This window comes from Choloepus didactylus, chromosome 11, assembly GCF_015220235.1.
Source record: "Choloepus didactylus isolate mChoDid1 chromosome 11, mChoDid1.pri, whole genome shotgun sequence".
NCBI lineage: Eukaryota > Metazoa > Chordata > Mammalia > Pilosa > Megalonychidae > Choloepus > Choloepus didactylus.
In genome coordinates this window covers 10,069,442-10,213,620 of record NC_051317.1, presented here as the reverse complement: position 1 = coordinate 10,213,620, position 144,179 = coordinate 10,069,442, and positions in this window count along the sequence as shown.

The following is a 144,179-nucleotide window of genomic DNA, read 5'->3' as shown; positions in this document are numbered from 1 at the left end:
TATATTCATCTTATTTTTCATGTTCCATGACATCACTAATTGTATTTTCTGCTGTGTGCTATTAAATTCATCCTTTGGGTTTTTAATTTAACTTATTGAATTTTCATTTCCAAAACACCTATTGATACATTTTCAAATATGCTTGTCCATTTTTTATAGTTTCTCATTCCATATGCACATTTTCCAGTTTGTCTGTTAGTATTTAGACATAAAAAACACAATCACTTTATAATGTATTATGTAATTCCAATATCTGAGAGTCTGTTAACTGCATTTGTTATCATGGTAGGGAGAATAATGTCCTCCTTCCCCAAACCCCCAAACCTGTGAATATATTATGTCCCATGGCAAAAGGGACTTTGCATGTGTGATAAGTTGAGGATCTTCAAATGGGGATGCTATCCTGGATTACCTGGGTGGGCCCAAAGTAATCACCTGGGCCCTTTTACTAAGAAGGCAGGAATGTCAGGGTGAGAGAAGGGGATATGACAACAGAAACAGAGGTTGAGTGATATGAGAAAGGAGTCATAGTTTGAGGAATTCATGCAGCATCTAGAAACTGGGAAAGACAAGGAATGGATCCTCCACTAGTGCCTCCTGAAGGAAGGCAGCCCTGTTGACACTTTTACTTTTAGAACTCTTGACCTCTGGAACTGTAATATAATACATTTTGTTGTTTTAAGGGACTAAGTTTGCAGCGATTATGGGGCTTAGCTACAGCAACAATAGGACACAGATATGGTTATCTTATATTTATTTTAGTAATTTCTTAGTTATAGTACCTTTTTTTCTGGTGTGATTGGTTATTTTTCACTGTGAACTGCATGTTTTCCCTAGAAATTACTTGTGAGACTTCTTCATGGCCTAAGTTGAAGAGAGGTCTTTGGAGAGTATTTGCCCTTATTTCTATTAGGCCCTGTAGGCACCACCAATCTCAATCTACTTAAGTTGCTGAAGATCATCAAGACTTTACTTATTAATCAATTCAATTGATCATCATGCTGTGAGAGGTTTTTGGGCTAAGAGGTAAATTGCCCTGCTTATAATTTCACAGTTTTAGGCTATTCTGTTTTTATCACATGACTTGTTCTATGTTCTGACATCTTTGGTTGTACATAAGATAAAGCACCAGTACAATCCAACAGACAGATGAAATGATTTCCCCAGTAAGGGTGTATGACTTTCCAGAGCAGACCACTTTCTACAATGAGATGCCTGAAGGCTCTGTTGGTAAGTCAGTGGGAGGGCTTCTCTTTAGGTTGCTTGGGAGAAGAGCAGGGAAGGTGTCTAGAGTCATGCAGTTATCTTTTATTATGTTTTTACTTTGCTCATGCATTGGGGTTGATATTTTTCTGCTCCTTTTTGTTGCTGTTGTTGTTACCACAATTTCATTTGCTTTTCATTATCCAGAAATTACATAAAACTCACCTGATCATGGAACCCTTTAATGCTTAACAAAGATGTTGTGGATTTATTTATTCATATTATCTATTATATAAACCATTGGGATTTTTTGAGGTGAGGAAGGCATAAATGTGTTCAGGCAACCATTTTGAAATGAAAACTGTACAACATGAACGTATTATTTGTGCCTATATTTATCCTCTTTTCCACGTTCAGTAACATCACAAATCTTTTAATATGGCTTTTCTTGCCTTAGAATGTAAATTAACAATGGAATTAGGTGCAAAAATCTAGGAGAAATATAAACAACACAAACATGACTGTCCTGAGCATAACGTCAGTTCACCTTAACAAAATCTCAATCTCTAGGGAGATTCCTTCATCTCAGGTACCAAATAATATAAACTTCATCCAATATCACAGAAAAATAAATCTGGAGTTTCAAAAGATGTGATGGTATTGAAGGCCTACTTTCAGAAAAATACTTGAAAATTTTCTTTGAACTTCTTTTTGCCTTGGAAACCAGATATAAAGTACAATGGGATGGAATGGTCATAGCATTATAGAATAATGTCTAAGGTTTTATTATCACTATCAGATTATACAAGGCTTTGATTGTTTTGCAGTTGCACAGTAAAGACAAAATCAAATAATATGAGAAGTAGATGTATTACTTTATTTGGCAAGTAAGTCCCCAGACACCTACACAATAACTGTGCCTTCCCTATACTATTTAAGAAACCGAGGGATTGGAAGAAACTAGGTTGAAGTGATAATGAAGAAACAAATGGTAGCTACACACTGCATAGTTTTATAAGTACATGAGGATATTATGTTATTATTAAACGAATGCCCTAGAATGGCAATAATCATTCTTTTTGTTTATATTATTTATGTTATGTATTATATAAAACAAATTATATTAATCACATCTATACATTTGACTCATACTCTCCAAGAATCTATCTAAGCAATAATCTCTCCTCTTTGTCTCTGTCTCTGTCTTTCTCTTTCTATTCCTTTCTCTGCAAGAGATACATTATAAGTTTCTACTTATCTTTCTAAAAATATAGTACTGGTACCTTGAACCAACAAAATGTCTGGGAATTGGTGAGTATATTCTCTGGGTAACAAATCTTTATCTTCCTCAGGGCATTTTAAAAGACAAATGGGGTGCTGGACTAAGACCTCCAAACTTATAAATCAAACCAAAGATATTAAAAGAACTAAGACAGTATAATGTTTGCTTACTGGAAAATCAATGTAAATATGTTGTGTAACGGATTCCTGATTCATATCTTTTCCAAAGGCAGGTACTAGCATGACTTGGACTCTTTCCAGGTTTAAAGACTATAAACTTTATCAAGAATTCTCAGTCAAAGACAGTTGCTTCCTCCCTACCATCCGTGTAGCAGCCAGATGCCATAAAAATATAAAGCCAGAGTATGGCAATTATGCTATGAATATATTGGTACCCTAATGGAAATTGATTAGCTAGTTTTATTAAATTTAATTCTTTACTATAGTAAACAGGTTTGTTGTCCTGTAAAATAAGCAGTGTTATGGTACAGCTATTTTAGAAAAAGAATGAACAATATCATTCATTAAATAATTATTCAATTTCTCTGCCTTAGAATGATTAATAATAAACTTCACATAAATATATTCCACACTTATTTAATGATAATTCATTCCTTTACTCTATATAATTAAATATCTGAAGCCATGTACCTGGAACCTAGATAGGGTAGTCTATGCTCAAAGTAGTTTGGTTTGATACAAAGGCATAAGACTTTTCTTAAGGATATGTGCTTTTCTATTTGATTAAGCCTATTCAAGTGTATATATGTACATGATATGGATTATGTTATAAGTCTGGCCATCTTAAAGTTGCTGAAGATTCATCAAGACTTTTCTGATTAATTCATTCATTCAATCAACAAATACTTACTGAGTTCAAGACACATCTTTCCTAAGTGGCCAGAATACATCAATGAACCCAGATGACAAAGATCTTTTTATTTCTTGGAACTTACAGTCCAATAGTCAACTATTATAAGTAAGTTATATGTTAAAGAGATAAGTGTTATGTCAGGAAAAAAAGCAGAGTATGATAAGGAAGATCAGAAGTGCTGGGGGTGTTTCAGTTTTAAATAAAGTAGTTATGGTGGTCCTCTCGAGAAGGTTTTATCTGTGCAGAAGCTTAAATGAGTCATGGGAGTTAGCCAGGAGGATATTTTCAGGAAGAGCATTTCATGCAGGGGAAACAGACTATGCAAAGCCCTTGAGGCAGAAAAATGCCTGGCACAATCGAAGAATCGTGAAGATGCCAGATTGCTTGGAGAATTAAAGGAGAATAGTAGGAGTTGAGCAGAGAGAGAATGGAAGGACAGATCCTGCAGGACCTTGAAGGTAATTGTGAGGTCATGGGGTATTCTGTGAATGAAATGGGGAGTTCAATCAATTTTGAGTAAAACATGGAATTTAATCTAACTTATATTTTTAAAGAATCCCTCTGATTGTTGAGTGAAGAAGAAATCACAATTAGAAAAGAGTAGAAATAGGCAGGGCAGTGAGCAGGCTCTTGCATTATCCAAACAAGAGATGACGGCTTGGATCAGTGTGGTAGCAAATACAATGACAGACTAGAATGACATGCTTTTCTTAGATGGTAAATGCTTTGAGTTTCCAGGATATTGTGGATGTGGAGCATAATTCTTTGTACAGTAAAGAGTATGTGAAACCCCTTATATGTCTATGGAAAAATCAGTTCTATAACACTGATGCAGCTGGAGGAAGAGCTGTTCTCTTAAGAGGCAGAGCAGGTCTGAATATGACATAGAAAATCATCCAGAACATCAATTCTAGTTCTGTGTTACAACTTAGCCTCCTGGTCTCCCAAATAAACATGTTTAGTTCGATAAGAGAACTGATTTCTTTGATTTCAAAACCAAAATTAGATAACTGAATTTTGACTATACATCTAGTTGTGAGTTTTAAAATAAATCATTCAATATTTGCTTTGGTTTCTATGGAAGTTGTTGTTATGGTTTTAAAGGTAAGGGAGGAAGGGAAAGAACAAAGCAGGGTTAATGATTTTCAGAAAAAAACAGCCCTATTTTCTAGACCTGATTCAAAGTGAGAATACAGAGGAGAATGAGTGACTACAATGAGCTCAAAATTACTTGAAATTTAGGCAGCAAGAGAAGGAGTATTGATCTATGCTTCTTCAATAAGACTACAGAGATAGACACAATTTATTGTTCTACCTGTGGAGTAAGCATCATGGCAAGAAAGCAAGAAAGCAGGGCTTCATTGAAGCAAAGCAGGGAAGAGTTGTTTAGCCAGAATAAAGGTTCGATTATGTCTTACTATATTGTAAATTGGTCATGGAATTTGATGTCAATCAAGCATGGAGTCAAATACAGTCTCTCTCTACCCCTTCTTAAGACACCTAAGGAAAGTAACCTCACCCTGTTTTAGATTCTTTATTCTTAAAATAGATATAAAATCAGCAACTACCGTATAGAGTTGTTCTGAGGACTATGAAAGGTAATGCATGCAAAGTACAGATGCAGTACCTGCCATATAGTGTTTAACAAAAGGAACTAGATATTAACTTTTATATAGTAAAGCAGTCAATGTAATGGGGGAAGATCCATCAAACTGAATGCATCTCATCTTGAAGAAAAAACACTGTCTGGATTTTGGTCTTTTCACACAGTCAATGAAATGGTGCACAGATAAAGACAATTGAATTTGCAACATGCCTCATACCAAAAATTAGGACTGGGGTGACAGATTCAGAAATCAGGTTAGCATTCAGATTTATTAGTTAGACTATGGAGATTGAATATGCAATATTTTATGATAGTATATATATATTAAAGACATCTTGTAAACACTGAATGAATGAAGGAATGGCAGCAATAAATATTAGTATAATGAACAAATGAACTGGGCTCATACTGAGTCCATGAATTCAGGGGTAGGGGGGACTAAAATTTACTTATACATTTTATATAGAAAAATATTTTTCTATTTGAATAACAAATAAACCTGAATACATCTACAACCATATAAATATTTCATGTTCATGAATATCATTTCAGTTTCCTTTACTAGTTATTTTCACTCTCATTTTGTACATCTATTAAAATAATATTACATAAATCTGGATCTCACTGTCCTCTGTGCTCACTTAAAAAAGGTAACTAAGGCAACCCACAGCGTACATCGTGTATATTTTCTGGAACAGAAAATGCCTAAAATGGGAAAATGAACAGTTGGTATCCTGTTAGGAGGGTTTTTATTCCAGTTGCAATGATAAGTTAATAAGGTTGCTATTATTTTCTACCTCATCTAGAGTGTATTCAAATGACTTTAACAGGTAATGAAGTGGGAAATGTATTGGCAATCAGGCCGAGTGGCTACATATTTTAATTCTCTGATGCAAAGGGCAAAACAGTGAGAAAGGGTCTTCTTTATGAACATGCCTAAGTAGATGCATTAAAAATGGAAAACTTAAGCCATTCACTACTGCCATGTGGCCTACTGGTCTGAAAAGAATTCACCAATACATAAACAGAGCATCAGTTACATATTTGACACTGAGCAGGGCACTGTGAGCAAAAAGCATGCAACAAGGTGTCATCTTTGTAATATTAGCAAGGCAAAAATAGCACATATATATGAATAGCAGTTAAAAACCAGCAAGATGAGAATTTTAAGATGATGCTCACAGTACCAACTGTAAGTTCTATGAAAGTCATAGAACTAGCACCACGTTGGAATGGTTAGGAAAGGCTTTATGGATGGGTGTAAGATTAAGATGGAGGCTTGAAGGATAGGTGAGCTCTGGATAAGTAGAAGGGAAAGAGGAGCTAACTTGAAATCAGACAAACCTGTGTTTGAATCTCTGCTCCACTAATTACAGCTGCATACCTCTGGGCAAATGAATAACCTCTAGTCTACTTCAAGGAATAATGGAATAATACTACAATTGTCAAGTGTGATTTTAAGGAGATGATGCATGCTTCACACAGAACCTGTCCCATAGCAAGTTCTCAGTAAATGATGGAAGTTGTTCTTGTTCCTTAAACTATTAAATTTAAAACTAGTATTATTATCTATTAGAGAAAAACAACTCTAACCTCACAAGATTATTGTATGCAAAGCACCTGGCAAAGTAAGTAGTTATTAGACACATTGGATACAAAATAGTTGCACATGTATCTGGAGGTAGGATTGAGGGATTTATGAGACAGTGGATCCAAAAGCTTATGAACACAAGATATAAATACTGAGTTCAAGTCCAACGAAATGAAAGAGAGAAAATACTTAGCACTGGAAGAGACTGGTTAATTTTTTTAAATGGGAGTCCCTCTGCTTAGAGGTCTTTTGCTTTAGTTGTAGATAAGCATTGTGCTTAATCATTTGTAGCAACTGTATTACAATAACACAATGGCCCCCACACAAGGTGTAAACAAAGATTCTGAACATACAAGGCTGCACACCAGGAATGGATTGGGGACATTATTTCCTTTGAGTAGGATTCATTTTCCTTGCATGAAAACATCCACTCATTTTTGTTATTCAATTCGACATTTCTAGTGGAAATAATTTATGGTAATACAAGCAGATAGCATAGAGCATGTAAGGAACTTAAACAACTTTAATTCTCAAATGAGAAACATTGTTGTGTTGACAATAGCAAAATGGTTTCTTTGGAAACACTGCAGGTCTCATTAATTTTCCACACCGATCAACGGGGGATTTGGCTCTGAAGGGCAGTTAAGTGGTTGAAGTTTCAGTTTTGACTCCCTTCTCCTCAATTGGTACAAGTACAGTTAGGGTCAGTTAGCCTTCCCAAATCCGTAGATAAAATTCCAAGCAGTTTATAACTAAGGTATGTTAGAACAAATCTTAAAGACCATAAGTCTGTCAGCTCTATAAGGGCAATAAAACAAACAATGACAATATTGATTTGTGACTTTAGTTTCAATTTCTCTCTTTTTTTCTATCCTGGGTTTGAGTCACTTGAATTAAAAGAAATAATGATTTTGGAAAGAATTTTGCAAATTACATATTTTGAGCTACATGTTATTAACAATGTTTGAACTCCAGGAAGCTGAGCTGAAGTGACTAACATAAACATTATTTAAATAGAAATATTTTTTGACATACAAGTTCCATTTTCATCTATGTAATCAACTTGCATTCCTCTTTAAGAGATATAATAAACATGTAAATATAGTTGATGTTAACAAATTTGAACAATGGAAGAATGTAATTCTAAAATTATAATGAATGTATTATCTTTCTTTCAATTAAGAAATTTCTTGAAACAATACAGGGGAAAACACTTTGGTACATTTTCCTGATTGCTCTGATCTTGACTTAAGTGGAAGTTGGCCTCTAATAGAGGTTGCTAGTATTAGGCACAGATATCACCTGCATCTTTACCCCACCCAAAGCATAGATTACTAATTGATCATGACACATTTAACACTGTTGAGTTTTGATTCAGCCATAGAATATATTTCAACCCAGCACTCAAATCAGTCCTGACAATCCATCCCTTCCCTTAGCACCTATTACTTTTATAAAAACAATCTTCAAAAAGGAGAATAAAACTAAACAAAATGAAACTAAAATGCTATTGTAAGAGTGTTTAAGTCCTCATAATTCTGACAAGATGAAAAAAATGGCAAAAAGAAAAATTGAGTACCACCCATTTCCTTATACCAGGATTGGTTTTATGAAGATCATCTTCCAAATGCTTCTCACAATTAAGCATGCAATATCACTGCTCTGTAAAACAGGACACTATGATTCCATCTTATTTTAGTATGCTCATCACTAACAACTCAAGGTATCCCTAACCAGCCTCTGAAGAAAACGAACAATGTTCTCAACTGCTGTTTCTCTGGCAGATAAATACGATGCCAAAATTGCTGTGGGTCTTTGGGAGGAAAATCTCTGAAATGTTCCAGGTGTCTGATAACAAAAGTAAAATTCTTCTGGTTGAATTTTTGTTCAGCATACCTCACAGCATCCTGTCAGCACTCTGAGAGATGGATGGGAAGAGACTTCAGGGGGTACTACCCATGCATATCAAGAATTGACAAGCATTGGCCCTTACATAGACTCACTTTTCAGGAGGCTATAAAAGATGAGTACTATGATGGGTGGGGAAGGGGGGAAAAGACACCAACAATTCTCTCAAGGAATTTTAAATGGCTACGGCTGAAAATACTTGAGGACATGGTGGACTCAGTGGGATGCTGGGTATGAAATATACAAGGAAACAGTCCCTCTGGTCATACTCTACTAGGAGGTGAAGTGGAAGGCCTTCAGACTCTCTTCACATTGCAAGAGAAACAAAGATAAGAATTCAACAGGGCAAAAGGGTCAAGCCCAGGAAATGAGAGTTGGTTGCACAGGATATGTTAATATATACATATAATGGAACATCTTTCAGCAATAAAAAAGAACGAATTACTGATATATGCTGGGTTAAGAGTTCCAGAGATGTCCATTAGATCAAGATTTTAAAATAATTAGCACTTTTCTATCTTTACATGTTTTATTTGCTTGATCTATAAGTAAATGAGAATGATAGGGGAAAATCATCTATCATAATTCTCAATTTTTCACCTTTTCTTATAGCTTTATTGACTATTTTCTTTTTGCTTTTTGAATATTTTATTAGGTGCAAACAAGTTAAAATTGTTATATTTTCCTAGAGAATCACACCTTTACCATGTTATGACACCTGTATTCCCAATGATTGGTTTTTGTTTTTTGTTTTATTTTGTTTTCTTCTACTTGGTATTTCATATTAAACTTTATTTTGTTTGTTATTTTTCTATTATATTTCTTCTCCATTCTTGTGGTTTCAGACTTGTGTCCTTATGTTTAAGCAAATCTCTTACAAGCAACATAGAATTTGATTTTTAATCTAGTATGATAATTTTTTGTGGTTTAGCTAGTGAAATAATTCGCATTAAAGCACTTGGGATTGTAATGACATGATTTGTTTCTTTTTATGTGGAGTTTTTGTTATAGTAATTTTTGTTGTTCCACTTGTTCTACATATTTCCTTCCATTCTTGCCTTCTTTTCAATAATTTGTTTTTAATTTCTTGTTCCAGTTTTTATTCTCTACTGACCTAGATATTTTAAAGTCTAATTCTCTCTTTTCTTTAATCAGTGTCGAACTTCAAAATTTTACATGCACAAATTCTAAAGTAACCAGTTTCTTTACCTTCCATCCAAATGAGATGTTTTAAAATGCTTTTACTCTGCCTCCATGCCAACTTATATATTTTTTGCCCAATATTTTACTTACTTTATTTTTAACAATAAAAATTAAACATCATTAGTACTGTTTCATAAAAACACAATTTGTTTATACTTACTCGATTTTTTTCAATTTCTACACATAGTTTTCCTCCTTCTGAAGTCATCTCCCTTCTACCTGAAAGTTTCTTTAGTAACAATCTGTGATTTTTAAACATTCTCAATTTTTATTCACTACCAAGTTCTTCAGTTCATGCTCATTCTTGAAAGAAATCTTATATGATCACATGATTCTAGCTTGTCAGGTTCTTCCTAGAATTTGCTTCCATAGCTCCCAGCAGAGGTTGAGACTGGTGCACTGCCAGAAACAGAAGTTATTCACTTTATGAACCTTTTGTCCTGCTGCTCAATGTGCCATTCACAAACTATAATGGCCATTATTAATAAAAATGGTGATATCTTCATCTCTTGCCTACCTTATTTTTGTCTTATTTCTCAATTTATTCAGAACCTGCAGGAAAAAAAGATACCCCCCACAGAGACCACAATGCCTGGTACCTTGTATATAAAATATTCTTAAAAATATTAAAACAAATAAATTAATAAATTTATTCTTTCCCATCCTTCTTCAGTTCCTTTCATTCATATATTTTCTGTTGTCATCTTAAAAATTAAACTTTGCCTAACCCATAAAGGGTTTATAATTGCTTGCTGACTATTAAATGCTGAATATTAATGACTTTATATAAGATTTCTGTAATAAATAAAATCTAGTAAGCCCACCCAAGGAGCCTCACACTAAGTCTCATGTCAGCAAAATGAAAATGTAAGTAAATTTCTATTTCCTGTAAATGCTGGGCTTACCCACAAAACAGAATTTAAATCAGCCAATCAGCTATCGCCAACTCCCTATTCTTAGGGCAGCTAACTTGTGCATTCCTAAGCCACATTAGGAAATGTAGTCTGCATTAACCAATGAAAGTTTTCTTCAAATGAACTCCCTTTTTCTGTCTATAAAAGCCTGCTGCTCTCTTTGTTCAGCAAAATTCGTCTCTACTTCATGACAAATAGAATCCAATTCATGAATTGATTCAATAAAAAATTTTGCTCAAATTTTATTTTAACACCTACCTTCAGCATTCCCATTCTTACAGATAAAAATATATTAATGATGAAATTTCAGGCGTCAGGAAAAAGGCAATGGGGAGAATATTTCAGGAGACTTCTTTGTGCTGCCCAAATCATAACACATAGATCACCATTTAATTTGTGTAAGCATAAGTTTGTCCTCCTTTCAAATTCAAAATTTGTCTGCCACCCATTATTGGGAATATTTCAATTCGAGAAATGCCTGAGACTAGGAGGATAAAAGAACCTAATTAAATCAACACAACAACCAGGAGGAAAAGAATTATTGTTTATTTTTTGATTGCCAAATATTAATAGGCACAGAGTATGTTTTCAATAAATATTTGTTGAATCATTAATCGATGAATGAAACTAATGGATAAAATCATCTTTCACAGGACTAAAGAATTCTCAGGCACATCAGGTACAATAAACTAGCTTTCAATCTTTGTTTTATATGTGGCATTCTCAAGTGGAAGCTTAATTTGTAATTTCCCTATTAAATGCTGAATATTAATGACTTTATATAAGATTTCAACTTTAGATGATCCTTGCTATTTATTTCTAAATGCAATATAATGCTCTACTTCCTCTCCCAGGTCACTCCTGACTTTGAAGCCGCTGTTTTTGGACACAGGAATCCAAGAGGCAGAGACAAATTAGTTTATGGCCAAACAGAATAAGGTGATTTGTTGGAATCCAGTTCTTCTGACCCTAGTTCAGGCTTCCTCTTTCACCTTAGTGCCTTCAAGAAGTTACTGGTAAAAGCCCCCAGGACATTCTCATCTGAGTGGCTCTCTATGTGAATTATTAAAATAGCATTGCAAATGACTTCAGGAAACTTTAAAGCCTCCCGTGATAATGACTTCTCTTTGTTCTTTTCATTCTCAAGCAGCTGAGCTAGAATAATACCTAAAAAACAAAACAAAACAAAACAAACAAACCAGACCTAAGACCCAGTACCCAATGTAAACAAGAATAGGTGAAGAATGACTTTTTTCCCCTCCTTTTTGTCAGTATGAAAGCTAGGATTAGAGATATTTCCTATTTGGATTAAAACATTCAGGAAGACTGGTCTTGGCCTATTTGGAATGTTAAAGAAAACGGCAAGTTCTTTCATAGCAGAACATAAATATTTCACTAAAAAGTAGACTTTCCTTAATAACTTCTCTTCTACTATGTCACCATTTCCCTGCTTCCTTCCCAAGGATATGGATAATTATGGGTTTGTGTTTAGAAACTTGAAATAGATGGGAGGGGACGTAAGATATAACTGTAATTTTACAGAACACAAAATATTGCAAATGCGTTTCTCTCAAGTTTAAGAGAGACAAGAATTTTATCTGCTTTCAATGACTTGGGATACATCATGTAAGCAATAAAAGTCTCATAAGGTTCTGCCAGACAAACACTATTCGTCCCAAATCATATTCTTCTGTACCTTAAATGTTACAGCTGCAGGCAAAATGGATCCTAGACAGCTGTAACAATCTCCATAGTAATAATTATAATAATTATAATCATTGACTATCCAGGGCAATCTGGAATCCTCAGGCAACACGAGACAGAACTGATCTCAGTTTCCTCTGAGAATGAATAGACACCCTGACACTTGTCACATTAGGGGAACTAGGCTACAGATATCTCACCCTAGTTCAAAAGGAGACATTTGGACCCTCGCAACATTTCACACTTCTCATCTTGCTTCAGGTCCTAATTAATCTTCTCTAAAAGAAATAAGACACATCTTGAGAGTGACTCCAGTTGGAATAAGTTAGATTTTCTGGACACTTTCTCTTAAGGGACAGGGATATAAAGACAAGTTAAATTTGGCTAATAACTCCTCACCTTTTATCTCCAGGCTCTGAAATATGTGGCCTTTTAACATCCTGCATCTACCCAACAATCCTCTTCCATCTCCATCACCATAAATAAACTACATCCCATATTAAGTAACCTGGGGATTTTCAGAAAATATTGGAAACTGAGACCAGTGAGAACTTCATCTCCAATAAAAATTATGTGCCCTTGATATTCTCATATTGTATTCTTTTATGATCTCCTTGCAGCATTTGTACCTGCCCATGACCACTGAACGTTTCCCAGATGAATCTTGGCTTTACTGAATTTCTTGGCGTGAGGAATAATACTTGGTCCCTGTCCATCTATAGGTCAGCTGAACAGCAAAATTATATAAACCTTATATTTCAACTGGAAGTTAGGTGAAAGCACAGCATTCTTAAAAAAAAATTCTAAGTGCAATATATATCATCATGGTTAAAAGATAAATCAATAGAGGATGGTAGAATGCCATATTTATCCATGCCTGACATTAGATATAAAGGAGAGTTGTTAACGACATTTGACTTGTCCTCACTCCCCTGCCTCTTTAGCAGTATTGTCCCGTGTATCTAATAGCAATGGAAATTACTTTTATTTTCTGTCTTTCCCCTTATCTTACTTTGCCATATCCCAACTTTAGATGATCCTTGCTATTTATTTCTAAGTGCATTTATCTGTGATCTGAGTGATGTATAGCAAAGCTTTGCATAATGCACTTCTTATATATAGCAAACAATGGTCTACAAATTCTATTCTGAACTTTGTTTACTCTCTAAATTAGGGTAATTATATAGCAAATCCACAAGGAAATGTGAAATTGTCTACATACTCACATGGATATGAAATACTGGGAAAGGCATTTGTTTTTTTTAAACACACTCACAAAATCAAGAGACGGTAAATGTGGTTTTAACAAAATTGATTTTAACAAAGTAAAATATATGAGGAAAAAAACATTCAAGCAGTTGTTTCTTTTGGATGATATGTAGACAGTCACATGAATGTGGCTCATTATGGTAGCAGAACAAGGCTCTTCTTCCCCCAAAAAATGTCTACATCCTAATCCCTGAAACTATGAATATGCTATATGACATAGCAAGGGGGAATTAAGTGCAGATGGAATTTAGGCTGCTAATCAGTTGACCTTAAATCTGGGAGATTATCATGGATTATCTGGATGGGTCCAATGTAATCACAAGGATCTTGAAAAGATGGAAAAGGGAGGTAGAAGAGGCAGTGTCAAAGTGACCCAGCATGAAAAAGACTTGACCAGTCATTGCTGCCTTTGTAGATGGAAGGAAGCCAAGAGCCAAGAAAAGCAGGAAGCCTCTAGAAGCTGGAAAAAGGAAGGGAACAGATCCTTCCCTGGAGCCTTCAGAAGGAACACAGCCTTGCCAGTATCTTGATTTTAGTCCAGTGGGACCCATTTCAGTCTTCTGACCTCAAGAACTGTAAGATAACCAATAAATGTGCATTTATTTTTAGCTATTTAAGTTTGTGGCAGTTACAGCAACAATAGGAAGCTACTGCATCATGGATAAGTTTTTCTAGGAAATGATAAACTTTCTACTTTTCTTAATGCTTCCAATAATTAGCTTAAAGAGAAATTTCCATTGCTTGTACAAAATCTAGTGCTGCATTGTTTCAATTACTGTTTATTTTCTTAATAGCGCTTTAACACCATCTAGAATGAATTTATTTCTTAAATTGTTTATTGCTGTTTCTTCAAGAACAATGTACATTGTTTGAAGGCAGGTCATTAACCTGTTTTAGTCACTGGATTCAAAGCCTAGAACACTGCCTTTCACCTATTGAGCATCTCATTAATATTTTTTAACTAAATGGATGAATGAATGAATGATAGGTATTCAATTACAATAAATGATTAAATAAATAAATTGATAACCAAAAGTTATAATCCTTATTGGCCTGAAGAAATATGTGATAAGAATACAGATTCTTGTTAATGCTTTCTGATGAATGTCACTTTAATTTATTTCTCCCATTATTTTGCCTTCCTTGCCTCAAGAGTGAATTTGGCTTCCTAATGATTTACATATTTAGTATTCCTGGGCAATAACCCACGCTTAATTCACCATTGTAGGCTCTCAGTAGATGTGGGCTGATCATATTTCTCTTGTTACTCCCAATAAGCCCCTTAGGGAACTTTTTTATGTCCACACAGCTGGAAATATGTGCAATCAAGGTTTTATGTTGAGAAAACAGTGCCTATTTGATAAATGAGAATTTTTTACAACTTGTTTTTCTTGTGGAATGTCTCCTATCTTAGAAAGTTTCTGTATCTCCTTCCCCCATTCCTAAGAGCCCTAATGGAAATCACTTTCACTTGTCTCAAAACAGTATGAGAGATAAAATCAAACCCATACCAGAGGCCTCAGCAAAATGTCATCACAAATCACTGGGACTGTCAAATGCTCTTGGCACTGTCATTTGACATACATCATTAACTGCAACTTAGGAAAAAATAAAATTCTGGAAGTATAAAATACAGATATCAGAGACTCCAGTTTCCTACTCTTGAAGGAAAGTGTACTATTCTTAATTTTCATGTGGGAAAGTATTTTTATTAAGTCTTTTTTAAAAATGACATCAATTTTCTGTTATTTATATGCTTTTGTCATCTTGAGCAGTAAAGCTTTTCTAGCTGCCTTAGCATTTCCAAAAGGTTCACAAATTGCCATTGATCCATTATATAATTACTTCTAAATCCCTTCAAAACCAAGGTCTAATCTAAATATCAAATTTAATCACCAAGTCATTTAGTGTTGAATGAGTAAGGCTCATGAAATGTTGCAACAATGTTTCAAACCACCCTTAAGTACAGTAAGATGATGCCAATACCTGAGACTTTCGATTGCTACAATCAGGTAAAGAAAATGGATAACAAACTTTACCACTCTTGGTATATGTTAATTTAATTATCCTGACAATAATCCTGTAAGGTAGGTATTATTTTTCTCATATTGTTAAAATGATATAACAACCCATTCTCGCTACAAATTTCACACTTATAAAGTGTGACTTATTCTCTTTAAATGTTTCTAAAATTTAAACAAATTATATCTTTATAAACATGTTGCATGGGTCAGAATGGATCCACAGTTGTTGTTATATTTCCCTCCCTGGGTCTCCACACCTCCGTAGGGAGATCCATGTCAACTGTGTTTAAAGAATCAATTAGCAAGAAAGGTGAACTTTTATACATTAAAAAGAAAATCTCTTTTCTCCTCGTTTGAATATAAGCACTTTATATTCATGGACAGGAAATAGTTAACTCAGCAGAATTGGGTCACTGGAACCCTGCAGGTTCCTGTCTTCAGGGATGGCCCTTGTCAGGGTCCTAGGAGATAATCTCTGAGCCCTTAGAATATTTTTCCTGGTAAGACTGTTTTTGTTTGCTGGGCGCCTTGGACCACACTCTACCAGTTTGACCAGATAGATTTATCCAAACACTGTAATTCATGTTGAACATCTGTTTTGCTCTTTTTGGAACCTGGCGTTTCAGAAGCTGAGGTCAGTCCAATGACCACACCAGCACTGCATGCTGACATGACTGACCTCCAATAAAAATTCTGGACACCAAGGCACAGGGAACATGGTCTAAACTGAACTTCCAGAAACAACACCAGGACACTGTAGACCTCATATACCAAGAAGTCAGAAAGTCAGGAAATCAGGAAGCAACCACCACCTCTACTTGTCCTACGACATCAATTTGTTTTGATCTGGGAATCGGGAGGCTTCAACCAGCAAAATGAATTTCCATGCCCTAACTCTGAGCATCCACAAAGCTATTACTCAGCACAAGAAAATCATCTATAGCTGCCACAGAAAGATGAAATACTTCCAAGACTGTGCTTCACAGCAGACAAGCTAAAAGCAACAAAAGTGTGGCTGTGACATCATGATCTTCCAAGTGTCACTTTCTAAATATCACACAGTGCATCTGATAGTGGACATCTAAATCACATGTATAATTTAACTGCAATGCATGCTCTTCACCCAAATGGGAGTGGATGTTGAACGAGCAAATCCACAGAGTATGCCATTTCCTCTCCAATGCCCTGAAAATTGGTCATATGTTACCTGGAAGAATAAGCAATTAAGCTCTAAGGTCAACATTAATTAAATTCATGTAAGTTTTACTCCACAAATATGGGCTGAAGCAAATTCCCCTCAAATAGGGCCTGAAGCAACCACCCCTCCACCCCCCCCCACCTCCTGCCCCGGTGTCTGCAGCTATTTTCTGAACACTGGAACTGTCCTTCTTCCCTTCCTTTACTCCACAACTTTTCTTCAAATCTCATTAAGACCTTCCATGAAGTCTTCCCTGATGATTTCAGGAAACAGTGATATTTCTTTTATTTGAATCCCTAATTTCCCACCAATCAATGGTAAACTGTCATACACTTAATGTCTTTGCTTTGATATGTTCTAAAGTAGTTTCAAATATGTTAAACTTGGCCTCCCTATTTACATCAAAATAAAAAGAGACTATCACTTATTTCAGATCTCAGAGATGCAGTTACTTAGATGCTTAGGTTAATAAACAATTATAATTTATCTGTATAATGTAGCACATGGTAGGCATTTTTCTCCCCCATTCCAGTACAGGTTAAATAAATACATCAGGAATACAAGGGAAGGCTTCCTGCTAGAGCAGAGTAGAATACCCACATTTAGCTCCATAAATCTGCTTAATCACTTAGCATCTTTCTCCTTCCTGACAGAATAAGAAACTCAGTTATTTATCTCAGCTCCCTTTATCTTGCAAAGCTGAAGCTGAAGTAAAAATAAATAAATAAATATATGCATGTTCTGTTATTTTCTTTATCTCCCTTTTCTCTATTTCCTTTCTTGCATTTTTATGTAAAATAAATTTTATAGTTCATTATAAAAATTACATATGATACTTGATATTTTGTAAATCCAGAAACAGAAAGGAGAAGAAAATCACTTATAATACAGAGATAAACACTTCTAGCATGTAAATATATATCCATTCAGTATTTCATGGCAGAATCAATGGTAGTCATAAAATCTATATGGTAACATATATAATTACTTCAGTATCTAATTCTCTTAGACACAAAGCATTAGGTGCTTTTTTATAACTAGAAAAATTCAGAAATCACTTTTTGAATAAAAAGAAACATTAAGGTGTTAGCATGTTAACATTTACTTGCTGATTTTATTAAAGGGCATATATAATATCTCTACTACCACATATTGCAATTATCTTAAGTGGATTTTATTTAGGTCTTTATAGACTGTGTGTTGCAGTCAAATGTTACTGAATCCCTAGCAGATGTGTGGACTTGATGAAAAGGAAATTGTTTCTCTCAAATCAAGTATTTTAGGTTCATACCTCTGTCTATATATTCTAAAGATATCTTTTGTCTTTATTTTAATTTCCATCCTCTTCCAAAAATAGGTAAAGTAAGTAACCATTTTATTGGATACCTTGGCAATAACGTTTCTGAAAACAAGATTGTCTCCACTTTCTTCAGTGTCTGTCTATATATCTGGGACAGACTCCCCTAGAATTCCCCATAGTTCAAAGTGGGGTTGGGGGGATCTCTTCTTCTAAGAAATCTTTATTGTTATTCCTAATCTGGACACAAATCAACCAGTACTAGACACTCAATAAACAATAGATTATTATTATTATTACTATTATTTAAATGCCATATAGACTATAATCCTCAAAGTTATGGAAAAATATAGCATCAGCACTCACATGTAGTTATTTATGCTTTTCTGTCACTTATCAGAGTGTTGGCAACCAATATTTGTGAATTTTCAACGGTTGCATATTTTCATTCCCTCAAAAATCTTAATTTGAATACTCATCTAAATTTGATAATTCCTTATGGAATAATCAGATGCTGATTATGAGAAGCAACTGTTATCTCCCGCTCCTAAGGGAAGAGAAGGATTGATGTAAAAATGATGACTCTAAGCTCCCATTTTGTTTAAAACTTTACACTAGTCAGTGGTGGAGCTAAGGCAAAAGTTCAGGCTTCCTGTTTACAATGAAGTTTCTACTAAACAGAGGCAGAGCCTATAAATGAAATTCAAAATTGGGGTTTGGCATAAGCAGGGAAAGAGTGAGGAGAATGAATTTTGTGCATGGATAAACAGAACAGATGGAATTAAAAGAAATCAAGGGCAATATTTAGACTTTGGTTGGTACCATTGTTCTCCAGGGAGTACCACATGCATCTCAGTCTGGACCCATTGTCTAAAATCATGGCTAAACATTCACAGGAAAGGAATGAGGTGGGGAACTAATATCAGCAAAGTACTTAAAAAAAATTCCATCTACCCTTTATGGAAGCATCCTTTTCCTTGGTTTTATTTACCTTATTTTCTAAGTAAAGTTCACTTTTGAACTTTTCAGCTTCTTGTGGTAATATCAAAGAAAGTAACTTCCCTTTCTACTTCTCCATTTTGGAAATCAGCAAACCTGTAGCCAATTAATATAGAGATAGGGATTTCTTTCTATTGATCAAACGACTATCTAAAGCATTTCTATTTTTGGTGGATCTGTAAAGAAACAAAAGCAGACAACGTGAGATCACCTAGGAAGAAACAAATAGTCTATAAAGGATTATTCTCAACAGATGAAACCTGAAACAAAAGATAGTAAATACTCTGCCATCTCTATATTACCATTAATGAATGTGGTGCAAATGTGCCAGTGGTAAACTGGAAAAGAAAAGGTATTCCACTATGTCCTCCTACAGCACACATTACAGAGAGAAGGGAAAGATAAGAAGCAGGGGAAAATTGGACAGATTAGAGGTGCCATCAGAGTTACCTTTACAGTTTCATTGTTTTATTTATCACAAATTACAAAGCTACCAAGGGAAAGAGCCAGCATTGATGAAAAGCAGGCTGGTATAAAGTGATATCTGGCTGGTAAAACACTCAATTTTCTGCCACAAAGACATAAATATCCTCCCTGTAAAAATGTGGCTGCAAACAAGGCTTCAAAGAAGTCCAAAGGATAAAGCTCCCACTAAACACTGAATGACAATTAAAAATAAAAAAAATCACAAAGCACTATGACTGAGTCAGGAGATTAAAAAAATAGCAAATCAGACATGCTACAAATTCAAATATTACATTTATCAGAAACATAGTAACAACAAGCATTTTTATATTTGATATAAGTAGTTTACTTGATATAAAAGGATATTTTATATTTGATATAAGTAGTTTACTTGATATAAAAGGATATCAAGATGCTCGTTAAAATGGAGGGATGGTTAAAATTTAAGATGGAGATTTACAAGGGAACTTGTTAAACTTGTTGAAATTTAAAATAAAAAAAAATGGAATGGATAGGTTGTATAGCATATTCACCAGAGCCAAAGAAAATATAAGTGAACTAGAAGATAGATCAGAAGAATTTACCCACAATGCAGCATAAAGAGATGAAAAGATGGAAACAATATATTATCCAAATTCTGAAATGAGAGAATAGAATTAATGATTAATGAGGTAAGCAATATATACATATTTTTTAAGTTAATGGCTGAGGAAGTTCTAAATTGATGGAAAAAAAAACATGTACTTATAGATTCTGGATAGCCAACAAACCCTACCCAGAATAAATTAAAAGAAATTCACATCTAGACATATTCAATGAATTTTGCAGAACACAAACATGAAGAGAAGTTCTTCAAAGAAACAAAGAAAAGAGTTTGCCATGAAAGAAAGAGAGAGAGAGAGAGAGAGAAGGGAGAGAGGGAGGGAGGAAGAAAAAAGAAAATGGCTGGTTTGCCAATAGCAATATTAAAAGTCAAAAGAGAATGAAATAATATCTAAATTATTGAGAAAAAATAACTGTCTATATGCATTATATACTCAGGTATAACTCTTTCAGAAATGAAGGTAAAATAAGATTTAAAATAATAAAAATAGATTTTCCCCCTGAGGCTGCCCTTGGTAAATAAACTAACTTCTTTTAAAAAGTACTCCTAAAGAAGGAATATAAGAAGAATGATATTCTGAAATGCAAGAAAAAATTTTAAACAACTAAAATAATAATATGAATTCAATATAAACAAATATGGAGTGCATACTATTTTGACATCAGGCAGATATAGTAGACAGGACTTGACAAAAATATAGGTGACATCATCACTACTAGTAACATGCGCAAGGAAGGCAGAAACTGCTCAACTTCCCCTTAGTAATATGAAGATACTCATTACTTCTTATCCTAAGGCAAAATGAGAAAGAACATGGATGTGGTTATACTTATAATCCAAAGGATACTGTAATTACTCAAATTAGCTATGCTACTTTGGCCAACTTCTAAATTGAAAAATATATATATATTTTATTTGAATCTTCAGACAATTCACAACCTCTATGATTAGTTTTATAACAAATTCTATAGTAAGGGAAAGCTTATTTATTCTTATTCTGGCTACTAGAATATCTCAAAATGAAATAAGAAAACCAAATCCTCAACATTTTAATCTCAAGAGGTACAAAAAAGAGACTCAAAAAAATAGGCTAGAGAACATAGGAAAAGAGAGTAAAACCACCAGTAGAAAGAATCAACAAAAATTTTCTTCTTTCATCAGAAAATTAAAGTAATACAAAATAAGATGTTAAATATTCCATTTTCTCCATTTCTGGTTAGAAAACATATTTTGCATTTGAAACAGAATTACTATCCTCTTATGGAAATGTAAGTAAAATTTCCATAGATTTTAAATTTAGTTTCTTGGGTATTCTGATTTTCTTGACAAAATAGGTGTACTGAGGCATCTGCTATTGTTACTTACAAAGCAGCACATAAATTATCTGAGATATTTTAAAATAGGAAACTGGAGCACTGAACAAAAGCATCAGAAAATACTGAGTTGTATCAGGCCCACTGCCTGAGTATTTACAGTGAGGAGGTGGCTGCGTGTGTTTTTATATCTCACCAAAATTGGAGATGAAGTCAAGCACTTCAGTTTTCTATTTTATATCATAAACTACATTAAATGTGGTTGAGAATATAAGAAGCTTAAAATTAATGTGTTTGAAGAAGATGGATAGATGCAGACAATTTAATACCTAACATGTTGCAGAAACCTGAAATGTGTTAAAATTACACATTACTTTTACCATCTGCTCTGTTTACATAACACCAAGTAACAGATCAAAAAATGTTTCATATTTGAGATTGCTTTTTTCCCCTGTGAGTTCTTAAAGGTAAACAGAAATAAAAGTATTTTTTTAAATTTTATTTCAAATTTAGTTGAATTGTAACTCCAACTGAAATGAATTGTGTTTTAGAATAACTTTACACATGATATTTATTGCATCACTGTTTATAATAAAAACCCAAAATAACACATGAAATAACCTAAATGCCCATCAAATGGATATAACACATCCATACAGCAAAATATCATGCAGTCTTTAAAATGAGTGAAATAATTCTATACATTTTGATGTTAAATTAGCAAGTGAAAAAAAAGCAAGCTGTAAAACAACAGGTATTGTGTGATATGTATACCCCCCATACTGTGTTTAGATGTTTAAATGTGCCTTTGTTAGTTACCTTCACAGTATCCATTCCCCTTCCCTTTTGCAACATTAGCCTAACTTTTATCTGGAGGAAAGGGGGAATGAGAGCCCTAAGTGAATCCCATAATCCTTTCTTATATTGATTTGTTAAGGAATGGGCACAAAACCCAATTCAGATAAATGACCTAAGAAGAATCAATTCTAGGAATTTGTTGGAAATATTAGGAAGTAAACCTTCTCATTTTAACAAGATCTGGACTTGAATTTGGATGTGTGTACTCCTCAGAGTTGCTAATAGCCATTTTACTCATGAAGTTTAAGCCTAACAAGAATGGGGCGAATCAGAGTAGAGCTGAGAAATGGAAGGACTAAAAAGTGTTCTGGACAATCAACTTAAGCCACTGGATTGAGGCTCATCGGAAGTTAATCCATGTTTCCCACTTGATGTTGCCCCAGAGGGAGGGAAGTGTGCTTCTTCACAGCTGGGCAAAGGTTGGAATTTTGGCTTCCTGCTAGTCCTGAGCTTTTGCCACACAGGGAGGGTAATGGCTGCCTCTTTACTGCTCCCTCATCACCTCCACTGAAACCTCTTAAGGAGTGGGGAATCATTACCCTTGGAAGGTAATGGAAGTCCTGGCTTAGCCCACCAGTCCAGAAGGGAAGGAAATGTGTACCTTGTCACTGCTGAGTAGGGAAGGAAATCCAGGCTTCTCGAGGTGCCTCTATGATCTCCCGGAGGGGAGCCTCATTACCATCAGGCAGGATGAAAACCTTGACTTGCCAACTGGTGTTCTCTGACATCCAGGTGGGTTGGGAAGGGATGCCTTGTTATGACTTGGTGATGGTGAAAGTCTGGGCTCTCCATTCAGCCTTTGCTGACAGTGGTGGGGCTGGGACTGCAGTTGTATTTCTGCGATGTGTGGTAGGAATAAGGCAATTATTGTCTAAATGTTTTCTGTCTTCCTAGGTTACCCCTTTCCCAACTGGCATCTGCCAGCTTCTCTAGCAGCCAGTCTTTAATATAGGAGGCAAAAGAAGACCCCAGGAACTTACCATTTCATCGTTCCTCAGCCTCAAGTTCCCTAGCCTTCCTCCCTCCACCTTTCAGTTTTTTATAGGTAATGCCCAGGCTTTTTAGCTATATACAGTGGGAGAAAAATGGGAAAGGGCATCTATATACTGAAGTGAAAGCCCCCAATTTGTCTGATTTTACTTTTTCTAAATTTGTTGGGGATGACTTCATTGCCCAGAATATGGTTTCTTTTGGTGACTTTTCCACATGTACTTGTACTTGAATGGAATGCACTCTTCTTTTGTTGACTGGAATATCCTATATTTGTCAACTAGGTCAATTTGACTTATACTGTTGTTCAGATCTGTTGTATCCTTACATAATTCTCTCTCTCAAGTGTGATTCACATACCTTCTAGATCAAACAATAGGGCATCTAAGAAGCTTAAGGCAGTTGTCCCTCAGCAGATGGTTAAGGAAGACAAGTTCTTATCTTGAAGAGATTTGTGGGTACGACTTCTGTCTAATGAAGTGAACCCCAATAATATTCAAGGCAGATGCATACAATTTTTAAGAGAATCATACATGCAGAAACATTGTCAGCTTGGAGTGAAAGGGACAGCAAGAGTACACAATGAAAATACACTTGGAAACCCTGAACTTCTACAAGCCAGAAAAAGGCTGAGAAAACTATCCAAATAAATACCTGGGTTATCTTCCTCAGCAAAGGAAGGATGACTCAGAAGGTGGAACCAATTGCCTAGAGGGAAGAACCAAGAGTTCTGAGGAGCGAGTCCAGAGCTTTGGAGAATCATTTTCAGAAAGCAGCAGGCTTAAATCATAATCAAAACCCTGCCTTTGCCTGGACGGGTTTCAGAATTGCTATAGATCTGTGACTACATTATGCTTTTCATTTCCTCCCTTTTTGAACAGGAATGGCTGTAGTGGTTACCCTGTGCTTTAAGCATCAGTGTATGTTGGGTTTGTGTGGGTAGATAACTTGTCTATTTATTTCACAGGGCTTCAGACTGAAAGGAGCTCTACTCAAGAAACAGCATGCAGGAACTACATGTGAGGAGACTCATCCACACCTGGACCTGATTTAGATGAAGTGATATTAGAAGTCCACAAGTCTATCTGGTGCTGTAATGGGATGGGGCTTGTGGGAGCCATAGGGAGATATGAGTGTATTTTGCCAGTGGGAGGAATGTGAATCATTGGGGCAGAGGACAGACTCTGGTAAACAGCTTCTCAGAGGGCCCCCAATTGTTGATGTCTCCTGGTCTTTACACCCTTGTGTAGTCCGTTTCAGGATTGGTCTGTGTGCCAACAGAATACAGCCAAACTGATGGCATGTTATTTCTGAGACTAGGTTAAAAAAGACCATGGCTTGTCTCTCTCTAACCCCCCGCCCCGCTCAGATCATGGAACATTCTCTGGGAAAACCATGCCATGATCAGGCCTCTGGACAGCTCCACATGTGAGGAAATGAAGCCTCCTGCAAATGGCCACAAGAGTGAACTTGGAATGGTTGCTCCAGACCATTCAGAGAGACTGCAGCCTCGGTCAACAGCTTCAGTCTCATCAGAGAGCCTGGGCCAGAAGTATTCAGCTAAGCCAATTCCTGATTTCTATGCCTGAGAAACTGTGTGAAACAATATTTTTTGTTATTTTAATGTTACTTTGTGGGTAATTTGTTACTCAGCAGTACATAATTAATACATCAACATTTTCAATTTACACAACCAGAGTTGCCTATATAGAAGCAATACATGTCTTTTATCTACATATTTATGTCTATTTGTTCTTGCGAACATTTTCAAAATGGACTTGTCAATCAGCATCCCAAGCTGTCATTACATCTGTAGATATAGTTGCTCCCTGAGCTTGAGGTAAGCTTTTCCTAACCTGGTGGCATGATTCTTTGGGTAAGACGTGGTGATAGCAGAAGTCTCCATGTGCACTATATGGTATTATAATATGTGCACCAAACAGTTCTGTGCTTTTGCTTTGCCTTGGGGGAATGGTGGCTGACACAGTGAAGGAACATTCTCTCAACCCACTGTTGCCATGCAATAAAGAACACAGGTTATATCTTTTATTTACTGTATTTTAGTCTGTTAAGTCAATTTCATGCTAAATTCAGTAGAAATCAGAAATCTTTATGCATGGGTGTTTGTCTGCTTTCTTTGACAAGTAATAATTTGGGGTCATGTTAAGGTGACCCATTTAAAGCAAACCCTGTTGGATGACAGGGTGATTAAAATAGGTATTTTGAATCAGATCTTGGTTCCTAATCAATATACAGCTGCATTATGATTTGGTTTATAGCACATCTTTCCTTTTCCCCCTCTCTTTTCCCTATTTCCAATCACAACAAGTACTAAGGCATTTCATGATTTATAAATAATTCTGACATATATAAAGTGGTTTAGAATGAGGCTTTTTTTCTTTGCTTCCTTTTCCTTTAAAAAGGGAGTAGATTGTTACCATTATGCCTCATGCACTTTTATTAAAACAGAAAGCTTGAACTAATTTTCTGGCAGATATTTCAACAAATTCTTTTAAATGTTTTACTTGGCAGCATTTGTTTTATGGACATACACTTCCCACTGTAATTATGTGATGATTATGCTTCTGTGGTCAGAGGAATGGTACTGCTCTCTGTAAGACATATACTTCAGGAAAATATTTCCCTAATTTATTTTACTACCTATTTAAGAAGCAGAATATATTCTCAGATATTTATTGATTTTTGTTCCTATTTGTATTTATTTGTTCCTGTACTACCATATTTTTACATTTTTTAATTAGAGAAGTTGTGGATTTACAGAACAATCATGAATAAAATTCAGGATTCTCATACACCATCCCACCACCAAGATCTTGCATTGGTGAGGAACATTCATTAGAATTGATGAGAGCACTTTTTAATAACTGTATTGTTTTTAACAGTAGTTACCTTTGATACAATTGTTGAAAGACTATTAAAAAGACTATTACATTGGTGTATTTTTTCCCTATGATTAACAACTTCTATTAGTGTTGTATATTTGATATAATTCATGAAAGAATATCCTTATACTTCTATTATTAATTACAGACCATCATCTACTATCAGATACACTGTTATACAGTCCTAAGTTTTATCTTTTAATTTTTATTCTAGTAATAAATACAACCTAAAGTTTCCCTTTTTAATCACATTCACCTAGATAAATCAGTGCTGTTAATTACACTCACAATAATATGCAATTATCACCATCATCCTTTCTCAAAACTTTACAATCAACCAAAATAGATACTCTGTACAAATTAACTACAATTCCCCATGAGCTAATCCCAATCTATTCCTTGGTTACCTATATTCTAGATTCTAACTCTATGAGTTTGCTTATTATAATTAGTTCATATCCATGAGATCATACAATATTTCTCCTATTAAATCTGACACTTCGCTCACCATGTCCTAAAAGTTTATCCATGTTGTCACATGCATTGGGACTTCATTCCTTTTAATGACTGAACAATATTTCATCATATGTATCTACCACATTTTGTTTATCCATTCATTAATTGATGGACATGTAGGTTGCCTCCATCTTTGGCAATCATGAATAATGCCACTGTGAACATCAGTATGCAATTATCTGTTCAAATATCTGCTTTTAATTCTTCTAATAGAGGGACTGCCAGGTCAAATGGTAATTCTATATTTAGCTTCCTGAGGAACTGTCAAACAGTCTTCCACAGCTGCTGCACCATTTTATATTCCCACCAGCAATGAACAGTGTTTCTATTTCTCCACATTCTCCAAAGTTTTCTGTTTGTTTAATAGTGGCCATTCTGGTAGGTGTGAAATGATATTTCATTGTGGTTTTGGTTTGCATTTCCCTAATAGCTAGCGATATTCAGCATCTTTTCATGTACTTTAGAGCCATTTGTACATCTCCTTTGGAGAAATGTCTATTCAAGTCTTTTGCCCATTTTTTAATTGGGTTGTTTGTCTTTTTTATTGGTGAGTTGTAGGATTTCTTTATATATTCTGGATGTTAAACCCATAGTAGATATTTGGTTTCTAAATATTTTCTCCTATTGAGTAGGTTGTCTTTTCATTTCTGTGACAAAGTCCTTTGAGGTCCCAAACTTTAATTTTGAGGAGGTTCAATTTATCTACTTTTTCTTTCATTGCTTGTACTTTGTGTGTCAAGTCTAAGAAACCATTGCCTAACACAAGATCCTGAAGATGCTTCCCTACATTTTTTTCTGGGAGTTTTATAGTCTTGGTTCTCATATTTAGGTCTTTGATCCATTTTGAGTTAATTTTAGTGTATGGTTTGAGATAAAGATCCTCTTTCAATGTTTTGCATATGGATATCCGATTCTCCTAGCACCAACTGTTGAAGCGACTATTCTTTACCAGTAAAGTGGACTTAGAAACTGTGCTAGTTTGAAACTGCTATGTACCCCAGTAAATACCATGTTCTTTTAGTTCATTCTTGTGGGTGCAGACCTGTTGTGGGTGGGACTTTTTGATTAGGTTGTTTCCATGGAGATTTGACCCACCCAATTCAAGGTGGGTCTTAATCCTTTACTGGAGTCCTTTAAGAGAGTCAGAGAGAGAGATGGCTTAGAAAGAAAATGCCCTGGGAGAAGCAAAAAGGACCCACAGAAACTGAGAGAGCCATTTTGAAACCAGGGCCCAGAAGAGAAGGATGAGCAGATGTCACCATGAGCCTTCCCATGTGACAGAGGAACCCAGATGCCAGCAGCCTTTCCTCAGAGAAGGTATCTTCCTTTTGATCACTTAATTTGGATATTCTTATGGCCTTAGAACTGTAAATTTTTAACTTAATAAAACCTCGTTGAAAAAGCAACCCACTTCTGGTATATTGTATTCTGGCAGCTTTAGAAAACCAAACAGTAAGCTTATAAAAAGAATCAATTGCCCATGGATGTAAAGGTCTATTTTTGAATTCCCAATTCGATTCCATTGCTCTGTATATCTATCCTTGTGCCAGTACCATGCTATTTTGACCATTGTAGCTTTGCAATATATGCTTTAAAGTCAGGAAGTGTGAGCCCTCCAACTTGGTTCCTCTGTTTCAAGATGCTTTTGGCTATTTGGGACCCTTTACCCTTCCAAATAAATTTTGTTATTGGCTTTTTCATTTCTGCAAAGTAGGCTGCTGGAATTTGGATTGGAATATTGCATGGAATATATAAATCACTTTAGGTAGAACTGACATCTTAACAATATTTAGTCTTCGAATCCATGACCACAGAATATCCTTCCATTTATTTTTGGTTTCCTTTAATTCCCTTTAGCAATGCTTTATAGCTTACTGTGTGCAAGTCCTTTGCATCCTTGGTTAAATTTATTCCTAGATATTTGATTCTTTTAGTTGTTATTGTAAATGCAATATTTTTGTCTTGATTCCTCCTCAGATTGCTCATTACTAGTGTATAGAAACACTACTGATTTTTGCATGTTGATCTTGTAACTCTCCACTTTGTTTAATCAATTTATTAGCTCTGTTAGGTTTGTTGTAGGTTTTTCAGGACCTTCTATACACAGGAGCATGTCATCTGCAAATAGTGAAAGTTTTACTTCTTCCTTTCCAATTTGAGGCCTTTTATTTCTTTTTATTGTTTATCTGCTCTACTTAGAACTTCTAGCACAATGGCAAATAACAGTGGTGACAGTGGGCATTCTTGTCTTGTTCCAGATCTTAGAAGGAAAGCTTTCAGTCTTTCACCATTGAGTGTGATGTTAGCTGCAAGTTTTTCATATTTACCAGTCTTAAGTTGAGGGAGTTCCCTTCTATTACTAGTGTTTGAATGTTTTTATCAAGAAAGGGTGCTGCAATGTGTCATATGCCTTTTCTGCATCAATCGTGATGATCATGTTTTTTTTCCTTCATTCTGTTAATGTGATATATTACATTAATTGATTTTCTTATGTTGAACCAATCTTACATACTAGAGATAAATTGCACTTTTAATATGCTGTTGCATTTGGCTTGCTTTTATTTTGTTGAGGATTTTTGCATCTATATTCTTAAGAGATACAGGTCTGTAGTACTCTTTTCTTGTTATTTATCTGGCTTTGGTAATAGGGTAATGACAGCCTCATAGAATGAGTTAGATAGTGTTCCCTCCTGTTTAATTGTTTGGAAGAGTTTGAGCAGGATTGGAATTAATTCTTCTTGCAATGATCGGTAGAATTCACCTGTGAAGCCATCTGGTCCTGAGCTTTTCTTTGTTGGGAGGTCTTTGGTGACTGATTCAATCTCACCTTGTAATTCGTCTTTTGAGGTCTTCTATTTCTTGTTGTGTCAGTGTTCATTGTTCCTGTGTTTCTGGGAATTTGTCCATTTCACCTAGGTTGTCTAATTTGTGGGCACTTGATTGTTTATAGTATTGTCTTTATGTCTTCCCTCTTTTTTTCTTTGTCAGTCTACCTAGGGTTTGCCAACTTCACTAATCTTTTCAAAGAACCAACTTTTGGTTTTGTTAATTTTCTGTATTGTTTTTTCATTCTCAATTTCATTTTTTTTTTTGCTTTAATATTTGTTATTTCTTTCCTCTGCCTGCTTTGTGATTAGTTTGCTGTTCTTTTTCTAATTCATCAAGGAGTACACTTCATCTTTGATTTTAGCTCTTTATCTTTTTTAATGTAAATGTGTAGGGTTATAAATTTCTATCTCAGTACAGCCTTCACTGCATCACATAAGTTTCCATTTGTTATGTTCTAATTTTCATTCATCTCAAGATATTTACTGCTTTCCCTTGCAATTTCTTCTTTATCCCAGTGATTAAGAATGTATTATAAACTTCTATATATTAGTGGATTTTCCAATTCTCTGCCTGTTATTGATTTCCAGATTCATTCTATTATTGTTAGAGAAGATGCTTTGTATGTTATTAATCTTTGTAAATTTATTGATACTTATTTTGTGATCCAACATATGGTCTATTCTGGAGAATGATCTATGTGCACTTGAGAAGAATGTATATCCTGCTGTTTTTGGATGCAGTCTTTAACTGATCATATATTCTTAGCTCTTCTTCATCTGATCCTTGCCCTGAAAATGTGGTACAGTTTTTAAGATTGCTCTTTTTGCACAATTGTTTCATTCACCTCCAGAAGAAAACTTCCCTTCCTCTGTTCCATCTCCAAGAATCTTGATCTCTTCTATTTGTTTTTGTGCAGAATTTTATCCCCAGCTCCTATGATTTGTTCATGTTCTCTCCTCACTCAGTGTCATTTTTCCGTACACTTTTCAGTTCTGGGACCTCCCTGTTTTAGAGCAGGTCAGTTTAATTCCCTCATCTCTCTTTTTTTACTCTTTGTGAGACATTTTGGCCTCTGGTTTCTTCCGTATTAGGATATCCCACCCTGAGGAAACAGATGGCGTCAATCCAGAAAGGTGGATCACTCCAGAAAAAAATTGTTTAGCATTTAGGTGGTCAAGCCAACAGAACTGGTTTGACTGAGTGCTGCCAGCCTTTCTACCATAGGCTTTCTTTCGTTTTTTTCCCTGGAGCCCATTTTTTTCATCATATTTTTTTTGGAAGACTATAACATATATACATAGAAGTGATAACTTTCCAAGTTCAATTAAAGAAGTAGTTAGAGAGCAAATTTCAAAGAATATTATAGGTTACAGTTCCACAGTTTATTTCCTAATTGTGAAATATTACATATATGCAAATAGGTATTATCTTTCAAAGTATGATTTAACAAGTAAATATATAGGAAATTTCCAAAGTTGTTATGAGTTATAATACCATAGTTTCAGTTATTTCCCTATTGTGAAATATAACATATATACACAAAGGTGATAGCTTTCAAATTACAATTTCACAAGTAGCTAGAGAACAAATTTCAAAGGATGCTATGGGTTACAGTTCCACCACTTCAATTCTTCCCTTCTAGCTATTCTAATACCCTAGCAACTAAGAAAAAGAAAATTATATAAAGATGCAGTATTCATAATCCTTTGTTAAATTCTATCTTGTCTGTTGCTACCCCTTCCTCTAGTTTAATCACTTTCCTGATCTTCAGGGATGTCTAGGCAGGGACCACCCTAACTTGTTCCATCAAAAGGGGTGTAAACTTTATGAGAAAAGGGGACATGTCTAGTTGATGATCTTGAAGAAGCTATTGCCTCTGGGTTTGGGGACTTAGCTGGCATAGGAGTTCTCTAAAGAAATTAAATTTCTGAAAAATAAACTTTAGTGAGTGAAACCTTTATATAGTCTCAGATAGGGATCCAGGTATTCTTTAAGTTTTGGGGGATACTGTTGACTTGGGCTTATCATACTGTGGTTATCTGGCATTTCTAGGTAAAGCTTGCATAGCAGTAACCTTCAGGACAGCCTCTTGACTCTATTTGAATTCTCTTAGCCACTGAAACCTTACTTTGTTGCCTTTCTTTTCCCTGTTTTGGTTAAAACGGCATTCTCCATTCCTCGATGCCAGGGTCAGGTCCTGGAGCCCTTTTGTATGCAGTATGCAACAATTTTCAGTAGCTTATGTTATGCCCTAGGTCTCTTCAGACTTGGTTCCTTGTGCCTGGATATGCATGAGATTCTAACGCACTGCTGCATGTGGCTCTATAGTCTCTATCCACAGTGGGAGGTACCCAGACTGCTGCTTCTGAGCACTCTCAAGCTGCAAGAGACCAAGTGGGAATGGGAGCAGAAGACTGGGTCTAAAATGGAAATTTCCCACCTGATATTTTACTTTTTCTTTGATTTAGCTTTTGTGGAGTTCTTGTCCAGTCTCCAGTGTCCTCCAGAATTCTAAGCAAGTGGGATTTATCCTTTGATTCACTGATTCTCCGGGGAGATTTTTTCAGGGGATATCTCACATCACCATGTTGATGACATCACTCCTGGAGCCAGTCTTTATCAGATAGCCATATGACAATCTTTTAATAGAAGCATTTTATCTTCTATTTTGTGTCTTTATCCATTTCCAGCCTTTGTGTCATTTATGTTCAATATACAACTGAGATGAACTTAAAAATCATTTATCCTTTTCACCTAAAATCTTTCCCAGATATTGTTTATTAGTTTATATTACATTGAAAGTCTTCAACAATTACAGAACAGAAAGTACCTGTTTAATTTGGCTTCCTGGAAGTAGATGGAGCAGGTGCTCTAAATTTTCAAATCATGGAATGGATACTTACAAAAATGTATGTAATTATACTAATATTACATTACTATTACATTTTTTTATTAAAAGGCAACAATAATTTTATACCATTTGGATAAGACCTTCTCTCCTCTTGACTCCTGAACTCTCTCATAAAACTAGCTGTCTTCATTCTTATTGCATACGGTGCTCAGTATGGAAAGTTGATGGGAGTGAGAATGGACATCAGAAAACCTAAAGCATTCTGGTATTATACAGATCTGCCACTCCTTTCCAAGTGGTACTGCCGAATGTTAACCAAATAAGAAGGTTTCTGGTGAGAACAGATTTCAAGTAATGTTGTTGGCAGTTTTCTGTCCACGCTTTTCCCTGTGTGATCCCTCTCCAGATATTTCACAAACGAAATCAAACTGAACATGACTGAGCACATATTAATATTCAAATCTCTTCCATAAAGCATCTTTGTGTTCTGAGAAACAATGCAAAAATATACTCTGTATATTCTCTGTTCTAAACAACCATATCTAACATTAGGAAAAGGAGGACAAATTCTGAATGACATAAAAATGCCATTTTTGCCATAAATGCTATTGCTCAATCCTTTTCAAATTATCTTTGGTGAAAGATCAGTTTAATATGGTTTTTTTTTTTTTGCTTTTAATTTCCAGTTCTGTGTTGTGTATGTGAATAGCATTAAGAAACGTAACAAAGAATTAAAAGAAAAATAAAGGATGGAAGAAGATGGTGACATAGAGAGGAGTGGAAGCTAATTTGTCCCCCTGGAAAAACTAATAAACAACCAGAAACAACAAGTAAATAATCTGGAATAACTGTGGGGTGACAAATGTGACTATCCCCTCATCATACACCAATTTGAATTGGGAGGAATGCCCGAAATCGCAGCATAAAATCTGTAAGTAAAAACTGCGGATCCAAGCCAGGAGCCTCCTCCCCCCACCTCCCAAACTGCAAAGCCTCGTGGTGCTAGAGAGCAGCTCTCTCCCAGCAAGTGAATACAGCTCAGCTGAGCTCCAACTGGGGTTTTAATTAACAAGCATGGACTACTCAATACAAGCTACAAATCCCCAACAAGCAGCCAGAGGGTGGCCTCGCACTGGCCCTGAAGGGGGATTTCTGTCCCTTTTTCAGCTCAGTGGAGAAAGACTCAGCCATTTTCAGTTCCCAGTGCTCTGACCCACACAAGGGTGGAGATAGCACAGGCAGAGTCTATTCAAATGTTAACCTCTCCCTGGGGGGGGGTGGATCTTCCCTAAGAGGAAAGAGGCAGGGTCCAGCTTTACCACCTGCCCTCCATTCAGAACCGGACTCCAGAGCCTGGGGAAACAACCATGGGCCATACCTCCTTATACCAGTCTGGAGTTACATGCTGACAGTTGCCACCTGCTGGGCAGAAAAGCACAGTGACTTGAGGCCTCACAGAGTGTACCAATCTTCTAAGACACACCCTCAGGGAGACGTGATGCTATTATTTTCTTCTAAGACCTGAACCCGTTCTGATCTGGGAAAACCTGATTGGGGTGGCCTAGGAGGTCAGATGCCTAGACAACAGAAAACTACAACCTGCACTAAGAAAAGCAAAATTATGGCCCAGTCAAAGGAACAAACACTTCAACTGAGATACAGGAATTTAAACAACTAATAGTAAATCAATTCAAAAAGTTTAGGGAAGATATGGCTAAAGAGATGAACTACATAATGAAAACACTGGGCATACATAAGGTAGAAATTGAAAGTTTGAAAAACCAACTGGGAGAATCTATGGAAATGAAAGACACAACACAAGAGATGAAAGACACAATGGGGACATACAACAGCAGATTTCAAGAGGCAGAAGAAAACACTCAGGAACTGGAGAACAAGGCACTTGAAAGCCTACACACAAAAGAACAGAGAAAAGAATGGGAAAATACAAGCAACATCTCCAGGAACTTAAGGACAAAATGAAAAGCAAGAATTTACATGTCATTGGTGTCCCAGAAGGAGGAGAGAAGGCAAAAGGGGCAGAAGCAATAATAGAGGAAATAATCAATGAGAATTTCCCATCTCTTATGAAAGACATAAAATTACAGATCCAAGAAGCACAGCGTACCCCAAACAGAATAGATCTGAATAGGGCTACACCAAGACACTTAATAATCAGATTATCAAACATCAAAGATAAAGAGAGAATCCTGAAAGCAGCAAGAGAAAAATGATCCATCAAATACAAAGGAAGCTTGATAAGACTATGTGCGAATTTCTCAATAGAAACCATGGAGGCAAGAAGGAAGTGGGATGATATATTTAAGATACTGAAAGAGAAAAACCACCAACCAAGAATCCTATATCTAGCAAAACTGTCCTTCAAATATGAGGGAGAACTTAAAATATTCTCTGACAGACAATGACAGAGTTTGTGAACAAGATACCTGCTTTACAGGAAACACTAAGGGAAGCACTGCAGACAGAAAAGGAAAAGACATTCTGGTATTATACAGTGACCCAGTTGGAGCTCAGCTGAGCTATATTCGCTTGCTGGGAGAGAGCTGCTCTCTAGCACAACAAGGCTTTGCAGTTTGGGAGGTGGAGGGAGGAGGCTCCTGGCTTGGATCTGCAGTTTTTACTCAGAAGTGAGAGGTTTGGAAAACAGTTTTGGGAGATAGTAGCACAACAATGTAAGTACACTGAACAAAGATGACTGTAATCATGGTTGAAAGAGGAAGGTTAGGACCATGTGGGACACTAGAACAAAAGAGGAAAGATAAAGACTGGGACTGTATAACTCAGTGAAACCTAGGGTGCTCAGTGATTGTAACAAAAGGTATAAATATGTTTTTACATGAGGTAGATTAAATGAACGTCAACATTGCAAGGTGTTAAAAAAAGGGTGGGATGGGGGGTAATACAATAATGCAAACTAGAGACTATAATTAACAGAAACATTGTATTTGCTTCCTTTAATATAACAAAGGCAATATACCAAAGCTAAATGCATACGGGGGTGGGGGGAGCACATAGGGGAAGGGTTTGGGACTCATGGCATTGGTGATGTTTCGACTATTCTACTTTAGTTTAATGCTATCTTTCCTTTTGTTGCTTTCTAGCTGTCATTTTTTTCCCTCTCTCTTTCTTCTTTTTCTTTTATCCCTGTGCCTTCTTTGGCTCTTCCTCCTTCTTTGTGGAAGAAATGGATATTTCCTTATACAAATAGGGGCAGTGGTGCTGAATACATAAATATGTGACTATACAGGGAACCAATGATTGTTTACTTAGGACAGAATGTATGGTGTGTGAACAAAACCGTCTTAAAAAAAAAGCATTGACGAAGAAACCTTGAGGGCACTATGTTGAGTGAAATGGAAGATACATAAGGACAAATATTGCAAAGCCTCACTGACGTGAACTAATTATAATATATAAACTCATATACATGAAATATAAGTTACCAGGATATGGAATGGGGCTGGGGAATGGGGAGCAGTTGCTTATTATGAGCAGAATGTTCAACTAGGGTGAACTTAAATGTTTGGAAATGGACACAGGTGATGTAGCACATTGTGAGAATTACTAACAGTGCTGAATGGTGTGTGAAGGTGGTAGAAAGGGTAAGCTCAGAGTCATGTATGTCACCAGAAGGAAAGTTGGAGGTTAAAAAATGGGAATGTATAAAACAATGAATCTTGTGGTAGACAATGTCCATGATTAAGTGTACAAATATTAGAAATGTCTCTCATGAACTAGAACAAATGTATGATACTATAACTAGAAGTTAGTAATAGAGAAGCATATAGGAAATATATATATATACACCTATTGTAAACTATATACTACAGTTAGTAGTATTTTAACATTCTTTCATCAACCGTAACAAATGTACTATACCAATACTATGAATCAGTAATGGAGGGAGGGTGGTTAAGGGTATGGGAGGATTTGAGTTTCCTTTTTTTGTCTTTCTTTCTTTTCTGGAGTAATGAAAATGTTCTAAAAATTAAAAAAAAAATTAATTTTGGTGATGGATGCAGAGCTGAATGATGGTATCATGAGCAATTGATTGTATACTTTGAGTCTTTGGATAATTCTATGGTATGTGAACAATTTCAATAAAATTTTGAAAAAAAAGTCACACTATTAGAAAAAAAGAAAAATAAAATACAAAGAAAAACAAAAGAAACTTATCAATCAGGCACTTTGATGTCAAAGTACTGTCAAATTTATCTGAAAGTTTCTAAACACTCTCAATTGTTATTGTCTATCATCATTATTATTATTTTTGCAGACTCTTCACGATTTGTGCTGCAGCACTGGTCCATAGAAGACACTTGAGTAGCATGGCTGTAACTGATCTAGAATAATGAGGCAGCTGAGGCCTCAAGTCACTTTTCAACAATGACAGTTTTTCTCAACCTGTATCACAGTTCAATATACTTGAAGGATATGACATACTGCCTTCAGTACCATTGGCATACTATTGCAGGCATAACTAGAAACTGTGTTCGGTTTGCAAGAGCTCCTTGGATAATTCTGGTAGATTTCTCCTTGCCCTGACTTAGAATCATTTTGGTAAGGAATTTAGTGAGGAAACAGTTTATCAGCCACAAATAGTTTTGTGGGTTCTATTCCATACGAGGCCTTACACGCACACTTAAAAATACAAAGAAATTTAAAACAGAGACATAAGATTTTCCCTTTAAATCAAAGAGTGGGGATACCAGAGGGACTCATGCAAAGATAACTAGTAATATGAAGTAATATATGAAAGGCAGATTATATATTGGATAGATAATAAGGGTTGAATATAGTGTCATCTATTAAAATTCCAATTCTACCACTTCCTAGGTTTTTTAACTTAATTTTTTATCTAAAATGGATAGAATTGTTTTGCGAATGTAACTACAGCTTTATCAGGGTCCGACCAAAAGTAGATTTACACAAGGAGGAAAAAAGGTAGCATAAATGCATCCCCTTAGAAAAGAAAAAAAAGATTAAATTACATTTTGTGATTCCCCAGATATATAACACTTAGCCTTACTTCCAAGGACTTGTGCTATTCTGCCATATATAAAACTTAATCAAAGAAATGTACAATTAACAAATACCATAAGTGATGAATATATGGGATTATAGACATAAAGTAGGTTGTACAAAACATGACACTTAGTCTATTTTCAACAAATGATACCTACGTCTACTTAATTTAATTTTTTTTGTAATAAGATTAACTTGTTGGGACAAACTAATTTTGCATCTACATAGCCTAGCACATTGTTCAAAACCATGCTTGCATTCTGCAAATAATTTGTTATAGATCACTTGCCAGTTCATATTTTATAAAAGTTTACCAAAAAAAAAGCTCTTGTGCTTTGATCAGGTATGTAAACATTTGTTAATAAATATAATCTCAATTTAAAAAGCATGGCAGCAAATGTAAGATGATATAAGATAATGGCAACTTAAGATAAAATAAAAAAAGGAAAAATATCAGACAATCTAATAAACTGATAAACAGACTTGCATTTTTAAGGAATGCATTTATTTCAAATGTTTAAAGAAAAATATATCTGCATTAAAAAAAGAATTTAGAAATACAAACTTAATAAGAAAAGGGAGATTTTATTTCAGATCTCCTTGGTTCTAACTATTTCCAACACATTTTAAATAGCACATTATTCAAATTATTAAAGATTCATCAGGGAATCAACTATTCTATATTAACATGTTTGGCACAGCTGTCTATTTCTGTGCTTAGTTAACAGAGATGCAATATCTGGTTATCTAACATAAAAGAAAAAAGAATTGGACAATATCCATTGTAAAAACATAATTTTTTTTTCAAAGAAAACTATTGCAAAGCTTAGAGTTGTTGAAACTTTAGGGGAATTAACTACTTTGGACAAGCCAGAATTACATATACCTGCTGCCTTTGTTATCTTTGTGGCATAAGGCCTAGATTTTAATAATGTGGGCATATTGGAAAGAGTTATCTTTAATCAGATGGGGAAAATAAAAAGCAATATGTACCTGCTTAACAGTAAGCATGTAGCTGATAGCTAGACCAAAGTGTCAATACTTGTTGTATTAGTTAGGGTTCTCTAGGGAAAAAGAACCAACAGGAAATATCTGTAAATATGAGAGTTTATAAAAATTGTCTCATGCAACTGTGGGGATGCACGAGTCCAAATTTCATAGAGCAGGATACATGAGTCCAAATTCCATAGGGCAGGCAGCGAGCTGACAACTCCAATGAAGGTCTTCAATGAACTCCCCAGGAGAGCCTGGCTGGCTAAAGAAGTAAAAGTTCTCTCTCTTCTCCCTTAAAAGTCTTCAACTGATTGGATTAAATCCAGCTGACTCAATTCTCTCATTGTGGAAGACATGCCCTTCATTGGTACAATCAGCCATGGATGCAATAAATTGACTGATGATTTAATAAACCAGCCTTCTGGTTTATTAACCAGCCACAAATGCCCTTGCAGTAATGGTTAGGCCAGTGCTTGCTTGACCAGACACCTGGGCACCATCACCTGGCTAAGTTGACACATGAACCTAACCTAACACTTCAGAAACTATCAAACTAGACTTTTGGTGTGAGGGTCTGTCTCTAGCAGAAAGTGTAAGAGAGTATTTAAAAGAAGCGAAAAAGCTTTGGAGAATTTCATTGGGTCTAAGATTTCTGGTTAGTTAACTAAAGGATTCTGAACTCTGCTTTGGGGACTGACTTTAAACATCTAAGTAATCTGACAATTGTAGTAATTTGACAACTATCTAAATAACTGAAAATTTCTCAACTAAAATATAAATTGATGTGTAAAGTTCATGCTTGTTGAGACCAACTCATTACATGGAATTTGAAGAGTTAACCATAAAGAGTAGTTTCTCCCCAAACCTTTGTATGGCTTCCCTGTGTAAAGTCACTTAGTGGGACCTGATTATTTTAAGAATTAAAAATAAAAAAGCCTTATCAGAGCTTTTTTAGACTACTTCAATATAACTCACAAATACCCTACTCCCACCCACCTTTCTTGCTTACTGTCCTGGTATCTGGGACTTGACTTGAAGATGTTACCTGACCTCAAATAGAAACTCTATGGAATCCTAATTATGGAATCCTAACATCCCCCCATCAATATCTGCATAAAAATACTACTTTTTAGGTTTAAAATTCACTTGACAATACAGTAATAATTGTCAGGTTAGTTTTCTTAGACTATAGCAGAGGCCACACCATATACTTCTAGATATCTTTCACAGACTCCAGCACAGTGGTGTATACGGTGAAAAACACTTTCATTTATTCCAAGAATGAAGGAAAAGGGTGGAATGGAGGAAAGGATGGGTTTAAGGCAGGATTAAGGCAAGAAGAAGGAAAGAGGTGATGAGAAGGGAGAGAGACTGAAAGAGATCAAAGAAATAAAGGAAAAAAGTGAAATTTAAAAAAAAGAAATAAAAGAAGAGATAAGTTAGAAAATGAACAGTAACCAACACCCTCACAGGAAAAGGATAGTGTGGAAAATCTTCATGGGGTACAGTACTCAGAAAGGTCTTATCTGAGTCATGGGGAATAAATAGCTCTAGGCAAAGCACATCTTAGAAGCAAGACCCAAAATGATCAAACTGTCTCCCAGGAATTAACTGAAGTACATGTAAAGGAAAAAAATAACCAGCACCAACACTGATGCTTAATGACCTATATTTTCTCTTTGCCACTTAAGTTTTGCATTTTTGTTCATTCATCTATGTTATGTTAAATAATTATAGTGATTATTATAGCAAATAAATCTTTGTCATCTTCCACTATCTACCAAAGTACTTTCATGATCTCATAAATAAAAATATTTGTAATATTTTTATAAATGTGTATATGCATATATGTGTGTGTATATATATGTGTGTGTATAGGGAGAAAGAGACACAGAAAGAAAAAGAGAGAGGGAGGGAGAGAGAGAGGAAAAAAACCTTCTGTATATACTCACATATTTCTGATATTATTCCTAGATTTTTCCCCTTACTTGCTGGCTGCTCTGTCCACTCCGACATTTTCCAATCTCAAGCCAATAAATTGCAGCTCTCTGCTACTCCAGCAAGGTTGGAGAACTGCAGTTCATCTTCCAGATATATTTTACTTCAGTTTCTCCCAGCATTTAGTCACTTTCCAGTACTTTCAGATAGCTGTTTCTTAAACTTTGCTGAGATTTTAAAACTTTTTTCTGCAGGAGGTAAGTTTGACCAGGCTATTCCTCCATATCTAGAAGTCAGAAATGTTCCCCTTATTCTTAGAAGCCGGAAAGCTTTCTTGTTAATTTCAGAATTAAAGTGAAAAGTCGATCTTTCACATTCTATTGTGTGACTTGTTGTGTATGTAACTAAAGTTCTCTCTTAACTGCCAGAATTTGAGCTTTACACACACACACATATCTATATGTATATGGTTGTGGATTCATAATTAAATTAATCAGTGAGATATTTATGAAATACATATGTTGTTGTTGTTGTTACTATTATTTCTCCATGTTTCCAGATAGGTTAATCTATTTCCTACTTCCTTTTATGACACTTTTGAAATCTCTGAGCTATATATTTTTTCCTTACCAACATTTCCTCCAGAAACACATAAAATGGCCCAAACCATAATATTATAATAGATTTGAATTGCTGATAAAATGGGGATTTTCGGATAGTTCATTAGTTTTATTTCTGCCAGGTTCTCTTATTCTTCAGTAAAAGTTAACATTAATCTAGACTTTCACAGATTTTTAGTTGGATTCCAGAATTGTAGCAGTTCCAAAGGGAAAGAGAAAACAAGGAACTGAGATGAAAAAGGTATTCTAATAATACCTCTATAAAGAATTCAAACCCAGAGAATAAAGAATCTTGTCTATTTTAATGTTTGGTAGGAATTCTAGAATTTTCTCATTTTCATACTCTTTCAAAATTGTTCATTAATAAAAGATTTCATTAGAGCAAAAATATAAGATCAAAAGATACTGTATGTGTGCATATTTTTATATAATAAAGTACATAGCAAGACTCCAATTACCAAGGCTTTGAGTTAGCTCTGTCTGTATAAATTTGCAGTGTAAGTCAGAAAGTTATTTTGGATCCAGGAAAAGGTCACATGGATGTCCTACAAATTGTAATTAATTTAATTAATTTTCATGTAAGTAGATACATACTTACATGAAGTCACTCTGCTATCAAATACCACATACAGATTGAAGCTCTTATTGAGGTAAATGAGTAAACAGATGAAAGAGTATCAATTTAGAAATAATATGAGTATTATTACATATGTCAAGTATGTTTATTGATCTATATAACATTTTAGGTATTCTGTGTACTCATTTCTAAAATGGGAATCTTGACAAACTTTTTATATGTACTTGTGGATTAGTAAGTGCTGATAAAATAATTTACTGTGGAGGCATTTAAATTGAGAATAAGAAAAGTTTGTTTTCTAATTTCACAATTAGTTGAGGAGACAGTTCTATAATTGCAGTGTTCAGAAGATAAAGAGAACTTTATCAGAGAGGAAGAAAATGTTTACCACAAAACAGCTACCTCAAAAGAAAATTAAATATGATTAAAATTCAGTTTGCCTTGATAAAATTTATCAGAAATTCAATTATAAGTGCTTGCAATGGGGACAGAGATAGAAAAGGTTTGTTCGAGAATGTGGTTATAAACAATGTATTACAGAGGCAGAGTTCAGGCGCAGTTCTGTGAAATGCACCTCTAAAAAACCACAAGATTATCAAAAATAGACAACAGCATTGATAATACTGATAATGAAGTATTATAGTGCTGCAAGCACATAAGGACATTTACAAATCAAGTAATGAATTAACAATCTATTGATCAGGATTTGGTTTACTAAAACTGTTCTACTTTACTTAGAGAAAGAAAATTGGCTTTGGAGAATTCACTGTTTCATTTTTGTTGGTTTTGTTCCAAGCAGTGTCATTTGGGCACTCTTTGATGTTCTATTTCAGTTGTTCTCAACAACAACAACAAAAAGGGTTTGTATTTCAAGAGGAGTGTATCATTTTTATTATGAAAATTGGATATTTAATTTTATAACAATGAATTCTCTTTGCTTAAAGGGATTTCTTTCATTTTATTTAGTGCATGGGAATGAAGTGTGAAAAACTCCAGATTTGAAAACTTAAGATGTGAGAGCATATAATATCTATGATCTTTCCCAACATAAAAGAATTATGAATCTATGTATAGTTTAAATCTTTGCATGTAGTTATAATGTGGGTGACATGACTGTTACTGAAATTCTGTGTGATAAGTTTAAAATTTGATTTACAGAGATGCTGGTTAAATGATTGTCAAGGTAAATCACTAGGTCTTAAATTCCAAGCTACATTGCCAATACCACCTGCGTAGAAAAAATATTAACCAAAAATTTAGCCACATTATAGCTTAGGTGTCAAACAGATCTCAGTGTTAACACATAAACTACAGGATGTCATGTAACTGACTTTGAAAGCCTCAGTCTTCACATTTGTAAAATGACATACAATAATACTCATATTTTAGTGTTGTTGTGAGGATTAAAAATTATAAAGCCAAAAAATTGAGCCTCAAATTCTAACAGCTGCAACAAACTCACAAGACAAAGCTTTGGGTAGTGCAAAGTGGGGAGACTCCTCTATAAACAAGTGGCTATAGCTTCTGTTAAAATTAGACTACAACGAACAATGTCAACAAAGGAGACAAAACACACATTTCTGTTTGAGTACAAGCATCTTTTGTGAAAAGCAAAAAGACTTCCCTCACATTTCATAATCTCCTCAAACACAATCCAAATTTCTCATTTCTTCAGTGTTTGCAGACTCTACCTTTGTGTTCTTTGAAACACCAGGTCAATCTACAGCATTTTTTTTTCTGAAAATTTCAATAGTGGTGAAATGTTGACAGAAATATTAAAAGCAGGCAGAAAACAAAACTCTAAACTTCCCTGACTTCCCATTAGAGACATTACAAGAAAGAACACACATAATATCATCAAAGGATATAGAAATATATAGATATAAAAGGATGTGGAAGACTATAAGCCAACAGTATCAACCAAACTTTCCTAACTGCTATTTATAGAACACTAAGCACAATGATTCCAGAATATGCTTTCTTCTCAGGTACATTAGAGAGTCCAGGAATAGCTCCACACAGATAAGAACAATTGATTTTTGTGAAAGGTGAAAAGACAACTTAATGGAGAAAGGATAGCCTTTTCAACAAATGGAACTGACAATTCACTCAGTTCCATTCAACAATTGGATATCCTTAGACCAAATAAATAAATAAATAAATAAATAAATAAATAAATAAATAGATTCTATCTATAACACACACTACATATAGTAATTAATGCAAAATGATCATACGCCTTAATCTAAGACCTCTTTAAAACTATAAAACCTCTAGAACAGACATAGGATGAAAGATTTCTGATGTTAGGTTGGAATAATGAGAAAGACAACTCCTCAGTACAAGGCAGCATCAATGTGATTAATGACAACTTTCTCATCCGATATGATGGAGGGCAGAAAGCAGTGGGATGGATGAAAGAAAAAAAAAAGACATTCCCAGATGAATACTCATAGTAATTGCTAGCATACTTGCCTTATACGAAATGCTAAAGCAAGCCGCTGAAAGAGATATACTAGATAATATATCGTGGCAACTCTGGTTTCTGGTTTTCATTTTCCCTAAAAGTGGTCGTTTTTGGTGGTGGTTTGTTTGTTTAGCAATATACTGGACTAAACCTATGAAATCTAACTTTCTTTCTCATAGTGCGACTATTGTATATGCTCATATTATTAATATTAATATTATTATTTTTATTATATTTAAAACTGGCTTCCTAGGGTTAGCCTAAGTATCTGCACATAGGGAACTGGACTTGCAAACAATTTTTTTTTTAAATTACAGAAGTTGTAGGTTTACAGAAAAATCATGCATAAAATACCGAGTACCCATATTCCAACTTATTATCGCTATCTTGCATTAGTCTCATACATTCGTTGAACTGATGAAAGAACACTTTTATAACTGTACTATTAACTGTAGTCCATGGTTCACCATAGGTTTCACTATTTTTGCTGTACAGTCCTATGAATTTTCTATTTTTAAAAATATTTATTCTAGTAACATATGTAGAACTCCCCAATTTCCCTTTTACCCCTATTCCTATATATATTTCAGTGCTGTTAATTACATTTATGATGTTCTGCTACTGTCACCACCATCCATCACCAAAACTTTTCCATCACCCCAAATACAAATTCTATACGATTAAAGCATTAACTTCTCATTCCTCACCCCCACCCCTGGTAACCTATATTCTAGTTTTTGACTCTATGAATTTGCTTATTCTAATTATTTAATATCAGTGTGCTCATACAAAGTTTGTCCTTTCTTGTTTGGCTTATATCACTCAACAGGATGTCTTCAAGGTTCATCCATGTTGCCACATGTATCAGAATTTCATTCCTTTTTACTGCTGAATAATATTGTGTGCACATACCACATTCTGTTTATCCATTCATCAGTTGATGGACACTTGGGTTGCTTTCATATATTGGCAATTGTGAACAATGCCACTATGAATATTGCTGTGCAAATATTTGTTCAAGTCCCTGCTTTTAATCCTTTTCAGTGTATACCTAGATGTGGGATTGCTGGGTCATATGGTAAGTCTATACTTAACTTTCTGAGGAAACACCAGACTGCCTTTCACAGCAGCTGCACCATTTTACATTCCCACAAAGAAATAATGAGTGTTTCTATTTCTCCACATCCTCTCTAACACTTGTAATTTTCTGTTTTTTAAATAGTAGTCATTCTAGTGGGTATGCAATAGTATCTCATTGTGGTTTTGATCTGCATTTCCCTAATGGCTAAGGATACTGAGCATCTTTTCATGCACTTTTTCACTATTTGTTTACCTTCTTTGGAGAATGTCTGTTCAAGTCTTGACCATTTTTTAATTGGGTTGCTGGTCTTTTTGTTGTTGAGTTGTAGGATTTATTCATATATTCTGGATATTAAACCCTAATTGGATGTGTGGTTTCCAAATATTTTCTCCTATTATGTAGGTTGTTAATTTACTTTCACAACAGAGTCCTTCGATGCACAAAAATTTTTAATTTTGATGAGGTCCCATTTATCTATTTTTTTCTTTTATTGCTTGTGCTTTGATACAAGCAAAATTTAAGAAGAGACTCAATCCCAGTAATGTGAGAATGAGTGCCTCTAATTTTGCACCCTAAGTACCTAGTGTGCCTCACATTAGAACTGGCCCTGCTGCATAGCATAGTGGTCAGACAATGATTGGATAAAGGTTGTGTGAAAACACCTTAAGCAAGTTAAGGGGTCTGCCTTCTGCTGATAGATCGATCTGTGTGTGGTTTAGGAAGTGCACTCAAAATTACGTAGTTTCAAGTCTCTCTGGTTTATTTTCTGCTGGGACTTATGTGTTTTTTGCACATGAGAGTGAGTGTAGACTCCTGACACCCAGTAATGTGTCAATACCTTGAGCCATCTGCAGTCTCTGATGCAAATGCGCACAGCCTCGATTCAGCCAGGTATATGTACAGAATATAACAAGTCAGCCTATGGCTATTTCATCTCCCAAATTTTGCTGTTAAATCCCTGGTTCACCTGCTGTCTGTTGCTCTGCCTCTAACTCCAACTAAGATCTAAATCTCAGGCTAGGGTATCTTCAGGCTATTACCCATCTCTGCTGGGTATGGGATTTCTGCCCTCCACTCTAATTAATTGATCCCTCTCCAGCAGTGGAGCTGTTGTTTTAAACACATTGTCCCTCCTGGGTAGAATTACCAGGCCTACTGAGCTGGAGCTGTGTGTTGGGAGCAGCTCCAGGAGAGAATGCCACAGATTCCCATTATTCTTATCTGAACTTCATTAGTTTCTCATGAAAAATGCATCTCAAGTTTTCTTTATGTCTTTGGCCAAATCCCAGAGCACTGAAATGGTTGTTTTGGCAGATTTGTTCAATTACATAGTTACTTTATGGGGAAAGGATTTGCCAACCTCTTTGCTCTATCTTGGAGAAGTAGTGTCCCTGTAATTAACCACTTTGGATATATTTTCTTCATCTATGAATTAGGCCTAATACTGTTTCACTTTCCAGTCTCACAGGATTTGGGCAGAGGGGATGGGTGTGAGGGTCAAATTATATATTTATAACAATAATGGCTAACACCTATTGATGAATTTTTTAATATATCAACTTATTTAATCTTCAAATAAATCTGATAAGTCATGCATCATAATACCCAATGTAAGAGAATAGAAAATTGAGGGAATTTAGAGGTTACGTTGTCCAAAATCCTACAGTTAGAAGCAGAAGAGAAGTGGTCCAGACTCAGAGCCTAAATTTTAACCCTCATCTTCTGTTATCTACATTATAAAGCATGTTCTTATCTTCCACATTTTATCCCCATCCTTCAGATATTTACAGGAGTTCTCAATCACTGATTTATCTAATGACTGTGTGATATCCTTATCAGTTCTATGTCTCAGAGTAGGTTTAAATACAATTCCAACTTGCAGAGTCTAGGGCAACAAGCCAGAGAGATTTTGATTAGGAAAATGAAGAGCCATGGCATAGAAATCATAGAGTAAAAAAGCAGGTGGCCTATCTGGTTGTCATTTTGATAAAAGAAATTTTTTTCCTGTTGGGGGTGGTCCCAGTTTATAAGTCATTTCCAGTCACCTATATGATCTTCTCTCTGATAAGCAGAGTCTTTGGTATGCTGAAAAGAGAAACACATTTTCCTTTCCATGCCACTAGATCTTCAGGATTGAAGACATAGCACTTAGTATATTATTTTTTTCTTTTTATTTATTTTTATCAAGGTCTTGTTTGCTGTGTGGAAAGGATATTGATGGGAAGAATGAGAATAACAGTCATGATGCTAAGTTTGGGTTGATGACACAATAGCATTTCTCATTAGAGGTGAAAAAACACAGGGAAACAGTTTCCCACTTTATCAGTTTATGCCATGGTTTATTCCCATTGGTGACCACATGAAACCCATACTACTGAAGCCTCATTTAACAAACACAAAACACTCTGGATCCCTTGCAATAACTAGTGTTCACCTCAAATTAGCCTGTTTCCATTATGTCAACATTAAATAAGCATTATGTCTGGCATAAAGATCAATAATTGTTCTTTATTTCAAATGCCACTGCTTCTCTATTTGTGTCTGAAATCAGCACAGTTGGGAAAATAAAAAAATGCATTGGTCTTGAAATTGTATGTGACTGAGTTGCAAGACAGTTTTAACTATTCCTAATGTACTAGGGCTGGGTAATTGGGATGTTGGGATGCTTGGGAGAGCAAAACCCTATAAACAGGCAGCTTAGGTTCAGATACAGCTCTGCCACTTACTAGCTCTGTGATAATGGCCTCATCTTGTTATTTATCTGTATGTAATAATATTATTCTACCTCATGAAGTATTTTTTAGGTTGAAATAATATAACATTTACATATTCTAATAATAAAAAATGCAAAATCCCAATATAATTGCCAGTTAATGTTATTTCCTCAATGCAAACTATTCATCTGCAAATTTCCTGCATATTTTTACAATGGATCCTCAATAGTTCTGCTTGTGATCAATTAAAAGCATTCATCTATGTTATTCTCATATCGCGACCCTCATAGAAGTTTCAAGCATAATTTTTAGGAACAGCCAACTAAAAGTGAGCTTATATTTTCTTTTATAGGGCTTTGCATTGTGTTATTGGTTAGCCACAACTAAATCATTTTGTAGTGGAAGAAAATTATAGAAAATGCCCTGAGTGTGAAGGATGAATCAGCAGAATGTCAGTGGCAGAATGTTGCAAGAGAAAGAGCATGAGTTTTAGAGTTGTATAGAAGCGAATTCACATCCTGACTCTAATTTCCACCTTGTGGGGAACATGGGCAAAACACTTAACTGAATCTCTGTTTCCTCATTGGTTAAGTGGAGATAACAGAAATGCTTAGTATCTGTTGAGAACTCACTATACTAAATGAACTATATTAAACGTGCATCACTTAATTTAATTTTCAGAAAAACACAATTAAGTAAGTTTTATTACTATGCTCATTTTAGAGATGAATAAACTAAGGCTTTCAAAGTTCAGGTGACTTACCCAAGGTCACACAGCTGGAAGGTAGGAAAGCCAGAATCTGTACCCAGTCATCTGGTTCTAAAGTCTGTATACTTAATAACTACATTAAAATGTCTCCTTATCACTTTAGCATAAGAATTCTATATAAGTGTATATGTATACTTATATGAATATGTATGTGTATGTATGTATGTATAGGTGTGCATGTGAGTATATGTGTGTATTAAATGTCTTTCACAGGCAATCAATAAATCCTTTTATTGCTGATGAACTCTTCTAAAAAGATACTGTCAAATAACAAATTTAACTAATATTTATAATTACAAGTATTAATCTATATCTTTTCCCTTAGCATAATTCATATAACCTCTACAAAAACATTATGAAGCAAATACCATAATCTGTTATTTATATAGATTAATAAAAATAGAACACAGGCAATTATGTGCCTGGCTCTGGGTCTTATAGCTACCAAATGAGAAAGCTAGGATTTAAAATTTGTCTTCTGACTCCAATATATAGATCTTTTCACTATGTCACAAGTTATACCCCATTGCTTATAAATGTATTATTGACAAGCATTTTATTTACAACATATTAGACGTTTTTCCCTTCACATTTTAAAAAAAATTACTTTTTCCATTAGTATTTGGACACATGCTAAGAGTATGGTTAAGATATGCCAGATAAGGTGGATGAATTATTTAGTTACCACCAAGTATTTTTCTACAATATGGCAACATTTTATAGATGCTACAGTTTTCAAATGTTTATTACTGAAGACATCCAATACTCATAATTTTCTCATCTTATTATTGCATACTGCCAAAATCTGTGATAGTTATTGAAACATCAAAGCAAATTGGTGTGGTCCTGGGTAAATGAAGGGAAATACCACACCACAATATATTACATTCATGTTAGTGACTGAGCTCACCTGAGAGTCACCTCTGTTTTGGTTTGCGGAGGTAAATTGACACAGACAAGGAACTAGAAACTTAAGAAGATGTTTATATTTCATCATAGTATAGCCCTGGGTTTTTCTGCATTGGTAAACATATCAATAAAACAAAACAAAACAAAACAAAAACACAGACTCTTTCAAGTGGTTAAGAAATCATACAGAACTGGTTTTAAATCTAGTGTCCACCACTCAGTTTAGAAAAGCATACGTGGGCTACTTATCCTTTCTAAGTCTCATTTATAGAATAGTTTGGTGGTTTTAAGCTGCACGTACCCCAGAAAAACACATTCTTAAATTTAATCTATTCCTGTGGGTGTGCACCCATTGTAAATAGGACCTTTTGATGAAGCTACTTCAGTTAAGGTGTGACCCACCTCAATCAGGATGTGTCCTTAATCCTGTTACTGGAGTTCTTTATAAGAGTCTGAAATTCAGACACACAAAGAGAGAAAAACAAGACATAAGAGGCTGAAATCAATGAAACCCAGAAGAGAAGGAAGAGACCAGCAGATGTTGCCATGTGACAGAGGAGCCAAGGATCTCTGGCAGCCAGTCTTCAGAAAGAAAACACTGCCTGATGATGCCTTGATTTGGCCATTTTCCCAGTCTCAAAACTGTGAGTGAATAAATTCTCATTGTTTAATGGAAGCCATTTCATGGTATTTGCTTTAAGCAGCCTAGGAAACTAAAACAGATGGGAAGTTGAGTTACTGTGGGAATTACATGAGAAAATGCATTTGGAGCTTATCACAGTGCCTATTAGCAATTACTACTGCTGTTGTTATCTGTCTCCAGCAGGAGATCTTCCCAATTTCTTTCAGGTTGCTAAAGGTAAAAAGGTACTCATTGTTGATACTACAAATCTTCCTCACAATTGTTGGGAATCTTAGTTTGATAAAGGGCTATCAAATACCTTTAACTGTCATTTTTATTATATATTAGCAATTCTATTATCATGCCTGGATTTTTAATGTTGATTATTTTTGTCTTGCTACATGGAAAATCTTTTATCAATTATTACAGTGTGAATGGGGGTAGGGATTGGGAGGAAGTAGTAGAGAATGATTAAGAACTGTCCTTGCTTTCCAGAAATCTATAATCTATAGCAGGAGGCAGACATGAATACACAACCATAGTTGATAAGTTCTCCATAGTGTGATAAGTACTAGGTTATGGAGGAAGAATAGAAGAGTTGTTACATGTCTGAGAGAGAAAATTAATTTTGCTTGAAAGAATTTGGTAACATACAGAGCAGGAATTTGACCTTGAAAGGCTGGACAGGAAATCATCAGAAAGATATTAAAATGGAGGGAAATAACCAAGTAGCAGTTAAGAAAAGTTCTTAGGAAGTGATGCATTATTGCCAACAGTTGAGGACCATGAATACAGAAATTGCTAAAGACTAGAGTTCAGGAGAAAGTAAGAAAAGGTCATTTTGTGTCATGTCCAGAGACACTCAAGTCAAATAGGCCATCCCCCTTGACTAATGGGATAAAGAAAGGTCATAAAATAACTAAGAAGACAACTACAGAATATTCTATTAGTTTGAAATGTTGCCTATGCTTATTGGGGTTTGAAATCTCTAGTTACTAGGAATTGGAAACTTCTTGGTGATTTGTCACTTTATGGTTTTACAATTTTTAACAGAATGTTCATGTTCAGTAAAAGATGTTTATTTAATTGTTAAAACCTACTGTCCCCTGAAAGTTTCTCATACTCTGGAATGTGAAGTCAACAAGTTCTATGAAGAGAGGCTCTGTAGTGCCTATATAGGGTGCAAGATATTATTGTTTCTGAGGGAGTTTTTCTGTTAATTTCTGCATTTATAATGCTTCTGATATGTGAATGGGACTGAATTCTGATTCATACCCAGTATGTGAGATTGATAGGATTGTGCTTCTATTTGTGATTATGGCCTTCAGTACCTCATCCCCAGACCAGTGAGAAAAGATTTTACAAAATGAATAGTACTTTGGTTTTTGATTCAGGCAGGGATCTCAAAACTTGCGCTCTAATTCTTTCTTTGTTTTTGTCTGTTAAAACCTCAGCCCCTTTAGCCTATATTGTCTTCTGTTACTCCACTGGGCCATATAATATTAATTACTGCTCACAATTCTGGCTTGCATGCTTTCTCCTTTTCTGATATATAAACATTTCCCTTCCTTGCCTTTTAAATAACAGATTCATTGGGATATATTTCATAATTATTAAAATTTACCCATTTAAAATGTACCATTCAATGGTTTTTAGTATATTCATGGACTTGTGCATCCATTACCACATTCAATTTTAGACTATTTCGTTACCTTAAAAAAAAAAAAACAAAAACAAAAAAACACTACCCATTAGCCATCATTCCTTAGTCTCTCTACCTCTCCCAGCCCAAGGAAATCACAAATCTATTTTCTGTCTGTATAGATTAGCCTTTTCTGAACTTTCATTTAAATGCAATCATACAATACACAGTCCTTTGACTAAGGATGATTTCACTTAGCATAATGTTTTCAAGGATAATCCATGTTGTAGCATGTATCAAAACTTCATTCCTTTTATTGCTGAGTAATATTCCATTATATGGATACAATATATTTTCCTCATCAGTTCATCAGTTGATGGATATTTGGATAAATGTCCAATTTTGGCTGTTATGAATAATGCTGCTGTGAACATTCATGTACATGTTTTATGTGGACAGAAGTTTTCATTAGTCTTAGAAACATATTTTGGAATGGAATTTCTGTGTCAAATGGTAATTCTATGTTTAACATTCTGAGGCACTGCCAGACACTTTTCCAAAGTGGTTCTACCTCTTCATAATCCCAACAGAATTTTTTCCACATCCTCAGCAACACTTTTAATTATCTGTCCTTTTTTATAACCATCTTAAAGAGTGTGAACTAATATTTCACTGTGGTTTTTATTCACATTTCCCTAATAGCTAATGATGTTGAGAAACTTTTCTTGTGCTTATTGGCCATTTGTATATATTTTTTGGAGAACTATTTTTTTCATATTGTCTATTCACTCAATTTTTAATGGATTGCTTCTGAAATGACACTTTTTTTTTTCGTAAAATGTCGAGGGTTCTAAAATTCTTAATATATTTGAGAAATATTGGATTTTCATTCTAGTTTTAACATTCTATCATTATATATGATGTATGTGATGTGTTCTGTAGTGAGGACATATGACCCACAGTATCTCTTCCCATCAGTGTATGCTCCAAGAAGACAAATGCAGTCTGTTTTCATCACAGTTGAGATTTTAGAAGAGACATGATGGATATTTGAAAATTATTTGATGGGTGATTGAATGGAGATATTTCTGCTGAAAAGCACTGACCTATCCTACTTGCCTGGGGCTGAGTATTTCACTATCTAACCATCCAGACAAGGTTTATTCTGAAATTATTAAATGTAATAATACAAACTTAATAACTGGCAATTTAATGAAAAATATTATTATTAACCAAAAATATACTTGATTCAAGTGAAATACTATTCATATCAGGCAAAGGAGATAACTCAGCTCATCCTGTTCAGATCCTTCCAAATATTCCCTCATTTCCATTCACTATTTCACATCCACCAGGGGTCTTGCAGTAAGCTCCATGTTAAAACCAACAACCAATAATAGAGTGTTCATGTTTTGCTGGTGAGGTAATATTCATTTTTATATTTCTCAATCCTGGTCATTTTCAACTTCTGTTTTTTTTTTTGTTTGTTTGTTTGTTTTTTTACAGATTCTGTAGACCAAAATGCTTCCTGGAACTGATTGGTCAGATCAAGTGAGTAAAATACTGCCCCTCCAATCCTTAGCAAGCAATAATGAGAAAGGTTGGCTTGGGATGGGGGGTGGGGGTATCTGAGATTGACTATTGCCACTGCAGTGTCATCAGTTTTCTTCTGGGAGTATTAAAGAGACTCATGCAGTTAACATTATTTTATACATCTTACCAAAATATTGTCTAAAAATTCTGGCTGAAACTTCCAGCATAATGTTGAAGAGAAGTGGCAAAAATGGGCATCCTTCTCTTGTTCCTCATCTATGGGGAAGGCTTTCAAACTTTCACCATTGAGATTTTACAAGCTTTGTATGTGTGGCTTTTTTTTTTTTTTTTTTTTTTTTAAATGCCCCTTATCAGGCTGAGGAAGTTCCCTTCCAGTCCCATTTTGTTGAGTGTTTTTATCATGAAATGGTGTTGAATTTGTCAAGGACATTTTTTGCATCAATTGAGATGACCATGTTGTTGTTGTTTCCCTTCATTCTATTAATAAGGTGTATTGCATTGATTATTTTTTGTGTCAAATCAGCCTTGTATTTTAGGGATATATCATTCTTGGCTATGGTATGTAATCTTTTTAATATGCTGCTGGATTTCATTTGTTGGTATTTTGTTGAGGATTTTTACACATACATGCATAAGAGATACTGGTCCATAGTTTTCTTTTCTTGTGATGTCTTTGTCTGACTTGATATTGGTGTAACGCTGGCCTCATAGAAAGAGTTGGAAAGTGCTTCCCTCTCTTCTACCTTTGGGAAGAGTAAGGATTTATATTACTTTATAAATGTTTGGTAGATTCATCTGTGAATCCATCTGGTCCTGGACTTTTCTTTGTAGGGAGGTTTTTGACTATTGATTCAATCTCTTTACCTATGATAGGTTGTGCCACTTTGGATACATTATGTCCTTCAGAAAAGCCACATCCTTTAATGAAATCTTGTGGGGACAGACTGATTAGTCTGTTGATTAGAGTGAAACTCTGATTAAATTATTTCCATGGAGGTGTAGCCCCACCCATTCCAGATGGGCCTTGATTAGTTCACTGGACTATTTAAGAGGGAAGCCAAGAGCCGACATAGACCCAGATGCTTGCTGACCCTTGGAGACTCTTGGAGATGCAGACAGAAGGACGTTTGGAGGTGTTAAGCTAAGAGATGAAGCCAGAGTTTGCTTGGGAAAAGCTAATAGAGACCAAGAGACATTTCGGCGAACGCCATTTTGAAACACAACCTGGGAGCAAAGGACCAGCAGATGCCAGCCAGGTGCCTTCCCAGCTGACAGAGGTGTTCGGGTGCCACCTGCTGATCTTCAGTGAAGGTATCCTTTGGTTGATGCCTTAGTTTGGACATTTTTATGGCCTTAGAACTGTAAATCTATAACCTAAAAAATCCCCTTTATAAAAGCCAATCCATATCTGGTATTTTGCATAATGGCAGCTCTAGCAAACTGGAACAAGGTCTATTGAGCTTTTCTGTTTCTTTTTGAGTCACATCAGTAATTTGTGCCTTTCTGGTAAATTTTCCATTTCATTTGAGATACCTAATTTTTTGGCATCTGATTGCACTTAGTGAGCTCTTACTATTTTTAAATTTATTCCTATAAAGTTGATAGAAATTATCCCCCCTTTAATTTCTGAATTGGTTCTTCCCTATTGTTTTTCTTGGCCAGTTAAGCTAAAGGTTTGTGAATATTGATGATGTTTTCAAAGAATCAACTTTTGGTTTCATCGATTTTCTCTTTTCTCCTTTCCATTTCATTAATTTCCATCCTAATACTAATTATTTCATTACTTCTACTTGATTTGGATTTAGATTGCTCTTCTTTTTCCAAGATCTTAAGATTAAAGCTATCTTGTTGATTTGAGATCTTTCTTCCTTTTTAACATGGGCATTTACAGCTATAAATTTCCCTCTAAGCATTGAATTGGCTGATGGCTAAAGTTTTGTTATGTTGTTTCCTATGTATTTCATCTTTGACCCATTTGTTATTTAGACATATATTAATTAATTACTACGTATTCATGAATTTTCCTAATCTTTTAGTTATTAATTTCCAATTTCACTCCATTATGATCTGTGAACATACTTTGCATGATTTACATTTTAAAGTTTTTGAGGCTTTTTATAACCTATCTTGAAAAAAGTTCCATGTACACTTGAGAAGAATGTGTAATCTGCTGTAGCGAAGTGTTCCACAGGTATCTGTTAGGTCCTTTTGCAAAGTATTTTTCAAGCTGTCTATTATGATCTTCAGCCTAGTTGTTCTACCCATTATTAAAGCAGGGTATGTAAATATCTATTGTATTAAATTGTCTCTTTATCTCCTCAATGCTGTCTGCCTTGGCATCACTCTGTTTTTTAGTATATATATGTTTATAATTATTATTAATTCTGGATGGATTGACCCTTTTATCATTATCATTATAAAATACTCCATTATAAAATATAAAATAAAGTAACATAAAGCAAAAAGTAAAGTAATATTTTTTTGCTCTCACTGTCAAACATATTACATCTCTATATATATTATAGCCCCAACAACATAATTACATACATGTTGTTGAATACAGTTTCTTTCTAAGTCATTTTAATTTTAAAGTCTATTTTGTCTCATATTAGTATAGTCCCTCCAGCATTACAGTTGCTATTTGCATGAAATATCTCTTTCCATCCTTTTGCTTTCAACCTATTTGTATCTTTGAATCTAAAGTATATCATCAGTAGACAGCATAGAGTTGGCTCTTGTTTTTTATCCAGTCTGATAATCTGTCTTTTGATTGTATTCTTAATCCATTCACATTTAATGTTATTGATACAGTTGAATTGATATCTACCCAATTTATTTTTTTTTAAATGCTTCATGGTATTTGTCCTGCTATTTCTCTTTTACTGCTTCTTTTGCATTAAGTGAATTTTTCTAACATAATATTTTAATTCCTTTTATGAGTTTTATTAAGTTGCTTTCTAGTGATTCTCCAGCACTTACCATATACAAGTAACTTAGAATCTACTTCAGTTGTATACTACCTTGCTTCAATTGAAGTACAGAAACATTACTCGTATATAACTTTATTCTTTCTTTTCCCTTTTTGCAACATTGTATTCATATAGTCTAATTATTTTAAAAACAACATAATTGTTGTAATTTTCCTTCATATAATTTTATTTTTAAATATACTGAGGAAAGAAAGGAAAATAAGTATGCATTTATAGAGTATGTTATTTTACGTACTTCTTTACTATGAATGAATGAATGAATAAATAAATTCAATTGTTCCTATGAATTCACATTATCATCTGTTGTCATTTGTGTAGATGAATAGAATTCTGCTCCCATTCACCTACTTTGTGCTCTCACTGTCAAATATATTACATCTCTATATATTATAGCCTCAATAACATAATTACATACATGTTGTTGAATAGAGTTTCTTTCTAAATCACTTGAGAAAAGTGAAAAAAATTCATGGATTATATTATCTCTTACAGTTATATAATTATGTGTACTATTGCTCCTTGTGTTTTTGGGCAAATTTGAATTTCCATCTGGATTTACTTGTTTTTAGCCTGAAGAACTTCTCATAAGGCATGTCTGCTTAAAATTTTATCAGTTTTTGATTGTGTTTTAAAACTTCAACTTCCATATGAGACCAAGGGAAGAGATATCTATTTGGTACAGAATCTAAATTTTCTAAACGGTACAACTCTACAGTCAATTTGTTCAAACACCACAATTGCATGGAACTTTGAATAGGAAGTGAGATACGGTAGGTTAGTATAGGCTGGAGCAAAATAGTGACACATCCCAGAGTAATTTGGGCAGATAATAAAAAATATATTTACAGCCTTCCCCTCCCCAGCCCCGAGGATCTGGAGGAAGGTGAGGATGTGATGGACATCCTCACCTGGACTGGTGTTGATGTTGTCACAAACATCGGGACTGGCGGTTTGATGTGCTGAGCCCTCGATCATGGGACTTGCCATTATGAAGCTCGTTACCACAAAGGAGAGTCTAAACTTGTATGTAATTGTGCCTAAGAGTCTCCCCCTGAGTACCTCTTTGTTGCTCAGATGTGGCCCTCTCTCTCTCTAACTGGGCCATCTCGACAGGTGAACTCGCTGCCCTCCCCCCTACGTGGGACCCGACTCCCAGGGGTGTAAATCTCCCTGGCAATGAAGAATATGACTCCCAGGGATGAATGTGGACCCAGCATCATGGGACTGAGAGTATCTTCTTGACCAAAAGGGGGATGGAAAATGAGACAAAATAGTTTCAGTGGCTGAGAGATTTCAAATGGAGTCGAGAGGTCACTCTGGTGGACATTCTTATACACTATATAGATAATACCTCTTAGGTTTTAATGTATTGGAATAGCTAGAAGTAAATACCTGAAACTACCAAACTCCAACCCAGCAGTCTGGACTCCTGAAGACAATTATATAATAATGTAGATTACAAGGAGTGACAGTGTGATTGTGAAGACCTTGTGGATCACACCCCCTTTATCTAGTGTATGGATGAGTAGCAAAATGGGGATAAAAACTAAAGGACAAATGGGGTGGGATGGGGGGATGATTTGGGTGTTCTTTTTTCACTTTTATTTTTTATTTTTTATTTTTTCTTGTTCTGGTTCTTTCTGATGTAAGGAAAACGTTCAGAGATAGATTGTGGTGATGAATGCATAACTATGTTATCATACTGTGGACAGTGGATATACCATGGATGATTGTATGGTGTGTGAATGTATTTCAATAAAACTGAATTTAATTAAAAAAAATTTTTATCAGTTTTTGCATATCTAGGAATGTCTCTATTTTGTATCCATTTACTGAAAGATAGTTTTGCTGGATATAGGATTCTTCATTGATAGTTGTTTTTCTTTCTTTCAGTACTTTCAATATATCATCCCACTGCCTTATAACCTCCATTGTTTTTATTGATAAGTTAGCTGCTAATCATATTGGTGTTTCCTCATATGTGAACAGTCATTTTTCTCTTGCTGCTTTTAAGATTTTCTCTTTGCCATTGGCTTTCAGGATGTTTCCTATGATGTGTCTTGGTGTGGGTCTCTTTGTATTTATCCTAATTGGAGTTCATTGAGTTTCTTGGATGTGCAGATAACTGCATTTCAGGGAATTTGGGATGTTTTTAGCCACTATTTCTCCAAATACTTTTTTCAGATCCTTTCTTTTTCTCCTTTCCTTTTGGTACAACAACTACACATAGGTTGATGTGTTTAAAGGTGTCCAACATTTCCCTGAGGTTCTTTTATTTCTACTTATTTTATATTCTTTCTGTTGTTTGGCTTGCAAAATCTCTATTGCTCTATCTTAAAGTTTATAGATTCTTTGTTCTGCCAGTTCAAATCTCCTTTTGAGCTACTCTAATGCTTTTGTCATTTCATTTATTCTAATTTTCACCTCCAAAATGTACATTAGGTTCTTTTTTTTTTTTTTGTAATTTCTATCTCTTCATTGCTATTTTATATTTGGTGAGACACTGTTTTCACGCATTCCATTTCTTCTTTAAGCATGGTCTTCCATAGATTTTTGAATGTATTTATAGTGGCTACTTTGAAGTCTTTGTTAAATCTGACCTCTAATGTCTATCACAAGCAATTCACATTTCCTACTTTTTTTCTTCTGTATGGGTTGCATATTTCTGTTTCTTTGCAACTCTATTTTGTGTTATTGTTGTTGTTGCTGAAAACGGGAGATTTCAGGTAATATATTATATCAAGTCCAAATACTGATTCTCTTCCTTTCCAGGAATAGTTTTTGTTGCTTGTTTATTTGTTTTGTGACTTGGCTAGGCTATTTTAGTGGAGCTTATTTTTCTCTCAGTAGGAAGTCTTTAGTGTCAGTCCTCAGAAGATGTAGCCTTGGACATGTGTACAGTCTCTCAGGGATGACAGTAGTTTTATCAGGGCTCTTTTTGCCTGTCTCTTTCCTTGATCTTCTTTTAAGATGGCTACTTCATTTTGTATTAAACCCACCCATAAGGCCCCACTAATTACCAGCTGATTGCTTTATTATTTTTGACAATACCCTGAAGTATAAATTGCTCAGAAGAATGAGCGATTTAAATTTGGGCAGGCATAGTTTTGAAGCCAGTCTTTGAGGTTTTTCCTGCCCCAGAGGGCTCTGTGCAGCTGTCTCTTCTCTGGTTTTCTCTGGTGAACTAGCTGGATTACAGTTAAGCTTGTTGCTCTTAATAGGAAATATTAATTAGGCTTTTACTTCCCATACTCTGTTTCACATAAAGTTAGTTCCTTTGTTGAGAGCCTCAGAGTGCTCTGTTCTTATGGACTGCCAATGCTCCTGGCAAACTCTCTTAGACACCTCTGGGTACTGCGCATGTCGGTAGCTTCTGGTCTCCTTGCCTTCCCTCTCCCTGCATGGAACCTCTGCCCTAAGAGTAAGTTAGGATAATATTCACAGCCTTCCATGTCTGAGGTAGAGCCTTCATCCTATAAGGGAAGGCTAGGTAGAAAAAAGGAGGTCTGGACTTCTCAGCCACACTCATGATGAATTTAGCTTTTTTGACTCAGAGTTGGACTTAATGAGAGGTGCTGGTAGACTGCTTCTCCTAGTGGGATATGGTCACCCTTGATGGGGAGCTGAAGAAAGAGGGAGCCTTTCTTCATGGCTATCCATGCCCACACACCCACATGGAATGGAGTTTCCATCAAGCTCAGCTGCAGGGGAAGAGAGGGTAAGAGAATACCCTGGCCCCAGTGCCATATATTATCACTGTTCCTTTCTAATTTTAGTAGATTTTCTTGATTTTTTTTTTTTTTTTCATTTCCAGTGTGCTCTTAGGATAATTTACAGAGACTTTAAATAGTTGGGTTTTAAAAATAGTTTTCACTAGCTTTGCTTGTTTTATTGGGGAGTGGGTCCACAGAACTTCTTATGCAGTCATCTTAGAAGTTAAATCCCCTTCTTTCCTTTTGAAATAAGTAGTCTGTTTTTATTCACTTTTGTTTTATTTCATATTGCATTTATATGTATATGAAGCTGGGGCCTGAGGGATTCACATGTCAGAGCAGAAGTGGCTTAAAAAATTTTGTCCCTCAGAGTTAATTCTCATAGGCACTAAATACAGTCAAATGCACATGTTAATCACTTTTGACAAGAGATGACTTGAGACAGAGAATAACTGCTGCCTGCCAAAGGTTAATACAGTTAGTCGATATGAGAGTTCAGTCTATAGCCCAGCAATTCTGACTCCTGGTCTAGCCATTATTCTTTCAGTGAATATAAAGTTATTATACCGGTGTTAGAAGGAGTCTATTAAGGATGGGCACAAGGCTCACATAGAGGTATATGTGGTTGAGGGCTCTCAGAAACTCTGCCAAGTCACTTTAGTTGCTCTACTTCCTCAGGCTTCTCAGCCAGCAGGTGCTCCTCCTATGCCTGCAACTAGTATTTGTTTTCAGAGGAGTTCACAGATCCTTAATATGAGATTGTTTGTTTTTCCAACAAAATCTCAATTTAAGGGCATATAGAATGTTCTGATATGAGAGCTCTAGGTCTCATAAACCCATTTTCCCTGACATTTGGAATCGTTTCTCTTATCCATAATAAATTTCAGCTACATTGCTATTCTGAAAAGTAAATTATAATAAAGATTCTTTTGTAAAAAGAGAACATGGAAATACACAAGGGCCCCACTTACTTTGTTTTTACAAACTGTAAATACAGACATACCAAACAAATATAGGCTTTTGATTTCCATAGTTATCTTCCAGGTAATTTAAGGACACCTATACCTCTTTTTGTTTCTACTGCTGTTTTTAAATACACTCAGATGTCTTCAGCAGGAGCTGCATAGTAAGTAAGAAGAACCCTTTCATTGTTTAAACCTAAGATTACAAACCTTCATATTGACTTGTTCATATTTAAGAGCTGCTCCTTAGCATATTAAACATACTCAAGCAAGTATTCATTTAATTTTAGGCAATCTACATAGGATATGTAAAGCCACCATTTGGTATAATTTTATATCAATAAAGCTTCATGCGTCATTGATGAGGGAATTATTTTAAATTGAAATAGGACTTGACAGGTTGATTCAATTCATAAATATTCATTGTCCCAGAATGACTAGCACATATATATGTGTGTGTGTGTATATATACATATTATATACATATATATAAAACACAAGTATGTAATGCTCATTATATATGCTCTCAAATAATTTGTGAATAATTCATATTAATTATATTTTTACTGTTGGTTTGTGTACATGTGTCTTTCTATGTGTATGAGAATATGTGTGTGGCTGATTGAATAATGCCTCCACAAGGACATGTTCAAGTCCTAACGTCTGGTCCTGTGACTGTGAACTCATTTATGAATAGGATCTTTGAAGATCCTAATAAGATGAGGACAAGCTGAATCAGTATGGGCCTTAATCTGGTAGTAATGAAGTCTTTATGAGCAAACAAAATTTGGACATGGAAGTACAAGCCACAGAAGGAGACAGAAAGAGACAGATCAATATGTGATGGAAGCAGAGACTGATTGCCAGCAAGCTACCACCAGCATACTACGGACTTTGGAGGAGGCATGCCCTGCCAATACACTGATTTGGACTTGCCAATAAGGGTGTTAGCCAATGAAATTCTGTTAACCCTCCATGTAGCTATCAGATACAAATCTACCACACATGGCTTTTGGGGTATATGCATCAATATAGACAGAGTTCTCCTGATTACAAATAGACAACACCAGTTAGCCAATATATTACCAGCATTACATTCTGATCCATCAAGTCCTCAGCCACACAGTCCTTGACACACAAAATACAGAGATGATACCCAGATGTGGATCTAACATTTGGAGGGAGTTTGATTGTATTTGGTATTTAAGTCTGTCAGCTCTCCAAAGGATATCCTTGGGTCCACTAGTAAAATACTCTTCTTTGCTTTTATGATAATGGGGGGAAGAATAACAAAGATTATTTTTTTTCTTCTTGTATGGTGAAAAAGAGTTCTACAAAATCATTATTTGTTTGTTTAGATTTTTCTAACTCAATCTGTTATACGAAAGATTGAAAGCAAATTCACTGATTTGTTTTGATCATCAATTAAGCCTTATGCAATGGAAAATCGAGCCATCAGTTAAGATTGTATTTATATGAGCTCTTTAATTATGAGCCACCTATGAGCATGGGCAAGGCAACATACATAATTTTAAAATTATAAAATCTTCTCCTAGCTCCTTCACCAAAATAGCCTCATGTGACTCAAACACAAAACTATCATAATAAACATAGTGACTTGGGAATTAATTAACTAGAATTTGGTTGTTTTGTTGTTTTGTTTCTTTTAACTAAGTTAATATTAAATGGAATTGATTAAAGTCTTCCTGAAAGTGAACATTAGTATAAACTGAAACTCAATTTGGGGTTTTGAATGATGGTTAATTTTAGATATTTTCCCTCCTTATAGGTATTAAGGAACTATATATAAATTTGTCTTCAATGATTAAAATAATTTTATTATTTCATTTTCATATTAACTGTAATTAACTGTAGTTTTTATAGTGGAGAGTATTTCAAACTCTGGTAATGACACTTGATACAGTGCTACTAGAAGAAGAAAGAAGCTACTATCTTCATAAGCTCTTCTATCTTCTGATATTTTGCTGCCATTTGGTGTAATACAATGTCAAAAAGAAATGGGAAATAAGAGGAATTGAATCTTCTTCAGATTCTAAATGAGAGTTCTTAGATATATTATATGATCAATCGCAAATGAAAATGTCTGCAGTTAACCAGAGAGATAAACTGGCCTCCGGTGAATGGTGAACTGGAAGGTGCTATCTCATCCAAAAGAGGCAGCAGGTTCCAGGCTCCAACACACTGTTGCCAGCAAAAGTGGAATCCTGTACAGAAATAACTAAAGATTTCTCAGGAGAAGCCAGGTATCTGGATTGTGTGTACCTATGTGGATAGGTGTGAATTCTTCCAATAAACAAAATAGTGGCTCAAAATTTTTAAACATTTTATTCTTTCTCTTTCTTGCACCATTTTTCCTCAAACAATCCACAGGCACATCTGGCTCAGAGGTCATCAATTTGCAACCTCTAACTTATCATTATCATTGCCAATATTAATATTATCTGCATGTGCATTAAAATTTAAGTAATTTAATCTAATCAATATTTATTTTGAAAACAATTAATGTATACATGTTTTTGATAGATTTATTTATATTATTATCACAAGCTAACATTATATAGAAAGTTGACTTGGCTTATTAGAAACAGCAATAGTTTTGGAGTTAGGCAATTTTGGGTTTAATACCCAGTTCTGTCACATATTAGCTGTAAAACCTTTAGAAATTTGATTGAATTTACTGTGCCTCAGCTTTCCCATCTGCAAAATAAAGATAATGCAATTTACATTGCAGCATCACTGTGAGAAACACATCAATACTTGGATAAAGCACTTTCACCATATCTGGCTTACAGTAGACAATCTGTGGTTCATCTATTCAAGGGTATATATGCAATAATTAAAATTCCTTTTAATGAAATATAGGAAATATCTTATGTCTTATTTTACTGACAAAGAAAAATCCCTGGATAATCTTATATATTCTAAATGCACTATGAATGAAAACCGGCCTAAGCACGACCACATAAAAGTTCATTCATCCATCCATCCATTCATCTGTCAACACAGCCAGCCCTGCAATACTTACTAATTCATTAAAAATATTTGGACCCTGGCAGCAAGGGATTGAAAATGCCTACTTGACCAACAGAGGGAAAAAAGAAAGGTACCAAGCTGAGGTCACAGTGGCTGAGAGATCCCAAATAGAGTCAAGAGGCTATCCTGGAGATTTCTTTTACACAAGTTCCAGCTAGACAACCAAAATGGCCATAGTATGCCATGCCCTTACCAAAAGTAGTTCCCAAATACCTAGGTCCCTACCTGAGATTCTACAAAAGGTTCACTCACTTATTATCTCTCAGAAACTTAAATCCACCAGAGTGTTCCTATGCCAGACAAACCCTAAAACCCAGAGGCAACAGCCTCTTCAAGATCAAGAATCAGATGCAGCCCCTTTACCCATACTGTTGATACCCCCTTTCAATATGAACAAGCTAGGGAGGTCACTGCCTAGACACCCCTGAAGATGGAGAAAGAGATTAAGTGAGAGGAATGGGTAGCAGCAAACAAGATAAGATTGAAACCATAGATAGATAGATAGATAGATAGATAGATGCTGGGATGTTGCAACAACTGGAAGGAAGTAAATGACATTGTGCAACTGTACCCTATAACATCTTTTGAAATTTTCTCTATCGCTACTTGTTGAATTGTGCTTTGAAAGTCTTCACCTTTATGTATATACCTTATATTGCATAAAGGGGAAAAAACTGAAACTGTGGAACTGTAACACATAACAATTTTTGAAATTACCTATATAACTGCTTGTCAAGCTGTACATTAAAAGTTAACACCTTTTTGTATGTATGATTTATTTCACAATAATGGAAATAGCTGAACTTGTGGAACTGTTATCCACGACATTCTTTGAAATTTGCTCTCTACTTTTGAATTGCACTTTGAAAGTTATCACTATTATGTATACATGCTAAAGTTCATAATAAAAAAATGTGGAGTGCAAACTGTGTGCCAAGTACTGTGTTAGATATAACTTACTTAAGCACAAAAATAAATCTCAATCATTATTTGTTATAGGAGTTGTGAAAGAAAATAGTGTTGAGACAAAATAATGGTGGAGGTAAGGAGGTGGGGGTAGAGATGTGACATTTATATTTGAGGGGATGGCATCTAAACCAAAAAATGAAAATGGAGGATTTGCCAGCAAAACAAAGAGTTGGTGTTAGAGTCCCCCTGACAGCAGGGAACAGAATAGACCAAGTTTCCAGGGAAGAGTTATTCAACAGAGTAATTGAAAGGAGGCAACTGAGCTGGACTGTATAACAGTCACAGCTAATCTCACTAACCTTTCCCACTTAGCTGACACTCTTCTTTATCAATAGCTCACTGACAGTCAGATGGCACTGATATACAATAACGAACCTATTTGCCTTTTCTTTTCTAAAACTTTGACATGAAGAGATTAAGCAACAATTATGGCCCAGAATTAATAAAATTATACCACTGTAATGCAGACAGTATTAATAAATATCAAGCAAATGTATGATTCAATGAAATGAGCAAAGTGCAACTGAGAAAGGTGACTGATTGTTAAAATGAGGGAAACTGGAGAGTCACATAAAGAAAGGACCTTACAGAAAAGAATAAAACATGAACTTCAAAGAAAATGAAACACTCTTTGAAAATGTTCAAGGGTGAAAGGTTCTTGACTGAGAACACCATCAATAAGTTTTGTATTTACCACAATAAACAATGATACACCTACTCTACCTCATGCCAGGTATAAATGGTCATTTTTATTATGACTAAAATCTATTTAACAATAATCATAGGAAATTGAATTACCAGTTTTAGTACCCAAAAATGTCACAATGATTTCAAATTGAAGGAATCAATAATTAAGTGTCATTCAATTAGCACCTAGTGCTATATACTTTACATAATGCTAAACATTTTGTTTTACTTTTTTCATCTATTAATTTAGCACCTATTATGTGCAAGATGATCTCCTAGAGCTCAAAATGAAAACATAATTAACATTCAATCACTATTCTAAAGAATAGGGGAACTTAATAGAAATATTTACTATCAAGTTTGAGAGTTGTTTTTATAGGGATATGAGCTTGGGACAGAAAATGCCAGAGACAGAAGGAAAGAAGGATTTAACTCTGGGGAGAGGGTCACAAAATGCTCCCCAGAACAAGAGCAGTTTATTTGGGGGTCTTAAAAATGCATTAGTTCACCAGGTGTATGGGTGAATACCTGCAGTATTCACATACATATATGAGCTCTAGAGAGATCTAGAGCTTTTAACCTCGTTTGGAGAGTCAAATCTTGCACACATGGTAGTGAGGACCAAAAAAGACATAATATGTTGAATACTGAAATGTATCTTGTTAATTAGTGTTATTGGAGTTCAGACAAGACAGACAGAAGTGTGAATTGTTGTTGTCAAAAAAAGTATCTAAGAGAAGAAAGAACTTGAGCTGTGCCTTTGAAGGGACTCTAGGATGTAGATAGCACATAGTGGCCATGGAAGGTTATACAACTTGTGCAAAATGGAAGAATGATTTACAATTATGCAACAGAGACTACTTGGGTCCACGTATTCTCTTTCCTCCAGTTACTACAGATAACCTCCAATGTTGTTATAAAAAGCCAACCCTTCTATTGAAGCATTTGATCCCATATCCTCTTGCCTATTAAAGACATTTTAGTGACAAATTATTTTCTCTTCTCTTCTGGATGGTTTCCATCAGCTTAAACATGTATTATAATTTCTAATCACATAAAACAAACTCTCTCTTGACCTCACTTTCCTCTCACTTGGTCCCTAAATGACACAAATATTCCAATCACATTCACATCAAAATTCTCTGAACAAGTTTTATACACTTCCTTTCTCCACCCTCTCTCCATATATTCTCTATTTTTTATTAACTATTCTCTATGGATCCCTCCACACAGCCTATTGCCTCCAACTCTTCATTACAAGTATCACTGTCAAAATGATGTATGACCTTCATATTTTCAAAGAGAATATTTGAAGCCTCAGACCTCATAATTCTTTCACTATCCTCATCTTTCACATTTCATCCATCCTCATTAAATCACTTTCTTCAATTTGCTTTCAGGACATGACGTACTCCTAGTTTCTCCCCACCTTATTTGCTACTCCCCTGTCTTCTTTGGTCATCTTACCTTATATTACCAACTACTAAACAAAGATAAATTCTCAAATTTCTTTTATAACATGTCTATACTTATCACTTTGGTGATTTCCAACAATCTCATGATTTTAAATGCTATCTATAAGCTAATGGCTCTCAAATTTATTTTTTCCAGTCCAAACACTTCCCATGCTTCACTGTGATATGTTCAACTGCCTACTTGGCATCTCAACTTAAATGTACCACAGACATCTCAAAAATCATTTCCCAAACTGAATTCTTGATCCCAAACTCAACCAAAGTCTGATCTTCCCACAATGATATCCATCTCAGTTCATGGGAATGCTGTCTTTCCAGTTGCTAAGATCAAACCCTTTGGATTCATTCCTGACTTTCAATCACCAAATCCCATTGGCTCTGCCTTCTAAGTATATTTAGAAACCCCGTCTCCTCTTCTACCATCCTGGTCCAAGTCAATATTATCTCTTGCCTAATTAATTGTGATTGTTACCTGACTGTTTTCCCATTTGCAGATACCTTATAGTTTCTTAAGATAAAGTAGTCCACTATTTATTCAGCAGTCTGAAAATATTTAAAATTATATCTCCAAAAATGTCATTCTTAACCCTCACATGAGGTCTCAAGCATCTAATTCACTCAAAGTCAAAGCCAAAATCCTTCCAATGACTTACAAGATCATACGTGATCTAGTCCCTCATTACTTCTCTGACTTTATCACCTTCCCTTTTCTCCCTCATTTACTCTACTCTAGCAGCACTGACAACCTTGCTGTACCTTGAATATGCCAAAGGGTTTTTGTGTTAGCTTTTCTCTGTCTGGAACACTCTTCTCCAAAATATTTACATAACTTTGTCCCTCATCTCACTCAGGCCTTTGACTATCCTTTTGAATATTCCCTATTTCCCCTTTAACTAACATTATTTTTGGCTATAACTCTGATCACCATACCTATCTACCTACCTATTTATCTAAATCACGTTTATTTGTTAATTTACATCTTCATGAAGGAAGTGATTTTTTTTGTCTCTTTATTCACTACTTAAGCGCTGGTACTTAGAAAAGTGCTTGGCACACAGTAGACAACAAATATTTGTTTAATGAGTCAATGAATAAATGAATGAGCCAGTTTTAACTAGATTAAATGCTATAGAGCATTCAAATAATAGTGAGATATCATAATAATCTTATAAAAATTATGCATGTATAAATTAACTATGTCAGAAAGCAAAATGAAAATTTTAGCCAACAGAGCTTGTGGCATCTGGAAAACAGAATTTTGTCACTTCTGTGCTCTATTGATTCTCTGACTTTCCTCCTTTTACAAATCTCACTATCTAACTAAGAGACTGGGGGATTCTGGCTCAGAATCTTCAGCAAGCAACCAATTTATACCTAGAATTTAATAATAATATTTTGGTTTCATCACACTTACACAAAAACATTTTCTATTCTGAGCACATAATAGTGGCTTTCCACTCCTACTCTTGACATAAAATTTCTTTATAAAAATATATTTATTTAATGAACAGCATGTTGACTTTAGAAGAAATACTGAGTAATTAACAAAGTGATAATTTACAAATATGGCTAAAATAATGAAGGTGATACAAGAATAAAATGCAACTTCAGTTGGGTAAGCAGATGCTTAAGTAAGAAAAAATGGTGACGTTTTATCCATACCAGAATGGACCTTTTACAGAATGATATTGTTTGTCCTTAAAAAGCTTAAGAAAATAGGAGAGATTTACATAAAATGAAGCTTTAATTTCTCAACTAATCACTTGAGACATAGCAATTAGTTCATTAAAACTAGTTAATACATACCTAAGTAATGAAACTTGCTACTTGAACATCTGCATTTACTATTCATTCATTTTTCTTCTCCAGTAAAAACCCTCTAAACAGTCAAATTATATGTAATAGGGCCAATAAGTAGAGAAGGAGCTTGAACTTCTTCAGAGAGTTCATAAGAAGGCACGGTTGACTTAAAATTAAACCTGATTTTTGTATTCTGTTTGTTTTCATCTTCTCTTTTTCTGCCATAAGTCTAAGTACACTACCTATGAAATGAAGACTAAAACAAAGGAAAGAGTCAAGGAAATGTTATGGCAAAGAAAATAGCACTGGGTTCACAGGTCATTTTTGAATGTCAGCCTTGCTCTCTATGGAGGTGGTTATGCAGCCCTTTTAAAAAGTTTCTTTCAATTGTACAATCAGCATTTGGCTATTAACTGGCTACTTTCCAGTTTTCTGTTGAACACAATTAGTACTTTATTACATACAGTCTATTCATCAAAAATTATTTCATGTATCTAATATGTGCCTTTTAATAGCTGGGAGGAGCATTTTGTTTCTTTTGATACTGGAGAAACTATTATATGTATCTGCCTAACTATGAATCATGATTTTGTGAGCCATGTAGAAATGTCAATAACTTAAGTATCCTAATTGTGAATGAGTATATCTGTATGTTGTGAAATTTCTGTTGTTGCTGATGAAGTGCTTACATTTAATAAATAGCCAGCCCTGACAGCTGAAATTAACACTTAGTTCTGTAACATTACGTAGAATTTTCTGCAAGACTGCATGGATTGAGGAGGCAGGGCAAGATGGTGGCATAAGGAGGTGTGGAATTTTGTTTATCCACTAGGAAAGCTAAGTAAATAGCCAGGAACTGTCTGGAACAACTCTTTGGGGGACTTTTGTGATCAGACACACCTTGTACACCAGTTTGGAATGGATGGAAAAGCTGAGAACACAGCACAGAACTGTAACTAAAGTCTCCAAGTCTGTGGAGGCTGGTGCCCCTCCCCCACGGACACAGCAGGCTGGTCTGGAATCACTCCTATGCGGGAAAAAGAAGCAGTCTCTACTAGGAGCAAGGGCAGGTACCTCAAGCAAACTCCAATTACAGATTTAATTAACAAATTTGGACTGCTGAATACAAGCTCCAAACACAGATAAACCTAGAGCAGGCACAAAAGGAACCCAGACATCTCTCCCAGGCAGAGAGGAGGCAGGTCTGACAAAAAAGAAAAGAGGCCTTTGTAGTTGGCTAAGTGCAGAATACTGGAAAGGGGCTGATAGAGGACAAGGAAAGGGACATATAGAGTGAGGTACCAACTCCGGCTCTTGATTGGTGAACTGGGGGGCTGGGGACCAGCTCCCCTGAAAAGGATTTTTTTTTTTTTCTTTTTTTACTTTTTTAGCATAAAGAAAGCAGCAGAACTTTTCAGTTGTCAGCACTGTCCCAAGCAAGAGTGGAGTTAAAGAAATGTCTGAGAGACAAAGTAACTAATCAAGTAAAGGAGATAATTACCTGAAGGGCATATCTTCCCCAAGAAAGGCAGGGAGCAGGGCCCAGCACAAGTGGTGGCTCTCATTCAGGGGACTCAGACACAGGGGCTGGAAAACAGAAACAGTTTAAGCCCACCATCTGCCTCAGCCTCTGTCACAACTACAGCCCAGACAATAACAGGATCTGCTGAATATTAAAGGCACCATATCACTTTACACTGGTAGGGTGCTGTGGGCTAACAAGCACCACCTGCTAGGCAGGATAGAAAAATCACAGAATGAAGAGGCTTCAGAGGAAAGACTGGCACCCTGCTGGGTCTCCTCCCCAGAAAACCTTGATATTGATTACACCCTCTACCTGAGTCCTGGGCCTGACTTGTCTGGAAAAATCTGTTTGGGGTTGATCCAATCTGGGGAGACAGTCCTCAAAATAACTTCCATATAGGCAGGGAAATAACCAGAAAGAAAGAGCTGAAGAATCTTGATCAGTTAAACAGAAGCTATGCTGGAGGTCTAGAATAAATTGAACTGAATGTCAAAAAAACAGATAGAGAACAAAGTCAGCCAACGGGAAAACCCTAGGTAAAAGAGACAAAACAGCATAAAGAAATCAAGGAAATCAGAAATATAGACACCAGCAGAAAATCATGAGTCATACCAGGAAGCACAAAGATATGGCTCAAAGGAACAAACTAATACTCCAAAAAAAGATACAGGAGTTGAGTCGACTAATTAACGATGTTCAAACAAATCTTCTAAATTAAATCAATGTGTTGAAGGAAAATGTGGCAAAAAGAGATGAAGGATATAAAGATGACACATGGGTGACCATACAGAAGAACACAAATACTTGAAAAAAAAAATAGCAGAACTATAGGAATGAAAGGGACATCAGAAGAGATGAAAACCATGATAGAGATACAATGGCAGATTTGAAGAGGCCGAATAAAGGATTAGTGAACTAGAGAACACACCTCTGAAGTCCTACATACAAAAGAACAGACAGGGACCAGAATGGAAAAACATGAACAGGGTCTCAGGAAACTGACTGAAAACATGACATGCACAAACATATGTATATGTTATGGGTGTCCCAGAAGAAGTGAAGGGAAAAGGGACAGAAAGAATAATTGAGGATATAATCACTGAAAATTTCCCAACTCTTATAAAAATTTAAAATTACAGATGCAGAAAGTGCAGATCTGAATAGACCTACTCCAAGACATTTACTAATCAGATTGTCACATGTTAAAGACAAAGAGAGAATTCTGAAAGCTGCAAGAAAAAAGCGACCCATCACATACAAGGGAAGCTAGATAAGACTACATATGGATTTCTCAGCAGACAACATGGAAGCGAGAAGGCAGTGGTATGACATAGTTAAGATACTAAAAGAAAAAAACTGCCAACCAAGAATTATATATTTGCCAAAACTGTCTTTCAAAAATGAGGGAGAGATTAAAATATTTTCAGACAAACAGACACTGAAAGAGTTTGTGAACTAGAAACCAGCTCTACAAAAAATACTATAGGGAGCAATGAAGGCAGATAGGAAAAGATGGAAGACAGAGGTTTGGAGAAGAGTGTAAAAATGAAGATTATCAATAAGGGTAAAAAGAGAGGGGAAAAATAAGACATGACATATAAAATCCAAAAGACAAATGGTAGAAGAAAGTACTGCCTTTACAGTAATAACATTAAATGTTAATGGAGTAAACTCCCCAATCAAAAGACATAGACTGGGAGAATGGATTAAAAACAGGACCCTTCTATATGCTCTCTACAAGAGACAACTCTTAGGCCCAAGGGAAAAATAGGTTGATAGTGAAAGACTTTAAAAAGATATTTCATGTTAACAACAAGCAAAAAAGAGGGGGAGTAGCTATATTAATATCAGACAAATTGTACCTCAAATGTAAAGCAAATAAAAGAGACAAAGAAGGACACTGTATTAATAAAAGGGGCGATTCATGAAGAAGATATGACAATATTGAATATTTATGGACTGAGCAAAGTACAGAGTGCCCCAAAAACATGAGGCAAACACTGACCAAAATGAAGGGAGAAGTAGACACCTCTACAGTAATAGTTGGAGACTTCAATACAGCACTCTCATCAATAGATAGAACATATAGGCAGAAGCTCAATAAGGAAACAGAAATTTTGAACAGTAAAATAAATGAGCTAGACTTAACAGATATTTACAGAACTTGGTACACCAAAACAGCAGGATAAACATTTTTTTTCTCCAGTGTTCATGGATCATTCTCCAGGACAGAGCACATGTTGGGTCACAAAGCAAGTCTCAACAAATTTTAAAAGATCAAAATTATATAAAACACTTAATTGCATCATATGATATGAAGGTGGAAGACTGCAAAATTCACCAATATATGGAGTCTAAACAACACACTCTTAAACAATCAGTGGGTCAAGGAAGAAATTACAAGAGAAATCAGTAAATATCTCAAGGTAAATGAAAATGAGAACACAACGTATAAAAACTTCTGGAATACAGTAAAGGCAGTGCTGAGAAGGAAATTTATTGCCCTAAATGCCCACATTAACAAGGAAGAAACAGCAAAAATCAAGAACTTAATTGCTCACCTGGAGGAACTAGAAAAAGGACAACAAATTAACCCCAAAGCAAGCAGAAGGAAATAAATAACAGAGATTAGAGCAGAAACAAATGAAATTGAGAACATGAAAACAATGGAGAAAATCAACAAAACCAGAAGTTAGTTCTTTGAGAAATATCAGTAAAACCAATGGACCCTTAGCTAGGCTGACAAAGAAAAGAAAGACAGGATTCAAATAAATAAAATCAGAAGTGGGAGGGGAGACATAACTACTAACCCTGAAGAGATAAAGGAGATAATGAGAGGATACTATGAGCAACTATGTGCTAACAAAAAGACAACTTAGATGAAATGAAAAACTTTCTAGAAAAGCATGAACAACAAACACTGACTAGAGAAGAAACAGATGACCTCAAACAAACACACACAAGTAAAGTGATTGAATCAGTCATTAAAAACTCCCCCAAAAGAAAAGTCCAGGACCAGATGGCTTCACATGTGAATTCTACCAAGCATTCAAGAAAGAGTTAGTACAAATTCTGCTCAAACTCTTCAAAATAATTACAGAGGTGGGAAATCTACCTATCTTATTCTTTGATGTCAAGATCACCCTTATACCAAGGCCAGACAAAGACCCTACAAGAAAAGAAAATTATAGACCAATCTCTGTAATGGGTACTGATGCAAAAATCCTCAACAAAATACTTGCAAATCGAATCCAGCAGCATATTAAAAAAATCATACACCATAACCAAATGGGTTTTATTCCAGATACGCAAGGGTGGTTCAACACAAGTAAATCAATTAATGTAATACACCACATCAATAAATCAAAGAAGAAAAACCACATGATCATTTCAATTGATGCAGAAGAGGAATCTGACAAAATTTAGCACCCTTCCTTGAAAACACTTAAAAGATAGGAATACAAGGAAACTTCCTCCTACATGATAAAGGGAATATATGAAAAACCCACAGCTAACATCATATTCAATGGGGAAAGCTGCAAAACTTTCTCTCTAACATCAGAAACAAGACAAGGATGCCCACTGTCACCTTGGTTATTCCACATTGTGCTGGAAGTTCTAGACAGAGCAATTAGGCAAGCAAAACAAATAAAATGCATTCAAATTGGAAAGGAAGAAGTAAAACTTGCACTGTTTGCAGATAACATGATCCTATATGTAGAAAATCCCCCCCAAAAGAATCTACAGCAAAGCTACTACAGCTAATAAATGAGTACAGAAAAGTGGCAGGATACAAAGTCAAAATGCAAAAACCAGTAATGTTTCTATACACTAATAAGGAGCTATCTGAGGAAGAAATTAAGAAAAAAAAATCCATTTACAAAAGCAACCAAAATAATAAAATATTTATGAATAAATTTAACCAAGGATATGAAAGACCTATACATAGAAAACTTAAATAAATAAATAAATGAATAAATAAATAAATAAACTGCTAAAAGAAATCAAGGAAGATGTAAATAAGTGGAAGGACATGCTGTGTTCATGGATTGGAAGACTAAATATAGTTAAGGTGTCAATTCTACCCAAGTTGATTTATAGATTAAATGCTATACCAATGAAAATCCCACAAAAATTACCTTGCAGAAATAGAAAAACCAATAATAAAAATGATTAGGAAAGGCGGGGTGCCCCGAATAGCTAAAAATATCTTGAGAAAGAAAAACGAATTGGGAGGTCTTACACTACCTGACTTTAAGCATATTACAAAACTACAGTGGTCAAAACAGCATGGTATTAGCATAAAGATAGGTATACTGACCAATGGAATTGAATTGAATGTTCAGAAATAGACCCTCCTGTGTATGGAGATTTGATCTTTGATAAGGTGTTCAAGTTGACTCAACTGGCACAGAGCAGCATCTTCAACAAATGGTGCTGTGAGAACTGGATATCCATATCCAGAAGAATGAAAGAGGACTGCTATCTCACACCTTATATAAAAATTAACTTAAAATGGATCAAATACCTAAACATTAGAGCTAAAACCATAAAACTTTTAGAAGAGAGTGTAGGGAAATAGTTTAAAGATCTGGTGATAGGAGGTGGTTTGTTAGACCTTACACCCAAATTATGAGCAATGAAAGAAGAAATAGATAAATGGGATCTCAAATTCAATACATTTGTGCAACAAAGGACTTTGTCAGGAAAATAAAAAGGCAGGCTACACAATGGGAGACGCTATTTGGAATCCACATATCAGATAATGGTTTAATATCCAGAATATATAAAGAGAACCTACAATTCAACAACAAAAAGACAAACAACCCAATTAAAAAATGGAGAAAGACATGGACAGATACTTTTCCAAAGAGGAAATACAAATGGCTCAAAAACATATGAAAAGATGCTCAACTTCACTAGCTATTAGAGAAATGCAAATCAAAATGACAACAAGATATCATCTCACACCTGGTAGAATGGCCATTATCAAAAAACAGAAAAATACAAGTGTTGGAGAGGATGTGGAGAAAGAGGTATACTTACTCACTGTTGGAGGAAATGTAGAATGGTGCAACTGCTGAAGGCAGTTTGATGATTCCTCAGGAAGCACAGAATTGCCATATGATCCAGAAATCCCATTACTTGGTGTATAGCCAGAGGAAATGAAGGCTAGAATATGAACGGACACTTGTTAACTAATGTTTATAGCAGCATTATTCACAATGGTCAAGAGATGGAAACAGCCCAAATATCCATCAACAGAAGAGTGGATAAACAAACTGTGATACATACATACAATAGAATATTCCACAGTTGTAAGACAGAATAAAGTCATGACACATGAATCGATATGGATGAATCTTGAGAACATTACGTTGAGCGAAATTAGCCAGAAACAAAAGGGCAAATACTGGTATAATCTTCCTTTATTCCCACATCTTTGGTCATCCCTGCAACACCTCCAGATGGCACCAAGGGCAAACATGATTTCTTTTTTTTTCCCTTTCAAGTAAAATCACCTAAATTCTACTCATACTTACAGGTCCAATCAAACCTTACCTGCTTCAGGAAAATGTTCCCAATTCTAACCATTTTTAGTCATATTACCTATATCTTGCTGTTTAGCCTTTGATTTTTATATCAACATCTAAATTCTGTAATTAGCTGAGAACATATTCTCAGTTCCAATTACAAGCTCCTCAAAGGCCACTTTAAAAAGCAATCCTATTTGTTGCATAACAAATATAGGTGAAAACCACTGAAGGGTCCAGCTTAAATGTAGCTTTGAGTTAATTTATATTTCAAATGCAATTTACTTTCAAAAACGTTTACCTTGTTTTGTGACTGTTACTTCTATAGCACTGTGCTGATTTGTGTTTAATTTTCACATAATAGCAATAAAATAAAATAGAAGAATGCCACCCTTTATTGCACACTTACCATGGGCCAGAAACCATTTACTCCAAGTATTTTACATACATTTTCTCACTGAATTTTCAAAAGAGCCCTAGATTGTGAAGATTAAGACAAAAAATATATACAAAGTCCTAAACACAGAATCTGACCAACGACCAAGCTTCAACTGTTGGTTTCATGTTAGTTTTATTTTACACCTTTTCTATTTTATATCTTTTCCCCCAAACAACTGGAGATCAGTAATTTTAATGACTAATTCCTTTGGTATTTTTAAAAATTAATAACCTCTCAACAACCAGGAATATATAATCAATAGCATAACAAGTTATTCTGACCTGGTATGGTCCATTTTCTTTCCCTTAGACCCCTCTTAGTATGCACAAGCATTTGTAACATTTCCAAGTGAGAAGAGACAGCATGCTTAATTTTTTCCCTATCTATTCAAAATTATTCTATAACTAGAATTCTTAAGTGAGGGACCTTGGGTGACTGAATTACAGTGACCACACATTTCAATGCATCCACCAAAACAATATGCACTCTGAGAAAACTGAAGGCATTAATGAAACGGCCTCCCTGTGGACAGAAACACAATATGAGAAAGAGCCAAATTTGCTTTGGTTTCAAAATAAATTATCAGAATTTCAAGAATCCAGAAAACTAGAAAAGTATGTTACTTTTTTAGTTTGGAGGATAGGATAATTAGATAGTGGAATTCACAACTATGGCTCAAGTGGATACAAGTCAGAGAGACCTACAAAGCATTCTAGGAGGATAGGTGATGCATGCAAAGTCTGAGGCAAATAACAAATGAGTTTGACTTTGAAAAATGCTGCATATTATAGCAAAACTTGAAAGAAAATTTTCTATCTACAGCCCAAAAGCAATGAGGTGCTTCTAAAATGCTAGTGCTTTACTATATTAACTTACTTAGTCTGCATAACAACCCTATCAGGTAGGTCCTATGGTTATACCCATTCTCCAATTGAAGAATCTGTGGTATACAGAACTCAAATAAATTATCCAGGATCATGCAGCTGGTAATGGCAAGATATCCGTGTACACAGACCCCATAATCATTGTGAATCTCATTACCAGTTCAATGAAGTAGATGGCTCCTACACTCAGAGAAGACTCTTTCATAATACCTATGCATTAACCAAGAAAAGCTGGGATATGATTGTTAGTAATAGGGCATTTCTATTTTCTATCTTCTGGGGCTCCCATTAACTAAGTTATTTTTCACAAGAATTGCTGGACTAATTCCAATTTCATACAGAACTGCTAAATTATTCCACTTAGTTTCTTTAAAAGCAATAGCCCTCACATATGACTAAGTAAAAAACGCCAGTTAAGTGGTTGCACATACAACGGCAATGGTGGAAACAGGCTTCCCCACTGAAATGTTTATAATCAGCTTTTTCAATAGCAAAAACATTGAGAAATAGTGTCAACAAGATGCAAAGTGCAAAATCATATTCTCCAAAACTCAATATTTATAGAAAAACTACATATGAACTCTGCCTTAGCCTGGCAGGAGAAACCATTATTTTTGATATTTTGAAACTAGAAATTCCATCTAATATAATTTAATAAAGAGAAAACTCTTTAAAAATTCTTTTCATTATGTGTTTTTAAAACTGATAAATATCTCTGTGAATTATTATTATTATTATTTACAATAAAAAGTCTATGGTTAGCTCTGGAAATAATTCCAGTAGTTTTGAAAGGTGCAAATAGTCAAACAAACAAGTTGACTTTTTTTTTAATCTCTTAGATTATGTTGGAGGTAATCTAAGAAGCAAAGGTGCTACAAAAATATGGAATAATGAGTGGAAAGAAACTCTTAGAGAAACAAGAACTGAAAGGGCATAAAGTGTGGCTTAATTGTGTCAATAGTCATGGTTAAATTAAGCTATTGCTACTGACCACATTAAGACAAGGAGATAAATTTCTACAAAGCATCTCCAGGAGTCTTTTCCTTTTTTCTTTTGTGTCTTTCTGTTTTTTTTATGTTGACGGCAGAGATGAATGAGCAGCCATTCATGCCGATTAAAACAGTCTTTCTTTCAATGTATTGCTAGAAGATTAAGTAGAGTTCCAGAAAATTAATCATTTTTCACAACCCCCAAATCTACTCATTGCCTAAAATCTGTGATCAGCACATTTTCATGACGAATTGGGAAAAGAAAATAAATAAAGTTGCTTATGACACATTATTATAGATTGGCTTATTTGAAACAAATACATAATTTGATACAGTGTTATTGGAAACAACTTTATGACTATATCATTTCCTGAAAGAAATGAACATCTTGCCAATAAGAACTGGACTGAGACTGTAAGCTCCATGAGAACAAGTATAGTGTTACAGTGTTTTTTCACTCGCATTTGAGTAGCTTAAGTATTTCTGTAAAAGCTTTCAGTAAGAAAAGGAGTAACTTATTTTACTTTTGCTATAAAATGAAAAGAAAACAGAAAACTTACTTGTCCTGCATAAAGATCACAGAGACTCTCTGCTGCTATAATTTTCACCTTCCACTGCAGATTGTTGAACAAATGAGGCCTCTTACTCTGGTCCCAGCTCTCTAGCAAGAATGCTTCTATGCCTGAAATTGCTCCCCATCTGTGATTCTGTGATAGCCATTCTCTCTGCAGAAATTCCATCATATTTGGGGTTTGGAAAAACCAACTCAAAATAAGTAATCCTTATGCAAGTACTATTTGCGCACTGCACACCAAGTCTATCCTTTCATATCAAAACCCTAGTTCTAATTTTGTTCTACTGTCTCTATTTCCAAATCAGTTTCTTTTCCTCCTCTGACCCCAATAGAAAGAATAAAATAAAATAAAATAAAATAAAATAAAATAAAATAAAAGTGTTAAAGTCACCTCCATAGATATATGTGAATTATGTGTAATGGAATTTAGGGCTTCTCTCCTTCAGAATATCAACTGCCAGAGGTCAGGTAATATAAGAGGAACTGCTCAATTTTTACCCTGGTACATACACATCCCCCTAAAATAGTTTCCCATTTAAAACATCTTGCCAGAATCACGTACATGTATGTGCAGACTCATACCTCCCTATCCCCAAATAGGAATAAATATAACTCAGTGTTTAACAGCCTGCTTAGAGCACACTGTGGCATGCTTGCAGCAGAGTATTTCACTGGAAAGCAATCCTTGCGGATTATAAATAATGGTGTCAGCCAATCAGCTCTTGAGAAAACACTTGACACTGTAATTGAGATTTCTTCCCAGAGTGACCAAAACAATGTCTGTGTTTTGTTAGAGTTAAAAACAAGCTGCAAGCTCCCACTCTGTCCTCTGTCCTTATAAAGAGGCAGACATTTTTTTTTGTCCCCCGTTCGGTGTATCTCAACTTTTTTTTTTTTGTCTCAGTTTTTAAAATAAATGTTGTGCTTTCTTGGTGTGGCCAAAAATAAATGATAGCTCATATTGTGCGTAGGTTCTTGTTCATGATGGTCCAGACTGCTAAGGATTGCTAATATGTTAACAGCTCTATTTAAGACTCCTAGAAATGCAATTTTTAAAGTATAATTCTAAGGTTAAAGATGTATTGCAAAGTAACATTGAGATAGATGAAGGTAAATTCATACTCTTTCTACATGCAGATGTCTACAGAAAGTGAAACAGATCCAGGTGGCTGAGTCTTTTAAGGTAACTTTTCAAAATATGCTGCTTATCCAGGTGTACCCACCTGGACACCAGAATATTGACTGAAATCTGTCCCTGGTCCAGACCTAACTATAACAACACTGAAGGTACTCTAAGCACAGAAGTTTCTAGAAATAAAGGAGATAAAAAAAATTACGATGACCAAACTCAACTAATTGACTTACATATATTTTCAGTTCCTCCTCCCTAGATCTAGGTGAAAATGTTTAGAACCAGATACAATTCAGAATAGTCACTGGTGTTGGTGTGATCCAGATTTTATATAAATGTAATTTATGTTGGTTAATATTCCTTTTAGACTCCTGTGCTACCCCACAGAGTCTTATGCTTGATATTGTAAAGCAAGGGCCTGGATTTAGCTAGAAACATGGATGGTACTTAGAAGCACAGATGTACACCCAATACTTAGAGCATACTTCATAAATGTGTCCAAGTAAAGTTTCATGGAATGATGTGATGGGTCCTAGCTTTTTCAAAATCGTCTCTTCTGTTTCCTAAAGTTGCTACTGCTAAGAATATATTTGGTAGATGATTATCAAGGTTGCCTCTCTTGAGAAATCTTCAGATGGGCAGTGCCAGCGAGTGTCAGCCATTGATTTAGATTGACCTAGATAAATATCACATTAGAAAACCTTACTGAGCACTTAATATGCCACATACTGTGGTCAGTATTTAATATGCACAAAACTTCTAGAAGACTATAATTGCTCTTATTATTCAGCAGTCTTTTTGCAAAATAAATAAGTAAGTAAGTAAGTGAGATTTGTTTGTTCATGAAATTGAAATCACAGGGTGATTTGGTTTCAGGCACAGCAAGATTCAGATGCCCATATGATATTGTTTGGAACCTCACTCTCTCCAAATGTTTTGCTCACCACTGTATTGACTTTATTTGGAAGGAAGTTATTTTTAAAATGTTTAACCACCCTTTCAATTTGCCATTCCAGTAGAATTTTCCTGTAATATCAGCAAAGATCCAAGTGCAATTGCTCTTTGGTACTTTTTCGCTATGCCTGGGTCACATGCCTATCTCTGGTCTATGGGATGGTGCCAGCTTCATCTGAAACATAAGCATTGAATGCAAGGGGGTAGTTACCAAAGGAAATTCAGAAAGCTGCTTTTGGAAGGGCGAAAAATGGATATTGTACTGGCTTAACAGCAGGTATCCACTATACCATCCCTGTACAGATAATGAAATCGAAGCTTTGATAATGTGCCAAATATTTAAAACCAAAGATTGCACACAGGCCTGCAGACTCCAAAGTCACTCAGGACCACTGTGCATACTGCCTATAAGTGCTAATTGGACTAGCTCCCACAGCAAATTTACAGAGGATTATTCATTCTAATCCACTCTCTAGCCTTCAGAGGACAATAATTCAATAAGTTTAAGCAGAACATTTTCATCAAAAATTTTATCTGTGAATACAACATAGTTTTCTTTCTTAAAGTTCAGGTTTATGTATGCATATCAACCACAACAGAGGTATATCCTGCTAATAGATTGCTGCCCTCTAAGAGCATATGTTAAAGGACTTCAAACTCTTCATAGAAAATATTAAATGTTAGTCAAATTACACTATTGATCTTTTATTTTACTTTGAATTTTTTTATTTTAATTATAAGAAATGAATTCAAACCTGATTTTCTCTAGGTGTAGCTCTGAAATAGGATAAAGGAAAGGGGTCAAGGCAAACAAAGTACAGGGTGATTCAAAAACCCTCCTTATAGGATTTCTTTTAAAATGTCTTCCATTTCTCACACATTTGACCAATGACAATCACCTTTACAAAGCCTTTCTGAGGTTGGAGAACAGGTCAAAATTCACAGAAATGAATGTAAATATTTGCTCCTACAGGAGTGTAGCCAACAAACCAAATCCTATATGCATTGTGCTCTAAGTTAGCTAACTAGGCTCTCACTATGACTTCTAATAAAAAAAAAAAAAAATCTCATTATACCACAGCTTGCTTGGCAGAGCTCACACTGCTTTACATAAAACATCTTTAAATGCAAGGAAGAACATATCCATTGCCCCACACAGGAGTCATGTTGATTATGACATTATCATCCTCAAGATGAGAAAACAGAAAGAGGTTAAAAGACTGTGGAAGGTCACACATTTCTTCTCTCTGAAGGAGGGTGAAGGTTCTGTTTGCAAAATTTCGAGGACTTGAAACAAGATTATCTAAGCAGTCACACATCAACAATCACTGCACCCTCTGGCTGTAGCATGCTATTAGACTTGCCTATACCCTCATATATCATGTGTCACTTTTGTTTTGCTCCTGCATGAGTAATTAATTAATCTTCACAATGATGCTTAAGTTGCTACTCCTTTTTTATTTTCTTACTTTTGCAGTTAGTTTTACATGAAACCCTTTACTAGGTTTATTTAAAGATCTTCTCCTGATTCTCACCAAAGGTTGGTATTTGTACTCTATCAGATAACGGAAACTCTATAACCTTTATATTTTAGTAATTTAGCTTATGAGAAAATATGCAAAATACCTAGCTTGTGTAAACTAAAATCCAATTCCTTTCAACTTGCTTTGTGTTTTCTTTGATTTTCCCCATGACATAAGTAAGAATGGCATCAACGCTAAGTCTGGGATGTGTGAATCGATGTATGGGTTAGTGAGAAGAGCTGTTTTCTTTTTTTATTTTAAAGACTGGAGTCCTAGCCATCACTAATCCTTTGAGATAAACTTCTAATCCCAAATAGTCTATAATCCTAACTTTCACATTGACAAATTTTGAACATCTGTTTATTGATGCTTTACACTATTCTTAAATGCTAAGAGGCCAGTTTGAACTTTTTTAGAACCCTAAGGACAATCCAATTCTTACAGGAATTGTCTGTAAAGACATATATTATTTATTTTAAGGAATTGGCTCATGTGATAATGGGGACTGGCAAGTGCAATTCTGAAGGGCAGGTCAGTGGCTGAAAATTCTATTAAGAGTGATGTAAAACTCTTGAATCTGAATTTCTTAGTGGAAACCAGCAAGTTGAAAATTCCAGAGTTGATGTTGAAGTGTTGAGTCCTAAATTCATAGGAGAGACCAGTGGATTGGAAACTCAGAGAAGAGCAGTTTTGAGGCAGAATTTCTTATTCTCTCTGGAACCCTCAGTTCTTTGCTCTTCAGGCCTCCAACTGATTGGGTGTCCACCCATATTATGGAGGCTTATCTACTTTATTAAAGTCAACTGATTGTAGATGCTAGTCTGATCTACAATTTGCTTCCACAGCAACATCTAGACCAATGTTTGAGAGTTCTTATAGGACTATCAGTCAAAGAAATATAATTAAACTTCTGTACCATAAAATTAGCAAGCACAAGTAGAAGAATAATTTAAAGACATGAAAATGGTTGGCTTGATTTCTGTTTATATGAATGGAGGGCTAGCTTATTGCAATCAACCTATCCACTAAGCAATTTGTAAAAGTTATCCAAAACATAGAGACTTATACTGAAGGCATTAGTCAGATGCCAAAGCAGTGAGGATTGAGGTCCAAGATCATAAAGAGAAAGAAAGCACAGAAAGGTGAGTCCTACATTCAGGGACACTTTTCCACTGTGGGGGGTATAAATTCTGAAGCACGAGCTTCAGAACATGATCAGAAAGAGGTGGCTACAAGGCTGAGACGTCAGCCCTTTCAGCTTTCTCACAGAGCTTGAGGGTCAAACATCAAATTCATATAAAGACAAAACTAACCTCAGTTGTTAAAGTTAACAAGAGTTTTATCTTTGGTGAATAGACTGGGGAAATAGTGACATGGAAGCCTGAGGTGGGTTTTGGTATGCTGGTAATCTACTTTTTGACCTGTGTAATGGGTTACACACGTATGTCCACCTTGTGATAATTTAAATTGTATGGTTATAAATTTTCCACTTTTCTGTAAGTATGTTAAAATTCTATTACAATGTATTAAAACAAATTAAACAATATAAAAATTTGGTGGTATCTAGCCTTGACTTTCTGACGGATACTTGTACTAATATAGTTTAGTAACTACAGTAATATCTTGACAATTTATCTAACATTTTCTCTTGTCTCTGGATAATGAAAGTACTTTGTAATCTGTTAACAGTGGGTTGAAAGCCCCACAAAGGATAGACCCCAAGCATTTGAAACAAAGGTAGAAAATACCACTTTCAGAAGCTGTTGGAAAATCCACAAAACCGCTTCTGAAACCATTCACATAAAAAATAATTTCTAACTGCACTGTTGATAAGACTTCAGTGGTTCTAAAACATTTATCATTTTAAAATTTACTAATGGAAGAGATGGTAATATTTAGACTATTATAGAATTTCTGCCATGAAAGTACTAGAGTCATTTTTTATGGATAAGTAAAAATAAAGACAAGATAGAAATTTGCCGGTCAATAAGGAAATGTCTGATTTGATTCTAATAATTCTAATAGTCATCATCTAGACAGAAATGAACCCTCTATACTGGAAAAGGAAACATCAGACTCTCACAGATTGTGACATTGTCTTTGTATGCTACTGCTAATTTCCTCTATTCACCAATAATCTGTCGGTTTTGTTACTTGATTCTTGAGCATACCTATCTTGGTAGAGTGATGACTTTTATTAATAATTATTTTTTACAAATATCAATATCCCAACAAATATTAAACTAACCAACTGATAATCTGTGACCTAGTATCAATCTTAAAATTGTGAGAGAGTATAAATCTTATTAGGGCTGCCTATATAAGGATAAAATTAGATAATAAGTTAAATCACCTCCCTCAGCAGCTGAGATATTGCATGTGCCCAGTAAATGGTCATTATTGTACTAAAAACTAGAACTGACCACCACCGAGTAGGAATTTGTTGTTGACTAACATCATAATACTGTGTATAGTAGGGTGCTTCTCAGCATCTTTGTACTGCACTGGAAGAATATATCATGTGAAATAAAAAACTAAATTTGTTAATAATAATCATAATGACAAAAATTATTAGTCCTTCAATATGCTACAAATGTATATTGAATGAGTTTACTGTGTTGAGTGCAAGAGACAGCAGAGATTAAGTCAAACATAATCCTTTTCCTATGCAGTTTAGTTTAGAAAGGGAAGCATACAATTAGCAAACAGCAGTGTGATGAGTGCTGGGATGTGTATTGTGAAACTGCATGCTGAGGATTTTTACTCAATCTGGGGTTCACTCTAATTATGAAGGATGAGTATAACAGGGCCATGCTAATAGAAGGAGAATGATCTTTTTCAGGCCAAAAGAATAGTGTATGTAAAGTTGCCAAGATAGGAAGAAGTTTAACATGTGGGACAGAAGGTCAATGTGGTGAGAAGGAGCCACCAGAGAAGACCAAGATGGTTTATCCAGAGAAAATGAGAAAAACCTGAAGAGGGGGTTATCAGTAGATATATGTGGTATTTGAGAAATATTTATACTAAAAAGAATTCATTGTTTATCTAAAATACAAATGTAAATGGACATCCTGTTTTTTTTTATTTGCTAAATCTGGCAACCCTAGTCATCAAGTAAGTCAAACAGAGTTTTTCAAGAAGGAAATCACAAATAACCATAATACCATTTTTGGACCACTTACAAAGGCTAGGCATTGTGCCAAGAGTTTTGTGTGAGTTATTTAATTGTATTTCCCTGCTTTTTCCAGCTTTAGTTCCTACAGCTAGATCTACTGGTGGCCCCACCTGAAGTTACTGACCAGCCTTCATTTTGACAGCCTGTATCCAGATGAAATGTACCAAAGCAACTTCAACCCCATCATCCTTGGGGTAGTGGAATGGAATTTCTCTTTCAACCAGCCCTGAGATATGGAGGATTGAGGGTGCTGTGCAGGCACCATTATGGTCCCATGTTGTAACCCACTTGTGTTGTCCTAATGTGTGATCCCTATTCAGCTGACAGAATTATCCTGCTAGAACCACAATGTCCCTCTAGGACTAAGCCCCTGTCCTCAAGCTCTCTCCAATTAGATGTATGTAAGTACTAGTTCTTCCCTACATAGCAAGGTCTCATTCTTTCAGTTTCCCTTAATTCCAGGAACACTCGGTAACCATCTTAATCATAATCATTATAATATCTAACATTTGCTGAGTTCTTAATGTGTCAGGCACTATGCTAAGAAGCTTATGTGAATTGTATCATTACATTTCACAACAGCTTGATAATGTTAATATCGTCACCTACCTTTTATAAGGATCAGGAAGCTGAGGCTCACAGTTAAGCCACTTTCCAAGATAAAACAAGTGAGGCAGATATCCACTTTGAAAGTGAAGACTTGCCCATAGCTACTGAGCTCTGGGTTCAAGATTCAAATTGCACTTGACTATCAACCAAGGCCAGCCTCTTAATCAATATTCTATGCTCACTATCCAGAGCGCCACATTCTCCTTCACCATCTGACACATTTCTTTTCATTTTCAAAGACTAATTTTAGACATTTGCCCAAATAACCCTTAAAGAAACAAGGCTTGCATGTCCTTGGCAGCATAGTGTTCGTGGCAGAGTTCTATTCATCACCCCATTTCAGCACGCCTTGTACTCAAATCAACTCAAACTTACTGATCCTACTCTACCTCTGAACAAACCACAAAATGCTGGGATTAGGGTCCTCCTTAATATTCCTCAAAATGTGTTTGGAATTGAGGAAAATGAGATGATTTATGTTTCTGGATTAAAGGTTGTAAACATATAGAAACATTGGTTTGTTTCACTTAAATTAGCCTGAAATCCTGAATCTAATATAGCAGTTCTTTTTATCTCCCTAAGTAGGTCTATTAACTCCAAGTATAGGCTTCGCCTCACAAAATCTCCCCATTTTGATTACATTAGTACTTCAGTTTCTGTTCCAGTTAGTTTATCCGATCAATAAAGTACAAAAAAGTTGCTGATGAAACTATTTGAATGGCAGATCAAATAACCTGGAAGATTTACAGGGGATTATGCAGGCTCTAGGCAATCATTTGAGGGAGCTAAAATCTCCCATGGCTTTAGAAAGGTGCAAAAATTGTTTAACATTCTGGAATATCAGTTGGAGGACAGAATTATATTTGGAGAATAACCAAAAAAGACAATGCTAAAACTGAAATATCTACTTTGAGAGGACATAGGAGTTAAAAACAAAATTTTCCCAGCAAGGATCTAAAAAATAGTTTACTATACATGATTTTGGAATATAAATTACACTTCTATATAGGGTATATATTTACTCTGAAGGTAAGACAAATTCTAGAAAGAAAAACAACAGAAAATTGATAAATAGGAATATTTTTTCTGTGGAACTAAATTAAAAGTGGTAAATGTTATATAATGAAAAAAATCTCCACTTGGTTCTTAAGATCAAAACTACCTGTACTGTGCTGCTGAAATTAATATGGGAAGCCATAGAAATGTTTAATGTTTAGGTTTATGCCAAGAAATGGTTCCCCCATTAAATTTTATATCATTCAGGATGCTTTCATTGCAATGACAGTCACCTAGCTCATGCTTACTCTCCGAAAAAAAAAAAAAGGGGAATTTATAGGCTCATGTAACTGAAAGGCTTATGGCTATGGGTATGATTGTGCCTAGGGGTTCAAACAAGGTCTTTATGTCCTGGTAGTTTTCTCTCCATCTTTCATTTCTGTGTTCCTCCCTATTGGGTCTTATCTCTACTAGTCCTTCTCCATGCCACACTTAGAAGCTTCCAACTACAGTTCCACTTGTAAGAGAGAGAACCGCTTTCTAAGAGTTTGGACAATAACCGGAAATGAAGTTATTTCAGGATATTTGTTTTTCCCATTGCTTTGCTTTCTTTTGTTTGGAATTTTTTTTAATTTGATAAGTAAAGTAATTTTAATTTTCTATTTATTAAAAAATAAAAGAGTGTGGTAAAAAATTTTGGATTGTAGGTCATTGTCCCTAATTGGGTAACAATCTCACTGTTGCCAAGGAGATCCCAGATTAGGCAGGCAGGATTAAAGCTAAGAGTAGATTCAGCTCTCACCCAAGTTACCTGGGTGTAGGGCAGTGGAGCAAATGGAAACTGGGACACTATTGCTAGGTGAAGGGAGAATAGGAGTCACAAAGGCAAAGCCACTGATGTTCACCACAAGCTTCTATCACTTCCCATTTTCCTTCCATTGTATTCTTCTTCTAAATAACACATATACCAATATACATTTGTTTCTTTTTCCTCTTTATTTACACTTCACAGTAGCCCACACAACTAAGAGTAGTTCCTTGAATGGATCATAATGTTTCACTTCTTTGAGTCTTTGCATATACCAGTGGCCCCTGCCTGATGATCTGCCTGCCTCTTCTTTCTTTGCTTGGCATACTCTTCCTCTCTCTTCTTACCAATTCCATTAATTCTCAGTTTAAATGTCAGTTCCTCAAAGAGACTTGGATGAAAGATCCAGAAATTCTGATTTGTCAGTTTCCCTCTTATGTTAAAAACCATAACAGAACCTTTGCTCCACTGTACATGAAAAGGTATCTTGCATTCTGGAGATCAGAAGAACTCATGCATGTGCTACATTATAGCATGACTGCTATTGAATGAGAACAGAAGCATACTAAAAACGGAGATGGGTAGAGAGGATAACCAGCTGACAAATGCGAATTATTATGGCTGGAGGGCAAAAATAGAAAGTTTGTTGGATATTGAAAAATTAGAATGACAGTAACTCCACATCAGACAGGATCTTTGTGTATTTTTCAGTGTTCTCTGGCTTCACCGAACCAAGTATAAGCTGACATTTGAAAATTTCAAAGACCCCAATAGCAATAAAACCATGAAATCGAAAGTGACTACATAATTGAAAAACCAACAACAAAAAACTAAATTCCAACAAAAAATTAAATTCAAACAATACTTTGATAACTATTTGTAAAATACCTTCTGTTCCCTTTTGAGAATTAAAAAAGAAAGAAAAAACTTTAAAGAAATTTTAAAAAGAAAGCAATTCCAGGGTTTTTTCCCTAGGAGTTTCCAAACTTTCATTGTTAGTTGAACTTTGAAATTTAAAATTAGCATAATGTTTAGGGAAGGCAATGATTTAAAGAGTCTCTCTGTCTCTCTCTCTCTCTCCGGCTGTTTTAAGAGCTAAGTTCTTTGAATAAAGGAAATAGAATTCTGATTTTATTATCTGGTAAGTTCTTCCCCCTGTCTTTGCTTAGCTAACTTCCACTCACCTTATGTCTCATGGTAAATGTCACTTCCTCAAAGAGGTTTTCCCTGAGGAATTTGTCAAAATTGGATCCCATCTGTAATGTCCTTGTTAAGTTTACTGCATTTTTCCTCACTTATCACATATTTTTACTTGAAAAATATTTATTTCTGTTCTTGTTGTACTGTTTTATGTATTCATGTCTGTTTTGTCTCCACAGTATATACAGAGCTTAGCCTAGTTCCATCGGAGAGAGAAAATAAATATTTGTGGAATGCTATCTCTCAATCATCCTCAAGATTTGGCACAAGTTCCTGCAACTCAGGGAGCCATCCTTGACACCATCAGGCTATAGACGCCCTTGTTCTGTCCCCAGAGCAACCTTTCTGTATAACTAACATAGCACATATCACATTGAACTGAACTCAACATTAAACATCTACTACTACCAGAGGGCATCTACCACAATACCTGCCATACAGAGGGAACTACAGTGAATGATGTTGCATGAATGAATGCAGGAATGAACAAAGGAATGAAAATATTTTATATCCACCAGTACCCCTCCAGACCCCACCCCCAGTCAGCATACTGGCTGAGGAACAGTTGTGTTGAACATCTCTTGGATGTACTCTTCAACTGAAAAGCATATTATCCAAAGATTAAAGATATATAGCCTCAACTTTCTAAAATATTTTTTAAATGCACCCTTTTAGAATCTTCACTATCTGACATAGTTTGAAAATATTTTAGACACGTGATTCTAAAGTTTTTCAGTGTGACAATTAACTGTACTTCCCATCATATGAATGGAGATTAAATTGTTAACACATTCCTCATGGGAAACATGGCTCCAATATGATTCAGGGGCTATTCACATACATCCAGTGAGAGCAATTCACAACACCTGACTGGCAGAATGACTCCTCTTAAAAAGAGATGCTAATTAGAAAATACAAACCAAGCCTTCCAGGTCCCTTTCAAATGAAAGGGATGAGGCTATCTTGTCATGACTACCAAACTCCCTTTTCATTTGGGATTTAGAGGTGCTATTGAGTATAAGAGGGTATTTCATGATTAAAAACACATGCTTTTAGGAGGATCTAAGATGGCAGCATAGAGAGGAATGGAAGCTAGTTAGTCCCCTTGGAACAACTAACAAAAAAACAGGAAGAACTAGTTAATAATCTGGAATAACTGGGGGCGTGGGGGACAAACGTGACTGTCCACTCATCATACACCAACATGAATTGGGAGGAATGCCTGAGATCACAGCATAAAATCTGTAAGTAAAAACTGGGATCCAAGTCGGGAGACCCCTCCCCCCACAGACCGACCTGCAAAGTCTCGTAGTGCTAGAAAGAAGCTCTCTCCCAGCAAGTGAATATAGCCCAGCTGAGCTCCAATGGGGTTTTAATTAGCTAGTGTGAACTGCTCACGATAAGCTATGAATCCCCAACGAGCAGACAGAGGCTTCAGGTGACGACTGACCTTGGAGAGCCAGAGGCTTGCCACAGACTAGCCCTGAAGGGGACTTTCTGTCCCCATTTTGACTCAGTGGAGAAAGCCTTAGAGATTTTCAGTTCCTAGTGCTCTGACCCAGACAACAGTGGAGATAGCACAGACAGAGAAAGACCACTGAAATGCTAATGACCTCTCCATAGGTGATCTATCTTCTCCAAGAGGAAAGGAGTGGGATGAGCTCTACTACCTGCCTTCCATTCAGAACCAGATCCCAGAGCCTGGGGGAAAACAGCCATGGGCCACACCTCCTTATGCCAGTCTGGAGCTACAGGCTGACAGGTACCACCTGCTGGACAGAAAAGCACAGTGACCTGAGGCATCACAGGGTCTACCAATTTTCTAAGACACACCCTCAGGGAAACCGGATACTGAGTATTTCTTCCTTCTGGGACCTGAGCCCATTCTGGTCTGGGAAAACCTGATTGGGGTAACCAAGGAAACCATGCCTAGACAACAGAAAACTACAACCTACACTAAGAAAAATGAAGCTATGGCCCAAAGAAACAAACTTACACTTCAACTGAGATACAGGAATTGAAACAACTAATAATAAGTCAACTCAAAAAGTTTAGGGAAGATATGGTGAAAGAGCTGAACTGTATAATGAAAACACAGGACTTACATAAGGTAGAAATTGAAAGTTCGAAAAACCAACTGGCAGAATCAATGGAAATGAAAGACACAACACAAGAGATGAAAGACACCATGGAAACATATAACAGCAGATTTCAAGAGGCAGAAGAAAACACTCAGAAACTGGAGAACAAGGCACCTGAAAGCCTACACACTAAAGAACAGATAGAGAAAAGAATGGAAAAATATGAGCAACATCTCCGGGAACTTAAGGACAAAACAAAAAGCAAGAATGTAAGTGTCACTGGTGTCCCAGAAGGAGAAGAGAAGGGAGAAGGGGCAGAAGCAATAATAGAGGAAATAATCAATGAAAATTTCCCATTTCTTATGAAAGACATAAAATTACAGATCCAAGAAGCACAGCATACCCCAAACAGAATAGATCTGAATAGGCCTACACCAAGACACTTAATAATCAGATTATCAAACGTCAAAGATAAAAAGAGAATCCTAAAAGCAACAAGAGAAAAGAGATCCATCACATACAAAGGAAGCTTGAAAAGACTACATGCAGATTTCTCAATAGAAACCATGGAGGCAAGAAGGAAGTGGGGTGATATATTTAAGATACTGAAAGAGAAAAACCACCAACCAAGAATCCCATATCTGGCAAAACTATCCTTCAAATATGAGGGAGAGCTTAAAATATTCTCTGACAAACAGACAATGACAGAGTTTGTGAACAAGACACCTGCTCTACAGGAAACACTAAAGGAAGCACTGCAGACAGAAAGGAAAAGACAGGAGTGAGAGGTTTGGAAAACAAGTTTGGGAGATAGTAGCACAGCAATGTAAGTACACTGAACAAAGATGACTGTGAATATGGTTGAAAGAGGAAGGCTGGGACCATGTGGGACACCAGAACAAAAGATGAACGATCAAGACTGGGACTGTGTAACTCAGGGAAACCTAGGGTGCTCAATGATTGTAATAAAAGGTACAAATATGTTTTTACATGAGGTAGAATAAATGAATGTCAACATTGCAAGGTGTTAAAAATAGGGTGGGATTGGGGGGAAAACACAATAAATGCAAACTAGAAAAAAAAACATGCTTTTATAAGCAGCTAAAAAATTTACACATTTTCATAGATGTAATATTTATGCATGTATCAATGATTGGATAATAAGCCAATTTCATATGTAGATATATGGTTTAAATAAACAACACAAACAGAAGTAGCATGTATGTATATAAGACTTATCTATTCATTCAATAGATGTGGACTGAATACCTACTGGTTCAATACATATCTGGCCACTGTTCTAGGCCTTAGGATAGTTCATATCCTCATGGAGTTAACATGTTAGTAGGGAAGTGAAATTTTTTTAGCATGTTTTATAAGGAAATTAACAAGTTTAAATGATTACTAGGGACAAGGAACCACTTTGGATATTCCCTTTAAACACATACATATGTGGGTAATATGTAAAATTTACTGACTATCTTAAAGGAAATCAAGCATACTTGTAACAAACACAGCAGTCTGATAACTTCATTTTTAAGGATTCTGAACATATTTAAGGGTTGTTTCATGTTTAAGCATTTAAGTAGTTAAATATTTTAATTAATTATGGTGTTTTAAAAAATCAGTTGATTGCAAGGTTCAGATTTTTCCAAAATCCATGAATACTAAAGTTAAGACTGCTATTAGTATGCTGTGAAATACTCATACTCAAATGTAGGTCAGATAAAAATCACCTGAGATTCTTTTGAAACTTAAGGCTTCTGGCTTCCCATCTTCAGATATACATAATTAGATTTTCATGAATGGGATCTGCAAAATACACACATCTCTGAAGCTCCCAACATAAGTTTGATAACCAGCCAGATTTGAGATTTTTCACCTATGACCAGTTTGGTCATACCAAGAAAATATTTACAATAGGGTTTTCCAGGTTCAGATAAGCAAACTGTTGTCCAGCTTGGTGAAAATGCAGACTACCGTTCCCATGCCAGGGATTCTGTTTCACGAAGTCTAGAAGGTAGTTTGTCCAGCTTATATGAAACTTCTTAGCTAATTCTGATGCACAACTAAGTTTTTGTAAATAATTGTTTTGAAGAAAAATATATGAGACTGAAAAAAAAATGCCTGTTGGTTCAAGTATAATAGTTCACAATAAATCTAGGGCAGACTCTCAGTAAATTTTCAAATAACTTCTCCCTATGAAAAAAATGCCGTGAAGCATGCCAAATATTAAAAGGATTTTGTGGCTTCATAAGGAAATGCCACTTTGGGGAGAGGGGGACCATGAATAGATGTTTATGATACCTGAAAGAAAAGGATATTTGGCTAGGTACTTTACATAAGTTACTGCATTTAGGTAAAAATAAAAAAACATACTATCTATGCATGGACAAGGAGATTTCTGAGTTTCTCTGATATTATCCCTCATGATAAGTGTCAGGCATTGTCTTAGTTTCTCTGCTGCTATTACAAATACCAAACAATGGTTGGCTTCACAGTGGGAATTCTTGGTGTTCCTGGGCTTTCCTATCACTTGCTGATATCCTCTCTTTTCTCTTCTGGTTCTGGCTGACCTCTGGTTTCCCTCTCCTCCCCACGGGGTTCTCTCCATAGGGCCTATAAGGCCTCCAGTAATAGGACTAAGACCTATTCTGATTTATTTGGACACAGTTTAACTAAGAATACCATCTTCAAATGGTCCTATTTATAATGGGTTGACAAGGACAGGGATGGGATTGAACATTTTTATCTAAAGTACATAACTCTGTCTGCCACAGGCACGGAGACCATCATGGTGAATTTGGCATTCATTCATTTATGAAATTTAGAATTAGTTTGCTTTGAATTATTTTGTCATTGTTTTTTTTTTCTTCTTCTTTTTTTTACATCTTATTTGGGAAACAAACAAACAATAACTCTACTTTCCACCCTTGTTTCCAGCAATTCTTTACTGCCTATTGAAATTTTATTCCTCTCAATGACTGGTTTACACTAATTGGAACAAAACACTCACATCCTGAGCTGGGAGCTATGGGAGTCAGAAGGGGTTGGAGTGGAAGACATCAGTGTTGGGTCAGATGGAAGACAGGATGAATGGAAAACGTGCAGATGGTTAGGGAAGCTATGGCTCCCTCAGAGCACTCACTAGAGAGAAATAATTCCAGTGTGGGAATGTATATAACAATTTTATAATGTGAGGACAGGGCTTTGTCATACCTTGTGTATCAGGCTAGGGGTGGGGGAAAGTAGAGGTAAGTGAAGGAGGTCTTGCAAAAGAGAAGAGGAGAAAATGGAGAGAGTTGTAAGAATCAGAAATCAGGTAAATAAAACATAGCAAGAACTAGTTGCTATTATTAAAAATATTATCAAAATAATAAAATAATTAATGATAATAATTAACAAAAAATAAAATAATGATGAATAATAAAAAGAGAAGGGCTCTAGGGCTGAAGTTGGAAAAGAAGTTGGAGATTATAGGCGCTTATCCCTTCCTTCCATCTTAGTTTAGGGGCTGCACATCTTCAACACACCAAATGGTTTCTATCATTGATGGCCTAGCCCTGCAATAATCATTCATTCTTTGAGCTTCCTTCTCTCTCCAAAGCTCCACTTTGGAAAACAAATTCACTGTTCTGAGAAGCTTGTTAGTTTCCTTGATATAGAAACAAAGAAGAGTAAAAATAAAAAAAGATAGAAATCAATGTATTATCTCATGACAAAATCATTTTCAGAAGAAATATATTTGTACTGACCTCAGGTTGGCAACAACTATTAATAATCTCAAACTCTAAATGTATCCTAAAATTGGTAAGGAGAATTTTAAAATTATTATTAACATGCCATCAATTATCTTAAAAAGTCATTTCTTAGCTATTACCTAATAATATAGCATGTCAACCTCTTCTCATCAACAACATCATGTTTAGGTTTGAATTTACACTTAGTACAAATTAATGTTGTTTGGCTTAAAATCATAGAAATTATTTCACTTACTCTGGAATGCCGAGAATCATTTCATTTCTAAGGCATAATTTTGCAAAGTGGCAAGAGCATGATATTTCTAAGGATGATGCCTTTAAGTGGCTCTGAAGCAATCACTATTTCCAGTTTTGAATTGAAACAAAGCCAAAAAAGAAAAGTTTATTATAGGCCTTTCTCAAATGAGTAGCAGAAAACAACCCACTGCAAAAAAATGAAAAATCTTCATTATATTTCCTCATGTCCCGATAGCATCCTATCACTGTGAAACAGAACTAAAGCCTGTCACATTTAGGAACAATGTTTTTATTTGAGCATTTACTCATTTGGGCACCTAAAATCATGTGCAAATAGACTAAACAGCCAATATTTATCCTAAATTGCTCTGTTTTCTGGCAAGTGCAAATATAATAAGACATCTTTTTATAATTTATATCATTACATGATTTTAAAAATACATGCTTGCTGGTTTGTTGCAGGGCACTGCTGTGCATAATCAACAGTTAATTAAAACATTATTCAACCAGAACATTTTTAAAAAGGTAATTATTAAATGAATATATATAGGATTTTTCCACTTGAAGGCAAAGGAGAATATATTAACAATGGCTATTTTATAAAGTATCTTTTTCTATGGTCTTGCTTCTCTAACTCTACAGAAGATGCTTCTAGTGATTTTTTTCTCCACAAATCAACATTCAACACATCATTCATACATAATTTCAAATTATTTTCATATTCTGTTTAATAGCATCATTTAAAGGCTGAATATACCAACCACATCCTTCTCCTATCTGACAGATCCACAATTAAAGCAATCTTACTAAAAACATTCTTACATGTGTAGAAGGATCAAGCCTTCCATTAATTTATTTAAAACCATTTCCAACTTCTACTTAGAAACCCTTGACAAGTTTTTAAAATCCTTCTCCATTTGATTTTTGCCCCACTCCTTCAAAGCTCCCCAAAATCTCAGAATGGAAAATAGAAAGCCACCACATTAACTTATGTATATATCAACTGCTACTATCTATACTGGGGGTTATTGTTACATTTCTTTTATCAGCTTTGGAATGGCTCTGAAAATTAATGGGAAGAAGAGTGGTAGCAAAAGGTCAAACAGGTTTTCAGAGACATAAATTCCATATATTTATCTTGGGAAAGATGCCCAATTCAAGAAAAATTAAGTCTGGTTACCAAAAAACATAGAGAAAATTTTATCTATGTGAAATCTGGCTTTAATATGGCAAATGAAAATAAACCTGTGGATCCACTCAGCAGTATAAGAAACATTTGACTGTAGCCTCCAACTCTGCCTTTTACATGAACTTGATCTATTTTTTTTCCTAAGTGTTCTCCATAACTTTCTTGATTTCTAGACTAGAACTTGCTCTGATCTTGTTTTTTTCTCTCTGCTTATTTTGCTTTATTCCCATCCCTGCCTCCTGAAACCCTCTGCACCATTAACGTAATCTCCAAATCCTCCTCTTTCATGTCATTCTTCCCTGGCTGGCTGACTGAATATTATATCTTATTTCTCTGACACCTGAGCTACATACATTATCATTATGTATATGTTTGGTCTACCTATTCATCAATATTGTAAGCTTCTGAGGCCACTGCCACTGATATATCTGAATAATCCTTGTAACCTTATACAACAATATAATATGCACAAAACAAACATATTGGCTTGGATAAATTTGAATTTGGCTCTTTAAATCCATAGGACTAGCATGACATTTGATAAATAGCATGACCACCATCAACTAGAACTAGGCTTCATGTAGATATCTGCAGCCTTAAACTGAGCTGTCTTTTAAAAAATGCACTCGTCTGTTTTATACAATCAAACATTGGAATGTTTCAAATCAGGGTCAAACTCTCCCTTACTGGATGTTAAAGTTGAATCACCAATAAGAAAAAAAAAAAAAGAGGCAGAAAAAATTTAAGTTCATGAAAATATTTTCAAATGATCTTGAAAATTATAATGTACTATGAAACTCTACGTAACTGCTATATGCACAGTCCCTTTCGGGGGTCATTATTTCTTGAGTACTAGGTGACAAATATTGTGCCAAGCACATTAGATTCTTTATTTCTTTTTTTCAGTAGTCCTAGATTATGGTATAATACAATAATTTATAATAGTTCTAGAATCCTTATTAGCATCCCCATTTTATAGATAAGAAAGCTGAGTGTGATAGAAAAATTGCATTCTCCCTAGGTTTTTACATGCTTCTCCTCACATTACCCACACAGGGAGAAGGACTGAGTTCTGGACAGTGGACTACATGTGGAATTGATGGGTGCTACTCCAAATACTTAGAATGGGTGTGAGTTAGCTAAAGTCTTTCTTCTTCTGAATGCCACCTGGTGAGATGATGATGTCACAGATGAAATCCCATTGGCTTGCTGAGTCACATATGGAGGTCACCTTCCCTGGAGAGGGCACTGATCTGTATCCAATTAAATGAGCGTGAGATAAAGTTTTGTTGTGTTAAGCCACTAAGATTTGGGGCCTTAGTTGTTACAACAGCATAACCTACCTGCCTTAACTAATAAATACTCTGAGATTCCAAAATGTTGTATAATTTGTAATTTTGAAAAATAGTTGAGTAATTTTGAGAAAGATTCTGTATTGTGCCCAAATTGCAATAGTAGAAAGTATGCTTCTGGCAGGAAAGCATGTTCAAGTGGTTCTTCCTGAATACAACTGCTCATTTTCAGGTGTACAGCATCAATAAAACATCCCTGGATTTCTTTGGTGAGTTTAGTGAATGTTGCCCAAGTCAAGGTCACTCTGTGCAGATTGGATATGAAGAAATTACATGCTTTCTGAGACAGAACATTATCCCAGTCAGATACCCTCACTAGGAATTATAAATTGCAGCTGTACAGGAACAAGTATCCTGCTGGAGGATGACTGAATTCTGAATAATGCTGAGCTCAGACTGAAGTTCTCCATGAGACCATCCATGCAGGCTTGAAAGTCTGAGACCCCAAATAAATGTTAAGCTGCCAAGACTGTTCCCTCCACTACTCCCCTTCCCATGTGTCCTTATGATAAATCCACAGCAACAAAGGCAATCTGGCCTCATCTCCTCTTAGAAACTATAAAGAGCCTAACTAATAAAGATATCTATTCCTTTCCCAAGAAATAGGTTTCCAGAGGCTGGAATGACACTGGCCTGTTCATTAATCTAAACAGTTAGTTCTACAAAATCATCATCTAAATAGCTTACACTTTTGAAAATGGTACTTCACAATTATATTTTTTAAGATGGACATCAATTTGTAGTTAGTTGGAAAAAGATGTTATCTTGGTACAAATTATAATTAGTGATTCTCTTAGTTTCCTAGGGCTTATGTTACAAAGTACTACAAACTAGGTGGTTTAACACACTAAAATTTATTTTCTTACAGTTCTGGAGGACAAAAGTCTAAATCAAGATGTAGGCAGGGCCATACTTCATCTGAAATCTGTAGGGCTCGCAGGGCCATACTTCCTCTAAAATCTGCAGGTTTCTAGCAGTGGTTTGCTGGTAATGTATGGCATAACTCAATCTGTCCATGTCACATGGCTGTCTTCTCTCTCTGTGTCTAAATATCCTCTCCTTATAAGGACACCAGTCATAAGGAGTAAGCCTGCCTTAACCCAGTTTTACCTCATTTTAAATTAATAACATCATAAAAGATCCTGTTTCCAAATAGGATCACATCCATGGAGCTAGGGATTAGGACTTGAACATATTTTTTGTAACACAATTCAATCCATAAGCATGATAGATTCAGGAATATTACGAATTGCATTGCTTTTCTAACTTCCAAGTTGTGTGTGTGTGTGTGTGTGTGTGTGTGTTTGAATGAGAAACTAAAAGGATTTCTGTTGTCTATTTTCACAAGAAAGTTGTCCTGTTTATCTCTTTTTTTAATGTAATTTTCTTGAGATATATTCACACATCATGCAATCTATCCAAAGTATACAATCATTCATGGTATCATCACATATTTGTGATGAAAGAAGACCCCAAATATCCCATACCTCTTACCCCTCCCTCTTATTGATCACTAGTATTGCACTCTACCCAATTTTATGGCTTAAAATAGAGGTAGGTTAACTAAGACAGCATAGTATTGTCAGAGATAGATACATAGATCAGTGGAACAGAACAAAACATCCAGAAATGGATCCATATACCTGTTTATCTTTAAAACACAGCTTTGCATGCAAGAATTATGCACCCAAAATGACCTAGAAGTACATGTGCTTTTTAGCATACTAATTGCTTTTGCCATGAGTGGGTAGAAATACCTTGCAGCTGGCTTTCATTCCCTAAGCTATATATGTAGATACCCCACATCCAGGAGGGTAATTCATTACTGTTCTTTGTAAATTTCAGAAATGATCACACAGCAGTGACCTGCAGGTACCACTAAGCATGGGGGCATGTAGTTTTGCAATTGCAGCAATTATTTTTATAGATATGTGGCTGCTCAATTGAAAAATACTGGGAGAAAAGAGGAGAATTGAGGGTTTATGGACCTGTTCTGGTTTGCTAATGCCTCAGTTATGCAAAATACCAGAAATGGATTGGCTTTTATAAAGGGGGTTTATTTGTTTACAAAGTTACAATCTGAAGGCCATAAAGTGTCCAAGGTAAGGCATCAACAATTGGGTATCAGGTACCTTCACTGAAGGATGGCCATTGGCGTCAGGAAAACCTCTGTTAGTTCAGAAGGCACGTGGCTGGCATCTGCTCTGGAGTTCTGGTTTCAAAATGGCTTTCTCCCACGACGTTCCTCTCTGGGCGTCTGCTTGCCCCTGGGTTGTGTTCTCCAAAATGTCTCTGTAAGCTGCAGCTCCTCCAAAATGTCACTCTCAGTTTCTCTGAGGTCTTCTGTCTGTGAACTCCTTTATAGGACTCCAGTGATCCAATTAACACCCACCCTGAATGGGTGGGGTAAAACCTCCATGGAAATTACCCAATCAAATGTTTCACTCATAGTTGATTGAGTCACATCTCCATGGAAACACTTAATCAAAGAATTCCAATTTAATCAACACTAATACATCTGCCCCCACAAGATTGCATCAAAGAACATGGCTTTTTCTGGGGGACATAACATATACAAATGGGTACAGGGCCATATTAAGCTAAAAATGTTATTAAAGTTATCTTTAATAAACTTCTAATTAATAACACTTGCTTTCTTAAAATATCCAGAAAAAGAAAAAAGTGTATGTCCCAAGTTCTCATTAAAATGATGAGTTTACAGGGATATATAGTTTTATGCTTACTTTTCTTTGTTTTGCTGTACTTACCAAAAGGTTATAAACAGCTTTAGAAAATTAAAAAACCTACGGCCTCTCCACTCCTCACATCCCTGCCCAAAATAGGACATGAAAATCATGTCCTATTGGTGCTCCAATCAGGTGACTTTTTTACTAATTCTGCCTGCATAGCATCCGTTCTCACTTCTACTGGTAATAGAACTTACTTTATTTGGGAATCATCTCTCCCCCTCAGTTCGTGTAATTTAATTTAATTTATATGACTATACCTCATGCTCCAACGGTTGGTGTGTGACCCAGGTCTGTAAATCAGAACATCATATCCCTTAGTCAAAATGAATAGCTCTGGGATGAAAACATAATCCAATTCATATCAATGAAACTCAATTCCAGGACATTTGTTTCCATGAGGAAGAAAGACACTTTTTATTAGAACTAGAGCCTGCAGAATGATCTGCCTGAGGGTGAAGACAACACAAAAGAAAATAGAGCCAAAGATGGAGACAGAGGTTGCTCTTGATCTTTCTTGGATCCAGCTAGTGCTGGAATGCCCTGCAGTTTTTCAGAGGCTTGAGCCAATCAATTCCCCTATTTTGTTAAGTCAGTTTGACTTGGGTTTTAGTCACTTTGATTCGTGTTAGAGTTACATACAATAAAAATTTTCTGTCTAATAAATTGTACTTTACAACCATGCTTTTCTGGTAGGATCTGAAACCATCCTACTGCATGTCAATCAACATGTGGTAATGGCCAATGGCTACTTATACAACCAATTTTTCTCTTTTCTCTCTTTCATTAATCAAGGAAATATTTTAAGACCACTGTTTGCTAGGTACTGTGCTAGCAAAGGCACTACAATTCCATGAATAACATAAAAAAGCCCTGAACCTTACAGAATTTTGCCTAGTAGGCAAACAGAACATGCATCATGATAAACAGAACACTGGACCAAGTGATACTTTGGAGAACATAAGAGAGCACATAACTGAAATATATGGGCTCAGGGAAGGTTTCTGGAGGAAGTACCATTTAAGACCAAAGGGATATGCAGAAGTTAGTCAGGAATTGAAGAAGATACTCAGTCTCTGAGTGTATGAATCACTCACTAAGAGAGGGAACATGGAAGGAATTTCAGGTTTTGGGGGACCCAGGGAGACCTAATGATATAGTGGGATATCAAGAGCATATACCACACATTTGAGTATAGAAGTCTGGAGATAAAGAATTGTGAATTACCAGCTTATCAATGGATGTTGAAGCCATGAGGACAAATGAGATTTCCTAGAGAGTGTCGAGATTGGAGAAAGTAGGTTCAGTGCAAACCAAAAGGAAACAGTAACACAAGCATGGTCAGAGGACCCTGAAGAGGAAACAGAAAAAAAATTATCCATAGCAGGAGATAGAAGAACAGGAGTCTGTTTTCACAGAATCTAAGAGAAGAACATGTTTCAAGATGAAAATAGTTATATTCAGTGACCAACCATGTAAAGAGGTCAAGCAAGATAAGACCTGACAAGTGGCCACTACATTTAACATCTAGACAATTGTCCATATCCTTCTTGAAGTCAGCTTCAAAGGAGTGGAAAGTCCAGAAGAGAAACAATAGTGTTTTGAGTATTTGAAAAATAAGAAGTGAGCAAGTGAAGACATTCTTTCAAGCAACTTGGAAGGGAGAATAGAGAGAGAGTGGTAGCCCAATGGAGATATTACAAGGACATTCGGTTGAAATACAAAGACTGAATGTGGGTGTGTATATATACAAAAGTTGACAGATGTTGGAAGTTACTAAATTATTTTAGGCAGAAGTCAATAGAGGGAGAGGTTTTAAGACATAGGGGAGAAAGGGAATTGCAGATAGATAATTAGGCACAAAGGATACCACTTGCAGATATACAGAAAAAGTTTTATCTTTTTCTCTGGATGGATAATATCTTCATTTTCCAGGGTTGCAGTAACAAAGTACCACAGTCTAGTTGACTTAAACAACAGAAAAACTTGCTTCATGGTTCTGGAGGCTAGAAGTCCAAAATTAAGGTGTCAGCATGACCTTGCTTCCTCTGAAGTCTGTGGGGTTCTGGTGGTGGCTGGCAATTCATTATGTTCTTTGGCTTGTGGTATAACTCAACCTCTGCCTCTGTTGCATGGCTCTCTTCTTTATCTCTCTGTCTATGTCCAAATGTCATCTTGTTATAAGGACACTAGTCATATTGGATTAGGACACATTTAAATCTATTTTTGCCTCATTGTAGCTAATATTTTCAAAGACCCTATTTATAAATAAGTTCACACTCACAAAACTGGGTGTTAGGACTTGAACAAGTCTTTTGGGGGGACACAACTCCATAAAAGGGAGCATGGCATTACAAAGAGCAATACTGAATCTTTATATAAATACATGTTCTAGCTCAGCTGAGGTAATCAACCCTCTTCATCTTCTTTATCTTCAAACTTCCTGAAACATTCTGGAATCAGATGATGGAAAATCATGTCTTGAATGGATTTACCTATCTTCTTGAAAGAATAGAAGATAAAGGGAACCTAGAGGTAAATGTGCCCTTCCCTCTTCACAATTTTAGAATTTATACATAAGTATATCTCATTTTTACAGGAAAATAAGTACAGCAACATTTCCAATTGTATGATTTTACAACTTCATAAGTTCTTATAGGAAACACATACACACACTACACCAAAAAACCTATCTCTTTCTGTCTTTTTATTTTTCTGTCTACTCCTTCATTTATCTCTCTATGCATACCTATATTCTGATGTATCATTGAGAAAATTCTACTGTGAAAGTTCTCTGTATTTTATATGTATGTCTTTTTGTTTCTTCAGTAAATATGTATTCAATATGTTAAAAAAAGAATGTTAGTGGGACTTCTGTGGAAGGTGGTGGATGAGGGAGCTCTGAGACTCAGTCCTTCCACAAAAATGGCTGTTGAATAGGCAGGAACTGACTAAGACAACTCTTCTGGGGCTCCAGAAGTCAGAGGAACACTGTACAGCCACCAGGGAAGAGCAGAAGGAAGAGGATGATAAACTACAGCAGAGAACAGTGAGTTGCTCTCTCCACATGGTGGCTGCTGGTGCCCAGCCCCCACTCTCATGGCAACCTGTCTTGGGGTCCATTCCTTGACTAGCTCACTGGAGACAGAAAGGGAAATAAAAATAATTTTCCCCAAGAACAGGGGTGGGCACGGATGAGTACTGATCACAGCTTTTGCTTAGGGAAGATGGATGCCTGGGTCTCAGCTCTGAGCTATTTTTCATCCTTCCCAGAACAAAGGCCATGACAGCATTGTTTCAACTCTGCCACAGCAAGAGGCAGAGGTGGTAGAGATTTCAAGGTGCAGTGCTTCACTCAAGGCTGTGGGGAACAGTGAGCTGAAAGGCTCCATTTTCTGGGAAAGCCAGGAAAGCACAGTATTGGGAAGCAGTCAAAGAGGCTTTGGCATCCTTCCTGATCCTCTTCCAGGGCATCAATACCCTCTTTGGGGGCCCCTCATCCTGTTGTGACTTGAAAATACTGACTTGGGAAAGTCCTGTCCAGGGTGGTCCTCTTCCAAGATTTGCCCTCCAGGCAAAGCAGCTCAGGACAATGAAAGGAGTGTAAAAAACTATAATTATACAACAAAAAGAAACAGAATAGATCAATATTCCTGAAGAAGGAACAGAGGAAAGGGAACTTTCTCCTGGAGGTGAAACAATTGCGCAAAAAGTTAAATCGTAAAAATTGTACCACATATCCAGGGCAAGAACCACATGAAAAAGAGATGAGAAAATATAATCAGTTAAACATGGGCTATTCTAAATGTCTAGAATAAGTTGAACCAAGCATCAAAGAAGAACCTTAACACAAAGACAATTAACAATAAAACTCTAGGCAAGAGAGAGAAATCACCTTCAGAGTAAATTCATCAAGATAATCAAAGGACTAGAAATCAGCAAAAAATGTTAAGCCATAATAAGAAGCAGTAAGATATGGTCCAGTCAACAAATTAAAACTTCAGAGGAGACACACAATTTGGAACAACTAATAAAAGATGTTCAAACAAATCTCCTAAATCCATTAAAGGAAAGGAAGGAAAACATGGCTAAAGAGATAAATGATATTGAGAAGACAATCTATGGGCATAAAGAAGAATTTGAAAGTATAAAAAGAAGTATAACAGAAATTATGGGGATAAAAGGCACAACAGAAGAGATTTAAAATACACTAGAGGCATACAGCAGCAGATTTGAACAGTCAGAACAAAAATCAGTGAACTAGAAGACCAGACAATCTAAATCATACAGAGAAAGAATGGAAAACATAGAAGATTCACAGGGATTTGAATGACAGCATGAAACACACAACATATGTGCCATAGGTTTCCCAGAAGGAGAAGAAAAGGGAAAGGGAGCAGAAAGAATATTTAAGGAAATGAGGACCCAAAATTTCCCAACTCTCACGAAAGACATGATTGTAGACATCCAAGAAGTGCAACATATTCCAAACAGAATAAATCCTAATAACCTACTCATAGACACACACTAATCATAATGTCAAATGCCAATGATAAAGAGAGAATTCTTAAAGCAGCAAGAAAAAAGAGATTCATCACATACAAAGTCAATAAGACTAAGTGTCAATTTCTCATCAGAAATCATGGAGGCAAGATGGCAGCAGTAGGAGAAAAAATGCCAAACAAAAATTCTTTACCTGGCAAAACTGTTGTTTGAAAATGAGGGGAAGCTTAAAATATTCACAGAGAAAGAACAGAAACTGAGAGGGTTTGTCAACAAGAGAACTATTCTCCAAGAAACAATAAAGGGAGTTCTGCAGGCTGAAATGATAAGACAGGAGAGAGTGGCTTGGAGTAGTGTGAAGAAATGAAAAATATCAGTAAGGGTATCTAAAATGGTAAAGAGGGAGAAAATAAAGATATGACATATAAAACTAAAGGATAAAATGGCTGAAGTAAGTACTACTTTGATAGTAATAACATTGAATGTTAATGGATTAAATTCCCCAATGAAATGGCACAGATTGGCAGAATGGATTAAAAAAAAAAAAAAAGCATAATCCAACTATATGCTGTTTAAGAGAGACTCACCTTAGACCCAAAGACACAAATAGGTTAAAAGTGAAAGGCTGGGAAAAGATATTCCATGAAAATAGCAACCCAAAAGAGCAATCAAAAAGTCTATCATACAAATTATAATTTAAATGCAAACTGTTATAAGATACAAAGAGGGACTCTATATGTTACTAAAAGGGCAATCCTTCAAGAAGAAATAACAATCATATATTTATGCACTTACCCATAGTGCAAACGCTGGCAGAAATGAAGGGAGAAATAGACACCTCTATAATAATAGATGGAGACTTCAACACTTTCATCAATAGACAGAACATCTAGACAGACGATCAATAAGGAATCAGAGAACGTGAATAACATGATAAATGAACTAGACCTAATAGATATATAGAAACTTGCACCCCAAACAGAATGATATACATTCTTCTCAAGTTCACATGGATCACTGTCCAAGACAGACCACATTTTAGGTCATAAGACATTCTCCAGGATAGACCACACTTTGGGTAATAAGACAAGTCTCAATACATTTAGAAAAATTGAAATTATGCAGAACACATTCTCTGACAATAATGGAGTGAAGCCGGAAGTCAATAACAGGTGGAGGACTGCAAAATTAAAAAATATATATTTGTGACCCATGATATGCTTTGGGACTTGCTCTCTGGCTGCTTGTTGGGTCATACTTTGAAGGTTTTAATTTTGGGTATGCATGCGGGACTTCACATTGGTATTTATATATGTGTGTGTGTGTTAAACAACACACCCTTAAACAATCAGTGAATGGGTCAAAGAAGAAATTGGAACGAAATGAGTAAATATCTCAAGACAAATGAGAACAAGAACATGACATATCAAAATTTTGGGGATGCAGAGAAGGCAGTACTGAGAGAGAAATTTACAGCCCCAACTGCTTACATAAAAAAAGAAGAGCTGAAATCAAAGACCTAATTGCATAACTAGAGGAACTAGAAAAGGAACAGCAAAATAATCCCAAAGCAAACAGAAGAAAAGAAATAAGAAAGATTAAAGCAGAAATAAATGAAATTGAGAATAACAAAATAGAATTAACAAAACCAAAAGTTGGTTCTTTGAGAAGATCACTAAAATGGACAAACCATTAGCTAGACTGACAAAGGAAAAGGGAGAAGATGCAAAAAAATAAAATCAGAAATGAGAGGGGGGACATTACTATAGACTCCACAGAAATAAAAAGGAGTAAGAGAGAACACTATGAACAACCACATGCCAACAAATTAGACAACCAAGATGAAATGCATACATTCCTAGAAACACACGAACACCCAGCATTGACTCTACAAGAATTAGAAGACCTCAACAGACCAATTATAAGCAAAGAGATTCAATCAGTCATCAAAAACCTCCCAACAATGAAAAGCCCAGGACAAGATGGCTTCACAGGTAAATTCTACCAATCATTCCAAGAAGAATTAATTCCAATCCTGCCCAAACTCTTCCAAACAATTGAACAGGAGGGAACACTACCTAAAATTCATTCTATGAGGCCAACATCACCCTAATACCAAAGCCAGGTAAATACATTAGCAGAAAAGAAAATTATAGACAAATTTCTCTTATGAATATAGATGCAAAAATCCTTGACAAAATACTTGCAAATCAAATACAGTACATTAAAAGAATTATACACCATGATCAAGTGGGTTTTATCCCTGGTATGCAAGGGCGGTTCAACATAAGAAAATCAATTAATGTAATACACCACTGTAACAAAACAAAGCGGGGGGAACCACATGATCATCCCTATTGATGCAGAAAAGGCATCTGAAAAAATTCAGCATCCTTCCTGGTAAAAACACTTAGAAAAATAGAGAAAAATAGGAATAGAAGGAAACTACCTCAATATGATCAAGGGCATATATGAGAAACCTACATGTAACATCACACTCCATGGTGAACACTGACAATTTTCCCTCTAAGATCTGGAACAAGATAAGTATGCTCACTGTCACCATGTGATTCAACACTGTGTTGAAGGTTCCAATAAGAGCGATTAGGCAAGAAAAAGAAATAAAGATATCAAATTGGAAAGGAAGAAGTAAATTTTTCACTATTTGTAGATGACATCATCCTATGTACAGAAAGTACCCCCCAAAATCCAACAGTTACTAGAGCTAATAACCGAGTTCAGCAAAGTAGCAGAACCAAGATTAAAATGGAAAAACAGTGTTTCTATGCACAAGTAATGAGCAACATGAGGAAGAAATCAAGAAAAAATTTCATTTGCAATAGCAACTAAAAGAATCAAATATCTAGGAATAAATTTAACCAAGAATTCAAAGGACTTATACACAGAAAACTACAAAACATTGCCAAAAGAAATCAAAGAAGACTTAAATAAATGGAAGGACGTTCCACATTCACGGATTGGAAGACTAAATATCATTAAGATGTCAACTCTACCCAAATTGATTTACAGATTAAATGCAATCCCAATAAAAATTTCAACAGCGTACTTTGCAGGCTACCCAAATAGCCAAAAAACATCTTGCAAAAGAAGAACAAATTTGAAGGACTCACACTTCTTGACTTTGAAGCATATTACAAAGCTACAGTGGTCAAAACAGCATGTTACTGGCATATCAAAAGATATATTGACCAATGGACCTGAACTGGAAGTTCAGAAACAGACCCTCACATCTATGGCCAATTGATTTTTGACAAGGTTTCCAAGTCCACTCAACTGGGAAAAAATACTGTCTTCAAGAATTGGTGCTGGGAGAACTAGATATCCACATCCAAAAGAATGAAAGAGGACCCCTCTTTCATACCTTATACTAAAATTAACTCAAAATATATCAAAGACCCCAGTATGAGAGCCAGTGCCATAAAACTCCTAGAAGAAATGTAGGGAAGCTTCTTCAAGATATTATGGTAAGCCTGGTTTCTTAAACTTTACACCCAAAGCACAAGCAATGACAGAAAGAATAGATAAATGGGACCTCCTCAAAATTAAAAATCTTTGTGCATCAAAGGACTTTGTCCAGAAAGTGAAAAGACAACCTACTCAATGGGAGAAAATACTTGGAAATGACAAATCTGTTAATGGTTTAATATCTAGAATATGTAACGAAATCCTACAGCTCAACAATAAAAATACAAACAACCCAACATAAAAAATGGGCAAAAGACTGGAGTAGACAGTTCTCCAAAGAAGAAGTACAAATGGCTAAAAAGCACATGGAAAGATGCTCAACACCGCTAGCTATTAGAGGAATGCAAATCAAAACCACAGTGAGATATGATTTCACACCTACTACATCACCCATTATTAAAGAGACAGAAAACTACAAGTGTTGGAGAGGATGTAGAGAAATAGGAACACTCTTTCATTGCTAGTGGCAATATAAAATGATACAGTCATAGTGGAAGATGATTTGGCAGTTTCTCAGGAAGCAAAGTATAGAATTTCCATATGATCCAGCAATCCCTCTAGTAGGTATACAAAAAGAAGAACTGAAAGCAGGGACTCAAACAGATATTTGCACACCAATGTTCATTGCAGCATTATTCACAATTGCCAAAAGTTAGAAGCAACCCAAGTGTCCATCTACCAATGAATGGATAGACAAAACGTGGTATACACATACAATGGTATATTATTTGACTGTAAAAAGGAATGAAGTCCTGATACATGCAATAACATGAATGAACCTTGAGGATATTATGTTGAATGAAACAAGCCAGACACAAAAAGTGTAAATACTGCTTGATGCCACTGTTATCAATTAATTATAATAAGCAATCTTACAGAGTTAGAATCCAGATATAGGTTACCAGGTGATACATTGAGTCAGAGAATGGAAAGCTGATGCTTAACTTGTACAGAATTTCTATTTGTACTGATGGCAAAAGTTTGGAAGTGGATGGTGGTTGATGGGAGCAGATTATTGTGAGTGCAGTGAACAGCACTGAAATATACAGGTGAATCTGGTTAAAAGGGAAAACTTTTATATATATTTCTAGATTAAAAATTAAAAGACATAGGACTGTACAGCACAGTGAACCCTATTGTAGACATGGATTATATTTAATAGTTCAAGTATAAGAAGGTTCTTTCATTATTTATGACAAGCATATTATATTAATACAAAGTGCTAGTAATAGGGTAGTATATGGAAAAAAATATACCTAATATACATAATGGATGATAGATAGAACTATTTTATTAATATTTCATCAATTGTAACAAAGGTAAGCAGTACGATTATTTTAAAAAGCTATTATCACCTATAACAGATATTCCACAACAATGCAAGGTGTTGGTGATGGGGTGGTATATGGGAGTCCTGTATTTTATGCATGATTGTTTTGTAAACTCTCAACTTCTCAATAAAAAAGAAAAAAGAAAATCAGATAACTAAATGTGATTTAGTATCCTGGATGAGATCCTGAAACAAGAGAACATTAGGTAAAAGGTAAGGAAACAGTAGGAAATCTGAATAAAACATGGACTTTATTAATAATGTATCAACACTGACACATTAATTGTAACAAACACACTGCACTGTTGTAGGACATTAATTACAGAGAAAATTGGGTGCAGAGGATATGGGAACTCTCCATACTATCTTCAAATATTTTCTGTATATCTAAAACTATTCTAAAAAAATAAAGTACAAATTTAAAAAAAGAATGTGAATATATTGTTTTAGTTTAGAGAAAGACAATCCAGAAATAAAACCTTCAACTGATTCTTTAAAATATATTTAGGGAAATTACTCTATTAAAAATATAAATAGGCAGTGCCTTCTGTAAATACAAGTATTTGACTTATTTTGGAAATACACTTTGTTCTGTGGGTAAAAACATTATTTGGATTCTGAATTAAAGCTCTCAAGTACAGATGGATTAAATTCAGCAGATAATTGATTAGTTCTTCATATGACTATCTCATATTTCAATCCACCAAAAAATTATAAAGCGAACAATGAACATGTAGTTTATGAATAGTTCATTAATTTCATTGTTGTTTTAAATAATGCTCAAGAAAGAATGATGAAAATATGGCTATAATGTGGCTTAAAGCTATAAGCATCTTCCACATTTAGTCCAAAAGGCTTCGTATGATAAACGGAAGCAAAACTGATGTAGACTCATAGCAGTCTAAAAATTACCTTCTGGTTTGTATTTATAAAATACTTCCACTTAATATGAACAATTTTAAAAAGCAACATTCTGATTCTAAATTCCATGTATCTTTTCTTAGAAAGACAGAAGAAAGCCAAATAATCTCTAACAATCCATCAACCATTTAATAGAAATGGTGCTTTAACACATTGACTAAATAATGGCCTGCATTTAGGAAAATAGGCTTTGAAAATGGCCTATTTACAGCCATCATCTATGTTTTAAAGATACTACTTTGAAACATTTTGAACTCTGCATAATTGGTTTGATAGGTAATGTAATATATCATGTTTTGGCTTTAGGGCAAACAAAACAAATGTACCACTAGTCTACAAAGAATGCCCATGAAGAGTGAGGGTGAAAGAGACTGAGGAGCCTGTTGAAATCTCGAAACAAGACGAATCTGCAATCTTCCAGCCTCAGGAAGCCAAGGAAGCTATAAAGAAAACCAGAGAAGCAGAGGACAGCTGTTTAACAACTATACATTTTCATACTTTAAAGGACATGAAAATTTAACTTCACAGGCAAGAGTAAGGGGCATTGTAGTACCAGCCAAGCCACTCTACAGGCCAATTTCTTGATTCTGGAATCTAGGAGGCACCATATATATGAAATTCCCTAGGGTTCCACCCATGGGAATGGAGAAATGAGGCTCAATATACCAAGAAATGCATTGCTTGAAAGGAAACAAAAACAAACAGTAGAGGTCAAATCTATTATTTTGTAAATGAATGCTTCTTTTGATTATGAAGTTAATTTAACCCTCTACCATTAGAAGGGGAAGAAGAATGACTTGAGCCTTATTCTATCCCTCATGGAACACCATGGAAAAGAAAATCCCATAAATAAATCCCACAAATCCCATAAATAAAAATAATTTAATTTAAGCCATATAAATTCTTACAGTCATCTTCCACTTTGCTTTGAACATGAAGACTTGATCTTATTATAGTAGATCTTGGTTTGCTTCACTTCATCTGCCTCTTTTTAAATGACTCAGTGAGCTTATCGTATAATACACTTGTTCAAAACAGTCTTGGCCTTGATTAGCAAGGGAACAATTCAATAGCACATACAGTAATTTCCCTAGAAATTAAAGTTTAATATCAACTAATATAACAAATCACCTACATCAGGTCAGCCAGATGCAAAGATTATCAAAACAAATGAATTTGTTTCTTAAATATGTCTGCTTCCAGAACTATAATGCTCTGTGTGGTCTTACAGAAGGAGTAATTGATGAGTGTATTTGCTTATCTATTGTTTGTTCTCAAAGAGAAGTGATTAAGAAACCAGTGATATGTTTCCTTATGGTTTATATTTATGTACTGTCTCTATATTTTGAGAGCAATTAAACTACAGGAAATCACAAAATAAATATTATACTCATTGGTTGGACTGTTAGGTAGCAATCAATAGAAAACATATCTGGCCAAGAGAAGTAAATTTATGGAAGGGATTTTTAAAAAGTGAAGAACCAAACCTTATAAAGGGCAAGCACAAGAGAAACCCAGAGAATCGAGGGAGCAGAGAAAATTGGATAATTACTTCAGGCCACCACTTCCAGGAAGAATCAGCTCCATCTTTTATTCATCCTTCCATGAACTGCTCAAAACTCAATTTTCCAGGAGAGAAACTGGCTTGGGGTACATGCCCATCCCTTTTCTGGCTGAACAGGGGTTACTCTGTTAAAAAAAATCCCCCAAAGATTAAACATAATAAGCGTATCCAACAATGGGGGGGAGCCTGTAATTAGGTATCTGGCTTATAACTTACCAATATCCTTCAGTAAATTTATTTTCTGCTAAAATCAACCACAGCTTCTTTCCATTGCAACTTCAAACACTGACTCACCTGCTTTTACTCTACTAAGTATATTTTGTACCTGCCTACAATGTAGCAGCTATAACAGAACTCAAAAATTCCAAGTTAAAAAAAAACAAAAAACTAGGTTATTGATCTTAAGGCACAACTCATATAAATAAGAAAGGCAACTATGTTTGCAAGACAGTAAGAGTTATTCTAGATGCATATGGCCAATAGAATTTTTGATGAAGCAATCTGTGATATTCTATAAGAAACAGCTCTTTAGGCAGAGAGATGTCATGGGACCCACCCCACATGCTCTATTCTGACTGATCACTGTTGTAAAGCAATGATAACTGTTTGGGAACTGATCATAGACCTAAGATTGTCTATGTTCTTTTGTCATAATATTCCTGGTGTTCTAACCCCTCCTAGTTATCCCCAACTACTGCAAAGACAGGATCACTTCATTGCTAAAACATGGAAAAGGAAACAACTCGCTTGAACATTAGAGGACATTGAAAAACTCCCTGTGGTGTCATGGGGGGATGGGAAGTCTGTTCCTGTATATGACCCCTGAGGGTTATCAACAATAATCCGTCTATATACCATGTTTCAAAATGTTTGTAAAATAAAGTAGCTACAAATACATGACATAGTTGAATTGTATTTCTAGACTGCATGCTATGTGCAAATATTTCAATCCTTAAAGAAGTAATCATGTAAAAGTTTTAGTGCAATAAAGGAAACAGTTTATTAAACTTCAAGAATCACTTCTAATCCAGAGCACCCTCTGTGACATTTTAAATACATTTTAATGTATAGTTATGATTAATAAAGTAATAAAGTAACAGAGCTTATTTAAAACACAATAATAGGCTTATTAACCTTTGGTAAATTGCTTGGGGATTCTCCAGGGAGATTTCTTTTCCTTTTCCTGAGATAGTGTGCTCCTTCCCTGCAGAGTCTCATGAACTTTATAGACCTTGACTGGGATCAGAATTCCTGCTGTTACAGTACAGCACTACATTTTAAGTGTTTTTCCATAAACAACCAGTATCCCAAGAGAACAAATTTAAAAGGCCATTAAAATACCTTTGGAATCCCAAGAGAATATGGCAGGAGTGAGTTGACTGAATTCTAAGCGGAACCTGACCATTTTATGCCCATATACTTTTAAATTCAATCTACTGTGAAAATTAACATGGCTAAGTTTTTTTTTTTTCTTGGAAGGTCTCACAATCTCTCCTCCTCCTAATAAACATACATATTTTCCTCCTGCAGAAACCAGTTTGCTAATCAGCCAAGGAGCACTAAAAAGTCAAGTGCAATCAGGTATTAAGAAAGAAGTAATCAGGAAAAGATTTTAAGAATCAGAAACAGAAGTCATACTAAATCTAAATGCTTCTGTCACTAAACTTAGAAAGTTTCGCTTTGTGACATTTAATTTCATTTCTCGTATGTATTACTCATCTGCCTTTCTAATCAACATTTTGCATTCATTACCAATATAAACCTCTCCTATTGGTTTATGTCAATAAGAAGCTGGTTCCTTTCCAGCAAGAAGATCTTAAAGCAATTTTAATGTATCATACTGGGGTCTAAAGAGATGAATTATTTAGACACCAGTCAATATGTTTTTTACTCAGTCTCTCAATTTGCAAAATGGAAATATCACCTTTTAATACATGAATGTTTTAATGTGCTCAGATCAAGGGATAATGGAGGAGAACCTTCTGTTCCAGTAACTCTTTATGCTAATACATATTAATAATAATTAAGACTGACACACTGACAGACTATTCTCACACTGACCTTTGAGAACTAGGTTTGGATCATGTTTACCAGGTTTTAGATTGGAGTAGATTCTCCTCTACAAATATCTTCTTGGCATGGGTTTAAGACAGGCTTGCCTCAGAGAATGATTCCTCTCTACCCTCCCCCTGACAAAATAACCATGCAGAAATATAATTCAGCAACATTGGAAAAGCGTTAAAGATGGAAATTTGGATGAAAATTGTTTTCCCCTAAAACAGAGTTTCTCAACCATAATAACATATGCAAAGCGCATTAGGAGCTTTTGAAAAAGTACTCATGTCCAGAGCCCAACACAACAAAAAGTCAAAAGATTTTCTAGAGATGAGAACCAGACATTGGTATTATAGAAAATTTCCCCCAGGTGCTATCAGTGTTTAGCCAGGGTTGAGATTAACTAACCAAGAAAGCACCACATTCAAGAAAACACACAAACCATACACAAATGCACACACACATGCACACACATCCAAAGTAGTAATTTCAAGTTTCTACTGAAGGGAATTAAAATATATGCCTTGAGTTTTTAAGGTTAATCGACATAGATGTACCAAAGTTACATTCACTAAATAAGAAATGCTTTTGTAAAATGCATTAAGTACTTGGGATATGAAAATGGAGAAGGCAATATCTTCAGAGCATAGAGTTGAGCACAAGCATTCCTCCTTTCAAGGCTGCTAGGAAACATCCTGGTAGGTTCTCAGGAAGCAAGAAATTCATAAGCAGAAATGCATTTTTAATATTATGTTTGCTATTTACTTTTCCTTAATTCTTTCAGATATTTTCCAAATATATCTCAAAATGCTACTTGAAAACACATCATTATACTCTTAGAGAGAATCTAAAATATGTTAAATATTAGATTTTCATATCATTGAAAGAAATGTGAATATTATCCTTATTAGTTTTTCACAGTTTAAAAAAAAAAAAATCATCTATGAATTTGTTACCATACCAAGAAGTTTTCTGATATACTTTTTCTATTAACTCAAGTGAGTTCTTCATTAGTTTGGAATCATTCATACTTTATCATTTCTCTCTTGCTCTTTCTCTTTCTGATGATTCTCACTTGTGGCTATTGTCTTCCTGTTCACTATTACCAAAATTTTCTTCCAAGATTTGAACTCTTATTCTATTGGTTTTTGAATTGGGTCTTGTTTGTTTCTTGATGTGGGCTAGGAAAGCAGATGTGGATTCACTCATTCATGGTGGATCTGCCAAGAAAGGATGTCTGCACTAAGGGATGAAGGGATAACTTACCGTGTAAAAGAAATTTGGGTCAGAAGAGTATGGGGGATTGTTGATACGATTATTTTGTTCTATCTGATATTCTGGGTGCTAAAGCTGATAAGCTAAAATAATCAGCCTCTCTTCTGAGTAAAGGAAATGATTCTCAAAACCATATTTGGGCTCTGTTCAGTTGGATTTATCTTCTCTTGGGTGATTTATTTTTGGAGGGGGGATGATATTTTTTCTGATATTATAGCAAAGGCAAAAATAATTCCACTTCTTAATACACTTTTCATTTGCAAACTTCCACTTCAGCACCCAGTCAAAATCACTGCTCTTTTAAAATTCATTGCCTAGCATAGTATTCTGCACATTTATGTATTCCTTTATTCTACACATATTTATTGAGCTTCTACTAAGTGCTCAATACATACTTATGGTAGGATTATACCTCAAAATGATAAATAAGGCAAATAAGGAAGCAAAACAATAAATGGAAGGACAGCATTACTATACTCTGAACTCCCTCAGGGCAGGGGCCATTTAAAAATGTCAAGAAGGGGGCTGACACATAATAAGTACTCAACAAACAGTTGCAGAAATGAATAGGTGAATTGTTCAATAATCCAAAAACAGGACCTACACCAAGAAATTAGGGGAGCAAACTCAAATATACTAGGAAATGAGAAAAGGGGTAGTTAAAAAGTGGAAATCTTTGAAGACGGATGTGGAAGACTCAATATGTGTCAGGTGCCTACTTTTCTTGGAATTCTGGTAGAACATGAGGACCCATGCCCCTTCTCTGAACCATCTTACAGTTTAGTTACCAGAAGCAAGACATAAAGAAAGACTTGCTTGTGTTAAACAGTGAGCACATTTGTAACAACTGGCACAACACAGGGGAATTTACCAATTTACATAGGAGATCAATTGTTAGACAATCTGAAGGTATGGTTTCTAGATAAGCAGATATTAAGAAACATATCTGGAAAATGCTTGAGGTGGAATAAGGAATAAAAGTTTTCACTTTTCTGTAATCAAAGTCTCAAAGAACATTTTATCAGAAGTAGGCCCTGAAAGAATTCTAAAAATGTAGAGCTCTTGCTGGCCTAGAAAACATAAAAAAGAGAAATAGATATTATCATTCAGTATTCAGATGCTTGAAGCTTATTAGGTTATTTCAAACTCTGCTCTTTAGCAATTAGGCCTTTGGGCATACAAACACTTACAAAATTCAGATAATTGCAGGTTTGAATCTTTTTTAAAATGCTTAAATGTCATTGAAGCAATGCTGAATTGATCTGCTTCATAATCTTAGGGGAAAATAATCTCAAACGAAAGGGCTAGGATTAAGCACTGAGAGAGGTAGAGGAGTCATACAGTATTTAGTCAAGTCAGCACAGAAGGCAAAGATCAATTATGTAAAAATTGCCCTTAAAATACCTGTAAAATACAGTGCACACAATCTTCTGTACTTAATCTAGTAGTGAAAATTGTTAGCAAACTAAAATTTGATAACCACAGAAGTAGACAAAAGGAAAGACCAAAAGAAAGTCTACATGTGTATATAAAAAAATCAAACCATTCTGGTTTAAATACAATGATCAAATCCCTAGACATAAGCAGGGGTGGTTGGAGGAATTCAAAAGTGTTCTTCCTTGTATGTTTGTTGTGAGGGATGAGATTCCAAATAGAACATATAATTTGAATGTACTACTATATGCCTCCACTGGACCTTAAAAGGATGTCCTGTCCCAAGACTTCCCCTCTACTCCCATTTCAGTGTATTTGATTGTTTCACTTGTCTTACCAACAGATGTTATGGTTTGAAGATAACAGTCAAAATGTAAATGCTTTATGAAAAAAGCATGCTCTTTGGCAAGATACATAACCTCAATTGTATACATAAAGTAAGTATATATTTTTTTCCCATCCAGTCACATTTTCACAGGGTTTTGTGACTCAGTTGGCTCATTTCTCGCTTGTATCCAAAGCAGGAAAATAAAAAAAAGAAAGAAAGAAAAAGAAAATAGACAAATACTGAGAAATGGCCTTAAATTGACAGTACTGATTCTCATTAATTTTTATTCCAATGCTGGCTCATTCATTTGATAATTATTGAACACAGATGTCATGTCAGGCACTGTTCTGAGCCCAGGGGATCCAGTGATGGACATGACAGAAAAGGTCCCTGCCCTCATGGGGCTCAAAGTCTACCAGAACTTGAGTAAATTGAAGGAAAGACAGACAAGAAAAATGTAAAGAAATACATAAATGTGATAATTTCAAACAGTGACAAAATTTATGAAGAAAATAAAGTAGTATAACTGGAGAGAAAATGACTAACACACAGAGGTATTTTAGGTAGGATGCTTAGAAAAGTCCTCCACAGGCAGTGATGATTGTGATGATAGTGAAATGATGAGTATGTATATATATGTGTGTGTGTGTGTGTGTGTGTGTGTGTGTGTGTAAAGAGCATTCCAATGAAGAGGGAACAGGATGTGCAAAATCCCTGGAGCAGAAACAACCTTGGCATGCTTAAGAAATAGAAAAAAGGCTAGGTTTGGTAGAATGTAGGAGGGAGGAGGAGAATTGTAGGAGATGAATTTAAAGGTAAGTAGTAGGAATATATTAGAGCCTTGTAGGCATGGTAATAAGTTAGGGTTTTATTTTAATTGCAATTTGAAGTCATTTGAAATATTTTAAACAGGGAAGCAATGTGTTCTGATTTATATTTTCAAAAGATTATTCAAGTGACTTTGTGGAACACTGACTATAGGATACAACATTAAGAAGCAAGAATATCAACTGGGAGAAGCGGATTGTTTCAGTATTTCCAAAAGCTGATGGTGACACGACTAGAGTGGTAGCAGAGGAGATGAAGAGAAATAGACACAACTAGGATATAGTTTCTATATAAAGCAGAACATAGCTTTCTGTACTCTTGGCATTTGCTTAACTTGATAGGGTTCTTTTAGGATTTGTAGACCAATTGAAGTCCTTATCTCTAATTTATCAGATCTACAGCTTCGTGCAGTACACTTTCTCTAACTAACCAGCAGGTGGCGTCCACGAGCCACCTGTTCTCCACAAGCCAGTTCTCCCCTGCTTTGCCTTTGTGGTGAGTGGGGGAGTGAGTCTTGTGGGGTCTAATTGGTGTACCAAGCTTGCGTGTGTAGTTGGTGTTGCCCTCCCTGTATATGGAGCGTGTGTCTGGGCGGTCAGGGAGGGGGGTGGTTCTAACAATCAAATCTCCCTGGTGTTCCTGGAGTTTTAAAGCTGCTGCAATAGTCTAATCCTTCAGTTCAGTCCTGCCACAGTTTGTCTCTGCCACTGACTCACAAGTCCTTGGTATTGGAGTATGGCTCCTGAGACTTGCGAGTGGGCCCCTCTTCCAGGCCATGCACCCCCCGGTCCTCTGTTGAGGGATGACTGTGCTATGTCACAGGTGAGTGCCGTCCCCCCAGGGTGGTTCTGGGCTGCTGGGCTGTGTAGGGAGGCTCCCAGTCCGCTGAAATGATGGCCGAGTGGGGCTTTGTTAATTCACACTGCTCCACCTTCCCAACTCTGGGACAACCAGCTGAGGGTGCAAGGAAGGCTAATGTCCATGCCCAGTTTTGTGGTGTGTGCATGTTATTTGAAGCACTTCTATCACACTGGATTGTCTGGAGCAGCTCTGGGCTATGGGGCTGGCGATGGGCAGGAGTGTCTCCTGTCCACCAGGATAATGGCTGTGAGCGGACACCCCCCTTTTCTTGGGAAGTTGTGGTGTTTAGTGAATTTTCTCAGCCACTGGATTATTGCCTTTTGTCTCAGAGCTCTCTTAGTTCTGCTCTTGTCTTGACCTGCCCAAATTGCAAGTCTTTGAGGCTGTCTGTATTGGGCTTCTTAGAGTAATTGTTTTAGAAAAAGAAAAAAAGATTAAAAAAAAAAAGGGCCCTCCTCACAGATCTAATGGGTTATTGAAATGCTAAGAGACAAAGCAATTAGGGCCATTAAGGAAAGGTCCACAGGGCAGAGAGATCAATTTTTCTTCGGGATTTGCATATGAGCCTCAGGGCCTGAGCTCTGCCCTTCCCCTTTCTATGTTCACCAGAACTCCAAAAATCCTCTGCTTTTATTTTGGAGTCTTTCGTGTTGTTTTTTTCTATGCCTGTCTCCTCTCTGCTGGGCTGGCTGCTCTCAGATTCTCTGGTGTCTGGTCTCAGTCTATCTATGGTTGGAGTTTGGATCAGTAGAATGAGTTTCCGATAAGAGCTGCCACTGCAGTTCTCCCTTCTCCTTCCCAGCGCTGACGGCCCCTCCTCCCACGGGACTGAGCCTGGCAGGGAGGGGCGCGGGTCCCCTGGCCACAAAAACTTACAGATTTCGCTGATCTCAGCAGTTCCACGTGTTCATGAGTGCTGTATGAAGTATGCCCAAAGTCAAATTGCTCTGTGGTGTCCAGTCCACGCAGTTCCTGGCTTTCTACCTACTTTCCTGGAGGAGTAACTAAAACATACAGCTCACCAGTCTGCCGTCTTGCCCCCTCTCCAGAACTAGCTTTCTAATGGATGTACGCAATGAGGGTAAAGGAGGGCAGGGTTAAGCATGATTCTAGTTTTAGGCCTAAGTGGGTGGGTTGTGGTTCAATTAGCTGTAATGGGGAGCTATGGTCCCTAATTATCCTTACATGGAGGGTGACTAGCAATGTTCAGGTAGTCCAACAAACCAAAGAGGAACATATTTCCTAGTTACCAATTTGTCCATAGCCAGATGCAGTCTCTGAGCAGGGATAGAACGTACTATAAGGACAAGTGTAATCTTAAAGGCATTGGTGTATGTGATCCATCTCCACACCCCACAGACTTAATTTTAAATCTCTTCTGTTGCACTGTATAATCTTGGAAAACCCATTTAATCTCTTTTAGCCTCATCCGAAAATGGAGGCAATAATGTGGACTTCACAAGATTTTCATGAGAATTATATGAGATATTACATGTAAAACATACTGCCTGTGATATAATTGGTGTTCAATAAATGAGGAGTCCCCTCTTTTTCCTTCTTTCTTCTTCATTTCCAGTCATTGCCAAGTTGTCATTCAGCCTCATCTTTCCCATCAATTTAGCAACATTAGCTTAAAGATGAGGTCTATTTCCTGACAGTTCCTGCAAAATCTCCAGATGGTCTTAACTTTCCTGGCGTGGGTCATGTGTGCATACCAGAACCCAGCACTGATGGTTGAGAGGTGGAATATGATAATTGGCAGATATGGCTCATTTGTAATTTGTGGAACAAGAGGGTGGGCTTAGGACCCCTAAACCACATCTAGGGGATGTGAGAAAACGATGGTTCCACAATAGGAAATCAAAATGAAATTACCAGAAGAGAGAGAAATGGATGCTGATCAGAAGAAAAAAATGTCCACTACTTCGTATATGTATTATTCTTGAAAGACACTTAGAAATACTAACGATTATTGCCCCAATTCTATCTTAAAAGTGCTGATCTTGCCAGTCCTCCCTCACTACTGAACTGCTCAGTGGAATCAGTATTATATGGTAGGAAGAGCTCTAGACATGAAGTTGCCAGGTCCACGTCTCTTCCTATTTCTATTGCTATCAGCTATTAATGTCAAAGTGAGGCAACTGAAAATTTTATTTGCTACACACTCAGTATGAGAAAACAGGAAACTTTGAATTTAAGTACAGATTTATCCCAGGCCTCTTTCCTTCAAGTAAGAGAATGACTGGAATTCTCATGCTTCAATCTGACCATTCTAAGCTCACTTAGCTATTTTTGATTTAGACCGTTCTTGTTTTTATGATTATATTGGGGGAGTCCACCCTTTTAATGCATTGTCCAACTAGAAATTCAGTTGAATTCATCCTAAGACCTCTTCTAATACTATTTTTTAACTGGATCATTATCTTTTTGTAATTCTCATTAGCGTATGAATAAACATTCTAAAAATTGTGCTCAGATTAAAATAACTTGGCAGATTAGTGCTCACCTCAGCCATTTAACTGCACAACTTTAGACAAGTAAGTTCAATTTCTCAGTCTTGGTTTCGTCATCAGTAAAAGGTGAAATGTTTACATGAGACTATCTGGGAAAGTACTTTCTAAGCTTAGAAAGTTTTTTCATGTGTGGCAAAAACTTATTCAGCTACTCAACAGTCATTCTATCCACCTCCTTTGCTAAGAAAACCTTGATTTGATGTGAGCTAAAATGTAGAAGGTAGTTCAAGTTTCTTGGTTCATATTTAAATTCATATTTAAAACAAAACAAAAAATCACAAGGCAATATGTTCAGCCCCTGGAGATGAATCATGATCTATCAAATCTGGTTCGGGTATCTTGTTCACCTTGGCTGGATACTAACTTCCCAGCATTGCTTGAATCCAGGGGTTTCTGTATTACCCTCTTCTGGCTAATTAGACAGAAGATAAAGTCTGCTAGGTTGTTAATGGGAAAGAATGTTGCTCCCTAATGGGAGTTGAAAGAAAATACAGTCCTTACCATCCACTGATGGTATCTTTGAGTGAAGCCATGCTGCCCAAAGTCAATACCCTGACTGAGGAAGCGAGAACCCTTAAAAAGGGTTGGGTCTTGGATGAAGTCACCGAGCAACTGAACAAATGCCATTAACTTCCAACATACAGAATTCGTTTTAAGAGAGAAAGTTAAAATTATACTGGTTTATTCCAATTTTAGTTGGGATTTCTGTTATATATTGCCAAATGCATTCTAACAGACACATCAAGTGTAAGGTATTATTATGAGTAGTCTTGCATCCACTTTGGGAATGAAGAAATGGAAACAAGATAAGTGGTTAATATAGGACCAAGTCCAGGGATTTTTAACACAAAATACACAGGCCCTGCGTTCTATAAACCCTACGAAATTGTATATTAAACTGTGCATTTCTAGTACTAGCATATAAAAAGCACTTAGTAAATTTCTGATGACAAAAGAATGAATAAAGGAACAATGTCAACATTTTACATTTAATGTGCTGGATAGTTACTAAATTCTGAGGTATCAAAAGCACCAAGGCCTGCTCCCTCTCCTCAAAAAAGTTGCATTCTAGAGGAGAAAGCAGATTTTGGAAACTATTTTGTTTTGGGGTGGTAACTGCCAAACTACATTTATACACAGGATGCTATTTAAGTACAGAGACAGGGATGAGGCCCAAAAGGAAGGCTCAGCAAAGGCCTCACAAGGAAAATGATGTGAACTAAAATTTAGAAGGTAGTTCAAGGTTCCTTGTTTTATTCATTGATATTTAAAACAAAACAAAACAAAAATCACAATAAAATATTTCAACCCACTTCATATACTCCAGATGTTTTCAGTGGGTAATAAAAAACCCACTCCAGAGTAACAGCAAAGCCACATTAATAGAGCCTGAGTTTTATTAAACTATGAAGCAGAGTCCAATACCCAGTGTTTTCATTCTTGTTGTTGGAGTGAGAATCAGCTACTCTCAAATTGACAACACTGACAGGAACTTATTAAAAACAAATTTTAGGTCTCCTATTTTCAGTTTACTAAGTTGCAAAGCAAACCAAAAATGTCATCCAGTTACCATGACTTGAAAGCTCATAGAAGAGAAAATACTAAACCTACTGAAGGAGTAGTATGTCACCTATTACTAGCAGAGAAATATTGTTTTTTCCATGTGGTCTTGCTTCTGTTAACCAGCTAAGAACATCTAATTCTTAGTGACTTAGGCATGCCCATTATATTTTGCATTAATTCTATTTTTAGACAGGTATGAAAAAAATTAATTTTTATAAAAAGATTTTTGACTTAGAGTAAATAATTACAAAATGAACATTAAGAATATAATTACTGAGGATTGCACATGGTGTAGAATATTTTCAATAATAAGCATCTGAATCATACAGAGAGAGAGACAGAGAGAGAGAGTTACATTCATGGATTTTAATTTAATAAGACACAAAACAATAAAAATAATTAAAAGCAATTGAGAAGGCTGCAGGGTAGTGACCCCAGAACTTTGGCTAGATTCCCCAAATGTTATTCAAATATCTGCCCTACGACATTATTAGGTTCCGATCTGCAGTCGTTTGAAGTTGTATGTACCTCAGAAAAGATCATATTCAGAAAAGATCAGCTAATCCATTCCTGGGGGTGTAGACTTATTGTGGGTGGGACCTGTTGATCAGGTTACTTTAGTTGAGGAGTGCCCCAGGGTGGGTCTTAATCCTCCTACTGCAGTCCTTTATAAGCCACAGAGAAGCTAAGAGATTAAATTCAGAGAAGTTTAGAGAAAAAGCCACAAACAGAGAAGGCAGAAGCTGAAGCAACAAAACCTGGGAGAGATGGATCAGCAGAAGTCACCTTGTGCCTTGCTGACAGAGGAGCCCAAGCTCACTGGTAACTGGTCTTCAGAGAAGGTACCATCCTGCTGATGACTTAACTGGGACATTTTCATGGTCTTAGAACTGTAAATTTCTAAGATAATAAATCGTATTATCTGTTAAAAGCCAGTCCATTTCTGGTCTTTTGTATTTCATCAGCTTTAGCAAACCAAAAGACCATCCCAAGCAACTGGAATTAGAAGGAACACCCAAGTAGTTATCACTCCTGAAAGAATTCCTGTACTTTGTACCACCTGACTTAGGAACTCCTTCCAGATATCACACCTTGCAACCCAGGGATAATTCTCATTGGTGCTTAAAACATTATTGCTCTTTTTATTGTTAAAAGAGTAAGGAAAGCTTAATTGGGGCTCTATTTCTGAAAAGGTGAGGCCCAATCTTCTGGACAAAGAGTTGTGCCAGGAAACTGGAAGACATTTACTAGATCCATTCTCTACTTTTGGCTCCATATCAATCACTGGTTTAGCCTCTTCCTGGCAAATGTGGAACATCACTAGTATCAGGGAGGAGAATCAGTAAGGACAGCTGTCCATGACCCTGTAGTACCACAGCAAATTAATGTTGCCCAGACAACAAATATTTTTAAGCACTTGTTATGTGCCAATCACCCTGCTAGGCCCTGGGTTTTCAGGAGTAAGAGAGGCAGACATAATTCCCTGTTTCCACACTGTTTCTCCTAATTTTACAACATTACTTTCACCTGCCCAACCTCTCCTTGAGAGCATGATTTTCTTACTCCTCATCCATCCCCTACCAGCCTAAAAACTTTAGTTTTAGAATGCTTCAGAATTATTAGTACTATAACTTCTGTTTTAATCTATGAAGTTAAAGAAATATTTTAATGGTGCAAATATGTTTCCAAATGCAATTCTTTTTCTTCTTTGGGATGCTGGGTTGTGTAGTGGGGAAGGGGATGTGGAGTCCCCCACAACCTCAGGATCTCATAGCTATGACTAATCTCTCCTGTTTGCAGTTCATTCAAAAGAATTGTGAAAAAAGTTTGAAGATATTTAAAGGGCTACTTGTCCCTAGGATTTTTGCATTCTGTCCCGAGCTCCTAAAAAACTTAGTCTCCTTATGTAACAGTTACAACCAAGTGACCAAATGGCTTACCTCTCTGGTTCCTGAGATGCAACTACCTATATTCAACTAAAAGAAATAAGTAACAACAACAACAGAAAAAAATTCAGGCAGAAACAGTGAAAGCCTTAGCCTGCAATGCCCAAACCAAGAAGTAGTGCTATTATAGGTGTTTTAATTTACTTATCTGGAATTTTTCTTGAGAATAGATTCCAGAAATTCTTATGAACTAAAGGAACTATGACATTTAAAATAACCCTAGAATGCTATGCTTTATGATAAAAATAAACAACCTAAACTCATCAACATCAAGCACTTTCATCATAGCCCTTTTCTCTTGCTTTTTCTCTTAATTTCTAGTAATACGCACTTGCCGATGCAGTGTTGAAGATATGCAAGGTTGCGGTAGTGTTGCCATCAGGGAGCACAAATAAACTAAGTTTTAAATTATCTTTGTTTCATACCCAGTAATTATATCTACCTGCATTTTCTGTGATGGTTGTGCTAATTTTTCCATTTTCTTTTGTTAGAAAGTTTGAAAAGTTTATTTTTTCTTACCATTTTATTAATTTAAGGGATTTAATTTAGATATTCTCAAGTGTCATTTTCCTCCATGTGCTGAGAAGACTCATTTAATCATGCAAATAATGTCAAAAAAGTTCAGGTTGAAAAAGAAGCAAAAATCTTATCATGAAGATAAGGAAACATTAAATGTTCAAGAGGAAATATCCTACACCCAAATTTTCTTAAGCAATTATCTTCCAGAAAAATTTGTGAAAGTCTTGAAATGATGTGAAACAATAGTAGTTATTCTGTGAAATTAATATTGCTATGTCTAATGCTGTTTTAATTAAGTATATGGTACAAATAGGTCAATATTGTTAGAAATTGGGTTACTATAATGATGAATCAGCTTATTTATAATGCCTCCTTTGCTCCTTTCTAACAAAATTAAATCAAAACTGGATCAGTTCTTGAAAATAGGGCTAACGATTATTTTCAAGAGATGAACATTCAAAGTATGTTAGTCAATCAGTGGGAATATGAGCGGGTTTATTTTATATATATATATATATATTTTTTTTTTTCTTCACACAACTATGCTAACCTCAAGTGAGATGAACACATGTATCAGAAAAACAGTGTTTTATACAAAACCCCTAAGGTTTATGCTTTCTCAAATCAAAAGAGAATATCACCTAAAGGTGATAAACACTTGCTGATGAAAATAATGAGTTGAAAAAGAAAAACCTTAATAACCACCAAAGTGGTAGGTAAAGAAACACAAAGTATTATTTCACTGTATGGACAATAATCTTTATAACCACCTATGCAGGTCCAGAGATAACGTCTGCCAATATAAAACTTCAAGAAGAGTCTTCACAACTAGTAGAACCCATTAACTCAAGCACCATAATTCAATAATGCAGCTATGTGACAGACATACAGAAGTATCAAACAATCCCATTATCACTTCATATTCCTTGAATTTCCTGAAAGAAATTCACGCCTAAAACATGTAAAAGGATGGTTCTGCCATTTGAGGCAGAGCCTGAGTATCCCATTTCCTGGGGACTTGCAACTTTGGAATATGCTACAAAATTCTAAAATGACAAAGGAAGGTATAGTTTTAGGATTTATTTATCATTAAAGCCAATTCTTCTCTGGACTATGGGAAATGATAGAAGATCACCTCTTCCTATACTAAATGTAAGTGACTTTAGTTCTATTGAATCATCCTTTTGCATCACAGGCAGATTCTATTAAATAAAGGCAACCTACTGATATCTACTGAATAAGCAGTTATCTAAAAGATAGCATAATGTCTAGAATTTTATAAAGCAAAGTTCTAAAAATTCACTTACACAATAAACACACTCTACAGACCTACTATATGCTAGGCATTAAGAAAATCTTCAGGGAAATAGCAGTAATGACCTGATCCCTTTTAAATACATTTTTTTTTTTTTTTTTTTTTTTTTTGCTTTCATTGAACTACTCAACTAGAGGGAAAGATGAGAGATGTACAATATAACTATGAAATGAAGATACAAATGTTCAGAACCAATAAATACTGCTACAGTCAGATACAAATTTAGGTATAGAGAAGACAGTTCCTATTAGCTTTGAAATGCCCATATATGTTCCAGACACCCATCAGGAATATTTTGCAAATTTATATTTTTGTAAATAAGCCACGTATTTCCTAACTTGTGATATGCAAATTAGAAAAGAAATGTTATTACTTTGAAAATGGAAGAAAAGCTCATGAGGGGAAGGAAGAGGAACTTGGTGAAATTGTCCATACTCTAAAAGTTCCAATCCAGAGAAGAAATTAAATACTCTACAAGTGTCAATGGCTGTGTTAATTACCATTATTTTTATCATTACTATTTCTAATATTATTAAGTACCATCTCCATAAACCTTCACCAAGGTATAATTGAAATTCCTATGTTATGATTACGGAAGATCAATATTACCTAAATTTCATTCCACAGACTACTAATTCTGTGAAGCATTTGTTAGGGTTACATTAAAAGAAGCAAAGTTTCCTCTATGGTCAAACAGGTTTCAGAAACACTGGGTTAGTCCTGCAGCAAAAGTATGCAGGACATCTCTGAGCCTCTAATATGATCATGTGTGTCATAATTCTCTAACTGGGACATACTGCCGAAGGATTTTCCCAAGGTGCACAATTTGGCTATCATTACTTCATGGACTCCTAAGACACTTCTGTTAAGCAAAGACACAGGGTAGCTAGAATACATTCCATTGCTGTTCCAGTCAGCTCTGTTTTAAGCCAATATTTCCCTCCCTCTCTCTCTCTCTCTCTCTCTCTCTCTCTATCTCTCTCTCTCTCTCTCTCTCTCTCTCCATTTATTTATAGGACTTATCGGAAAGGCCGTTAGCACAGCCCCAGATGGCTTGAGATTGGGGCAGTGAGAGGTGTTTTTTTTTCCAGAAGTTTTGGTATTATACTCAGTAATGTCATTTCCCTTAGGACAGACTTGCTCTGACATGGTGATCCAGGTTCCTAACAGGAGAACTGACAGCAGAGGGAATATATAAATTGAGGATTATGTTTAGATCTCATGTTGTCCCCTTTAATTTGTTTTCCTCTCTGAAATAAGAAAGCATACCAGTGCATGCTATAATATAGATAAAGAGAAATATATGCTCAAGGTAGTATTCCTTATATTTTTCCTGAAGGAGAGGGAGCTGTATTCCAAATAGGCTTGTAGCATGATTTATTGAAATATATTTCACTATGTACCAGATTAAGAATTCTGCACAGCAGGAACCTACTAATGATAATCTTTCTGCAGGTTGTCTCAGACTATTTCTCTTCCTATCATTCTCCTTTCCCCCAGCTTTTCTTATGTTGCTGTGACTCAACTATATATTGATTTGAGTAAATGCCAGGGTGCGGGGAGTGGGACACTCAGTCACCTTGGATGCAGAATTTAAAGAGGTACAAAAAATAAAACAGTATCAAGATAATATTTTTTGAAAGTCATAATTAATGTAAAAAACTCTGTGATGGCAAAAACACCAAAATTTTAAAGACAGGGTCAGTAGTACTACATTTTCCTTTTGCCTCAGGCTCCAATATGACTCCATGTGGCACTGGTAGATGCTTCTTTAATCAGAACTTCTTTGAATTTGCACCACCAAACTCACAAATGAGGATACAGAGTAATTTGCAGTGAGCTGATTTTTTTGTAACATATATGAACAAGCACATTTGAAAACAATTTAATTCAGTCACTTAAGGTGTTATTTTATCAACAACCATTTAGTGCCTAGTAGCTAGATTACTCTGATTGTTTTCCTATTCCATAAGCTTTCTTGTGAATGGGCATAGCCTACGTGAGAAAGATTGATAGAAAACATAAATACTGCTTATTAATTTTACAATGGAAACTTCAAAGCCTAGGAAGATTAACACAAGGTCAAAGAAAGAGTACTAGATTCTGAATACCACCGCACTGCCTTTTTCTTTCTCAGGGTAAACATTGTTTTTGGCAAATTAAAAGCAAAGATCATGATGCTTATATTTTCTTTTATAAATGTTTTGGACCTAATTTGATCATTTTTAGGGGCCAGAATGAGAGATTTGGTTAGTTTTATTTGTCTAAATTAAGCTCTATGACCCATTATTCTACTGCCCTCTATTGTTAAACAGTGAAAAATAATGTACTTGAATTGGGTGAAGAAAAAACTAGAATATCTTTTACAAACCTGTCACATATTATCTGCCTTCTTTTTTATTGGGAACCTACTGTATTCCCTGGAATGCAAAACATATGTGGTGCTCCTTTGAAAATTCAGAATCCTAATGGATTTGAATGACAAAGGTTTAAATTTGACATTCACAATAAGACATATGATTAATATTTCTTAAAATAAATTAGTTATTATAATAAAAATAATAATTATTAACAAAAAATCTGATGCAATAAAGAAATGTAAAAATAAGAGAATGAAAGTCTCTCCAAGTTGTATATCCAGAGATAAACATAATTGACATTTAGTGCTATCCTTTCAGAGATCAATATACTCAACTTGCTTTTTAAAAAATTCACAAATATTTCTTTTTACTCAAACAAAAAGGCATTTTCTTTCTTTCTTCACTGGTTGTTGTTAATATTTTAAGTGATCAACTAATTAAGAAAATCTTCTAAGAGGACCCCTGCTACAAGCAATGCAGGCTATTAGAAAGAACTGCCACGTAGCCTTGAGTAACATCATCAAGACAAGTGTGCATGGTACAACAAACTCAAGAACATGAGTGGCAACATGATGTAAAAATGAATCAGGATTAAAGAGGTGAACTGCAGAAGAGCAAAGGCAATGGAGTTCATGACTACTTTGAGGATAGACAGAAAGGTTTCTCTATTCTGGAGAAAGTATAGTTGCAGAGGGGGCAGGATGACATTATTTCAAGTGTGAGGGGAAGACTGAGTAGAGGTAGAGTGGTGGCCTGTATGGCAATGTGAATAGCATGTCGTTTACTGATAATAGTACAAAAATAAACAAACCAAACACCCCTTCTGCCAAAAAAAATAAAACAAAACAAAAAACTTGACCTGGCTTAAACAGTGGAGGAACCGTAGCTCCAAACTGTGAGGTCCATAAGACTAGTAACAATTTCTTAGTGTTTGCAGCATTCTCAGATCAGTATTTAGTACATAGTATACAAAATTAAATGTTAAAAAGAAGGAAGGAAAGAAGATAGAGAAGAAGGGAGGAAGAGAGGTAGGAAGGGAAAGAGAATTATACAGAATACTGAGAGGTAAAGCATTCAGATATTCAGATTTGTGTGTTAGTGTATTAGATAGAAAGAACACAGCTAACAAAACACCATAAATGCAAATGAGAAAACTTTAAATTCAAGCTTAAAGACATCCAGGCAGACACTAAATTTTTCAGCAGGTGAATGATAGGATGAAAGTATAATTTGGCCTTAGGTGGTATGTGCAGGTGCACAATAAGTAAATGCTGACATTAACTGATCATGCAGAATGGTATTTGTAATAACACATTATTGCTAATGATAATCTTTCTGTAATTGTAATATACAGGGTAATATTTCCAGTACTCCCTAGCCTGCTTAATCTGTCTGCTATTCATTCATCCATTTATTCATAGAGCAAAAATTCATTGCATAGCTTATCTGGGGGGTGTGGGTGGTGTTCCTCCAGATCCAACAAGAAAATAAAGATTATTTTATTATTTTCTTATTATGAGAATTATAAGGCATTTGTGCTGTGCCTTACTCCAAAAAAGGATTTAAAATGAGCAATAGTGATTAATATATGAATGCTTCTCTTAAGAAGGTTATAATCCCCATAGGGAAAGATATGCCTGCATAATAAAACAAAACAAAATAAATAAATTAATGCCATAAATAGGAAGCATAAAATCATCCTATCACAGCTCATAGGAGGGTAAGATGAATTTCAAATTTTCAAATTGTGGAAGGTTTCATGAAAGATACAGCATAAGGATAGAGACATGAAGAATACAGAGAATTTCAATAGGCAGAGAAGAAGAGACAAGGTATCACAAATACAAAGCATTGTCCATACAAAGAGGAGTCGTCAGCTAAGAATACGATGCTTCCAAGGAACAACAAAGCTTATGAAGCAGCCATAATAGAGGTGGATTATTCATAGGAAAATGGTGTTGGGGATGTATTTATACTGCTGTATGATGTTAGAAAGTTAAGAAAATTCGTTATTGGAGGCTAAGAATACCATATGAAGTTTAGATTAGCCGTGAGAATAAAATATTTCTGGTCAAGATGGGGAGAAGCTATATTTCAATAAGGCAATACTAACAAGGGTATGAAAATGAAAAGCTATAACAGATGGGAGTCAGAAAGACAATATAAAAAGTTATTGTAATACTCCAAGGTACGTATGACCAAATCTTTAGAGTTATTGAGTTAAGAAAGAATGCCGACTTGAAAGAATCAACTGGATTTAGTGGTCAAATATATGAGAGGGATGAGTATAAGAAGGTAGTAAAAATGATGCTGTTTCTAGCTTTAGTGCATAAGAGGTCAATGATTTCAGAAGAATCGCATGTTTTAGCAGAACTATGTGCTGGTTTGGATGTATTATGTCTCCTCAAACACTATTATCTTTGATGCAGTCTTGTGTGGGCAGGAAACATATTGGTGTTGACTAGGTTGGAGACTTTTGATTGGATGTTTCCGTGGAGATGTGATCACTCAACTGAGGGTGAGATCTTTCATTGGATAATTTCCATGGAGGTGTGGCCCTGCCTATTCAGCATGGACCTTGATTAGTTTACTGGAGCACTGTATAAGCTCACACAGAAGAAGCAACCTTGCCACAGCCAAGAGGGACACTTTGAAGAATGCAGAGGAGCTGAGAGAGAAGCTGCAGTTTACAGAGACATTTTGGAGATGGCCTTTGAAAGCAGACTTTTGCTCCGGAGAAGCTAAGAGAGGACAAACACCCCAAGAGAAACTAAGAGTGACATTTTGTAGAGAAGCTGAAGCATCGAGGAATGTCCTGGGAGAAAGCCATTTTGAAACCAGGACTCTGGAGTAGATGCCAGCCACGTGCCTTCCCAGCTAACAGAGGTTTTCTGGACACCACTGGCCATCCTCCAGTGAAGGTACCCGATTGCTGACACTTTATGGCCTTAAGACTGTAACTGTATAACCAAATAACCCCCCTTTACAAAAGCCAATCCACTTCTGGTGTTTTGCATTCTGGCAGTATTAGCAAATCAGAACAAATTACTAATGCAATTATTTTGGGTATGCTGATTTTCTAGGACTAGTGGAATATCCAACAAGAGATACGTCACAGAGGACTGTAAATTGGGATAAAATGACATCAGTACTGTTCCAGTTTGCTAATGCTGCCTTTTCACAAAACACCATTGTGTAGTTGTAGTGCTATTTCCTCTTGATAGTCAGGATCACTCACCCCAGCCAGTACAGTAATCCCCTACCTTGCCTGTTGATTCAGAGGCATAAGAAGCCCAAAGTGGCCAGGTGGCAGTCTCAACTCCCAGTTCAATGGAATTACTGTTGTGTTTCCTGGTGGAAGCACTCCTCCTTTTGGAACTAAGACTTTTAGACCAGCAGAGCTTAAGCTTGCTTGCAGGGACAGGAAGCAAAAATTTTCCTAGTGGATCACTAGGAGTGATAGTGAGTGGTGCTACTCCTATTTCCACCCCTTGATTCCTGGACCCATGAATCCTGGCTATGAGAGAAACAGCCCCATAGAGTGGATGCTGATTCAGAGCATACACAGCCTCCTGGAGAACGCTGCCCCAGCCCTGCACTGTAATTGAGTCTTCAACAGGCCATTTCACTCTTCTATCAATCCAGCTGCCTCTGGATGATGGGGAACATGGTAAAACCATGTGCATGTGCCCATTCCCTACTTCATTTGCTGTGAAGTGAGTTCCATGGTCAGAAGCAATGCTTGTAGAATACCATGACAGTTGATAAGGCATTCCTTAAGTCCACGGATGGTAGTTTTGGGAAAAGCACTGCATGCTGGGAAGGCAAACCCATATCCAGAGTATGTGTCTATTCCAGTGAGAACAAATCACTGCCCCTTCCATAATGGAAGTGGTTCAATGTAATCAACCTGCCACCAGGTAGCAGGCTGATCACCTTGGGGAATGGTGCCATATCAGGGACTGAGTGTGGGTCTCTGCTGCTGGCAGATTGGGCACTCAGCAGTGGCTGTGGCCAGGTCAGTCTTGGTGAGTGGAAGTCCATGTTGCTGAGCCCATGCATAACCTCCACCCCTACCGCCATGACCACTTTGTTCATGAGCTCACTGGGCAATGACAGGGGTGCTGGGGAAAGAGACTGGCATCCAGCAAACAGGTCATCTTATCCACTTGATTATTCAAATCTTCCTTCGCTGAAGTCACCCTCTGGTGAGCATTCACATGGGACACAAATATCCTCATGTTTTTTGCCCACTCAGAAAAAGTCTATCCACATACCTCTTCCCAGACTTCCTTGTCACCAATTTTCCAATCAGGTTCTTTCCATGACCATCCAGTCAAACCATTAGCAACAGCCCATGAATCAGTATATAAATGCACCTCTAGCCAGTTCTCCTTCCAAGCAGTGAACAACCAGGTATACTGCTCAAAGTTCCACCAACTGGGAGGATTTCCCCTCACCACTGTCCTTCAGGGACATCCCAGAAAGGGGCTGCAGTGCTGCAGCTGTCCACTTTTGAGTGGTGCCTGCATATGGTGCAGAACCATCTGTAAACCAGGCCCAAGTTTTCTCTTCCTCAGTCAACTGATTGTAAGAAACTCCCCAAGATACCATAGCTGTGCACTGGGAAAGAGAAGGCAAGGTGGAAGGAGTGGGGGCCATGGGCATTTGGGCCACTTCCTCACTTAACTTTCTTGTGCCTTCAGAACCTGCTTGAGCTCTATCTCATATATACCATTTCCATTATATGATGGAGTGCTGCTGTGCATGCCCAACTTTATGGCTCAGTGGGTCAGATAACACTCAGCTCATGATAGGTAACTCAGGTCTCATGGTAACTTGGTGGTCCATGGTTAAGTGTTATGCCTCTTCTAAGGCCCTATAGCAGGCCAAAAGCTGTTTCTCAAATGGAGCGTAGTTATCTGCAGAGGATGGTAAGGCTTTACTCTAAAATCCTAATGGCCTGTTTTGTTCTCCTATAGAAGCCTGCCAAAGGCTCCAAACAGCATCTCTATTTGCCACTGACACTTCCAGCACCATTGGATCAGCTGGATCATCTGGTCCAAGCTGCAGCATCATCTGGCCAAGTTGACACATGAACCTAACCACCACAGGCTTCTTTCACTCAGAATAACGCCTTTGAGATTTGGGGTATGCATGTTTCAATAGTCTGTTCCTTTTTATTTCTGAGTAGTTATTCACCCACAGAAGGACTTTTGAGATTTTCCATTTTTCTATGATTATGAATAGAACTGCTACAAGTTTGTGTATAGGCTTTTGTTGAATATAGGTTTTATTTCTTTAAGGAAAATGCCCAAGAGAAGGATCTCTGGGTGAACTCTGGGTGTATGTTTGACTATGTTAGAAATTCCCAAACTGTTTTCCAGCAACTATAACAGTTTCCTCCCCTACCAGCAAAGTAAGAGAGTGCTGGTCTCTCTATATCTTTATAAGAACTTGGTATTGTCAGTATTTTTTTATTTTACCCATTTCAAAAGGTGATGTATTATGTATGCCAATTAAAGACAGGTTTGTCATATTAATCCAAGTTCCTATGGGTGTGAACTCATGGGTAAAGAGGACATTTTGAAGATGTTAGTTTTAGTTAAAGTGTGGCCCAATTGAATCAGTGTGGTCTCAATCCATATCACTGGAGTCCTTTAATAAGCAGAAGAAATTCAGACACAGTTTGTCAGAGAAGGCCATACAGAAATAATCCAGAAGTCAGTGGGGAAAGGGGAATAGCAGACACAAGAAGAGAGATGAAGCAGAGATGCAAGTCAAGGAACCCCAAGGATTGCAGCAAGCCAGGATCAAAATTTTACATATTTTGAGGTGAAAGCATTGCCTGTCTGCTGTCTTGATTTGGGCCTTCTAGCCTTCCAAACCATAAGCCAATAAATTCCTGTTGTTAACGCAACCCACCATGTGGTATTTGTCGTAGCAGCCTGGCAAACCAAGACAATAGGGACAATAGGTGCGAAGTAGTATCACATTATTGTCTTAATTTTCATTTCCCAAATGGTTAATGATGAATATCTTTTCATTTTCTTTTTGCCATCCATGTACCTTCTTTGGTGAAATTGTGAGTAAGATTATAGGGAATAAGTTTTATCTTGTAACTTAACCCCTGGCTCTAATTCCCTTATCTTCTTTTACTTTGCTTCATTTTTTGCCTAGTTTTTAATTTATTTATTTTTCTTTATTATATGTTCTTTTATAAGCCACCTTAAATACTCCTGGAATAAGGTGGGTGGAGGTGTAGAGTGAAAGAGAGAAAAAATATAGTTCTACATAAACACATAATACAGATAAATACACAGCATTTTTAATTTGCCCATGCACTGGAAATACAATTCTTCCTGGGGTTAACAATTAGGGAAAATATTAAACTTTCTCAAGGGTATTTCTAATTTATCTAATCACATTCATGTTTATGAAATCATATGAGGGGAGCACGGGCTGGGGCTAGTCAGGAACAGAAAGGGTCTTAATTTGTTCTAAAGGTCTTCTTTTAGATAAGACTACTTTGATGGGTAGCAAAGACAGAAAGGAATTTGGAATTTCTAATCAATGAAATTCACATTAAAACAGAATGCTTGATTTTGCTATGCTTTAACTACCTCCTACAGTTCCAGCTTGTTTCAGCCTTCTCTTATTTAGAGCTGTATATACATTTCAATGAACCACATCTAGACTAAATGTAGAGATTAACACATCACTCAGAGCTCTTGGACTTTGATCTCAAAGCAGTGACTATATGGGACTTTAAGATTTTCTCACTTGAGGAGGAGTTACTCCTCCAGGAAAGTAGGTAGAAAGCCAGGAACTGCGTGGACTGGACATCACAGAGCAATTTAACTTTGGGCATACTTATACAACACAAATGAACACATCGAACTGCTGAGATCAGCGAAATCTGTAAGTTTTTATGGCCAGAGGACCCGCGCCCCTCCCTGCCAGGCTTAGTTCTGTGGGAGGAGGGGCCGTCAGTGCTGGGAAGAAGGGAGAACTGCAGTGGCAGCTCTTATCGGAAACTCATTCTACTGATCCAAACTCCAACCACAGATAGACTGAGACCAGACACCAGAGAATCTGAGAGCAGCCAGCCCAGCAGAGAGGAGACAGGCATAGCAGAAAACAGCAAGAAAAACTCCAAAATAAAAGCAGAGGATTTTTGGAGTTCTGGTGAACATAGAAAGGGGAAGGGCAGAGCTCAGGCCCTGAGGCTCATATGCAAATCCCGAAGAAAAACTGATCTCTCTGCCCTGTGGACCTTTCCTTAATGGCCCTAATTGCTTTGTCTCTTAGCATTTCAATAACCCATTAGATCTGCAAGGAGTGCTTTTTTTTTTTTTATCTTTTTTTTTTTCTGTTTCTAAAACAATTACTCTAAGAAGCCCAATACAGACAGCCTCAAAGACTTGCAATTTGGGCAGGTCAAGACAAGAGCAGAACTAAGAGAGCTCTGAGACAAAAGGCAATAATCCAGTGGCTGAGAAAATTCACTAAACACCACAACTTCCCAAGAAAAGGGGGGCGTCCGCTCACATCCATCATCCTGGTGGGTAGGGAACACTCCTGCCCATCACCGGCCCCATAGCCCAGAGCTGCCCCAAACAACCCAGTGTGATAGAAGTGCTTCAAATAACAAGAACACACCACAAAACTGGGTGCGGACATTAGCCTTCCCTGCACCCTGAGCTGGTTGTCCCAGAGTTGGGAAGATGGAGCAGTGTGAATTAACAAAGCCCCATTCAGCCATCATTTCAGCAGACTGGGAGCCTCCCTACACAGCCCAGCAGCCCAGAACCGCCCTGGGGAGACAGCACTCACCTGTGACATAGCACAGTCATCCCTCAAAAGAGGACCAGGGGGTGCACGGCCTGGAAGAGGGACCCACTAGCAAGTCTCAGGAGCCATATGCCACTACAAAGGTCTTGTGGGTCAGTGGCAGAGACAAACTGTGGCAGGACTGAACTGAAGGATTAGACTATTGCAGCAGCTTTAAAACTCCAGGAACACCAGAGAGATTTGATTGTTAGAGCCACCCCCCCTCCCCCTGACCACCCAGACACACACCCCATATACAGGGCGGGCAACACCAACTACACACGCAAGCTTGGTACACCAATTGGACCCCACAAGACTCACTCTCCCACTCACCACAAAGGCAAAGCAGGGGAGAACTGGCTTGTGGAGAACAGGTGGCTCGTGGATGCCACCTGCTGGTTAGTTAGAGAAAGTGTACTCCACGAAGCTGTAGATCTGTTAAATTACAGATAAGGACTTCAATTGGTCTACAAATCCTAAAAGAACCCAATCAAGTTCAGCAAATGCCAAGAGGCCAAAAACAACATAAAATTATAAAGCATATGAAAAAACCAGATGATATGGATAACCCAAGCCAAAGCACTCAAATCAAAAGGTCAGAAGAGACACAGTCCCTAGAGCAACTAATCAAAGAACTAAGGATGAAGAATGAGACCATAGTACAGGATACAAAGGATATCAAGAAGACCCTAGAAGAGCATAAAGAAGACATTGCAAGACTAAAAAAAAAAATAGATGATCTTATGGAAATTAAAGAAACTGTTGACCAAATTAAAAATATTCTGGATACTCATAGTACAAGACTAGAGGAAGGTGAACAATGAATCAGTGACCTGGAAGATGACAGAATGGAAAATGAAAGCACAAAAGAAAGAATGGGGGAAAAAAGTCGAAAAAATCAAAATGGACCTCAGCGATATGATAGATAATATAAAACATCCAAATATAAGACTCATTTGTGTTCCAGAAGGGGAAGAAAAGGGTAAAGGTCTAGGGAGAGTATTCAAAGAAATCGTTGGGGAAAACGTCCCAAATCTTCTAAACACCATAAATACACAAATCATAAATGCCCAGTGAACTCCAAATAGAATAAATCCAAATAAACCCACTCCGAGACATATTCTGATCACACTGTCAAACACAGAATAGAAGGAGCAAGTTCTGAAAGCAGCAAGAGAAAAGCAATTCACCACATACAAAGGAAACAGCATAAGACTAAGTAGTGACTACTCAGCAGCCACCATGGAGGCGAGAAGGCAGTGGCACGATATATTTAAAATTCTGAGTGAGAAAAATTTCCAACCAAGAATACTTTATCCAGCAAAGCTCTCCTTCAAATTTGAGGGAGAGCTTAAATTTTTCACAGACAAACAAATGCTGAGAGAATTTGCTAACAAGAGACCTGCCCTACTGGAGATACTAAAGGGAGCCCTACAGACAGAGAAACAAAGAAAGGACAGAGAGACTTGGAGAAAGGTTCAGTACTAAAGAGATTCGGTATGGGTACATTAAAGGATATTAATAGAGAGAGGGGGAAAATATATATGACAAACATAAACCAAAGGATAAGACGGCTGATTCAAGAAATGCCTTCACGGTTATAACACTGAATGTAAATGGATTAAACTCCCCCATTAAAAGATATAGATTCACAGAATGGATTTAAAAAAATGAACCATCAATATGTTGCATACAAGAGACTCATCTTAGACACAGGGACACAAAGAAATTGAAAGTGAAAGGATGGAAAAAAATATTTCATGCAAGCTACAGCCAAAAGAAAGCAGGTGTAGCAATATTAATCTCAGATAAAATAGACTTTAAATTCAGGGATGTTTTGAGAGACAAAGAAGGCCACTATATACTAATAAAAGGGGCAATTCAACAAGAAGAAATAACAATTGTAAATGTTTATGCACCCAATCAAGGTGTCACCAAATACATGAGAGAAACACTGGCAAAACTAAAGGAAGCAATTGATGTTTCCACAATAATTGTGGGAGACATCAACACATCACTCTCTCCTATAGATAGATCAACCAGACAGAAGACCAATGAGGAAATTGAAAACCTAAACAATCTGATAAATGAATTAGATTTAACAGACATATATAGAACATTGCATCCCAAATCACCAGAATACACATACTTCTCTAGTGCTCACAGAACTTTCTCCAGAATAGATCATATTCTGGGAAATAAAACAAGGCTCAATAAATTTAAAAAGTGTGAAATTATTCAAAGCAAATTCTCTGACCACAATGGAATACAATTAGAAGTCAATAACCATCAGAGACTTAGAAAATTCACAAATACCTGGAGGTTAAACAACACACTACTAAACAATCAGTGGGTTAAAGAAGAAATAGCAAGAGAAATTGCTGAATATATAGAGACGAATGAAAATGAGAACACAACATACCAAAACCTATGGGATGCAGCAAAAGCAGTACTGAGGGGGATATTTATAGCACTAAACGCATATATTAAAAAGGAATAAAGAGCCAAAATCGAAGAACTAATGGATCAACTGAAGAAGCTAGAAAATGAACAGCAAACCAATCCTAAACCAAGTAGAAGAAAAGAGATAACAAGGATTAAAGCAGAAATAAACGACATAGAGAACAAAAAAACAATAGAGAGGATAAATATCACCAAAAGTTGGTTCTTTGAGAAGATCAACAAGATTGACAAGCCCCTAGCTAGACTGACAAAATCAAAAAGAGAGAAGACCCATATAAACAAAATAATGAATGAAAAGGGTGACATAACTGCAGATCCCGAAGAAATTAAAAGAATTATAAGAGGATACTATGAACAACTGTAGGGCAACAAACTGGATAATGTAGAGAAAATGGACAATTTCCTGGAAACATATGAACAACCTAGACTGACCAGAGAAGAAATAGAAGACCTCAACCAACCCATCACAAGCAAAGAGATCCAATCAGTCATCAAAAATCTTCCCACAAATAAATGTCCAGGGCCAGATGGCTTCACAAGGGAATTCTACCAAACTTTCCAGAAAGAACTGACACCAATCTTACTCAAACTCTTTCAAAACATTGAAGAAAATGGAACACTACCTAACTCATTTTATGAAGCTAACATCAATCTAATACCAAAACCAGGCAAAGATGCTACAAAAAAGGAAAACTACTGGCCAATCTCCCTAATGAATATAGATGCAAAAATCCTCAACAAAATACTTGCAAATCGAATCCAAAGACACATTAGAAAAATCATACACCATGACCAAGTGGGGTTCATTCCAGGCATGCAAGGATGGTTCAACATAAGAAAATCAATCAATGTATTACAATACATTAACAATTCGAAAGGGAAAAATCAAATGATCATCTCCATAGATGCTGAAAAAGCATTTGACAAAATCCAACATCCATTTTTGATAAAAACACTTCAAAAGGTAGGAATTGAAGGAAACTTCCTCAATATGATAAAGAGCATATATGAAAAACCCCCAGCCAGCATAGTACTCAATGGTGAGAGACTGAAAGCCTTCCCTCTAAGATCAGGAACAAGACAAGGATGCCCGCTATCACCACTGTTATTCAACATTGTGCTGGAAGTGCTAGCCAGGGCAATCCGGCAAGAAAAAGAAATAAAAGGCATCCAAATTGGAAAAGAAGAAGTAAAATTGTCATTGTTTGCAGATGATATGATCTTATATCTGGAAAACCCTGAGAAATCGACGATACAGGTACTAGAGCTAATAAAGAAATTTAGCAAACTAGCGGGATACAAATTTAATGCACATAAGTCAGTAATGTTTCTATATGCTAGAAATGAACAAACTGAAGAGACACTCAAGAAAAAGATACCATTTTCAATAGCAACTAAAAAAATCAAGTACCTAGGAATAAACTTAACCAAAGATGTAAAAGACCTATACAAAGGAAACTACATAACTCTACTAAAAGAAATAAAAGGGGACCTTAAAAGATGGAAAAATATTCCATGTTCATGGATAGGAAGGCTAAATGTCATTAAGATATAAATTCTACCCAAACTCATCTACAGATTCAATGCAATCCCAATCAAAATTCCAACAACCTACTTTGCAGACTTGGAAAAGCTAGTTATCAAATTTATTTGGGAAGGGAAGATGCCTCGAATTGCTAAAGACACTCTAAAAAAGAAAAACGAAGTGGGAGGACTTACACTCCCTGACTTTGAAGCTTATTATAAAGCCACAGTTGTCAAAACAGCATGGTACTGGCACAAAGATAGACATATAGATCAATGGAATCGGATTGAGAATTCAGAGATAGACCCCCAGATCTATGGCCGACTGATCTTTGATAAGGCCCCCAAAGTCACTGAACTGAGTCATAATGGTCTTGTCAACAAATGGGTCTGGGAGAGTTGGATATCCATATCCAAAAGAATGAAAGAGGACCCCTACCTCACACCCTACACAAAAGTTAACTCAAAATGGACCAAAGATCTCAATATAAAAGAAAGTACCATAAAACTCCTAGAAGATAATGTAGGAAAACATCTTCAAGACCTTGTATTAGGCGGCCACTTCCTAGACTTTACACCCAAAGCACAAGCAACAAAAGAGAAAATAGATAAATGGGAACTCCTCAAGCTTATAAGTTTCTGCACCTCAAAGGAATTTCTCAAAAAGGTAAAGAGGCAGCCAACTCAATGGGAAAAAATTTTTGGAAACCATGTATCTGACAAAAGACTGATATCTTGCATATACAAAGAAATCCTACAACTCAATGACAATAGTACAGACAGCCCAATTATAAAATGGGCAAAAGATATGAAAAGACAGTTCTCTGAAGAGGAAATACAAATGGCCAAGAAACACATGAAAAAATGTTCAGCTTTACTAGTTATTAGAGAGATGCAAATTAAGACCACAATGAGATACCATCTCACTCCAATTAGAATGGCTGCCCTTAAACAAACAGGAAACTAGAAATGCTGGAGGGGCTGTGGAGAAATTGGAACTCTTATTCACTGTTGGTGGGACTGTATAATGGTTCAGCCACTCTGGAAGTCAGTCTGGCAGTTCCTTAGAAAACTAGATATAGAGTTACCGTTCGATCCAGCGATTGTACTTCTCGGTATATACCCGGAAGATCGGAAAGCAGTGAAACGAACAGATATCTGCACGCCAATGTTCAAAGCAGCATTATTCACAATTGCAAAGAGATGGAAACAACCCAAATGTCCTTCAACAGATGAGTAGATAAATAAAATGTGGTATATACGCACGATTGAATACTACACGGCAGTAAGAAGGAACAATATCGTGAAACATATGACAACATGGATGAACCTTGAAAACAATGCTGAGCGAAATAAGCCAGGCACAAAAAGAGAAATATTATATGGTACCACTAATGTGAACTTTGAAAAATGTAAAACAAATTGTTTATAATGTAGAATGTAGGGGAACTAGCAATAGAGAGCAATTAAGGAAGGGGGAACAATAATCCAAGAAGAACAGATAAGCTATCATGAGTAAATTTAACATTCTGGGAATGCCCAGGAATGACTATGGTCTGTTAATTTCTGATGGGTATAGTAGGAACAAGTTCACAGAAGTGTTGTTAAATTAGGTAACTTTCTTGGGGTAGAGTAGGAACATGTTGGAAGTAAAGTAGTTATCTTAGGTTAATTGTCTTTTTCTTACTCCCTTGTTATGGTCTCTTTGAAATGTTCTTTTATTCCATGTTTTTTTTTTAAGTATTTTTTTTATTTTTTTATTTTTCATACAGTAGATTTAAAAAAAAAAAAGTTAAAAAAAAAACAAGGGAAAAAAATATGTAGTGCCCCCTTGAGAAGCCTGTGGAGAATGCAGGGGTATTCGCCTACCCCACCTCGATAGTTGCTAACATGCCCACAGACAAAGGGGACTGGTGGTTTGATGGGTTGAGCCCTCTACCACAGGTTTTACCCTTGGGAAGACGGTTGCTGCAAAGGAGAGGCTAGGCCTCCCTATGGTTGTGCCTAAGAGCCTCCTCCCGAATGCCTCTTTGTTGCTCAGATGTGGCCCTGTCTCTCTAGCTAAGCCAACTTGAAAGGTGAAATCACTGCCCTCCCCCCTACGTGGGATCAGACACCCAGGGGAGTGAATCTCCCTGGCAACGTGGAATATGACTCCCGGGGAGGAATGTAGACCCGGCATCGTGGGACGGAGAACATCTTCTTGACCAAAAGGGGGATGTGAAAGGAAATGAAATAAGCTTCAGTGGCAGAGAGATTCCAAAACGAGCCGAGAGGTCACTCTGGTGGGCACTCTTACGCACACTTTAGACAACCCTTTTTAGGTTCTAAAGAATTGGGGTAGCTGGTGGTGGATACCTGAAACTATCAAACTACAACCCAGAACCCATGAATCTCGAAGACAATTGTATAAAAATGTAGCTTATGAGGGGTGACAATGGGATTGGGAAAGCCATAAGGACCACACTCCCCTTTGTCTAGTTTATGGATGGATGAGTAGAAAAATAGGGGAAGGAAACAAACAGACAAAGGTACCCAGTGTTCTTTTTTACTTCAATTGCTCTTTTTCACTCTAATTATTATTCTTGTTATTTTTGTGTGTGTGCTAATGAAGGTGTCAGGGATTGATTTAGGTGATGAATATACAGCTATGTAATGGTACTGTGAACAATCAAATGTACGATTTGTTTTGTATGACTGTGTGGTATGTGAATATATCTCAATAAAATGAAGATGTTAAAAAAAAAAAAAAAAAACAGAATGCTTGGTTTTCCTTTCTGGTATATACCAGTATACTAATTGTACCAAGGATAGCTAAAAGCTTTAGGGTAAGAGGTATCTTGTAAATAAATATTGTTATCTCCTAG